Source organism: Heteronotia binoei, chromosome 12 (genome assembly GCF_032191835.1).
Source record: "Heteronotia binoei isolate CCM8104 ecotype False Entrance Well chromosome 12, APGP_CSIRO_Hbin_v1, whole genome shotgun sequence".
In the NCBI taxonomy this organism is placed as follows: Eukaryota; Metazoa; Chordata; class Lepidosauria; order Squamata; family Gekkonidae; genus Heteronotia; species Heteronotia binoei.
Window position 1 is genome coordinate 81226942 of NC_083234.1, and position 141642 is coordinate 81368583.

A 141642-nucleotide genomic window follows, 5' to 3' on the forward strand; every position below is an offset into this window, starting at 1 on the left:
AGAGAACTGTTTTAAAATGATGTATAGCTGGTATATGACTCCTAAGAAATTGGCAAAGATGAATAATAAGATGCCAGACAGATGTTGGAAATGTAAAAAATATGAATGTTCTTTCTACCGTATGTGGTGGACTTGTGAAAGAGCAAAAAAGTATTGGCAGATGATTCAACAAGAAATTTCTAGGATCTTGGGATATGAATTTAAGAAAGTTGCAGAGACTTTTCTGTTGGGATTACAAATGGAAAAATTTCCAAAAGAAGATAGAACTATAATTTGGTATTTGCTTTCAGCTGCTAGGACATTATATGCACAGTTGTGGAAGCAAGAAAAAATACCAGAGAAATGGAATTGGATTGTAAAAGTTATGACAAGGAGTGAAATGGACAAATTAACAAGAATTTTAAGAGACTATGATTTAGAAGTTTTTAAGATGGAGTGGAAGAAGTTCAGAAGATATGTAGAAAAAGAGTGGAAAATAAAAGGACATTGGACAATTTTTGATAATGATTAAGTCTTAGAAAAAAGAAGAATATTAATTTTTGTTTTTATTAGTTAAACATTAGTACTTTAAGTAAATAACACCGGCGGGGGTCAAGTAACAGGGGGAGGGGTGGGTAGAAAGTAATATATGGGATAGATAAAAGAAGTTATTAATGATGCAAGAAATATAATTTGTTACCATATGTTACCAAATAAAATTGTTTTAACCAAAAATGTATTGTGTATATTGACCAAAATAAAACACGAACAGCAAAGTTCCCAAATAATACCTTAAAAGCTCCCCAGAAAGGCCAACCTCAAGAAGTTACAGTGTTTGATATCACTCTTGCTCTTATCTTCTTAGTTGCAAGGGTAAACCAAGCGACTCTATAAGATACAAGAGGATCATTGTCAGATAACAGAAATATAATCTTTTCAGTTTCTGAGTGTGCTTTTAAGGTGGTTATTCTGGCCAAAAAGTTAATCCTGGAGGCATTGTAGAGTGGACAAGACAGAATATAATGGGGAAGGTTCTCTGTCATAGGCGAACCACATAGTTCTGTTGGGGTGTGAGAACATAGAATCATAGAGTTGGAAGGGGCCATAGAGACCATCTAGTCCAACCCCCTGCTCCATGCAGGATCAGCCTAAAGCATCTCCCGTCAAATAATCATCCAGATGCGTTTTCAAGACTGCCAATGAAGGGGAGCTCACCACCTTCCTAGGCAGCTGGTTCCACCTCTGAATTACTCTGACTGTAAAAAATTTTTACCTACTATCCAGCCGGTACCTTTCTGCTTGTAATTTGAGCCCATTGCTTTGGATCTTATCCTTGGCTACAAAGTGGAACAGCTCCTTGCCCTCCTCTAAATGACAGCCTTTCAAATATTTAAAGAGAGCAATCATGTCCCCCCTCAATCTCATCTTTTTTTAGACTGAATATTCCCAAGGCCCTCCTCAGCCTTTCCTCAGAGGATTCTTCTTCCAGGCCCTTGATCATCCTCGTTGCTCTCTTCTGCACCCACTCAACTTTGTCCACATCTCTTTCAAAGTGAGGCCTCCAGAATTGCACACAGCATTCCAGATGTGGCCTGACCAAGGCAGTACGCAGCAGAGCTAGGACCTCCTTTGATTTTGATGCTATAGCCCTTTTGATACAACCCAGGATTGAATTTGCCTTTTTTGCCATGGCATCACACTGACTGCTTATATTTAGTTTACAGTCCACTAGTATCCCAGGATCTCTTTGGCACACACTACTTCCCAAAAGCGCATCCCCCATCCAGTATTTGTGCTTCACATTTTTGTGGCCCAGATGTGAGACTTTGCACTTATCTTTGTTGAATTGCATCTTGTTCACAACCATCCACTTCTCCAGATTATTCCGATTTTGTTGAATTTTAACTCTATCCTCCTGGGTGTTTGCTACTCCTCCCAATTTGGCATCATCAGCACATTTTATGAGCAGCCCTTCCACTCCTTCATCCAGATCATTGATAAAAACATTGAAAAGAACCGGGCCCAAAACCAAGCCCTGTGGCACCCCACTGGACACCTCTCTCCAATCTGATGAAACTCCACTGACAACCACTCTTTAGGAATGGTCCTCTAACCATTTTCCTATCCACTGAACTGTCCTATAGTCTTCCAGTTTGCCCATCAGAATGTGATGGGGAACCTTATCAGAAGCTTTACTGAAATCCAGGTAATCCACATCAACAGCATTCCCACAATCCTGTTAGCTTGTTTCTTGATTAAAGAAGGAAACCTGGTTGGTCTGACAAGACCTGCTGGAGACAAATCCATGCTGACGTCCTCGAATTACTCCCAACTCCAAAGCATTAATGAACAAGTTAAAAAGCAGGCCCAGGAAGTTCGGACTGTCAGGAAGTTCTTCCTAACGTTGCGCTGAAAATTATTCTGCTTTATATCCAATATATACTTCTTCCCCTGCCCATACACACCAGGCTTCTGCCAAGCGCCCATGACAAAAAAACCCAAACTCATCCCATTTATTCACACAAGAGATCAGTGTGCTGTCCTTCCCCTCCCCGCCCCCCCCCCCCATCACCAGGGCCCACTGCCACCATCTCCTAATAGCTGGTGCCCTGGCACACGACCACTCTGGACTGGCAACTTCCGTTCCTGTTTTCTGGAGCTGCACAAGGAGAAGGGCGGGGGAGGGAGAGCAGTCTTCCTTTTCCCAGGCAGAACAGATGGTACATTTCATAGCCTTTTGGTTGCTGGCACCCAGCACGATGAATGTTTTTGCTCACAGCAACTGTGTGTACAAATGCTTGCATGCCTCGGCAAGTGGCATTTTTCACACTTTGAATGGCAGAGGAACTTGGCAGAAACACCTGCTGTGGCCCACTTATAGCAATTCTTACCATTGTCTTAGTCACAAGGGGCCAACTGGAAGCACCTGCATGGATTTACAAAAAGCCACGTACCCTGCTCTTTTTTGTTCCTACTTCCCCATTAAAATAGAAACTGCAGCTTTTCAGCGTTCTTTAAACGCATCAAGCTGTGAGCCTGACCTTGGTCCAGTATTACCTGCTCTGGGTAATTCTTCCCCTTGCTACTGTGCTATGGGGCTATTCCAGTCTCTCCCCCACCCCAGTCTTAATGTTGGTGAAGCAAAAGAAAGCAAAAGTGTGGTGGCACCTTGAAGCCTAGAAGCATTTCATTATGAGCTGTTGTCAGTCACAACTAAGATCAGATATGTGAAGAGAATCATATAAAATCACATGGAATCACAGAGTTGGAAGGGGCCATACAGGCAACCAAACTTGGTTCTGTCTGTAAAAGGTGGGGCCTTTCCAGGCCTATTTTGGGAACTCACTGGGGCCAGTCCTGACTAGGGTTGTCAACTCCAGGTTTGTGGGAAATTCCTGGAGATTTTGTGGTGGAGTCTACAGAAGCCAGAGTTTGGGGAGGGGAGAGGCCTCAGCTGAATATAATGCTGTAGAGTCCACCCTCCAAAGCAGTTATTTTCTCCAGGGGGAGAGAGATCTGTTGTCCAGAGTTCAGTCGTGACACTAGGAGATCTTCAGGCTCCACATAAAGATTGGCTATCCTAGGCCTGGTAGCACCCTCCAGGGACTTGATGCCACCTGACTGGCATGACTTAACTAGGCTTGGCGGCTTGCTACTGTTCAGACTTCTTCGTCTTCTTCCTCCTCCTCCAACGTAATGGATTGCTACTACCAGGCTTTGGGTGATGTACATCAGTAATACATAAATTTAAAACCAATAAAACAATATAAGCTAAAAACATCTTACAAACCTCAATGGTGCCCTACTAATTTTCTTCTGGTCCAGACTGTTGGACGTTGCATCGGGGGGAGGAGTTCAGAGGGGTGGGGGAGTGAGGTGCCAGCTCGACAACCATCACTGTTGTTAATAGAAAGCCTGGTGAAACATCTCTTACAGGCCCTGTGGAATTGCATAAGATCTCATAAGGCCCTGGTGTCATCTGACACAGAGTTCCACCAGGTTGGGGCCAGGACCAAAAAAGTCCTGACTCTCATTGACAGCTGAGCCTCTTTAGGGCTGAGGATCATCCGCAAGTTATGACCAGTAGAGCGTAATGCTCTTCCAGGGACGTAGTGGAGGAGGTGGTCCCGCAGATACCTTGGTCCCAGACCACTCAAGGCCTTAATGGTCACAACCAGAACCTTGAATCCAAGGGTAGACTTGGAGTGAGTTATGGTAGTTTAAACTGGAAGGTGACTGTCACATGGACTACTGTGGCCAGATCAAAGTGAGCCAGGAGGGGGGCCAATTGCTGAGCTTGGTGAAGTTGAGAAAACATAGCCTTGGCAATATGTGTGACCTGGGCCTCCATGGAGAGGGAAGTATCCAGCATCACTCACAAACTCTTGACAGATGGCACTGGTGTTGGTGGCTGGCAATCTGTGCTCCAGCTCCAGTCCTGTTCCTCCCCGCCACAGAAACTCCGTCTTTGATGGGTTCAGCTTCAACCTGCTTTCTTAGCCAGCCCACCATGGCCTCAGCCAGAGATGAGGGGATAGTGGCTGACCGGTCACTCAACAGCAAATACAGCAGGGTGTCATTAGTATATTGGCAAGGGGGCACATGTAGACGTTAAACAGCATCAGGGAGATGAGTGCCCCTTGAGGGACCCCACACCCCAGGGAGTGTTTAGTGGACCCTTGTGCCACCCTCTGTCCCCATCGTGGAGAAAGGAGGAGAGCCACTGCAGGGCCACCCGATGTATTCCCACAGTGGCGAGTCAGTGGATCCAGAGTGCTGTGAGATCCAGCAACAGCAGCAGCGCCACGCCGCCTCTTTCACTGTTAGGGCGACTAGTAGGCTCTGAGAGGAGCCAGACCATTTCTAGCAAAGGGGTCCCAGAGGAAAAAAATCGGTGGGGCGGGGCCCGCAGCAGTGGGGACAGGAGGGCTCCAGCGCGAACAGCATCCCAGGCAGGCGCCCCCCCCCCTGCCGCCGCCGCCGCCGCCGCCGCCGCCTCCTTGCAGCCCGCGCCGGGGCGTCTCGTTCGGGGAAGCAGCGAGCAGCAGGGGCGGGGAGGGGAGGGGAGGGGGTGGGGTCAGGGGCCTCCTCCCCTGGTGGGCGGGAGCCGCGGGCGCCACGGCGGAGGGGAGGGGCGGGGCTGGCCATGGCCGCGGGGGCCGCGCGGAGGCTGCACGCCAGGTAGGCAGCCCTCCCTCCCTCCCCGCCCCGCCTGCTGCAGCCCCCGGCCGGGCCCGGGCTACGGGGTGGGGGTGGGGGGTCGCTGGCGCTCCGGCTCGCCAGCTGCAGGCTTTAAGCGCCCGCGGTGCAGCTCCTCCGGCAGGGAGAGGGGGGCTCAGCCTGGGCGAGCAGCCGGCGGCACAGAGGCCCCCTCCCCTCCCCCGCAGCTGGGGCCTCCTCCCTTGGGCCCTGCTCGCCCTTCTGAAGCCCGGGGGCACATCTTTGAGCCCAGTCCCTCCTCGCTGGGGACACGAAGGGGGCAGGGCCATGGAGCGCCCTGCTTGGGCCGGGTGGGCTCCCCTTGGGTTGCCAGGGCTGGATAGAGGGGGGCTCTGGGCTCCCCCTTGGCCTAGGAAAGAGACCTCCGTTGCCAGGGGCAAGAGGGGTGCAGGTGCTCCTTTCCCCAGTGCCCCCAAAGCAGCAGGCCCAGCTGGAGGGGAGGACCCCACCCTCATGCCTGGAGGGAAGCCCCACGCTCTCTGTGCCTTTCCTGGCCTGCCTTTCACCTGGTTTATTCCCACAGCTGTCCTGGGGGGGGGGAGGTGCCGTCAAGCCACAAGCCCACTTCTGGCAGCCCTTGAAGGGGTTCTCAAGGCAAGAGACCTCCAGAGGTGCTTGGCCATGGCTTGCCTATTTGTAGCCACCCTGGACTTCAGAGCCAGTCAAATTCATTGTTACAGTCAACGGCCAGCTCACTCGCATAGGGCAGTTAGATAGGAGGCATAGAATCAGTCCCACGGTAACAAAAGAGCCAACCCCCTCCTGGCCTGGCCTTCCTTGGCACTCCCCCCTGCAGGGCTGGCTTCCCTTCGCTCCATGGGGCTGGCCTGTGCAAAGGATGGCCATTGGCTGCCAGCCGAGCTTTGCGGCTGTGGCTGCTGCTGCTACTGCGTGGGGGGTGTGGGGACCCAAGTCTCTCTGGCTGGGGCTGGGCAGGGAAGGCCAGGAGCACTTTGCAGCTGTGTGATGACCCCGTCCCCCATTACCCTGAGTGGAAAGGAGCCCTGCCCAAAGATCCAACACTGCTGGAACCAAGAACAGGTAACTTTCTGCCAATGTTGAGACAAAGCCAGCTTGGTGTAGTAGCTAAGAGTGTGGACTCTTATCTGGGAGAACTGGGCTTGATTCCCCACTCCTCCACTTGCACCTGCTGGAGAGACCTTGGGTCAGCCAGAGCTCTGGCAGAGGTTGTCCTTGAAAAGGCAGCTGCTGTGAGAGCCCTCTCAGCCCCACCCACCTCACAGGGTGACTGTTGTGTGGAGGGGAAGGGAAAGGAGATTGTGAGCCGCTCTGAGACTTCTTTGGGCACTGAAGGGTGGGGTATAAATCCAATCTCTTCTCTTCTTCTGAGTTCAGCAGGCTGCAGTGGGACTTGCTCAGGAAGGGCTTTTAGTCTGACCAGCTCAAATCCTGCCAAGACTCTCCAAAGAGAGCAGAGGAAGCCATTGTTGTAAGGCAGTTCAGAGCCCAACCATTTCACCTGCAGGGGCCAGTCAGGACCCAAGTGTGGCATGCTGCAGACTCAACTTGAGCCAAAACAGCTCCTGGTTCTTCCTGGCAGACCAAGAGCTGTTAGCAGCTGAGCCCTGCTTGGTGCCACTCTGGCGAAGAGGGGGTCTCTCTCTCTCTCTCTCGTCCAGTTTTCAGTTGCAGCAATGCTAAAAGAGCAGAAGAGCTTGTGTCAAACCCAGGCCTGATTTAAACACAATGTACATGTGGCCGTTTTGCAGGGTCAAGAGAGGCTGCCTGAGGGCAAAGCCCTGGGGCTGGTGGTGACCAGGGCCTCAGCTGCTGTCCAGCCAAATCCAGCCCCAGCTTCTGCCCATCTAGCTGCCTCCAGAAACCTGCAGGCAGAGGCCAGTTCTGGGACGGGTGACAGTGAGTTGCCTATGATGGTCTCTGCCTCATGCTGGAAGACGATGGCTGACCCGCCCCCAATCCCTTCTGCACCCAGGGCCTCCTCCTCCTGGCACGGGGACTCCCAGGGCTCTAGCTGCCAGCCACTGAGGGACCTGCCCTCCACAACGCTGTCTAATTAAAGCCATCTAAGCCTTTGGCCATCATGACATCCCACAGTTTAATTCCTCACTAAGTAAAGAATTGCTTACTTTTCTCTGTCTCGTATCCATGCCCCATTGACCTTATTAGGTGTCCTCAAGTTCTGGTATTCTGGGAGAGGGAGGGAAATTAGTTGATATTCATAAACAAATAATAAAATGTCATGACGTATAATAAAAGTTAATATCCTATGATGGTCCCTCTCACTCCCCTGCTTCAGCAGAAGATTTTCCTTCCAGAATGTTGTTCCCTTCTGTGGCTGAGCGGCCCCAAGTAGTGGTCATTTTCTTCTTTGCCTTTAAAAGATTGTGTGTCCCCGAGATCGTTTGGCTTTTAGCCCAGCCTGGGGATCTGAGGGGAGGGGGATGAGGAGCCCTCTCGGGTTGGGCCCTTCAAGTGGCCCTGGAGTCAAGCAGAAGAGATCTTCTTTCAAGGCCAGGGGGAGGCCAAGGGAATCAGGAGCTGTGAATTGAAGGAAGAAGGAAACTGAAGTGAAGAAGGAAACAAGGGATCTGCTATCTTGGATTTGATTCTCACCAACAAGGAAGAATTGATTTAAGAAGTGGAAATCGTGGGCACCCTGGGCAGTAGTGACCATGTGATCTTGGAATTTAGTCTTAGGGAAGGGAAACCAGTTTGGTGTAGTGGATAAGTGCATGGACTCTTATCTGGGAGAACCGGGTTTGATTCCCCACTCCTCCACTTGCACCTGTTGGAATGGCCTTGGGTCAGCCAGAGCTCTCTTATCTGGGAGAACCGGGTTTGATTCCCCACTCCTCCACTTGCACCTGCTGAGATGGCCTTGGGTCAGCCATAGCTTTCATAGAAGCTGTCCTTGAAAGGGCAGCTGCTGAAAAAGCACTCTCAGCCCCACCTACCTCACAGGGTGTTTGTTGTGTGTGGGGGGGAAGGTAGAGGAGATTGTGACCACTCTGAGACTTTGAGATTCAGAGTATAGGGCGGGATATAAATCCAAAATCTTCTTACATAGTCAGACTTATAGGTTGGACCTCAGAAAGGCAAACTTCGACAAACTTAGAACTATGCTGGGTAAAATCCCATGGTCAGAAATACTTAGGAAGAAGGGGTTCAAGAGGGGTGGGAGTTTCTTAAAAGCAAAATACTAAAAGCGCAATCACAGACAATTCCTATGAGAAGAAAAAATGGAGGAAGCATAAAGAAGCCCAGTTGGCTCCATAAACAGCTCTCTTAACGACTTGAGAAATAAAAAAGACTCCTTTAGGAATTGGAAGGAGGGCCTTATAACCAAGGATGAATATAAACAAATCACCAGTGCTTGTAGAGAAAAAGTTAGGAAAGCTAAAGCTAAGTGTGAGCTTAGGCTGGCCAAAGATGCTAAAAACAACAAAAAAAGGTTCTTTTCTTATGTTCAGAGTAAGAAAAAGAGCAAGGACATGATAGACCCATTGTGAGGGCAGGAAAGTGAAATTGTAACAGGTAACGAAGAGAGGGCTGAACTGCTCAATTCCTACTTTTCCTCAGTCTTCTCTTCTGAGGGAAGCAGTGTTCAACATGGCAAAAACAACATATAATGAGGGTATGGAGTTGCAACCTAGGATCAGCATAGGAATAGTACATAAACACCTAGTTTCTTTAATTGAAACTAAGTCCTCAGGACCAGATGAACTGCATCCAAGAGAGCTTGTGGATGTAATTTCTGAGCCTCTGGCTATTATTTTTGAGAATTCTTAGAGAACAGGAGAGGTGCCTGAAGATTGGAGGCGGGCGAATGTTGTCCCCATCTTCAAGAAGTGGATAAAGGAGGATCCGGGTAACTACCGACCTGTCACCTTGACGTCTATACCTGGAAATGTTTTAGAACAAATCATCAAACAGTCAGTCCTAGAACATTTAGAAAGAATGGATGTGATTACTAAGAGCCAGCATGGTTTTCTCAAGAACAAGTCATGTCAGACTAACTTGATCTCTTTTTTGAGGTCAAGGGAATGCTGTAGACATCATTTATCTTGATTTCAGTAAGACTTTTGATAAGGTTTCAGATACTATCCTTGTTGACAAGTTGGTAAAATGTGGTTTGGATCCTGTTACCATTAGGTGGATCTGTAACTGGTTGACAGATCGCACCCAAAGAGTGCTTGTGAATGGTTCCTCATCCTCTTGGGGATGAGTGACAAGTGGAATGCCTCAAGGATCTGTCCTGGGACCTGTTTTGTTCAGCATCTTTATAAATGATTTGAATGAAGGAATAGAGGGAATGCTTATTAAATTTGCAGATGATACTAAATTGGGAGGGGATGGAAATACAGTAGAAGACAGAAACAGGATTCAGGATGACCTTCACACGCTGGAAAACTGGACTTAAACCAATAAAATGAATTTTAACAGGGAGAAATGTAAAATTCTAAGTTGTCTTAGCAGTAGTATGTGCAAAAAGGATCTAGGGGTCTTAGTGGATCATACACTGAACATGGGTCAACAGTGTGATGTAGTGGCTAAAAAGGCAAATGCAATTTTGGGCTGCATTAACAGAAGTATAGTGTCCAGATCACGTGAATGCTACAATACAGGGCATTGAAGGTGGTGAGGGGACTGGAGTTCAAGTCCTACGAGTAAAGGTTGAAGAAGGTACCGGTATGTTTAGCTTGGAGAGGAGGCGGCTGAGAGGTGATACTCTTAGTACTTGAAGGGCTGTCATATAGAGGATGGTGTGGAATTGTTTTCTGTTGCCTCAGAAGGCAGGACCAGAAACTATGTGTTGAAATTAAATCAAGAGTTTCCAGCTAAACATTAAGATCTTCCTGACAGAGCAGTTTCTCAGCAAAACAAGCTTCCTTGGGAGGTGGTGGGCTCTCCTTCTTTGGAGGCTTTGAAGCAGAGGCTGGATGGCCACCTGACAGCAATGCTGATTCTGTGAATTAGGTAGATCATGAGAGGGAGGGCAGGAAGGGTTGCACCAGTGCTTAGTTCCTGTGGCCCTTTCTTATACACCCAGGGGGGTGCTGGTGGCCACCTTTGGAGTCAGGTAGCAATTTTTCTCCAGGCCAGTTTGGTCAGGGACCTGGAGCTCCCCCCCTCCTCTTCTGGGCATTGAACAGTGATCACAGAGGTTGTGTGTGTGTTGCTGTGTGGGGGGGAGGCATTTGTGAATTTCCTGAAATATGCGAGGGTTTGGACTAGATGACCCCAGAGGTACCTTCCAACTCTGTGAATCTCTGAGGGGCATTACACTATTGGTTGTTTTATTTCCCAAGAATCCTCACCATGGTGTTTGCCTTTTTTGCTGCTGCTGAAAACTGAGTTGATATTTTCATTGAGCCATCCCCTGTAACTTGTAGATCTGTTTCAATTTTGACCTCAGCATATATGTAAAGTTAGAATTTTTTTGTTCCTGTGTGCAATGATTTATGGACATTTACCTTAATTTGCTTTCTTACCCACTCACCTAGTTTTGATAAATTCTCTTGTAGCTCTTCACAATCCATTTTGCTTTTCACCATCCTGAATAATTTGATATTGTCCACAGACTGGGCTAGCACACTGCTCAGCCCCAATTCCAAAACATTGTAGACAGTACTGGACCCGATACTGATACTTGTGGGACCCTGCTGCTCTCTTCCCTCCGTTGTGGGAACTGTCCATTTACTCTCCTTCCTGTTTAGAGCCAGTTTGGCTTAGTGGTTAAGTGCGCAGACTCTTATCTGGGAGAATTCCACATGCAGCTGCTGGAGTGACCTTGAGTCTGTCATAATGCTCTCAGAGCTTGTTCTCTCATGAGCAGTTTCTGTCAGAGCTCTCTCATCCCCACCTTCCTCACAGGGTGTTTGTTGTGGGAAGGAGAAGGGAAAGGAGATTGTAAGCTGCGGGTATAAATCCAGTCTTCTTGTCCTTATCGTACTCCTCCTCTTCCACCACCTCTTCTTCCTCCTCCTCCCATTTTTTAATCCTTCAAATGGCCCATCCTCTTACCCCCTGACTGTTCAGCTTATTCCCGTCATGTTTGGTGAGGGACCCTGTTAAAATAAGCCTTTTGACAGTCCAAGTAGATTATGTCTGCCAGATCTCCCGGTTTGCATGCTCCTTAACCTGCTTAACTCCAGAATGTTAGTAAAGCAGCACTTCCCTTGGCAGGAGCTGCGGTGATTTTCTCTTAGCAGACTTTGTTCCTTGATTTGCGAGAGCAATCCTGCCATCTATTTCAGTAGCAAATATACAGACCAAAGGGCAGAATTTTAGTCTTAATTTGAAAAGCTGCTGCTGATTTTTTTTTAACCAATGCAGAAATTAGAACCTTTTTGGCAGGGTCTAGGTTGGTGCAACGACTGGAGTCCTCAGAGGCAAGACAGATGAGAAATGGATGACCAGAGAGGAATGGGAGGGGGTACTGCATCTGACAGCCCCCTCCTCTCTAGCCCTGCAAGTCTCTGAGGAAACGGTCCTCATCTCTGTGTATTTTTCCTCATAGACGTGAAGTGTGGAATCAAAAGCTGTGATTTTTAGATTTTTCATACCCTGAAAAACCCAGTAGAAGTCCAACTAAGAACATGGGTGATTTTAGCTTCTAAGATTATATATTTTGTATATTTCTTCAGGATGGAGGCTTCCTGTTTGGAGTTAGCCCTTGAAGGAGAACGTTCCTGCAAAGCTGAGGATTTCAGAGCTGGTGTGGCCTTCTTTGAAGCAGCGGTGCAGGTGGGCACGGAAGACCTGAAGACACTGAGTGCCATCTACAGCCAGCTGGGGAATGCCTACTTCTACTTGAAGGAGTACGCCAAAGCTCTTGAGTACCATAAGCATGATCTCACACTAGCGAGGTAAGTGCCCTATCTCCAAAGACATTTCCTTTTGGGAGGGGGGTGGCGTCAAGATAGCCTCTCTGGTCCCCGTGTCGGAACTGGTCCTACCCTTGGCCAGGGGGCTCCCTCAGAGGGACACTAGGTCAGTGTCAAAGACCAGCTGTTGCTGCATGGCGAGGAAGGAAGTTTTCCATGACTCCTTCACTTTGAGACTGGATTGTGAGTTTGTTCCCTAGAAGCCCCTTTGATCTTCTGATTGTCTCTGCAGAACAATTGGGGATCGCACCGGAGAGGCCAAAGCCAGCGGCAACCTAGGAAACACGCTCAAAATCCTCGGACGGTTTGATGAAGCCATTGCCTGTTGCAAGAGGCACCTGGAGATTTCTCAGGAGGAAGGGGACAAGGTACTGCCTCTGCTTGCCACAAGGGGTACCGTGACAGACTCTTAGGTAAAACTAGATGGACGCCTCAGATTTTGGGTTTGGAACAGACTACTGAGGTAACTTGAATGAGGGGAATAATTGATTTTGGCTTCATCCTCTTTCCCTGGCCTGCTGGCTGCCTCTAGTCCAGCTTGGCCTGCCTGGCCAGTGGGGCACCAAAGGATGCAGGGGCTGAGGAGTGGGGCGGGGGGAGGCTAGGCAGTAGCAAGGCTGCAGAAGGCAGATAGCAGGAAATGGGTTTAGTGCCGGTTCACAGGCAGCTCCACAAAGAGAGTCGTCCAGCCTGGAGGCCATCAGAGCTTGTCCTGCTTTTTGCTGCCCCAAACCAAGTTGGGCAAGGTTCCTCCATATGTCAGAGGAGGCCTGGATGTAGCTGCAGAGTTTGAGGCCGTCCCTGGTGGGTGGTGTGGCTGACCAGCAGCACCCTCCGCCTTGCCAAGACTGAGTCTCCAGCCTGTGACCCCTTCTAGGCATCTGCGGGCTCCACAGGGGCTGGCCAGTGTGCTGGGAGTGGGGCTTGCTCTTCCTGCCTCTGGGGAGCGGGGCGTGCTGTGTGAAGGAGGCTGCCTGAAACGTGGCCGGTCTGGCTGCAAGCCTGATGGGCCCTGAAATGACCCTCTGTCGAGCCAGACATGATGAGGGGCAGCAGGGGGCAGCCGGCCAGCTGAGTGACTCTCCTGTTGCTTTAGGTAGGGGAGGCCAGAGCTCAATACAACATTGGCAACGTGCACCACGCTAAAGGGAAGCAGCTGTCCTGGAGTCTGCCACAGGAGCCCGGGCGCCTGCCTCAGGAGGTCGAGGAGTCCTTGGAAAAGGCATCCGAATTTTATTTGTGAGTTGAGTTCCAGCCCCTTCTGTGTGCACCTTGGAGTGCCTTGCACAGACTCCTTGGCCCTTCTCTGGGAAACAAACAGCGGCCCCTCCTGCTCTGCTGGTCCGGGTGGGGCCACCCTCCCTCTGGGCGAGCCCCATGCCCAGGCTAGGAGGTCATCTTGGGGGGACTTGAGATGCCTTTTTGGGATACCCACTAGTCCCATTTTGTGATTCCCAAACTTTAGTGAGATGTGCTGATTGGAACAGAAAAACAGAGTGTCCCTTCCCTTCCTGCTTGCTGCAAGGCCTGCAAAACGTGCAAAGATCGGCTGCCTCTGGAGGTTGCCCCCTCCCCAGGGTATGGCCTGGCTGCTGCAGTGCCGCTCTCTGCTCGTTTTCGGATGTGCGGACTGCAAGCTGCCCTCCTTTTCTGGTGTCCCGCAGGAGGAACCTGTCTCTGGTGAAGGAGCTGGGAGACAGAGCTGCTCAAGGCCGGGCCTATGGCAACCTGGGCAACACTCAGTATTTGTTGGGCAACTTCAGCAAAGCTGTCGTGTTCCATAAACAGGTAAGACCTGCTAATATTTCCAAGGAGGCTGGAAGCTGCTTTGTTTCAGGGATCCCCCCTCCCCGCCACTTGTATTTATCCCTCTTCTTTACAGACCTTATTTTTAAATTGTATTTATTTACTTGCGAGTGGTTGGGGAATGCGCTGGCAAGATCTGCTCAGGACTTCTGGAATGTGGGTGAAGATCATGTGACACACAGAGAGAGAGAGATTGTGTCCTGTGGCCCAGGCGGACAGTGTTGCCATGCTGCTTATCTAGGTGTCCCAGCGACAGGGCCGCATCCAGCAGGAGACTGTGCAGCTTTGTGGTGAAGCTGAAGCCTGAGGGGTTCCCTGGTTGCCAGACACCACTTTTGCCATTCCAGCATTGGGGAGAAAGGACCCAGCGGCCATTTGTTTGGGGGGGGCTGCATGTGCCTGGACTGTGTGTCTGCAGGAGACGGCTCCCCCCTTGCAATCTCAGAAACCGCAGCAGGCGAATAAGGCCTCGGGGGGGGGAGGGGCCCCCTCAGTTCCCCATTCAGCTCCTTCTCCAAGCAAACTACTTCCTGCAATGGTAGTTTGATTTTGGAGCCCTTTTCCAGCTTGCCCTTGTCAGTTTTCTTTGGCACAGAATTTGTGTCTTCCTTTTAAGAATTGCTGAGCCTTGGCCGTGTGGCTCCCGGTGGCTTGGCTGTGTTTGCTGCTGCTGTGTGTGTGCATGGGGGGGGGGGGGCGGGGGTGGAGATGCTTCTTCACTGGCAGATGTGACAGAAGCTGAAGCTGCCTGCCTGAATCCCTTGCAGAGACTTGCCATTGCCAAGGAGTTTGGGGACAAGGCAGCTGAGCGGAGAGCCTGCAGCAATTTGGGCAACGCCCACATCTTCCTGGGAAGGTTTGACATCGCTGCTGAGTACTACAAGTAAGCGGAGAGCCCTACGCGGAAGCTGCCTGCACCCTTTTGGGGCACTTGGCAAGGCTGCTGTGATTGGACCACTTGTTGGCCTGCTGGGACTTGATGTTGCCCTGCAAAGATGGGAGCAACTGTCCATTTTTGCCCTTCAGCATAGTTTTCAGGAGCTCTGCATTACAAGCAGGTACCGGCTTCTGTGAAGAGGACAGGAGTGGCTGACGGCAACATTTCCTGTACTCTCACAAACGTCCAGGTCTGCCAGGAAGCATGACATACGGATCCCCCTGCTGCAGGCTGCTGCCAGGAACGCTCTTCTCCATAGCCTGCCTTGCAACTAGGTTGGCTTTTTGGAAACCTGGGACCTAGATGGAGAAGGTGGAAGCCAGAGATGGCAGCAGCTTGGCTGGATGGAGGTGGGCCCCAGGCAGGGCGGAGGGGTCAGGCAGGGCAGAGAGGGAGGAACCTGTCTGCAGAGATGAGCACAAACTGGCTGCAGCAGGTGATCAGTCAGACCGAGAAGGACTCTGTCTCCTTTCCATGCTGCAGCTGGGGCAGGGGAGGAGGGAGAACGCTGGAGCTCCCCCCCCCCCCCCGGACCTCCGTAAGCCAATATGCAGAGAGCGCTGGGGATTACAAACGTGCTAGCCTTGCCCCCTCCCTTGCTCTGTGTGGCGGGGGGGTGGGGCACAGGCAGGCAGGCAGAAGCAGGACCAGGGCATGTGCTGCCCCTCTTTTCCTTTTACAGATGTCCCATGGACAGTGTGACAAAGTGCCCCCCTCAAAAGCAGCCCCCCACAGGAATAACCTGCCCCCCCCAACACCCCAGAAGGCCACGGTGGGACAGGGCAGGCTGTGTAGGCCAAGCCAGCCTAGCCTTGGAGCACTGTCCGTTCCCCACTATGTGGCTGACCAGCTCTTGATGCTCCTCCTGCTTCGGTTGGGGGGGGGGGGAGACCGACTTCGACCTCATGCTTGCTGTGTGCAATGCTGGCACCTTCGGGTTGTGAGGAATTGGGGATACCCAGCTTGTTCATTCATTTTTGGTCCCAGGTGAGAAAACCCCAAACTGAAGATGTGTTCCAAGCTTACTTTTTCTTTAGCAACCCCGAAGGGGAAAGTATCACATCAATACCCTTTCAGTCGCCTTTCCGGGGTCCAGCAGATCCTCCAAGAGGAGCACAAAGCTGAGCAACACTTGCTGCCCTTCGCTGGCATCTTCCCAGAGGAGGAGCCATCTGGGGCTGGAGAGGCCAAAGGGAGGAGGCACCCGAGGGAAGGGCCAGAGGCCTGCTTCAGCATCTGAGGGGCTGCTCCGCAGGGGTCACCTCACCCAAGGGCCTGGGGAGGCCGGCACAGCTGCTGGATCCAGGCGGCTTTCAGAGTATCAGTCCACACCTGCCGGTTCCGAAGTTACTTGTCTCTGAACAGGAGGAGAAGGAGGATAAAAGTTTCATTAAGCTCAAATTACTTTAGCTTCAATCATACTGTTGGCATGCAGGCACATTCCTTTTAGCGGGGTGGGTACACTGCATGCTGGGAGAGCAGCGTGCTGCCGCCTTAGAGTGGGGTTTCCTTTTGTGCTGGCCGCCATCAGTCCCTCCTTGTCCCAGGGTTCTTAAGGAGAGGAGAGGAGAGGGGTGCTTCCCTTCCCTCCTGTTTCTGTCCCCTGGCTGGACTGCATCCACCACGGACAGCTCTGTGTGTGTTGGGCTTTGTCTCCAGCATCCAAGGCTGCCTTTCCTCCATGACATCCGTTCTGCCTGTTTCTCATCTAGGAAAACTCTCCAGCTCTCCAGACAGCTGAAGGACCAGGCCATGGAGGCTCAGTCGTGCTACAGCCTCGGGAACACCTACACCCTCCTCCAGGACTACCAGAGAGCTGTAGAATACCACCTGAAGCACTTGGCAATTGCCCAGGAGCTGGAGGATAGGTGAGGAATTCTGGATTCTGTACAAATTAAGTTTTTGTTCTTTACAGCTCTGTTCTTGTTGGGAGTGGGAGGTCTCCCAAACCAGCTCTGCCCCCCACCCCGCCCATTTCTTTTGAGGGACCCGTTCAATCAGAGGCACCCAGGGACCTGTGAAAGCACCCAACCCCTTGGCCATTTGGCAAGAACATGGGGGTTTGGTAGGGAAAATGGTAGTTTGTGTTGGATCATAGTTTGTTTGATTGCCCGAACCAATGCTTCATGTTGGTTCTTGGTTCATTACAGCCCCATTGTGGGTTAGAGATTCGAGACTCAAAGGAAGTCCTCAACAGGCTCTCCTCCAGCGGCCCTCCAAGTTTGGTGAAGATTTGATTTGGGATGTCCGAGTTATGGCAGCCTCCAAAGCAGGTGCCCCCACGAAAGCTCCGCTCTAGCAAGGAATACCCGCCCAGCCGGGAGAGGCATTTAAAAAATTGTCCCACTATGTGTGTGGGGGAGGGGGGAGGAGTCCCTCAAAGCCACACAGCAAACAACAGTGGAATTAACTCTTCTCTTTTCATGCTGCAAGGTGCAAGCAGCTGAGTCAGGGTGAGTTATACTGGTCTATAATCTGTTCCCATAGAGCAGAAGAGGAGCTCTGTGGTCGACTCCCTGAGCTGCCAATGGAGTGTTTCTAGGGCCCACCACAAGTCCACCCCCAGCATTGCCTAGGAATTGATTGAATCGGTTCCAGGCTGTCTGGATAATGAATCAACCACAAAAATGAACTGAACGAACCACCATGGAAAAAAATGTGGTTCGTTTTATGGTTTGGGAATGATGTGACCAAAGGAACCACAAACTGGGCTGGTTTGTGGTTTGTGCCCATCCCTAGTGTTCTGTGCATTTTCTGATGCAGTGGGCTCTAGACTACCAATGTTTTCCATGTCCCCATCACATTGGTGACACCTTGGGCATGGTCCACTGATGGGGAGGCGGTGGGGCTGTTCTCCCCCCAGACAAACATGTTCATAGCCTTCCTGTGGAGAGAGGAGGAGGAGGGCATGGTCCTTTGTTCGCCTCCCCCTTCCCCACGCTGCCTGTTGGCCTGCTCAGGCGACAGCTCAAGGCTTTCATCAGCTGGCACTTTTGGCCCAGGTGCCCACAGACACCAGCTCTTCGCAGTGTGCAGCTGCTCCAGAGACTGGCCAAGACCCTAACTGGCTTCTTCTGGCCCTTCCCTGGGAGAGGTGTGTAGCCCAGGGGTCAAATAATTGCCTCACCAGGATAGGGACCAAATCGTTCATCTTGTTCAGATGAGGTTCTGGAACACTGAAGAAAATGCCTCACTCTAAAGAGATGTCTGGATGCTCATTTTGGCAAAAGAGCCGCAGGAGGAGGAGCAGGAGGAACCCTTGAGTGGTGTCCAGAATCGCCCATGGACAATAGTCTGTTTGGTGGGTTGACATGGTAGGCCCATTGTGAAGGCAAGAAAGTGAAATTGTAACAGGTAATGAAGAGAGGGCGGAACTGCTCAATTCCTACTTTTCCTCGGTATTCTCATCTGAGGGAAATGGTGCTCAACATGGCAAAAGCATATAAGGAGGGTATGAAGTTCCAACCTAGGATTAGCATAGGAGTAATACATAAACACCTAGTTTCTTTAAATGAAACTAAGTCTTCAGGGCCAGATGAATTGCATCCAAGATTCTAAAAGAGCTTGTGGATATAATTTCTGAGCCTCTGGCTATTATTTTTGAGAATTCTTGGAGAACAGGAGAGGTGCTGGAAGATTGGAGGCGGGCGAATGTTGTCCCCATTTTTAAGAAAAAAGATGATCCGGGTAACGACCGACCCGTCAGCTTGACGTCTATAACTGGAAAAGTTTTTAAAAAGATCATCAAACAGTTGGTCCTGGAACATTTAGAAAGAATGGATGTGATTACTAAGAGCCAACGTGGTTTTCTCAAGAACAAGTCATGTCAGATTAACCTGATCTCTTTTTTGAGAAAGTGACTACCTTGCTGGATCAAGGGAATGCTGTAGACGTCGTTTATCTTGAATTCAGTAAGGTTTTTGATAAGGTTCCACATACACTCCTTGTTTACAAGTTGGTAAAATGTTGTTTGGATCCTGTTACCGTTAGGTGGATCTGTAACTGGTTGACAGATTGCACCCAAAGAGTGCTTGTGAATGGTTCCTCATTCTTTTGGAGAGGAGTGACAAGTGGAGTGCCTCAAGGATCTGTCCTGGGACTTGTTTTGTTCAACATCTTTATCAATGATTTGGATGAAGGAATAGAGGGAATGCTTATTAAATTTGCTGATGATACTAAATTGGGAGGGGTTGCAAACACAGAAGAAGACAGAAACAGGATACAGGATGACCTTGACAGGCTGGAAAACTGGGCTAAAATCAATAAAATGAATTTTAACAGGGATAAATGTAAAGTTCTGCATTTAGATAGGAAAAATCCAATGCATGGTTATAGGATGGGGGAGAGTTGTCTTAGCAGTAGTATGTGCGAAAAGGGGTCTTAGTGGATCATATGCTGAACATGAGTCAACAGTGTGATGCGGTGGCTAAAAAGGCAAATGCAATTTTGGGCTGTGTCAACAGAAGCATAATGTCCAGTTCATGTGATATGATGGTATCGCTTTACTTTTCTCTGGTAAGACCTCACCTGGTTCAGTTTTGGGCACCATATTTTAAGAATGGGTCCAGAGGAGGGCGACAAAGATGATGAGGGGTCTGGAGACCAAGTCCTATGGGGAAGAGTTGAAGGAGCTGGGGCTGTTTAGCATGGAGAGAAGGCGACTAAGAAGTGATATGATCACCATTTTCAAGTACTTGAAGGGCTGTCATATAGAGGATGGTGTGGAATTGTTTTCTGTGGCCCTAAAAGGTAGGACCAGAACTAACGGGTTGAAATTAAATCAAAAGAGTTTCTGGCTCAACATGAGGAAGAACTTCCTGACCGTTAGAGCGATTCCTCAGTGGAACAGGCTTCCTCCTTGGGAGGTGGTGGGCTCTCCTTCCTTGGAGGTTTTTAAACAGAGGCTAGATGGCCATCTGACAGCGATGAAGATCCTGTGAATTTAGGGGGAGGTGTTGGTGAGTTTCCTGCATTGTGCAGGGGGTTGGACTAGATGACCCTAGAGGTCCTTTCCAACTCTATGATTCTGTGATTCTATTAATAAATTACCAGAAATAGAAATTTAACAATAAGATTAACATTAAAATCAACTATGAAATTATTTTTAAACAACCATCAACTAGGTAGCAAAGAAAGATCAAGGTTTTCTGAGTAGCAGGGCGCTCCACACTACGGATTGGGTCCTCATTTGTCCCACTCATTCATTCCTCCACTCTTCAGCATGAGGACTATCAAGTCCCTTTAAAAGGAAGCACCTGCTGCTCTATTGCAAGCACTACGGGTCCCGCAGACCTCAGCACACCTCGACTTCATGTTCCATTGGAGGCCCCACCTGGTGGATGGTTGTGATTTATTGGATGTCATCAGCCTTGAGGGAGAAAGACGAACTGTAAATAATGTAAATGAAGGGAATAGATCAAGGAACCCAGTTCTGGGTGCTAAGTTCCAAGAGGGGGAGGGGGAACTGGAGGTGTCAGTTCCAGGGGTCTCAAGGCACCAAATCCCCCAGCCCTGAAACAAGAATTCCGAAATTACAGAGGGGAGATGTTGATGCACCTCACTGGACGTGATGTAATAAAGATGATTTCCTGGTTTTGCAGAGTGGGAGAAGGCAGAGCCTGCTGGAGCTTAGAAAATGCCTACGCCTCCATGGGGAGCCTTGAACAAGCCATGCACTTTGCAGAGAGACATCTGGAAATCTCCCAGGAGGTAAGTGGAGTCGCTCTGCAGCTGGCAGCTGACCCTCTTCCTCCTCCTCCTGTTGGCTGCTGCTCCAAGCCTCAGAGGATGTTTTCCTCCAGTTTCCCTCAGTGGCCACAAGGTAGTACGCAAGAAATAAAAGCTCATATAATGCAACTGAAAAATAGGAAGGCCCCAGGTATGGATGGCATACCAGCTGAGATGCTTAAAGAGAATGTAAACTGGTGGGCACAGTTTCTGGCATCTTTTTTTACTTATGTTGATCAAACAGGCCGAATTCCAAAGCAGTGGGGGACGGCTATAGTTGTCCCTATTTTTAAGAAGGGCAATCGAAATAATCCCACCAATTATAGGCCCATAAGTCTTTTAAATATTATAAGTAAGATTTATACAAGACACCTTTTAGAAAAATTAGAAATATGGATGGAACAAGAAGAAACCATCCCTTTGGAACAGGCTGGATTTAGGAAAGAAAGGTCGACAACTGAGCATTGTCTGATATTGCAACAGTTAATTGGGAAGTACTCTGATAAAGGAACAACTGCTCTATATGCTGCTTTTATTGATTTAAAGGCAGCATTTGATTCCATCTCAAGGCAACGATTGTGGCAAAAACTAGCGGCTTCTAATATTGATAAAAGGCTGCTATTTCTCATCCGTGGACTTCATGAAGAATCATTTCTTAAAGTGAGATGCAATATGCAGGGATTATTCACAGAACCTATAAAAACTCAGAAGGGTGTAAGACAGGGTTGCCTTTTGGCCCCCATCTTATTTAACTATTACATCAGTGATATGGTGGAACATATGACTGATACTAAATTACACCCTCCAAAGCTGGCTCTTTGCCACCTTTCAGTACTGCTATATGCAGATGATGTGGTACGGTTATCTAGAACACCTATTGGGTTGCGGAGGGCATTAGCTTTGCTAAGTACTGTGAAAATGAATGTTTGGTAATAAATTGTGAAAAAACAAAAGTGATGGCATTTGGTAAAAAAGCCAAGAAGAGGTATTGGACTATGAAAGGGAAGAAAATAGAACAAGTAACAAAATTTACTTATTTGGGAATGGTAATTCAGGATACAGGCGTTTATACTGAACATTGCAAGATGAGGGTGGAGAAAGCGGAGAAATCAATGTATGCTATCCTGAGATTTTTTCGTACTAAGGGGGGCTTTTATGTCCCAGCAGCACTGAAATTGTTTCAATACAAAGTTTTAACACAACTGCTCTATGGTATTAACCTGGGCATTTCGGTTAAAAACAGGCTCTTGAGAAAGTGCAATCAAAATTTCTCCGTAACATCTTGCAGCTTCCACCAGGTGTGCCAAATGCCCTTTTGTGATTAGAAACTGGGCAAATGAGAATTGAGGCCAGAATTATGTTATCTTCGGCATACCAATGGCTAAAGATCCATACAAACAAAAAAGGTCACTTCCCTCTAATAATTCAAGACCCCTGCAGGCCAAGGTGGCTGCAATTGGTCAAAAGCAACTTAGAAAGTATAGGATTTTCACTTGAAAACCTCTTGGCGCAGAGTTATGCCAAAGCAAAAAGTATTATTAAACAAAGAATTTGTGATATAGAGCGACAAAGGGATCTAAAACAGGCCCCTTATTTTTTGGCGCCTACTGAGACTAAATATGTTATGAGGATGGCCAAGTACTTTTCTTATTTGGAGGTATCAACTCACAGAAGAGCCTTTACGTTGGCTCGATGTGCAGTCATGCCCTCAAAGGTGTTACAAGGGAAATTTAGAAAAGTCCCCTATGAAGACCGACGCTGCCCTTGCGCTATGGGAGAGGTGGAGTTGATGACTCATATGTTTTTTCGATGCCCATTCCACCAATTACATAGGGATAGGTTTGTCTCCCCGTTTGTAGTTAATCCAATGGCAGACGCGGACGGGGTGTGTTTGGAGAAACTCTTGGTGGATGCCAGTCCATATATCTCTAGACAGATAGCTAAATTCTGCCATTACCTTGTGAAGTTCCATACTAAGAAACAAAATTGCAGTCCTGTATGAACTGTTGAATTTTAGGTTATATATGATTTTACATATTATGATTTAAAGGATTTTATATAAATTTGAACCAACTTTGGATTTTATAATTGGTAAAATGTATTTTAGTTATCCTGGATCTGTATAGCTGGGGAAAAGTTTTATGTATTTTATTGTGTTTATGTATTTTAGGAAGGTTTTCACGTGATGTGTTGTAGCTTTGATATTGGTCTATGACCGTAATAAAGTTCATTCATTCCTCCAGTCAGGTTTTCCTGGGGGGCAAGGACAAACTCCCCCAAGGGCAGCAGGGCTTTGGGAATTCTCAGTCAAGGGATCTCTGTATTCAGTCCATTTTTCAAGGAATGAAAAGGAGCTTCATTATTCTCTAGAGTGTTCAGCTGAGGTTGGAAGAGCCCAAAGGCCCTGTGGATCAGGCCTGTGGTGGCCACAGGAGCAGTCAGGACCACACTCTGCCCCCCCGCCCCAGGCTCCTGCACTAGAATTGGGGGAGTCTTTCAGCCAACAGAGCAGGGCAAGCCACCTCTTGGTCCCTGTATCTGGCCTGCTGTTCATGCCCTCTGGGTGCCTCAGACAAGTAAGAGTCAGGCACCTACACGAGCAGGAGGCGGAAGAGGGGGAGCTCTCTGAGTCAGGCCAGACTGCTTGCTACCAAACCCCTTTCCTTCTGGGCTCCTAACGAAGGTGGTGGAAATCCTCTCACTAGCCCCGTCTGCAGTGCATCCGTCTGAGCGGCCTGCCCAAGGAGCTGGCCCCCTCTCCTCTCCCCTCGAGGGTCTTGCCAGGTTCAGCAGGTGTGGGGTAACCCAGCCAAGGTTATGACTGCTGTGACTCTCTCACACACAGGTAACCTCAGTTTCCGGGTTCAGTGGGACACGACTTGGAATGAATCTTGCAATAATTCAAAAAGAATAAAATATTTTTACTTTTCACTTAACGTCGTACCATGTAACAAAAACATAGATCTTCATAACACAACAGAACCCCGTGGTGTTTTAAAGTCCAAACAACTTTCCCCTCCTTCACAGCTTGCCACTCCAGAGAAGTCCCTCCCTTTTCTCTTGATGGGGGCCCAGGAAGTCTCCAGCTGAACCCTCCGTGCCCCGGCTTCCAAGAGGAGGGTCCCCCATGAATCCCCCAGCCCTGAAGCAAGTATTCTGAAATTACAATTTAGAGCAAAAGTCTGCTTCCCTTACCAGTTTCCATACACAAATCATAGCTACCTTAAACAAGGCGTGAAGAGATTTCCCTTTTGCATCTAGAGGCTCCGCCCTTTCCTGCCTCATTCTATTATAAGCTAGGGGTGACACACACAAACACACTTACATAATGCTGTTATACTGTATTATTATTTTTGTGCGGATTGTCCTCTAATTTTGAAATCCAGTTTGTTGCATTCTTTGTTGTTTATACTCCTGTCCTGGGAAAAAAGCAACCTTTCGCGCTGCATGTAGCAACCTCCAGCGCAAGCTTCGAGACATTCAGAACGAGTGGTGGACCAAGCTTGCAGAGAGAACCCAGCTGTGTGCAGACACGGGTGATTTAAGAGGGTTCTACGAAGCCCTGAAGGCAGTATATGGTCCATCATATCAGGCTCAGAGTCCCTTGCATAGTGCAGACGGCCAAGTGCTCCTCACAGACAAGGCATCCATACTGAACCGGTGGTCGGAGTATTTTCAGGTTCTCTTCAGTGCCAACCGTGTAGTTCAAGATTCAGCAATCCACCTCACCCCACTTCAACCGGTGAAAACAGAGTTGGATGAGATCCCCACCCTAGAAGAGACTGTTAAAGCCATCAAGCAACTGAAAAGTGGCAAGGCAGCGGGAGTTGATGGAATTCCACCAGAGATCTGGAAGCATGGGGGCACAGTACTACATAGCTCACTTCACAAAGTACTTGTCACCTGCTGGGAACAAGGCAAATTACCACAGGACTTTCGCGATGCAATCATCATCACCCTATACAAGAACAAAGGGGAAAAGTCAGACTGCTCCAACTACCGGGGGATAACCCTGCTCTCCATCGCAGGCAAAATCCTTGCCAGAATACTCCTGAACAGACTGGTGCCCGCCATTGCAGAAGAACTCCTCCCAGAGAGCCAGTGCGGCTTCAGAGCTAACAGGAGCACCACCGACATGGTATTTGTTCTCAGGCAGCTCCAAGAGAAATGCAGGGAACAGAACAAGGTTCTGTATGTGACTTTTGTCGACCTTACCAAAGCTTTCGATACCGTTAGCAGGAAAGGCCTGTGGCAAATCTTGGAACGTTTAGGATGTCCCCCAAGGTTCCTCAGCATGATCATCCAGCTACACGAAGACCAGCGAGGCCAAGTCGGACACTGCAACGACCTCTCAGAGCCCTTCCCAATAGGCACAGGTGTAAAGCAAGGCTGCGTTCTCGCGCCAACTCTCTTTACAATCTTCTTTAGCATGATGCTTCAAAGAGCCGCAGTAGATCTAGATGATGACGATGGTGTATACATCCGCTATCGCACCGATGGCAGCCTGTTCAACCTGAGGCGACTAAAGGCACACTCCAAGACAATGGAAAAACTCATCCGAGAGCTACTGTTTGCTGATGATGCTGCACTCGTCTCCCACTCGGTATCAGCTCTGCAGCATATGACGTCCTGCTTTGCAGAGGCTGCCAAGCTATTCGGTCTAGAAGTTAGTCTGAAGAAGACAGAAGTTCTCCACCAGCCTGCACCCCAGGAAGATTATCACCCCCCCTGCATCACTGTGGGTGAATCAGTTCTGAAGACAGTCCAGCAGTTCAGCTACCTGGGGTGCATCATCTCCTCAGATGCCAAGATCGACAAGGAGATTGACAACAGGCTGGCAAAGGCAAACCGTGCATTTGGCCGACTGCACAAAAGAGTGTGGAGCAACAAGCATCTGAAAAAAGGCACAAAGATCAATGTTTACAAAGCGGTTGTGATGACAACCCTCATCTACGGCTCCGAATCGTGGGTTTTATACCGTCATCACCTGCGACTCCTTGAGCGCTTTCATCAGCGCTGCCTTCGCACCATCCTCAACATCCACTGGAGTGACTTTGTGACCAACACTGAAGTCCTCAAGCGGGCGGAGGTTACCAGCATTGAGGCACTGCTGTTGAAGACGCAGCTGCACTGGGCAGGGCATATTTCTAGGATGGAAAACCACCGCCTTCCCAAGATTGCCCTGTATGGCGAACTCTCCACCGGTCATCGAAATAGAGGGGCACCGAAGAAGAGGTACAAGGACTCCTTGAAGAAATCCCTTAGCACCTGTCACATCAACCATCACCAGTGGTCTGACCTAGCCTCAGATCGCAAAGCATGGAGGCACACCATCCACCAGGCTGTCTCTTCCTTTGAGAACGCACGCATAGCTGGTCTTGAGGACAAAAGGAGATTGAGGAAGAATCGCACTGCTACAGGACCAACCCCAAATCAGACTTTTCCCTGCAGCCGCTGTGGCCGGACCTGCCTGTCCCATATTGGTCTTGTCAGCCACCAGCGAGCCTGCAGCAAACGTGGACTATTGCACCCTTCTTAAATCTTCGTTCGCGAAGCCAAGCCGAGAGAGAGCATGTGGATATGATGGAACCACAGAGTTGGAAGGGGCCAGACAGGCCATCTAGTCCAACCCCTGCCCAATGCAGGATCATCCTAGAGCAGGGTTTCCCAAACTTTTCTTTCCTGTGGCCCAGTTATTTTTATACTTCTCCTTTGTGTCCCACTAAAATTTGGGGGTGGAGCCAGGAGACTTTTGGGGTGGAACCGGCAGATAGGAATTATGTCGTTTCCTGTGGTGTCAAGGACCAAGTGATGTCACTTCCAGGGCACTCCCCCAAACCTGCCTCTACTTCGGAAGTAAATTCATTTTCGGAAAAATCTCTCTGAAACTCATGCTGAGCCAAAATGGGGGTGGAAAGCGGGCGGGCCTCTCTTTTCACCCCCACACCTGCATGCACCTATCTGTTTGTGTATTCTTTTCCAGCTTCCAACCACTCCTAACGCCCATGTTCAATTGCCTGCACTACCTTCATATCCCTTCCTCAACAGCACTGGCCAGCATATGCAATTGGGAGTGCTGTTGCCATTGCCATCAGGAATGCCAGCACTGTGTACCACCCACACTGGGCCCTGGCAGCTGCTCTACCTCAAAATATGCTGACACATTTAGTTGGGCCTTCCTTCAGCTGCTACTACTGGAAGCCTGCCTCAAGCTACAACCAAGCTTGCTTGGAGAAAGTTCTAAGCAGTGTATTCCACAGTATTTCAACACGATTTCTGGATAAGTCAGCATTTCAGGAATCAAGGGCCTTCTACAGGCTGGCATCATAAGAAGAGGAATATCCCATTTCCATGAATGACTTTCCTTCACTTAACGAGGTCCCGATTGTGCTCTTCGATGTGGCAAAGCTCAACTGATTCAGGAGAGATGATCCCCTCTCCTGCTAACATTTTGGGTTCTCTTGGGAAAGTATCTAGAGACCTCTAAACAAATTACCAGGGCAAGAGCTAGCAGATGCAATGGAGGCCTTTTTAGCAGCCTTCGCCACCACCTCATAGGATTTCATCAACATCCTATAAGATGTTCTTGCACTTTGCTGCCAAACTCACTCTTGTTGTCTAGGTTCCCATTTCATCCCCCTGAGTTCCACAGTTGGCCTGGCAGACTTTCTGAAGAAGGCAATTCCCCAAAGAAAAAAAGGGTCTGTTCCCTGGGGCGACTTGCAGCCCACAGAAAGGAAGCTCTCGATGACAGATGCAGCTCCTTTCGTCAGTCAGTTTGGCCAGAGGACCCTTCCATATAGGCCTTGCTTTCATGAACAAGACTCAGGCCCAAAGAGAGACTGCAGGAGGCAGCAGGGTGAACAAGGCGGGTAGAACAGGAACAGGGTGCAGAGTGGGTCTGTAGAAAACGACAGGGGAAACAGTGGGAGAGCTGGAGAAAAGTTGGAAAGATACAGGAAGAAGGAATATAAGAATGGGCAACAAGCATATAACAGGGTTTTTTTGCAGATTCGTCTGCCAGACTCTTAAAACAATGTAATTTATAATCATTCTGAAGACACATCATCACTTCCTGAGAAGCTCATAGGCCTGAGAGGTGATATGATCACCTTCAAGTACTTGAAGGGCTGTCATCTAGAGCAGTGGTCCCCAACCTTTTTGGCTCCAGGGACCAGCCTCAGGGCCGATTGGCCCACCATGGCCCCAGGGCCAGCAGGGTGGGGGCACCGAATTTGTCCTTGCCTCCCACGGCGCTGCGAAGCCTCACTCCCCCACCCCCTGCGCCTCCTCCTCCCTCAGTATTAAGGCTGGAGAAGGGGCCATGAAGTGCCTTCTGGGCTCTGTAAAGGCCGAACCCCCCCACCCCCCCGCTGATCACCTGATCTGTCAGGAGCCCGTGCGAATCTGCAGCAGCCAGCGGCCGCTGAAAAAGCCGCGCTGCCCTTGCCTCCTTCCCACTTCCTTCCTGGGCAGGGGAAGGAAGTGGGAAGGAGGCAAGGGCAGCGCGGCTTTTTCAGTGGCCGCTGTTGCTGCTGCTGCGGTTTCATGTGGTTTCCCCACAGATCAGGTGATCGGGTGGGGGGGGGTCGGCCTTTACAGACCCCAGCCTTAATATTGTAAAAACAGACGGAGGAGAAAGAGGTCCTATGGGGTGGGGGGAAGGAGGCGCCTCGGGCAGAGGGCAGCAAGGCTGGGCGGCCCGGTTAAGGACAGGCCACGGCCTGGTACCGGTCTGTGGCCCGGGGGTTGAGGACCCCTGATCTAGAGGATGGTGAGGAGTTGTTTTCTGTTGCCCCAGAAATTCAGACGAGAACCAACAGGTTGAACTTAAATCAAAAGCATTTTTGGCTAAATATTAGGAAGAACTTCCTGACAGAAAGAGCAGTTCCTCAGTGGAACAGGCTTCCTTGGGAGGTGGTGGGCTCTCCTTCCTTGACGTTTTTTTAAACAGGGGCTAGATGGCCATCTGACAGCAATGCTGATTCTCTGAACATAGACAGATCATGAGAGGGAGGGCAGGGGGAGGTACATATGATTTCCCTGCATTGTGCAGGGGGTTGGACGAGATGCCCCTGGAAATCCCTCCCAACTCTGTGGTTCTACAGCTGAATATTGTTGGAATGAATGCCACATTGTACTCAAATTGAATCCACTTTAAATCAAGAGAATATATCAAAGATTTCAGTTTTTCACGGCTGGTAACATCATTAGGGTTTACAGAATCTTTCGGGCTCAAGTGCCGTGTTCTACTGGAGAAAGTCTGGAAGGAAAACTTTCTCCAGTAGAACACGGCTTTTGAGCCCGAAAGATTCTACAAACCCTAATCAAGAGAATATAATCGTGTAAATAAGATATTTTAAAAATTAGCATTGCTAAAGAAGGTGACCGAAATAAGAGAATCTTCACCCAGGATCCTTGTTTGATTCTTCTGATTCCTTCTGATTGATTTTTTTGGATGCTATCTTTGAAGAGGAATTATTTCCTATGAATGATTCTTTGATGTGGTCTTTCCTCTTTTTTGAGGATTATATTGTAATATTATCTGTATAGTTATAATTAGGAGTTTTAAAGCCCTATATGGCCAAGGACCTGCCTACCTGAGGGACCGTCTTTCCCCATATGAACCCCAGAGAGCACTGAGGTCAGCAGGGAAGAACCTGCTGACTATCCCCAGGCCGAAGGAGGTAAAACTACAGAGTACCCGCACGCAAGCCTTCTCTGTGGTGGCTCCACACCTATGGAACCAGCTCCCGGAAGAAATGCGGGCCCTGCGGGATTTTGATCAATTCCGCAGGGCCTGCAAGACCATCCTCTTCAGGAGGGCCTTCACCAATTAAAAAGAGAGACTGCTGAGGAAATAGCACCAGGATGTTAATTTTATTGATTTTATTAATTTTAGAATCTTAATTAAATTGTTAAACCAGTTATTGTTTTAAACATTATTGTATAAGTTAATGTATTGATCTGATGTTGTTAACCGCCCTGAGCCTGCTTCGGCGGGGAGGGCGGGATACAAATAAAAATGATGATGATGATGAAATGATTTTTTTTATATATATACATTCATATCTGGGATATGGTTTTCATAATAGACTGGATAAACATATATAAAATAGAGAAAAATACTATACACAATATACATTTTATATCATTTATTTGAATGTTTAGCATTTCATTACAGTGGGTTTGGTTGTTGTTACTGACTTTGTATGTACACTGTAATCCTTCTGATATTTCTAGCTTAGATATGCTGTGAGCTAGCTGTTTCATATTACTCTTTTAGGATTTGCCATTAGCTCATTCATTTTCAGTTTGTTTTATGGCTTTTATTGTGAATTTTAATGCACTTTTATGGTGGTTTGTTTCAGTAGTTGCATTGATGTGGGGTATAAAGGTAATTAATGACAACATGCATGGTGTTTTGTAGATTGGCGACCACAGTGGGGAGAGAACTGCTCAGATGAACATGGCACACCTGAAGTCTCTCTTGGGCTTGCAGCCAGGCGAGGATGAACAGGGCAGGCCTGCTGGTTGCACCGGCTATGAAGCGCAAGGTTAGAGTCTTTCTGTTTTGATCCCACCACGCTTCTGCTGCCCGCAGCTACCCCCATGTGGGGAGGGAGGGATGTGCTGAGGCCTGGCGTCGGTCCAGATCCTTGCATCCTGGCTGCATCAGATGGGTCTGCCTGTCTCTTCATCCCTCTGGGATGTCCAGGTCAGGCCTGTGGAATTCAGGCAAATGTTTCAGGTACCAGCAAGAGACATAGATGCTGCTGCTAGTAAAGTCTGAGGCCCTGGAAGAGGCGGAGCAGCCTGTACGTGGTGGTGCAAAGTTATCTGTAGTAAATTGCATAGTCTTGGGGATTTATTAGATGCCACATCGCTACAGAAACCAGACTTCTTTATTTCAACTTCCCCAGAATTGTAGGGCGTTCGCCCTCTTGGACCCGGCTGGCTTTGTTGTGCTGATCCAGTTTTCTGTAACTTCTGGGAAGACATCATGGAAGTTTTTAGTTAATGAAAATGGGGACATCTGGTAGTTAATTGCCATAACATTAAGCCACTTTTAAAACATCCTTTCTGGCTTCCTAGTTGCTTCCAGGCTCATATCAAGATTCCAATTAGTATTAGATTCTGATTAGATTCCGAGAGCCAGTTTGGTGTAGTGGTTAAGTGTGCAGACTCTTATCTTGGAGAACCAGGTTTGATTCCCCACTCCTCCACTCAGGGGCGTAGCTAGGGCTTTCGGGGCCCGGGGCCCAAGATTTATGTGGGCCCCCCTACGTGTGTGCACGCCGCCGGAAACAGGAAGTGACGTCACTTCCAGTGACGGCACGCCACCGCCGGAAACAGGAAGTGACATCACTTCCTGTGACATCATTTCCCCCCCCCCCGCGCCACCTGCCGGAAACGGGAAGTGACATCACTTCCTGTGACATCATCCCCCCCCCCCCCGCGCCACCTGCCGGAAGCAGGAAGTGACATCACTTCCAGTGGCATCACTTCCCCCAAATGACATCATTTCCCCCAAATGCCACTGCCGGAAACAGGAAGTGACTTCACAGCACTTCCTGTGACGTCCCCAAAAATCCCCCAAATATCACCGCCGGAAACAATTTTGTTCTCAAATCCTGTATATACTTCATCAGTATATGGGATAAGGCACTTTCTCAACTGTGCTGCATAATGCAGCCTATTTATTTTGTCCTGTTGGCTCTGTTGGCTCTATCTGCGCCACCTTCATCACTTTCGGGGTGTGGATCCCCCAGTGGGGTGGGCTCCCGACTCCCTCCGCCGGCTGTTTCTGATAGCCCTGCGCCCCCTCTTTCATTTGATATGTGTCCCGTGCGGGTGCCACCCTCCCGCCGGGAGATGCCACAAAATGAGCCCCCTTGAGGCTTATGGCAGCAGGGCTCGGGGGAAGCGAGCTAGACTGCTGTTCTTTTGAGGGGTTATAGAGTGTTTCGAGCCCGTCCCTGTGGCATCGGTCCCATCGTTGTGGGACCCAGGGGGGCGGCGCAGCGACCCACCGAAGCAGCCTGTCACTAATAACACAGGTCAAGATGCAGGACAGGAACCCGGAAGTGACTGACAGGCTGCTTCAGCGGGCCGCTGCGCCGCCCCCCTGGGTCCCACAACAATGGGACCGATGCCACAGGGACGGGCTCGAAACACTCTATAACCCCTCAAAAGAACAGCAGTCTAGCTCGCTTCCCCTGAGCCCTGCCGCCATAAGCCTCAAGGGGGCTCATTTTGCGGCATCTCCCGGCGGGAGGGTGGCACCCGCACGGGACACATATCAAATGAAAGAGGGGGCGCAGGGCTATCAGAAACAGCCAGCGGAGGGAGTCGGGAGCCCACCCCACTGGGGGATCCACATCCCGAAAGTGATGAAGGTGGCACAGATAGAGCCAACAGAGCAAACAGGACAAAATAAATAGGCTGCATTATGCAGCACAGTTGAGAAAGTGCCTTATCCCATATACTGATGAAGTAAATACAGGATCTGAGATCAAAATTGCACCAGAAGACACAAACACAAAGCTCCCTTACACTGAATCAGTGCTTGGGTCCACCAAAGTCAGTATTGTCTACTCCAGGGGTGGCCAGAGTTGCTTAACAAAAGAGCAACACAGAATAAAGGTCAGATGTTTGAGAGCCGCAAGACATGAACATCGGATATTTGAGAGCCCTGGAAGGAAGGAAGGAAGGAAGGAAGGAAGGAAGGAAGGAAGGAAGGAAGGAAGGAAGGAAGGAAGGGAGGGAGGGTGGAAGGAGGGAGGGAGGGAAGGGAGGAGGGAGGGAAGGGAGGAGGGAGGGAAGGAAGGAAGGGAGGAGGGAGGGAGGAAGGAATGGAGGAGGGAGGGAGGGAAGGAGGGAAGGAAGGAAGAAGGAAGGAAGGAGGAGGGAGGGAGGGAAGGAAGGGAGGAGGGAAGGAAGGAAGAAAGGAAGGAGGGAGGGAAGGAAGGGAGGAGGGAAGGAGGGAAGGAAGGAGGGAGGGAAGGAGGGAGGGAGGAAGGAAGAAAGGAAGGAGGGAGGGAAGGAAGGGAGGAGGGAGGGAAGGAAGGAAGGAGGGAGGGAAGGAAGGGAGGAGGGAGGGAAGGAAGGAGGGAGGGTGGAAGGAAGGAGGGAGGGAGGGAAGGAGGGAAGGAAGAAAGGAAGGAGGGAGGGAAGGAAGTAAAGGAGGGAGGGAAGGAAGGAGGGAGGGAGGGAGGGAAGAAAGGGAGGAGGGAGGGAGGAAGGAAGAAAGGAAGGGGGAGGGAGGAAGGAGGGAGGGAAGGAAGGGAGGAGGGAGGGAGGGAAGGAAGAAAGGAAGGAAGGAGGGAGGGAGGAGGGAAGGAAGGAAGAAAGGAAGGAGGGAGGGAGGAAGGAGGGAGGAAGGAAGGGAGGAGGGAAGGAAGGAAGGAAGGAAGGAAGGAAGGAAGGAAGGAAGGAAGGCCGCCCCCTCCCACCAGCCGCCCCCCCCCCCGCTTTCGGCACCCTCCCTCCCTGCCTGCCTGCCCTCCTTACCTGCTTCCAGGGCGGCGGAGAGTCCGGCGGCGGCGAGGCCGCTGGAGGGCCTCCAGCGACCAGCGCCGGCTTCTCCGACGCCCTCCCCGGCCTCCGCCTGCACTGGAGGCCCGCGCGCGGGGCCCTGCGGCGGTCGCGGAGCCGGGGAAGCGTCGGAGAGGCCGGCACTGGTCGCTGGAGGCCCTCCAGCGACCAGCGCCGGCCTCTCCGCCGCTTCTCCGGCCTCCGCCACCGCCGCCGGGCCCCGCGCGTGGGCGGGGAAGGCGGCGAGTGCAGCCGGCTTCTGAGGGGCCCCTTGGCATTGCCAGGGGGCCCCCCAGACCTGGGGCGACCCGCTCCCCCCTCCCCACGCCACTGCCTCCACTTGCACCTGCGGGCATGACCTTTGGTCAGCCATAGCTCTGGCAGAGGTTGTCCTTGAAAGGGCAGCTGCTGTGAGAGCCCTCTCCAGCCCCACCCACCTCACAGGGTGTCTGTTGTGGGGGAGGAAGGTAAAGGAGATTGTGAGCCGCTCTGAGACTCTTCGGAGTGGAGGGCGGGATATAAATCCAATATCTTCTTATTCTTCACAGGGTGTCTGTTGTGGGGGGAGAAGATATAGGAGATTGTAAGGTGCTCTGAGTCTCTGATTCAGGGAGAAGGGTGGGGTATAAATCTGCAGTTCTTCTTCTATCTTTAAGACCATCTGTCCCTGTATGAGCCTGGTACTCCACAGACAAACATTTGCCAATGGTGCCATCTCTCAGAATGGGCCAATATCCACCCCCCATTCTTTTTCTATAGCCGCTTCACTGGCATGGAATGAACTGACTTGGAGATCTCTCGGCTCCCATTCTTGTTTGCATTCAGAGTCTTTTCATTTCAGAATATGATTTTGCAAAGCTGTATCTGCATTTGGGTTTTGTGCATATATCTGCAGATGAAGCAGTGGAGCCAGAGGCCTGGTGGAGCCTCTCCCCTGAGCGCAAGCCCCAGCCAGGCGCATGTGGGCACGAGAGCAGCGAGTGGTTCATTTAGAATGTTCAGGAATCAAAAGTCAGGAAGGAGCCGTTTCCTGCCTAGGTGTGCTGCTGCCCCACCTCAGGCTGCCCAGAGAGAGATGGAGGGATTCAGCCGACTCTTGTGCTGGCTGTCTGGCTGGCTGTCCCTCTCGGCATCAAAACAGAGCTTTCTTTTCATTCATTGATTTATTTTATTTACCTTCGATTTATATGCCTCCCACTCCGCTAGCAGACTCAGGGCGGCTAACAGTTGTATTAAAAACAACATATTCAGTTACAGTTTCAAACAGTGAAAACATGAACAAATAATAATTTAAAAGCTAGATATTTGGTGCTGTACAAAATGTTAATATAGGTGGATCATATTATATTGGATGTCACCAGGCTTCTGTTTATCTGTTTCTGGTCTTCCCATGGAATTGCTCAGTAGCATAACAGTAGCAGCCTCCTCCCTCATTAGTTGTTATAGGCCTGTCAACAGAGTTCAGTTTTACAGGCCTTGTGGAATTGGGAGAGTTTCCGCAAGGTTCTTATGGCCTCTGGGAGAGCATTCCACAGCATTGGTGCTGCCACTGAGAAGACCCTGGCCCGGTTGAGCTTAGTCTGGCATCCTTTGGTATGGGGATAGATAGCAGATGTTGAGCTCCCGAACACAGTGCTCTCTGGGAAACATCTGGGGGAAGGCAGTCCCATAGATAAGAACATAAGAGAAGCCATGTTGGATCAGGCCAATGGCCCATCCAGTCCAACACTCTGGGTCACACAGTGGCCAAAAAACCAGGTGCCAGATAGACAGGTCCTGGGCCATATAGGGCTTTAAACCAGCACTTTGAAGCGGACTCGGTACGCAAAAGGCAGCCAGTGCAGCTCTCTCAGCACTTGTTGAATGTGCTCCCATTGAGGGAGCCTCATTAACAACTGCTGCAGCATTCTGCACTAGCTGTAGTTTCTGAGTCAGAATCAAGGGCAGCCTCATGTAGAGGGCATTACAGTAGTCTATTCTCAAGGTGACGATAGCATGGATCGCCATTGCTAAGTTGCGGTGCTCCAAGAAAGGGGCCAACTGCCATACCTGCTGCAGATGGAAAAAGGCAGACACAAACCCCCTGACCCTCTAGTGAGACAGGAAGAAGCCGCTTGAGCAAAGCCATTTCCCAAGGCCCACTGAGGAGGACATCTGGCATCATTCAGAGCTCCGGCCTCTCCTGACTGAGTCACTGTGAAGCCACAGCCTGCAGGAATAGCCGTCTGTTTCTGTTGAATTGGTTTCGGAATCCTGTAGACTGCTAAGGATGATGTCATATGAGCGGGAGTCGAGGAGCACCTACTTGCTGGCTTGCAGGACTGTCCCTGCAGAATCCAGGAGCATCTTCCCCCCCACCCCCGGTGCTCCGTGCAGCCTTGTCCAGAGTGGGCGGGGGGGGCGCACGGGGTGTCATCTGCAGCATCAGCACTATGGGGGGGGGGGGATGTAGAGTCTGACTATGCAGAGCAGCCCAGCACTAAGTGGGTATGGGTGAGGGTGGCAGCTTGCTTGGACTTTCCAAGGGGCGGGAGGCAGCAGTCTGTGCCATGAACTGCATGTTGTCTGTCTGCCCTGAGAGCTGGATTTTGGTGACGGCTGCTGCTCTGCTTTTTTAAGGGGCCCGACCAAAGAATAGCTGGAGGAAGAGCATGAGCAGCGCTGGAAAGGTAAGGGAGGAGATGCTCCTCTGGGCTGCAGCCCCGCAAGCTGCTGGGAGGTCTGTATGAGCAGATAAGGGGGCGGGGAGGTTAGGCCATGAGAGCTCCTGGGGACCATGAAGGCCACTCCATCCGGGGCTGGACCACGCAAGGCTCTGTGCCTCTCTCACCCCCCCCCCCCTTAGTCTCTGGCTGAGAGTCCTTCAGCATGTTCTGGGAGGCAAAAGGTGGAGCCAGCTGTGATGCTGTCCAGAGCCCCCACTCAGACCTAGGAGAGAGCAGCCCTGGTGCTCAGTGTCAGTGGACAGCATGAGGCTCTGCTTTTGCAGGCTGCGAAGGGAAGCTCCATCCACAGGCCCAGCAGCCCGTTCTGAAGCTCCGTAGTCCTTCCTCTGCAGCTGCTCTGGGGAGTCTCCTTCACTCAGGTGCTTGGAAGTTCTTGCCATCACCCTGCTCTGCTCTGCTCCCCTTTAGTTGTGTTGGGTTAAAAACAACATGGAAACAGCCTCCTGCTCTTGTTCTTTCCAGGACCAGAATGGAGAAAGTCACCCCGTGACAGATTTGTCCCTGCCTGCCAGATCCAGTAAATGCAGGGAAAGCCAAACCATTCTTGAAGCCAAACCTCCAGTGTCTCGCAGTTTCCCACTGGAAGCCAGTGGTGTCCAGGTCCGGTTGGTAAGATGACAATGGTGGTATTTTTATTAATGGTGTCTATCCAAACACAGACAAGGGGCTTTTTTCCTTGGCTTCACTGAGGCTTACTGTATGATGGCAGAGAGCAAGAAATGCAAAGCAGGCCCAAAGAAGCAAGCAGGCCAGAGAGCCCAAGGCCGCTGGCTGAGCAGGGGCACCTCACAGGCCAGGCCAGCCTTGTCTAGATTGGGGGGCCACAGGGAGCAAGGGGGTGGGGTGGGGGCAGGGAGAGGCAACTTTCTAGCAAAGCAAAAGCAAGTTAGATTTTAGAAATGTTTAACTCCTGATTCTGCATTCTGCTGAAGCTGATTTTACAGTTATTTCCCAAAAGTTATTTTGCAGTGAAATTTTAATCTAACTGAACTGCTGAATCTGTCATTGTTGAGTCCATGACTGAACAGCATCGTGGAGCTAAGCTGCTTCCAGGGCTGTTGAAAGCAGAGTTTGGCCCTTCTCAGTTCGAAGGGGGCGGAGAATCAGGCAGATGGAAGACGTGGATCCTGCACTTCATTCTTTCATCTCGGGCAGGGTGGCCAAACTGTGGGTCTCTCACACACATTCTGCAGCTCTCGGAGCCCCCCCTCCCCCGTCAGCCAGCTTGGAGAAGGCATTTGTCTCTTTAAAGCCCTTCTCCAAGCCAAGCTAGCTGGCAGCTTGGAGAACGCATTCAAAGTTGCTTTCTTTCCACCTCTCCCCCTCCCCACCTGTTTTTCTTTCCACCTTTCTTCCTTCTCTTTCTCTCTCTCTTTCTTCCCTCCCTCCCCCTCTAAAGTTAAATGTGTTCTCTAAGTTCTGCCCCATTGCCACGCTGGCTGACTGGTTTGGCTCGGAGAAAGCATTTGTCTCTTTAAATCCTTTCTCCAAGCCAAGCCGGTTAGCATGGGGGTAGGGGGCTTGCAAAACACAAAGTTAAAAGTGCTTTCTTTCCACCTTTCCCTCCCTCTTCCTTCCCATCTATTTACTTTCTTTTCACCTCGTTCTTTCTCTCTCTCTTCCTTCCTTGCTGCCTCCCCCATCTATTTGCTTTCCTTGCCTGCTTCCCTCCCTTCCTTCCCCTCCCTACCTCCCCATCTACATAGATCCCAATGGGCAGCCGTGTTGGTCTGAAGACGTTGAACAAAGCAGGAGTCTAGTGCACCTTTAAGACCAACCAAGTTTTATTGAGAATGTAAGTTTTAGTGTGCTCTCTAAGCACACTTCATCAGACGAGGGGATCAGGTATAGTGGGCTGAAATACATGCAGTTTGTTAAGAGGGCAAAATGATTGTGTAGGTGGACTACAACTAGGCAATACATGTCCTTTTGTGATTTACCTAGATTTGCAGAAACACCAACTGGCAGGAAACTATTACCTTTTATGGCTATCCAGACCAAATGGCCAAGCCACACCGTTTACCATGTGATCCCAGTCAGCTTGCCCTCTTAATCAACAAACTGCATGTCTTTTAGCCCGCTATACCTGATCCCCTCGTCTGATGAAGTGTGCTTAGAGAGCGTACGAAAGCTGACGTTCTGAATGAAACTTGGTTGACCTTAAAGGTGTGACTTGACTCCTGCTTTGTTCATCCTCCCCATCTGTTTGCTTTCTTTGTTTCTCTCTCTCTCTTAACACAGGAGTGTTTCCAGACTGCAGACAATTCACACGGGAAAATGTATAATGTTGTAACTGAACCTCTCCAAGGGCACAGAAAAACTGAGGAATGGGAGGTGAAAGTGGGCCGGGCGGGGGGGGGGGGGGGAGGCGAGGAAGCTACAATGAACCAAAGGAACCTCTTTACCTGACACCATACTCCTCCATTGTGAAAGGAGATTATGAGCCGCTCTGAGACTCTTCGGAATGGAGGGCGGGATATAAATCCAATATCTTCTTCTTCCCCCTCCTCTCGTCCAGCACAGCTGATCCCCGGTGGGTGGGAGACCCTCTCTAGGTTCTGTGCCCCAGAAGCCACCAGAGCCGCTCCCCCCCCCCCCCCCGGTCAACCAGCAGCACATCCAAGGGGCCCTCCGACTCCCGCTTGCCTTCTGGAGCTGCAACGGGCAGAAGCCATTCCAGAAGCCGGGCATGAAACTCCGCCCAGCAACTGCCAGCGGTTGGGGCCAGCTGTTATTGTTGCTGTGGCTAGTAGCCACTGATGGACCTCTGCTCCATATGTTTATCCAGTCCCCTCTTGAAGCTGTCTATGCTTGTAGCCACCACCACCTCCTGGGGCAGAAATGTCCCCATCTTGCAAGGTTCAGGGGGCCAATGGGCTGCCAGTGCTGCTTCCTATTGGTTTATATTATATATATTCATATGTTAGTGTTGAAATTATAGTGGTGTTTGCAGCAGGGTTTCCCAGAATAGATCATTTCACAGGTTTCCCAGTTTCTCAGGGGCAGATTTCTCTGCTGGTTGTTCATGCCAGACCCTGGGCTATGGGTGGGTCTGACATTCATTGTCTCTGACTGACAATAACATCAGATGACTGCTGTTTCTCAAGAACAAGTCATGTCAGACTAACCTGATCTTTTTCTGAGAAAGTGACTACCTTGCTGGATTAGGGGAATGCTGTAGACATCGTTTATCTTGATTTCAGTAAGGCTTTTGATAAGGTTCCTGATGGAAATATGTGTTTAAATTCAGAGGCATGGAGTTTGCATAAAGGAGTCAGAGACGATTGCTTGTCAAAAAAAAATAAAGTTTACTAGAAAACATCAGGATAGGGTACTTGGGATAAAAAAGAAATACAACTTCGTTTACCAGATAGTCTAAATTATGTCTGTCCTCTCCATGGGTACATTATACAACAACCCTTTGTCTAACTTCTTGTTCCCAAAAGCAGTTACAAACAGGAAATAACACAATTAAGCTTGCATAGAAGATCAAAGCATTTCACACCTAACATCCTTTCTGACCAATGTTGTGTTTGTATGCTTCCCGGGCTTAGAAGACTCGGTTTACAATTGGGTTTAGGTTACAGTATATCATTTCCTGTTTCAGGTAAACAGTTAACTCTATAATGTCTGAAATGTGCATAGCTTGTATTCCAACAGACCCCTTCTCAAGTTATGCAACATTTCAGTCACTAGCAATTCCAATCAAGTTCCTACTTTCACGCAGTCGTTCAACTTCAGTCTGTCAAGCGGCTTCATCATGATGTCAGCAATCATTTCTTCAGTAGGGCAACATTGTAATTCAGTCAGTCCTTCTTTAATCATTTTTTGCACAAGTAAACACTTGATGACAATATGTTTGTTGTCTAGTTTTATATTCTCAGCTTTGCATATGTTTATGCATGCTGGGTTGTCTTCATACATGAGTACTGGTTTAGGTTCCTCTATTCCAAATTCCTTAAGAAGAAAAATAATCCATTCCAGTTCATTGCAGGCCCTTTGAGCAGCTTCAGCAGCAGATTGAGCTACTGCTTGTTTCTTAGTGTTCCAGTCAATCACGCTATCTCCATAGAAGAATACGTTTCCACTTGTGGATTTTCCATCTCCATTTCTCCCAAAGTTGGCGTCCATGTAGACTACTAGTCTTGGGTTGTCACATGCTGAAATTAGTAATTTGTAATGAGCAGTTTTAGATAGGTATCTTGCCAGTCTTTTTATGGCATTCCAATCATGATAATATGGTGAACTTGTCTTTCTACTCAAGATTCCAACAGCAGTAGAAATATCTGATCTCGAGATTCTGCTTAAGTAAGTAGTTTTCCAATTGCTTCTCTATACTCACGATTGTTTTCAAGCAATTTTCCTTCTTCCTTCTTGCTGGATCAAGTGGTGTACTGTTTCCCTGTTTCTTTATTCCCATGAATTCAACAAAGTCCATAATTTTGTGGTTTTGGTTCAGCAGAAAACTTCCATCTTCAGCTCTTTCAATTTGTATTCCAAGGTAATGTTTTGTTTCCCAGTTGTTTGACTTCCACATCTTTATTCGGCTCATCAGCAATTTCTTGGATGTCTTCCTTGTTGTAGCAACATAAAATCAGATTGTCAACGTAAGTCAATATGTTCTGGTATTGTCGATTTTTGAGTCTTGTAAACAAACAGGGTTCTGATTTCCCTTGCTGAAAACCTTGCTTCTTTAGTAGTTCTGTCAGTTTATCTGACCAACCTCTTGTGGCTTGTTTTAATCCATAAATTCCCTTTTGAAGTTTACACACAAGTTTTTCTTTTCCAACTCCTTCAAATCCTTCAGTTTGTTCCATGGAGATTTTGTCTGTTAAGTCTCCATTGAGGAAGACTGTTTTAATGTCCACGTGTTCAACTTGCATACCTTTCGAGGCTGCAGTTGTTAAAAGTATTCTGAACGCAACATGACTTAAAACAGGTGCAAAAGTCTCTGTATAGTCAATTCCTTGTTCTTGCTTGTATCCTTTTGCTACTAGACGTGCTTTGTATTGATCCACACTCCCATCAGGATTGTATTTTACTTTTGAGTATCCATTTACAATCAATAGCTGTTCTTTCAAGAGGTAAGTTTGCAAGTGTCCAAGCTTGCTTGTCATGTAAAGACTTCATTTCATCATTCATTGCATCCATCCACTTCTTTCTTTTGGTTTTAACAATTTTATTAATAACATATGGTAACAATATCTGTTTATGTCATTACTATCCCTAACCCATATGGATCGGATAGTTGACTTCTGGATTGGGTAGTTGACTTATTTCTTTCCAAGTTGAGGGTTCTTTGACAGGTTTGTACTGTTGCACAAATACCAAGTCTTGGCGGTGGTACACCTTTGTTGCTCCTTGCTGTCCTTCTCAAAGTAACTGGTTGTCTCTGCTTCTCTTGGACTTCCTGCTTCCCCTTCTGATTCATTGCTTTCTTGTGAAGATGGACCTGCCTGCTCACAGGTGATCTCTGCAGGTGGCCAAATAGCAAATTCACTGAAGGTAAGATCCTCTATAGGATTCTGTACTGTGGATTCAGCTTGCGTAGGAGTTTGCAAAACACTGTTGCCATCTATATATACCACACTGCATTCTTTGAAAGTACGTGCATTAGGGTCTAGGATTCTGTATCTTCTTCCACCATTAGCATAGCCCACAAGTATACCAAGTTCTGCTCTGGGGTCTAGTTTTCCCCTTTTCTCCTTAGGTACAAACACGTATGCTTTGCAACCAAAAGGCCTTAAATGTTTCAAACTGGGTCGTTTGCCATACCAAATCTCAAATGGCGATTTGGATGGAACTCTGTTATGCAAATAAACTGCAGTATTTACAGCTTCACCCCACATATAATCTGGCAGTCCAGATTGCATTAGCATTGATCTGGCCATTTCCATAATTGTTCGGTTCAGTCTCTCAGCTGTACCATTCTGCTGTGGTGAATAGGGTGTAGTAGTTTTATGTTGAATGCCTTGTTGTTCCATAAACCTTTGGAACTAACTGCTACTGTATTCAGTTCCATTGTCTGTGAACAGTACTTCTGGAACTTTGCCAAACTTATTTCTCATAGCAGCAACATAGGATTTAAATTTATTAAATACTTGATCTTTGCTTTTAATTAAATAGACATAGACATATTTTGACTTAGTTTCTATAAATGTTAAAAAGTACCTGCTTGCACCAGCCAATTATTTGATTGGTCTTACAGTATCTAAGAATACCATCTCTAGAAATTGTTCATTGTGTACAGTATTTTTGCCCATATATCTTTTAGACATATATCACAACCAGCTTTCATTTGATCACAATCAATAACATCAACATTACATTCTTTCAACAATTTCTGCACACTTTGCACACTACGGTGCCCCATAGTTATGTGCCATTTAAGAAGATATGATTTGTGCTTGCATACAGATTACATTGTATTATACACTGGCCCAACATTAATTGCATCAGAAATATTTTCAGCATCATTTTGTACATCATCATCATCATCAACATCAAGCTTTGGATAATGAAGACCATCAACTACATCAAGCATAAGTTCAGTTCCAAATTCAGGATCAACAATATTTTCATTTTCCTTCCTTTCTCATGATTTCTTCTGACAATTCGTTTGGTTGAGACTAGGTTGCTGACAGCTTCAGGGGCAAATGCACACACTGTTAGTGTAACTCTTTTAATTTCTTGACTTTCATCCATAGCATTTAATATCACTGCCCCACTTCCTTCAACTTTCAGTAGTTGTCCATTGACTTGCTCTAAATTTGGGCAATTGTTTTCATCCATTCAACAAAATATTCCTTTCGATTACAAACATGAAAATATGTGCCCGAGTCAAGCATCCAATGATTCTCAAGATTTGCATTTGATTCAGTAATTGCATATGTAGGATTTCTATCAGACACATTCTTAGCCTTGGCATTCTTAGCTGCTGGCTTTTCAGATTTAAAATCACGTTTTTGTTGGTTGCTATTCTCCACTTGGCCACTAGATGTCGCTGCTCCAATACAGGAGCTTGCTTTATGATTTTGAACATTTCTATATTTGCAGGATATTGCTTTATGGTCTATTTTCTTGCATATAACGCATTTAATATTTCCTTTCCCAGGATGCACTCTTAAAACTGACATTTTATTGGTAGTTTGCAAGAGTTCTCTTCTATTTTCCTCTTCCCTTAAGTAATTCACAGCATATTCAGGGGTTAAGTCTTTCTGTGACTGCAGTACAACCAAATGACTGTGATAAGAAGGTGGGTCCTCAGATGCTTTAAGTTCAGACGCAGCCTGCATGATATTATCTAAATGCTTTGACATAGATTCACCTTCATGCAGCTTAAAATTGTGCATGCGCCTTCTTAGGAATAAGGCCTGTGCATCTGAGCTCTGCTTTTCCAACATTTTCCACATCTCCTTTGTTGTATTGCAGTCTGCAGGCATTGGGCATTCACATTCAGAGACAGAGTTCAAAATTAGTGTTTTCCCAAGGGGGCTCAAGGCTACTCTGCACCTTCAAGCCGTTCCCAGAACTCCCAGATAGGTAGTCCTTTCAGGGGGGTGCCATTTGCACCTAGCCTCTTCCCTCCTGGCGGAAGACACCTGAGAGTCAATCCCATGGCCTAGGAGTAGTCTCTGGCCAGTCTGAGGTGTCGTGCATCCATCCATTGTCCTGCAGGCTGCCCATCTCCCTCCTCACGTTGGGCCAGGGTGGTGGGAGTTGTGCCCCCGCCCCACTTCTGGCTCACTGTTGTTGGGGCCTGATCTAGTTGGGTACACCTGTCGTCTTGTCATCTGGCTCCTTGTCAGGCACCTTTGCTCTGTGTCTCCCGTGACTAGCCATGAATTGGCTCGGCAGTGCAGGCAAAGTGCTGCTTCATGGAGGTCAAGGAGACAATGTGGATTCTTGGCAAAATGTACCTTCTTATTTTATGCCATTAAAGGTGTTGAATCTGAATCTGACCTTCTGCTGAACAGTCATTGTTCTGTTCTCTTTTAAGAGACAGCACTATTCCAATGCCCGCCGAATTCCTGTCCTGGAAGGGAGGGGTGAGAGCAATGCCTCCTCCTACTTTCTATTAAGAGAAGGGTCTATTGTGATGCCCGCCAAAGAGGGTAAGGACGAGACTAGCATCGCTCCTCTGAGCACTGCGGGGAGAGGTGGGTGGAAGGTGGCTTGCCTGCCACCTAACTGCCCCGCAGCAATTAGGCATTTGTCTTGGGTGCTGGGAGGGGAGAGAAAGCTCAATTTGGTGCCCCCTCTGCCCAGCACCCTAGGCAAATGCCTAATTTGCCCAGTGGGCAAGTTGGCCCTGCGAGCAGGACCCACAGAACAAATGTGAGGGAACCTGACAAAGAAGAAAACAGCCAGTATTCAGCGATTCCTTTCAATACTGAACCATCACAAATCAGACAATGAACCTTCAATTGAAAGTGAACATGAAAAATTAGGAATACTTCATCAGTTCATCCATAGTTCAGGCAATAATAACACTGCTGTAATTCTAGAATTCATCATTCAAATATTATTAACAGTCTCAGTGGGAATGTTGAGCTTCCAACCGTTCGTTAGTCCTTCAGTCTCCATCCAGTTTTCATCTTCAGATCTGTTTTGAGGTCTTCTGGCAGCTCTGAGTACAGCAATAGGGATGGTTCACTTCTAACCAAACAAAGCTTCCCGAAACAGCAACCAGTGTTGGTGCCTGGAGTGACTGAAAAGTGGCTCTGCAGACTCTGTTGCTGACGGGGAGTTTGGCATTAGGGGATTCCTGGCTGGGTTGGGAAGATTTGTGCAGTGCTGTGGATTGGTTTTTTGACCTTGTAAGCCACTCCGCGTCCAGACTGAGCAAAGAGGAGTGGGCCAGCCTGCCTTCCGTTCAGAAACAGATGTGTGGCCAAGCATTGCTTAGCTTTGCGAGTGAGTCAGGTCTGCCTGGATCCAGGAAATGGCCCGTTTGCTGGCCCTGCCCTCTCTCAAGGGCTCTTGGCCTACAGATCCCGTGGAAGAGGGGCCCTCCTCTCTTGACTGCAGCATCATCACTTGGCAAGGAGTGTCTCAGATCTTAAACCTCAGGGCTAGGAAGATGTTTGCAAATCCCCCTTCTGTTTAATCAGCCAATGTAAATGAGAGAGAAATGGACACCACGCAAAAAACCAGAGAGCAGTTTTGGAGGGATGAGGGGAGAAGCAGTTGGGCATGTTTCGGGGGATCGGTGGGGAAGGTGACCTCATCATTACACTGCAAGAAGAGTCTCTCGCCACCCCCCCCACCCCCGTGTCTCCTTTGGGGCTGGGGTGGTCCTCTCTGTTGTGTGCCTGCTGGATACCTGGAAAGCGGGGCTGGGGGCATCCCATGATGGCTGCTGCCTCCTTCAGGCCTCAGCTCAGCCACCAGAGGACAGCAAGGCGAGGTGAGGGGCTGGCTCCTCTCTGCAGGCCCCCCCCCCCGGCCCGGGTGGCCCAGAGCACTGGGGGTGCGGCCAGCTGGAGGCTCGAGATGCCTTGAAGCCCCCCCCCCGTTCTGGCCCCCTGGCCTTCCTTACCTTGGACCCCTCCCTCCCTTCCTGCTGGCCTTGATGGGAGAGGCTGCTGCTGGAGAGACCTGGACATGGGGCACACAGCACAGTTCCCTGGGCAGAGCCTGTGTTTTATTCCCTGCCAGATCATTTTAAAAAGGCTATTTGTATGCAGGAACCATCTTGGTGAAGCTGCACTGCTTTACCCCAGGAAAGGAGCCCTTCAGAAAGAAGGAGGACACCCCCCCCCCCGGAAGAGGCAGAACTCTCCCCTCTCCTTCTGCAGATGTTCCCTGGGACATCCCTTTGTGGTTGATTTGCCAGCTGACCTCTTCGCAAGCCCCCCAAGATGAGGGGGGATGACTGAAGCAGGAGGCCAGAGAGAGCAGCTTCACCCTGGAAAAAACCCTCACTATTCTGAAGTGCCCGCAAACTGGGCGGGGGGCTCCTTTCATAGCAGACTTTGCTCTGGTTTCTCAGAAGGAGAAGTTTAATTGCCCTCCCAATCGGCTTCCAGTCTGCTGAGGGCCATTTTGCACCTCCCTGGCTGCTAATGTTGATGCTGCCCTAAATAGAAGTGGAGGGCAGCTGTGCTGTGAGAGGAATTGTTTTCCTTCGGTTACAAAACCAGGGTGTTCACTCCACCTGTGCTGGCGACGTTCTCCTCCCCTTTGGGGAGCCTTTGAAGAGCCCAGTGGAGGCAGGGCTGTTTCCTGGCTTGGGGGAGGGAGGAGATTTCCGAGGGGCTACATGGCAGAGAAAGTGCTGCGGGGGGTCCTTCTTTCGGAAGATAGCTGGGAGGCCGGGTGGATCGTTTCTCCAAAGAGCTGCCAGCTGGCCTTATTGCCCCTGAGGAGAAGCCATTGGCCTGTCCCACGGAACCCGAGGGAAACGCTCCGTCCCTTGGCCCCTTATCAGGAGACCCCAGATTTGGTGGGGGAGGAGAAAAGCTGCCTTGTGGTGCTTTCACGGGCAGCCATGGGAAATGCTAGACTCTGATAGATTTGAACTTGGAACAGCAACCAATGAGTGGTTTTGGCGCGAAACTTGACCGCCATGATTTGGTATGGGAATTGGGAGGGGGAGTGTTGTTCGCGCAGGCATAGAAGCGGGGGCACGGCCCCACCATCTTGTCTTAGTGTGTAGCTGCTAATACAGCATGTTCCTGGTTGAACCCCATGTTGAGCCCAGTATTGAACACATACGAAAGCTTGCATGCTGAATAAGACTCGGTTGGTCCTGAAGCTGCTGCTGGACTCCTGCTAGAATCTGGGAGAGCCAGCGTTCAAAGAGCGATTGTGCCTTGAAGCTCCAGGTTGGCAGAAGAATCTGAAAGAGATGTCTCTCTGTCTGTGCTTCTTTAAAAACCCAAAGTAGTGCCAGCAACACAGGTAGCTTGACAAAATGAATGCCCATCGAGATCTCACCTGCCTGTCCCAAGAGGCCTCAATGGCCATGGGGGGGGGGGGTTGCTTGGCAACCACCACAGTACTGCTGAGGCCTCCAGGCATCAGTCCTGTCAATCAAAGTGGAGGGGGAAGAGATTGAAAGAGACCAAAGACAGGTAAAAGGGAGATGAGGTGAAGGTGAAGAGGGAGAGAGGAAAAGGTAAGTGGGCGGGCAGGACGGCTGCCAGGGGCAAGGAAGGAGGAAGAGTTGAAAGCTTGGATGGCAGATAAAGGGGGGTGAGTGAGATGGGGGAAAGCAGGGAAAGGTGAGGGGGCATGGAGGCTGCTGGGGGAGGGAAAGGAAATAGTGTGGGGAGAGGGATGCTCTTTGAGTTGAGTGTAGAGACGCTCGTATGTCTTGCAGTTTAAAATATTTTGTGAGGGAATGTGAATTTTACTGTTGTCCATCATGATTACTGAAATCCTGTAAGGACGACATGAGTGAGTCCTTGGTGTCCATCATAAGTCAGTCCCTGCCTTGGTCAGTGTTCATCCCCAGAGAATAATGGAGCACTGAATAATATGGAGCACAGGTCCATCAGTGGCTATTAGCCACAGTGTGTGTGTATATATAAAAATTTTTGCCGCTGTGTGACACAGAGTGTTGGACTGGATGGGCCACTGGCCTGATCCAACATGGCTTCTCTTATGTTCTTAATGATGTGGCCATTTAGTGCCTGGTCTCTCATTTGCCCTTGCTGGGCCAAGGATCGAGAGAGCAGTTACAGAAGGAACTCTCCTTCAGGTGGGGCTGGTGGAGGCACCCAAGGGTCTCCGCTGACGCATAGGCAAGGAGCGTTGTGCCACTCTGGTGCTCATGTGGGATTGGCCAGCAGCCACTGGTTCTGTGGGCCCCGCCCTCTTGCTAAGAAGGCCTTTGGAGTCAGAAGTGAGGCACCGTGGATTGGTTTAAACTGTTCCTGATGAGCTGGCCCCAGAGGACTGCTCTGGGAGGAGACTGCTGGCCATCACCATGTGTCTGGTCTTGTGGGGTTCCTCAGGGATCAGTCGTATCCCTCATACGACTCAATCTCGACATAAAACTCTGCCAAAAATCATTTGTCGTGTTGGAATTAGCAACGATATGCTGAAGCCTCCCTCCTCATGCAGTTGTGCTTCAGGAGTCCTGAGGCAGGGCTTCCTGGCTGGGGTTCAAGGGCTGCAAGCTGAGCTCAGACCCAGCAGATCTGCCTTCTCTCCTGGCTCGCTGGATGGCCTTCATGGCCTCTCATCCGCCTTGAGTGTCAGTGAGAAAGGTGGGCTAGAAATGATTTTTAAAAAGTTAAATAAATGAGGGATTTGCTTCAGTAGTCACAAGTGTAAAGAGTATGAGAGCCATGGAGGGGAGAGGTTGACCAATGGCCGCTGAACTGTGGTGATGGTGAGTGAAAGTCGCCTCCAGACCTGAGAGAGAAGCAGCCAGCTTTTGGGAGGCCTGCTCAGGAAGGCCTCGGCCTCTGCTGGCCCTTTGTGGACCTCTGTGGATCTGGATGCTGGAGGCCCCGTCTGGCTCTGCAGGGCTCTGCCAATGTGCTCTCCAGGTCTTGGACGGGATCCTGAAGGGATGGTTTCCTGCAGTGGTATTCACTTGGTGCGAGTTTTGCCTCACTCCATCCCACCCCCCAGCAAAACCCTCTTCATGTGCTTTTGCTGTGGATAACTGTTGAAACATTTAGTCAAACTAGCCCAGGAACAACTAGCAAAGCACTGGAACTAGGACTGGCTACAGGTTATTTCCATGTCCCATTTTGAAACAGAGAACAGTTGAGGCCTACGTGGTCTACTTCTGGGATTCTCTGATTTAAAGCCAGCTGTGGATTGTGCTGCAATTTTCCCCTTCTTCTTTTTCTTCTTCCCCCCAGAAGCTCAAGCGGGCCTCTTCGGAAGAGGAGTGCTTCTTTGACTTGCTGAGCAAATTCCAGAGCAACCGAATGGATGACCAACGCTGCCCCCTGGAGGAAGGCCAGAAGGAGACTGGGGAAGCTGCCTCCACCCCACTGCCTGTCCGGGAAGAGAGACTATGTGAGCTGCCCTCGCTTGGTGGTGGTCCTTGACTGCCACGGAAGGTGCCCCTCCTCGCCCAGGGGCTGGCAGGCCACGTGAAAGGGATCCAGCCCAGTGTAGAATCTGCAGGAACACACAGCCGGTGTCTGTGGGATAAACCCAGCTATGAGAACAGCCTTGCAAGCGTCAAGGGCCCCTCTTTCTGCCCTGCCTGTGAGCCAGAAGCCCCTCCCCCACAATGCCAGAGGCACTGCCTTGCTGGGGATTTCTCCCTCCCTCCCTCCCGTTTTGCTTTCTTCCTTTTCTGCCCCTGGCGTTTTTGTCAGCTTTGGAGGGGAGGGTTGTGGAGGTCAAGGTTGTGTTTTGGAAAGGGTTTAACCAAAGGAAGCTGCCTGCCTCCCCTTCTTACATTCTTGCTTCCCGTCTCCCAGGCCCAGCTGTTGAGGGAGCGGCAGCAGCAGCAGCAGTCGGGAGGGAGAGTGCAGGTCAGGGGCCTGGCGACTTTATGGCCAGGAGCACAAGCACCTTTCCTAAAAGGGAATGGACACACAAAAGCAGTATAAAAACGTCTTCTCTCCTTTGCAAATTTTGTGTAGGTTTTTCTTACAAGAAAAGCTGTAACTCCTCCCACCCCTGCCGCCACCATGATATTTTCTAGGTTGGGGGCGTGAGACCCCTGGAGAGACCAGTCCAAGGGACAGCACTGTGTCCTCCTGACCCCTTGCGGGCTTTGTCCTGGGGAGCTGCATCTCTTCACCTACTAAATTGAAATACAAAGCGGGGGGAGTGTTCTGTGGCCTTTTGCTCAGACCTGATCTTTTTGAGCCTGTGGGCAGCATGAGAATTCTGGCCCAGTGTGGTGGGCCCAGCCAGAAAGAGGTGGCTGCCACAGCTCCCCTTCAGGGACATGGCGAGGATCCTGGGGTGGGCTGGCAGTTGCTGCCAGAACCGTAATCTTCAGAAACCTGCACAACCAGTCGGATTTTCCCGGGCCAGCCGGGATGTGGCTGGATAAAAGCCCCACACAGCCTCACCCGCTTTCTCTGGAAACCTTCAGCGGGCACCAGGAAAGGCATGAGGAGGGCACTGTGCCCACAGGCACCATGCTGGGGCCCCCTGACCCAGGTTAGACTGCTGGTAACAACGGGGATTCGTGCTTCGCCTCTGAGCTTTCCCAAGGCCAGAGTTGCAGATGCCTGGGGTGGGAAGGCAGCTGCATTGCCAAGTGGCCGGCTTCCACTCTGAGCAGGGTGGGGGTGGGGGGGAGACTCAGGCTGCAGTTTTAATTGGTTTATGGTAAGAAAGAAGCTCAGCTTCTCTTCCTGGGTTTCACCTGTGCCCCTTCTTCTTCCCCTCTCGTCTCCTAGCCCAGTCCTCCTCCTCCTCCATGGCTTCTCCACAGACGGAAGAGCTCTTCGACCTCATCTCCAGCTCCCAGAGCCGGCGACTGGATGACCAGCGTGCCAGTGTGGGCAGCCTGCCCGGCCTGCGCATCACACACAACAACCTTGGCCACCTGCGCATGGAGGGCGAAGCTCAGGAGCCGGGCGACGAGTTCTTCAACATGCTCCTCAAATGCCAGGTCTGCCGGTGCTGTGGGGGCGGAGCTCCGGGTTCCCTCTGCCACATGATCCCCGCAGCTCCTTGCAGCAGGAAGCCAGGCACAGGAATGCAGTGCAGAAGGGACCCAGTTGTGGTCAGGTCTGGGACACAATGGAAGAGGGACTCCCGCCTCCCCCAGCATGTCCCTACACAAGAACAGGGCCAAGAGGGCATCACTGGATGGGCCAGTGGTGCCGCCCCCCTGAGGGCAGGTAATGCTCGCCCCCCTGCATCCCCCCGGCCTTGTTCTGCCAGCCCCTTCAGGGATCACGCAGCAGGAGCAACGTGTCGGTTTCAGGATCTCTGGCATTTCCATTGGAGTGCTTCATGTTGAGGTGTTACTGCAGATGCAGAAGAGGATGATTTTGCCAGATAAGACCAAAGTCCAGCCTCCCCAGAGTTCCTTGTGTCTCTGGCAGGCAGCAGCCCGGAAGAGCCTCAGGCGTGAGGTTTGGCCCAGGTCCCCTCAGAAGACTCCTGGGGGTGCAGGCAAAAGCAGCTTTATCCAGAGACCAGGCAGCAAACACTGTTTGCGGGAGTTCCCGAGGCTGTGCCTTGCCAGACTCAAGAACAAGCCACAATTCCAGGCCAGGTTTAGGCCACCCCTGAACGCCCAGCCCCATTCTCCAACCTGCTGAGTTCTACTTGCAGGCCCCGTCCCCCTGCCCCAGCCCCTTCCAGTCAGCCTCAGTCCTCATGCCCAGCCCAGGCCCCCTGCCCCAGCCCCTTCCGGTCAGCCTCAGTCCTCATGGCCAGCCCAGCCAGGCCCCCTGCCCCAGCCCCTTCTGGTCAGCCTCAGTCCTCATGGCCAGCCCAGCCCAGGCCCCCTCCTGTCCTTGCAGCTGGAGTGCCCCCTTCCAAAGGGGAGAGGCCGTGCCAACTAATACGGCCACAAGAGCAAGATGGAGGTATAAATGATGGCATAACCAATGAGTAACTAATACTCTTGACTATATCAATATATAAAGGGTTAGCACGCTTGTTAAATACCAACGAGCACAAAAGTGACGGGATCGCAATAAGCAACGGCAGTCCTGCTCAGAAGTGCAGTATAGTTCAGGATGCAGATGCCACCTAGTGCAGAAGGCGGAGAGGGTGAGACCTGCCATCGTCAGGGACTGGCCCCCCTGAGGCCCTGCTGCCCCAAACACACCAGCTGTGACCCCCTGACAGACTGGGGGGGGGCCTTCCCTGCAGCGTCTTGGGGGGGGGATGCTGGGTCAAGCTCCTCTGGAGCTTCCTTGGGTGGGCAGCTCCAGTTTAGAGCTTGAAGCGCAGAGGGAGGGAGGTACCCTGGCAATGTCCGCTCCGGGTTTCCTGAGCTGGTGCTTTTCTCCTGGTGGTTGAGAAGAGCCTCAGCTGCCGCTCCGAGTAGGACCAGCCTCTTGCTCTTCTGCCAAAGGCAAAGCGGAGTCTGGTTTCTGCTGGGGGGGGGGGAGAGGGGGGCTTCGTGTACAACAAATGAGTTAGCATGAGACAGTTGCCTTGTGTTGAAAATCTAGTTACATTAACAGGTATATTCATGCATAGACCAGGAGGGCCTGCAAGGAATCGGGGGGGGGGGGTGTGTGTCTCCCCCCGCCCCACTCTGCTGCTCTCTGCTCTTTCCCTTTCCTCCCAGAACGCCACCCCTTTCCCTGCTTCCTTGTCTCCTTCCCACCTGCCAACCTGTCTTCCTTCCGCTTTTGGTTGCTCCCTCCCCTCTGTTGTGTGCAGAGAAGTCATGCAAGTTGCCCAGTGGGGGCTGCAAGCTACAGATGTTTCTGCTATCATTTGGGAGGGTTTTATCCCCCCAATATATAACTTTTTTAGATACCAGATTTTTCTGCATACTTGGGGCTTTTCTCGGGTTTGTAGAAAGATCTGTGCTGACTAGATGCGGCTCCCTTTTCTGGATTTAAGCACCCCAAGCAGGGCCATGCTGAGCATTAGGCTAGATTGCCTCTGCTGACTGGATGTGCTTGGTGGGGAGCTGCGCAGGGCGTGCAGTGGTCGTTGGTGGTGGCTCCCTTAAGACACAGGGTGAGTAACACCATCCTGCGACCACCCTAGTTGGCACTCCCTCCCCACCCTCGATGTTCCACTCACTGCACTGTCCTTTGCGTCCCCCTTCTAAATCCCAGATGACGTTTAGCTTTCTTGGTAGGAACTAAACAGGCAGCATCTGTGTTACCTTTGTCTCATTTCCTCCCCCTTTCTGAAGTTGAGTGCGTGTGTTTCTTTTAACTCTTCTGCAGTCATCCCGCCTCGAGGACCAGCGGTGCACTCCCCCCGGCTCCATCCCCCCTGGCCCCACGATGCCGATGCCGGATGAGGACTTCTTCAGCCTCATCCAGCGTGTTCAGGCCAAGCGCCTGGATGAGCAGAGGGTGGACCTGGCCTCAGCCCACGAGGAGGAGGAGGAGCCGCTGCCGCAGAGGCCCAGCCCCAGCTAAGGAGCCTGCAGGGCTGCCTGCTGCATGGGTGAGCCCAGCGCCACCCCCACCCCCCAGGAGCATCGACCCCTCTATGCGGCAAAATGGGGGGGATGTGCAAACTGCCTGGCTGCATCTGCTGTGCTGAGCAGTGGACCAGAGGGAGTGGGGGTGGGGGCGGTGCTGAGAACAGGAGAGGAGGGACACGGAGAGGAAGCCGCCTCTCCCACCTTCTTTGTCTTGATGACAGAGTAGGGACACTTCTGAGGAAGGGGGGGGGCAGGCTTCACCTTCGTGCCCTGCTGGCAAATGCCCGGAGGCTCTCGGCTGGTGGATTGATGCAGCCTGCCTGCCTGCCTGCCTGCGGGAGTCGTGCCAAACCCCACCAGCCAGCCACGGGCACCTGCAGGGGGCAGCTCAGAGCATCTGCTCTCAGCTCAGACTTTGAGGAGGAGGAGGGGAGGCAGAAGGTGGGGGGGGGGCGTTGCCTGGGGCCCTGGGAGGCAGAAGTGGGCCCCTCCCCCCCAACACACACCTCTCACCTCCCCAGGAGACCAGGCCCCTCTCTTAGGTGAGGGCTGGAAGGGGTTGCACAACCACCAGCTCAGAGGGAGGGAAGCTGAGCAGAGACCCTCACCTGCCCACTGGCAGATGCTGCATTCACCTCCTTGCCAAGCCCGACTGCTGCAGGCCCTGAGATGCTGCTCTTCAGGAAGGCCCTTCCCACGGCCTGCCTCTGCCCTGCCCCACAGCTGCCTCCCCTCCCCTTGCCTTGCCCTTCTCCTCAGTGGGGCATGAGGTGCCAGCCAGCAGACCACAGGCAGGAAGCTCCGCCCAGGGCAAATCGGAGCAGGCTGCCCTTTTCCAGTGCATTTGCCCCCAGCCAGGAACTGGACCGACTGTGGAAGGGACTCGACAGGCCCTTTCCTCCCCGCCCCCCCCCATGTGCTGTTGAATGTAACTTCATGAGCAGGGGGAGGGGGGATCAAATCATTTTCTTCTAAAAAACCAGCTGCCAAATTAGTTTGTAACTGAACAGAGCTGGGCAGGGTGAATAAACATGTTGTGATCGAGGCTCTTGGGACTCTTTTGTCAGATGCCTGTCTCTGGCCTTGTGCAGAGAAGCAAAGCTGGAAACGAGGGAGGGCCCCCCTGGATGGCAGGGCACCTGGGCCAAGAGAGCCAGAGAGAGGAGGCCAAGTCAGGAGTGCGCAACAACAGCGGCTGCTGTGGGGGGCAGAGACCTTGTGGTGGGTGAGGCGGCACCTTCAGTGCACCCTCTTGCTGGCCTGCAGCGGTGTCCAGAAGGCTCAAGTGCAGCCAAATGATCAAAATGGGTCTGTAAGGCCCCCGCGTTGCAGCACAATCTGCAACCTTTCTAAAAATGGTTGGGGGGGATTAATAAAACCAGCACCTCCAGCTGTAACAAATAAATGCTGACACAGCTCAACTACAGTGTAAGATTCCCAAGGCTTCTGTGCCTTGGTTATTGTCAGATGGGGGAGGGGCCAGGGTAGAGGCCAAAAAGGGTTATAAGTTGGAAGGAAGTAGGTAAAGTGGAGAGAAAGCCTAGGGCAGAGTCTCATGAGACACATACAGGCTTTGTATTCAGACCAGGAGAATTCCATCCAATGCAGGTCTCCTTGGATCACTGCAGAGAAAATAAGAAAGAAGATAATATTGGATTTATATCCCCCCTTTACTCAGAGTGACTCACAGTCTCCTTTATCTTCTTCCTCCCCCAACAGACACCCTGTGAGGTAGGTGGGGCCGAGAGAGCTCTTGCAGCAGCTGCTCTTTCAAGGACAACTCCTGTGAAAGCTATGGCTGACCCAAGGCCATTCCAGCAGCTGCAAGTGGAGGAGTGGGGAATCAAACCCGGTTCTCCCAGATAAGAGTACGCACACTTCACTGCACCAAACTGGCTCTCTGCTATGCAGGAAGCCAAGCCCAAAGCAGTTCTCAGGCGAGCCCTTCTGGGAAGGTGCAAACAGTTCAGCATCAGCTTCATAGTACTAAGGCCCTTCCGGCTGCTTTGTGCCCTTCAGGCGATGGTGGGGGGGCCGAAGCCCCCATCTCCCACCCCAGCTAACTTGGCGCTGCTGCCACCTGCTGGGGAAGGAAGGCCCTTTCAAGACACAAGAACGGACCACTCCGTCAACACACACAAGGACTTGGGAGGCTGGAGAAAATGTCCTGCCCGCTTCACGGAGGCTTGTGATGTAGAAGTGGTCAGTTGACCCCAGCAGGGCCCAGTGCTGCTGAGCAGGGGGACGTCCATTTCCTGAGAAGGGGCCCCTTCTTCATGGGGGGGGGACAGGAATCCTTTTGCACCAAGGGGCTATTCCTGGGCAGAAAGAGGAGGGCATTTCACATCTACATCCACTGAGCTGGGTTGATTCTGGCCACAACATTAGAAGCTGCGGCTGGCTGGTTGGAGCAGAGTCTCCTGGAATGAAGCCCCTCAAAGACAGAGCTCCTGTGCCTGAGTTGTGGAGAGGCAGCTCCCAGCCTTTGGCAGAGCACCATTGATGCCAATGGGAAAGAGTCTGGGTGCCTCGCTTTCTCTCTGTATGGCGGGCCAGGTCACAGCTGCTGCCATCTTGGGCTGGTGAGGCCACTGGGTCCTTGTCTCCCTCCTCACGACCCAGCCACAGTGATCCCTGCAATGGTCACCTCTAGGCTGGACTACTGTCCAGAAAATGTTAACTGTTTAAGTGGGTGCCTGCTCCTTGGGACAGTTGTGGCAAAACAGGGTGTGTGTGGCTGCAGAGAAATGCCAGGGAAGAAACATACAGATTGGTAACATTCAAGCACAAAGAAAAATGGCATATCGAGACCTGCTTGAAGTCAGCTGATGAGGGTCCTCCTGTCGCCCTTGTGGGGCTCCGGGCTGACACAGTCCTCCCCCCACCCCGGTCCACTGGCAAGGCCTCCTCCGTCCCCTCCTCCTCAGGGAACCGCAACACTACTGGAGGCCAGCAATGCCACCAGGCCCAAAATTACTTCTCCACAGTCGGGTGGACTTCCTCCCCTTAGGGACACCCCCCCACCACCACTTTTAAAAAAATATATGTCCTGCCTGATGAAGAGTTCTGGAGAAATGGGAAGCTTTTTCCCCACAAGACCTAAGAGCAATGAGCACCCCTAAGGCCAACCAGATCTCAGACTCCCCACAGCTTATTTCCTGGAACTGCTTTTGGGGTTTATTGTCAAGCATGCGATTTCCAAAAGAACAAGTCAAGTGGATACAAAGCTACGTTTATTGCTAAATTGGGATGCTCTCTTGGTGCAGGACCTTGAGAGTGATGCCAACAATACATTGATACACTTCTTTTAAGACATACATCAAAGGGTTCTCACGGGAAGGGGTGAAGAATGCCAGCCGGCGCATAAACTATCATAAAAGTCTACATTCTCACTACGTTATCAGTATCTCGTCCTTGCTTTCCCCAGATGGTCTACACTCCCATGCAGGAATGTATGGGAAGGTGTCACTCCTTCTCTTCTCTACTAGTTTTCTTTCCTAATTCACTACAAAAGCCATAAAGCGGGGGGTGGGGGGGTGGAATAACAGAGCCATGTTACTTCGGCCCTCCATGATGTTTCACAGACCAGCTTTATGGAGGGCCTTAAAACCATAGATCACCATTTGCATTTTACCATGCTTGACATTTATGGCATCAGGCAACAGGGACTACCCACCAGAAAAAAACATTTTGGCTGCTGCTATGAATAAATGGGTACAAGAGGATTTTATTTCTTGATTTCCACCCCCCCCCCCCTTTGGACCAAGGCTGCTTGCTGAGACTTCTAGACTCCGGTCCTAACAGTTAGGGTGGCCATAATATCTGCAGGCCAGCCAGGGACACCTTGAGGGGGGAATGAATGTGTGTGCGCGCGCCGCTGGAAAAGGGAAGTGATGTCACTTCCGGTGACGTCATGCCACCGCCGGAAACAGGAAGTGACATCACTTCCTGTGACATCGTTTCCCCGCGCCACCTGCTGGAAACAAAACTGGTCAACAGAACATTTTTATAAAGGGACAAGGTGCTGTATGTTGCATCCTGTATACTTTATCCTGTTCTTACTGTGCTGTTTCTAATTTCTAGAAAAAACAACCTTGTTTTTTGCATTTCTTATTATAGTTGCCATGTTCTTATTGCACTTTCTAATATATTTTAATTATATTGTTATATGCCTTATCCTCTTCCTATTGCATTGTTTTAAAGTTTATGTAATCCACACTGAACCTCAGTAAGAATGGTAGACTATAAATCAAGTAAATAGAAAAATTAAATGCCTTCTGAAACCCAGCAGCAAAGGAAAGGGGGAGAAGATAATACTTGTTTTTCAAAACTCTGGAAACTGCTTTGAGAGCTTTATGGTCCCAAAAGAGAATACCTAAACAATCACTAAGTAAGACTACAAACTGCAGAATGATTTTGTTTTTCAACATACCCTGAAATATTTTTCTCTCCTGTTCCCCCCTATTTATTTATGAGTGTGTTATTTATATTCCACCGGTCTCACTGAAACTCAAGGCAGATTATACAGAGTAAAACAATACAATCAGCAGGCTAGGACAGTCAGTAAACAATGCAATAGGATTTGGGTTGCAGATTAAGCCAGAACTTGTGCTTTCGTGCACCCTGATAAACTCCTCAAGCATAGGTTTTTGTGCATGCTTACCACCCTGAGGAGAGGGAAGGAAAAATCGTGTAGCATCCAAAAGCATTTTTCTGCTTCGCATGCAACCTGGATAAAAGACTTCGGATGATGGTGGAAGATAGGAGGGCCTGGCGTGACTTTGTCCATGGGGTTACAAAGAGTCGGACTCGACTGTGCGACTGAACAACAACAAATTGTTGGAATTCTCTGTCTGGGGCAAGTGATGCTCTGTATTCTTGGTGCTTGCGGGGGGGGGGGGGGCTTCTAGTGTCCTGGCCCCACTGATGGACCTTCTGATGGCACCTGTTTTTTTTGTCCACTGTGTGACACAGAGCGTTGGACTGGATGGGCCATTGGCCTGATCCAACATGGCTTCTCTTTTGTCCTGATGAGTAGTCCAGGCTGGCCCAATCTCATCAGGTCTCAAAAGCTAAGCAGGATCAGCCCTGGTTTGTCTTGGGAGACCACCAAGGAAGTCTAGGCTCACTGTGCAGAGGAAGGCAAAGGGAAACCACCTCTGCTCATCCCTTGCTTGGGAAACCCTAGGCGGTCATTATAAGTCAGCTGTGACTTGACAGCAAAAATAACAAGGGAGAGAGACACAGAGAGAGAGGTTGTTGCAAGCCCACTCGCTGAGCATCCCTTCTTTCTAAATCCGCAGCTCTGGCTTTGAGTGCCTGGCAGGGTTGGAGATCTGGGTCGTGGGTATGGAGGCTCCCCTCTGAACAAGAGAGGGCCCATCTTGCTCCTGCTGCCACTAACCCTCCGGAGGCCAGGCTCAGCACATGGAAAGACAGGCTTTCTCAGCACTCCCAGCTGTGCCAAGCTGTCCAAATGCCTGAGTTATGGCCTCATCAGCACTCACCGCCACCACTCCTGACGCTCTCGCACAATTCCAAATAGGAAACCTGACCTTTGGAATCAGCCCGGGGCAAAAAAAAAAAATCCTTCCCCTTCCTGGATTTAACGCCAGCCAGGCCACACAGCGCGAGATTGAGGCAGGCCGGGGCTTTGTGCTCTGGAGAGAGGAGGGGGGAGGCAGCCCCGGGAGAGCCAAATCAGAGCCGCGGGGACCTGTTACTCTCGAGCAGCCCGACGACGGAGGATGGGGAGGTTCCCGGGCGCCCTCTTCGTCCCGCCTCCGCACACCGGAGGCGCATTTTCAGTGGCGCGAGGATAGAGCTTGCTTTCTCTCCCCTAACGCCGGCAAGACCGAGGCCAGCCTTCTTTACCAGGACCCGGCGGGGGGGGGGCAAGACCTCGAGTGAAGCATGTGCAGATCTCTCCTTGCTTTTAAACGGAGTGATGGGCGGCCGGGGGGGGGGGGGGATGGAGTGGTCTTCTCTTAAGCCTGCCACCCGGACACGCCGTGCGCCCAGCCTCCCTCCGGCAGCGCGTCTTCCAAGATGCCAGGCGATTCTACCCACTTAAAAAAACCAACAGATCGATTCGCAGGCAAATGCCCCCGCTCTTCCACCAAGCCCCACAAAGAAAGCACAAGGCAGGGGAGTGGGAGAGGACCCCTCACCTGATACATCCCGCCCGGCGCTCGTCCCCAGCCCAACAGGAGGGCGGCGTTGACCCCGGCCACATGAAGCGCCAGAGCGACCCGGCCCTGTATGCCGGGCCCAGAAAGCAGCGCCAGCGGAGGGGCCGAGAGCAGCAGCGGGATGGCAGCCACCGAGCCACCCAAGACGAAAGCGGTCAGGCTGGTGCGCGCCTCAGCACCGCCACCGCCGGCCATGACGGCCCCTGACAGGCGGCCCGGCCCAGGTCTCGCAAGAACGCACGCGTGCCTGGGTCTCACAACAGCTACGATAACACCATAGAGGGGGCTGTGCCAGAGCGACATACTCTTTCCTGGCTTCCGGTCAGCCGCCCCCCCCGCTTTCGGCCCCCTCCCTCCCTGCCTGCCTCAGGGGGGGGGGGCTTACCGTCTCGCAGGGCGCGGGTGGCGACCTCCCCTCCGGGCGGGCGGGCTGGCCAGGAGGCGCAGCAGCAGCCACGTGAGGAGGAGCAGGAGGAGGCGGCGGGCGGCCCCTTCCCGGGCGGTGATGCGGCGGCTGGTGCTGGTGGCGGCGCTGCTGGCCAGAGCGCCCTGGCCGCCAGGTAAGAGGGAGCCGCTCGGACCCCCTCCCCCCTCGGCAGGGCAGCCGCAGCCAGGCCGTCGGGCCTGCAGGGAGGGCGGGGCGTCCGGGCAGGGCTGGCTGCAGGGCTGAGCCCATGCGGCGTCTCCCCGACTGCTGCTGGGAGCGGCTGGGCATCCAGCCGGGTCCCAGGGCACCCAGTGGGCGAGCAGGGAGGGGTGCCCGGGCTTGGCCTCCCTCTCCAGGCCCCTCCGCACAGGCTGCCAGCCTCCAGGCGCACGACGCCACCACCGGCTCCAGCGGGAAGCCCTGCAGCTGAAGAGCCCCGCCAGGGCTTCCTCCTCCTCCAACTCCTCCTCGGGATTTTGGCGAACCGAGATTTCAGTGGTCCCGGCTTAGCCAACCCGTGAGGCAGGCATTTGGGGGCAGGAACGGGACTTTCCTGGGTGGCCGGGACGATCTGGCCCCCCCTACGAGGAACCTTTGCCCTCCAGGCAACCTCACTGGGCTCATGAGCTTCTACCTCCTGAGAAGAGAGGCCTGCGAGCCTCGAGGGCCTGGGAGGATCCAGAGCCACACAGGAGGGCAACGCAAGAGTCCAGAGAGGCCCCTTCTTTGCATGTGAAAGTGCATCCCTGTGGCCTACCACTCCAAAGGGTGCCCCTGGGCTCAAACTCACCTCTGCAGCGCCACAAGGAGAGACTCCTCCTCCTTCCCCAGGTGGAGCGGGGCACTAATCAAGGTGCGTTTTAAGGTGTTGGTTCTCACCTTTAAGGCCCTATATGGCCAGGGGCCTGCATGCCTTTCCCTATATGTTCCCCGGAGAGCACTTCGGTCTGGATCACAAAATCTACTTACAATCCCCAGCCCTAAGGAGGCCAGGCTCATGTCAACTAGAGCCAGAGCCTTCTCTGTAGTGGCTCCACACTGGTGGAATGAGTTGCTGGGAGAGGTCAGGGCCTTCGAGAGCTCATACAGTTCTGCAGGGCCTGTAAGACAGCACTCTTCCACCAGGCATTTGCGAACTAGGCTGCTGGCCTGGAGTTGGCAACCCTATGTCCTTTCCTTTATCTTCCCCTCTGAGTTCAGCTTTCCATTGCCTTCCCCCTTCCTGCAGCTTCTACAGTGGGGGAGCCAAAGCAGTTTGCATCATTCTCCTCTCCCCCCTTGTGATCTGAACAACAACCCTGAGAGGCAGGTTAGGCTGGAAGTCTATGCCTGGTCCAAAATCACCCAGTCATCCTCCACAGCAGGAACCTGGGTCTGGCAGATCCCACTCTGAAGCCCTAACTTGCATGTCCTCTGTATTGCTATGTTGCATACATATTGTACAAAGTTCAAAGTTAGTTAATATAATTGTCAGGCTCTGTTCATTAATACTATTGCCAAATGCTGATTACTAACTATATTGATTAATGCCTAGATATGCTCACTAACACAGGAGGCAGAATAGTAAAGAGGGAGGGGGGAAAAGTAGTAGCTTCCCAGGAATATCAAAGGTTGCCAGGCCCTCTTTGAAGTAGAAAGTATGTGCCAGATTCTCACCTCTTCCTTAGAGGCAGCAAGGACATTGCCGCGGGGAAAATGTAACCACCAACTGAAAAGATAAGGGGGGAACGTTGTGAAAACTCTCATATGCAAAAGCAGCCTTTGTTTTGGGAAATGGGGGTAGAGTTACATGCTTTGATGTAGAATGTTAAATACCAATGATTTGAACTGTTCTCCATCAGTTCCAATGCCTATCAAGCTGGAGTAACTCTGGGGTATCCAATAAATGCAACTTTGTTTCAAATAACAAGTCTGCTTATTTGTGAGCTTCAATGAACCTCTGCCTGACAATAATACTATATTGCTATGTTGTATATATTTGCTATAGTATTAACTAATTCTGAACTTTGTACATTGCTAAGAAATTGAGTGCCCAGAAACTGTTTTGTATTCTGCCCTGGGTCAGAGACCCATGAATTTATCAAACAAAGCTATCTGTGATGCCATAGTTTTGTCAAGTTCAGTTCAATCGTAATTTATTAATGAGGCAGAAACAAGACAACTGTAAGTGAAAGTCCAGAGAAACTTATAAAATGTTCCCTAAAGCTTTTCTGTATTGCCTTTTACTGTCAAATTTGTGACCATTGGTTTGTCCTATGCACATGACATGTATATTTGCAGATCTTAAAGTGATTATTCTAAAAGTGAATTTCAAAAACAGGACACAGCAAGAGACCTCTGAGATACCAGTATAACCACTGGCAAACTCCCACCTTTTCCTGGGTTTGACCCAGTCCATGGGCATTGTTGGAGGGGTGCTTCCTAAATTTATGGGGAGGGAGCTTCTCTTTAAAAATTCATAGGTAGTGATAATGGCGATCCCTCCCTGTGATGTCACTGGCTCCTCCCTATGATGTCACTGGATCAAATGCCTCTGGCTGGGCCCCAGCCCCCTCCCCACCCCCGGGAAATTGAAGTCTACGCCGCTGGGTCAGTGTAAAGATTTGCTACCACTTTGGAAGTGTTTGCTTTCTGAGGCGCTCTGAGGAGGCTGGAGGACAGGGTGAGGACAGGACAGAGACAGGTGGATTTTTGGGTTGATTTCAGAGGCATCTCTGAGGCAGCCGGAGTGCCAGTCTGTTAGAAGCCTAGGTGTTTCTGTACTATCCCTAGGCTGATCCAAGGTTGCATGTCCTAGGAGAAGACAAGAGGAAAAGTAAAAACTGAGTAATTCTGCCCTCTTTTCATCACCTGTTACAATTTCACTTTCCTGTCCCTGCAATGGGCCTTCAGTGTCTCTGCTCTTTCTCTTACTTGGAACATTAAAAAGAATCTTTTTGTGGTTGTTTTTAGCATCTCTCCCTAGCCTAAGCTGATACTGAGTTTTAGCTTTAGCCTTCCTAACTCCTCTCTACAAGCACTGGTTGCTTATAGATCCAAGTGGGCAGCCCTGTTGGTCTGTAGCATGAATCAAGTTGTACCTTTAAGACCACTTTTTATTCAGAATGAAAGCTTTCGGGTGCTCTCTCAGGCACACTTCATCAGAAGAGGGGATCAGGTATTGTGAGCTGAAATACAAGCAGTCTGGCAAACTAACTGGTCACATAAAACTGTGGCTAGGCCATTTGGCCTGGATAGCCATAAAAGGAAATAGAATAAACCATTTGGCAGAGAATTTTATTACCTTTTATGGCTATCCAGGCCAAATGGCCTAGCCACAGTTTTATGTGACCAGTTAGTTTGCCAGACTGCTTGTTCCCTTCGTCTGATGAAGTGTGCCTAAGAGAGCACACGAAAGCTTATTGGTTGGTCTTAAAGGTGCCACTTGATTCCTGCTTTGTTCTAGTGGTTGTTTATATTCATCTTTGGTTATAAGGCGCTGCTTCCATTTACTAAATGAGTCTTTGATTCCTCAAGTCCTTAGAGAGCTGTTAATGGAGCCACCTTGTCCTCTTTTCGGCTCCTCTGCATTTTCCCTTCTCATAGAAATTGTTTGCGGTTGTACTTTCAGCATTTCCCTTTTAAGGAACTCCCACCCGTCTTCAACTCCCTTCTCGTGAACCACTTCTGACCACAGCTCAGTCTGCCAAAATGTGCTTTCCTGCAGTTCAAGCGGTCTGCCTGCCTCCGTCCAGCTTTCCCCTCCCGCAGCCTCCCAGGGGGCCACCGCTGGAGGGCCCTGTTAAGCGGGGCGGGCGGAGGGGGCGGCTACCGAGGGGCTGGGCAAGCCCGCCGCGCTTTCCTTGCCCCACCGAGGAGGGCGGCTCAGCGGCTTCCCCTCCCCGGCCCCGCCCCCAGCAGGCAGAGTGGGCGGGGCCGCGGAGGAGGGCCCGCGAGCGCCCCCTGCTGGGCTGCCGCCGCGGCGGTCTCGTCTCCTAGCAACCGCAGGCCTCGCCGCCCGCCCGCATGGCCCAGCCAGCGCCTCCCCCCGCGCCCCAGGCCGCCCCCCCCGCGCCGCCGAGCGAGGGGCCCCCCCGCACCAGCCAGCTGTACCGCGTGCACGAGCGCCTCCCGCCGCGCTTCGACCACCCCGCCTGGTTCCAGGGCTACCGGTGAGCGGGGGAGGGGGGGCGGGGGGGGGAGGAGGAGGAGGAGGAAGGAGTCTGACTCAGCTTCATCTCCGCCCTTCAGAGCCAAGGAGCGCAACCCGCTCTTCAGAACCACCAACATGGACTACGGGAGGAAGCCGCCCACCGTGCACGAGATGCCGGTAAATGCACCTTCGAGCTCCCAGCCCCGGGGCCAGGACTAAAACGAATGGCAGGCTTGCCCATGGAGAGCCTGGATTGCCCACCGGAAAGACTGCCGCTTGGCTTGCATGGGCTCCACTGGAATACATTGAAGCACAGAAACGGCTGCGACAATAATCTGGAATGGATCTTCCAGGAAAGTCAACACAACCTACAAGTGTCCTGGACGCGGATTGCCAGGGGAAGGGCAGATTTCCAGCCCCCGGGACTGGCACAGGTGTTTCGGATGTGAATTGCCAGGGGGGAGGGGGGTTGCCACCTTCTGGGACTGGATTGCAAGGGGGCAGAGCACAACGCCAGCCTCTGCCACTGGGTTGCAAGAGGAAAAGGTACTTTCCCAGCCTCCAGGACTGGATTGCAAGAGGAAAAAGGAGTCTGCCAGCCTCTAGGACTGGATTGCAAGGAGAAAAGGTAGCTTGCCAACCTCCAGGACTGGATTGCCAGAAGATAAGGTAGTCTGCCAGCCTCCAGGACTGTGTTGCCAGGGGAAAAGCTAGTGTGCCAGTCTCCAGGACTGGATTGCCAGGGGAACAGTTAGTCCTAGAGGCTGGCAATCCAGTCCTACAGGCTGGCAAACTACCTTTTCCCTTGGCAATCCAGTCCTGGAGGTTGGCAAACTACCTTTTTCCCTGGCAATCCAGTCTTGGAGGTTGGCAGACTACCTTTCCCCAGACAATCCTGTCCTTGAGGCTAGCAGACTACCTTATCCCCTGGCAATCCAGTCCTGGAGGTTGGCAGATTGCCTTTTCCCCTGGCAATCCAGTCCTCCAGGTTGACAAACTAGCTTTTCCCCTGGCAATCCAGTGCCAGAGGCTGGAAAATTGCCTTTTCCTCTTGCAATCCAGTCTTGGAGGTTGGCAGACTACCTCTTCTCCTGGCAACCCAGTCCTGGGGGTTGGCAAACTACCTTTCCCCCTGACAGTCCAGTCCTAGATGCTGGCAAACTACCTTTTCCCCTGGCAATCCAGTCCTGGAGGTTGGCAAATTACCTTATCCTCTGGCAATCCAGTCCTGGAGGTTGGCAGATTGCCTTTTCCCCTGGCAATCCAGTCCTCCAGGTTGACAAACTAGCTTTTCCCCTGGCAACCCAGTCCTGGAGGCTGGCAGACTACCTTTTCCCTTGGCAATCCAGCTCTGAAGGTTGGCAAACTACCTTTTCCCCGGCAACCCAGTCCTAGAGGCTGGCAAACTACCTTTTCCCTTGGCAATCCAGTTCTGAAGGTTGGCAAACTACCTTTTCACCGGCAACCCAGTCCTGGAGGCTGGCAGACTACTTTATTCCCAGGCAATCCAGTCCTGCAGGTTGGCAGGCTACCTTTTCCCATGACAATCCAGTCCTGGAGGGTGGCAAATTGCCTTTTCCCCTGGCAATCCAGTCCTAGAGGCTCTGGCAGACTACCTTTTCCCCTGGTGATCCAGTTCTGGAGGTTGGGAAAATAACTTTTCCTCTGGCAACCCAGTGGCAAAGGCTGGCTTTGTGCTCTGTCCCTTTGCAATCCAGTCCCAGAATGTGGCAACCCCCCCTCCCCCCTGGCAATTCACATCCGGAACACCTGTGCCAGTCCCAGGGGCTGGAAATCTGCCCTTCCTCTGGCAATCCACATCCAGGACACTTGTAGGTTGTGTTGACTTTCCTGGAACATCCATTCCAGATTATTGTTGCAGCCGTTTCTGTGCTTCAATGTATTTCAGTGGAGCCCATGCAAGCCAAGTGGCAGTCTTCTCTCCCATTATATCCAATGTGCAATCCAGGCTCTCCCATGGTTTCCCATGGGCAATCTTGTCATTCATTTTAGTAAGTCCTGGCATCTCCATGCTGACTCATCTGCTCTCGGTTGTCCCTCCACGGGTTGCCACCTGGGTGGGAAATTCCTGGAGTTTGGAGTTGGGGACCGGAGGGGCCTCGGTGGGATACAATGCCTCCCCCCGCCTCAAAGCAGCCATTTTCTCCATCTCGACCACCTATACCTACCTTGTAATTGTGGGAGGCTGCAAGCACCCCATCGGGAGGATGGCACAGCGCAGCCTCCTGGGCAAAGGACAATGCGGGGTGGGGGGAGATGCTCTCAGCTCAGCTTCCAGGCTGAAGTTGAACAGGGCAGGTGGACGGGAGGAGAAAGGGGGCTGGGGAGGGGGGCCTGCTGGGGGTGTTGTGCAAGGGATGTGCTGAGAAAGACAAGGCAAGGGGAGGGGTGGGGTGGGGGGTGAGAGAGCAGTGCTGGGTGTGGGCATGGGTCCTGAACCGAACCTTCAGGAGAGAGACAGTCCACTGACTGGGAAGCCTGGCTGGGGGGGGGGAAGGGGGGGCACATGAGGCCAGTGCTCTAAAATGGGGCCAGTGCCCCATCTCCGCTATAAGTTGCATTGTGAAAATATTTAAAATGTTACACTAGAGACTGGCAGCCAACATTTCTCTTCCCTGCCACTTCCCTCTGCCTGCCTGCTCTCTCTGCCCCGCACTGCAGCCCTGCTGGCCTCCACCCCCCCTCTCCTCTCTGCCCCTGCTGGGCAGCTGGCATGGGCCAGGACTAGGCAGGACGTTTGCCATGCGCCACCTGGGGGCTCCCCTGACCCAGCTGAGCTCTTCTTACAGGGAGACAGGCCTTCAGGGAGCCAGCTGCCCCCTGGCAAGGTCCCTGGCAATGTAGAGCCCCCCCCCCCCCCCCCCGCAGTGCTCCTGGGCTGAACTGGGCCCTCCTCCCCACAACAAGCACATTCGGAGGCAGCAGGAAATCTGACCCCTCTGCAAGACCTGCCCTTGAACAGCACGCCTGTGAGTGTGTGTGTGTGTGTGGGGGGGGAGATTGTCCCCTCCCTCCCCCACCCAGCCCCTTGAGGAAAGCATCTGGGAAGGTCCACGCTCTCTGCTTCAGGCAAGAGGGGCCCCAGGTCTACCTGCTGCTTGTCTGAAGGAGTTCATGATTCCCACCTCCTCACTAGTTCAAGCCACTTGAGGGGGGCAACTCAGTGGGAAGGCAGGCCCCTAGACTCTGCTGCTAGAGGGCACCATTGTATTGCCCTCCCCCCCGCCAGAAGGAAGAGGGGAGCCGATGAGCCCCTGGAGAGCTGCTGCTGCCAGTCCAAGGAGGCAACCCCCCTCCCTCGCCCTCCCGCAGGCAGCTCCCAGCTCAGTCCGGGCAGGTGATGGCAACCAGTCTGCCACAGGCAAAGATCCCCTTATATGTTTCCTTGGCAGTAAAGAGGCGAGCTGGCCACCTGTGAACATGAGGAGGATGGCAGGAAGGGTGGCATCCATGCTCAGTTCTTGTGGCCCAGGGAATGCTGTTCACCACTTTGGAGCCTGGAAGCAGTTTTCACCAGGCCACTTGGCCAGGGATCCTGGAGAGGGTGGGGTCTTCTGGGCGTGGAGCAGGGGTCACTGGGGGTGCATGGGTGAAGGTATCTGTGCGTTTCCAGCACTGAGCAGGGGGTTGGACTAGATGACCCTGGAGGTCCCTTCCAACTCTATATTCTAGTATTCGAAGTCTCATTCTGCAAAGCCCCCCTCTTCTCCCTTTTGCTCCTGTCTTCTTTGTGTAGCCAGTTCTGTTGCTCAGTGTAGCCAGTTCTGTTGCTCAGTGGCCGTGACATTCCTGAATCAGGCATTAAGCACTTCTTGTTTCAGGATGAGGCTTGCTTCTCCCCCCACCCCTTTTAAATCAGTTTCACAATTGCAGTCCCCTCCAATGGTGAGCAATCCTTTCGGCTACACAAGGAGCCAACTGCAGGCCGGAAAGCCTCAGGGATTCCACAGCCACCCAGAGTCAGTTCCCCTGACAATTGCGGGGAAGCTTTTGCCTCCGCTCCACCTTGGAGAGGCGGGGTGGGGGGTGGTGGTGGTGGTGGTGGAATCCAACCCAGATGGGGCTGCAGGAGCAGTGGTCTGAGCAGGAGGCTGAAATACCCCCTTGCCCTTCGCTCCCAACAGACCTGCTTCCATGGCAGCCCACATGCCTTCTCAGATCATCTCATCAAGTTTGGCATGTACAGGAATACTGGGATCAACACCTCCACAGAGAAGAGCGATGTGACAGGCCCGGACAACTTCATCACTTGCTTTGACACCATCAACTTCCATCCCAGTTACAGGGTGGGCGGCCCCTCCTTCTGCGAGTAGCCTGTGGCCAGGGACCCTCCCCCTCGTTGGTGGGCTTCCTTGAGAGTCATCAGAAATGCTCCTGCAAACTTTTCAGAGGTTCCCCTAAAGGAAATGCAAGCTGTGGCAAAGAAGTGACTTTTGGGGTTAGCAAAGTTTCTTTAGCGCCATCACTGCCATTACAGACAATTATGAATTTAAAAAGATGGACAGTTTCTTGTGTTGTGGGGCTTCACACTTAATTCTTTGTTGATTGTTTCAAATGCACTTCAATCAAAGATTGTTTTTATGGCTTTTATGGGTCTGAAACACAATGAGCAAACAGACAAGAAAATAAATACACTTGTGCAAAACTTTTTCTCGCTTAGAGGCCTCCACATTAACAATTCAGAAATGGAACTAAGTTGGAGTTGTCGGCACCTTTAAGAGCAACCTAGTTTTACTCATTTATTCAAAATGTGAGCTTTTGTGTGACCTCATTGGACCATAGTGTGGCGTGGAGCGTAATGGTGAGCTTTGAGCACCCACAAGCTCACGTTGGGAATAAAATGTGGTTGGTCTTCAAGGGGGCTTCCCCGTTGTTCTCTTGCTTCAGGCCATCCTGCCACCTGGATCAATTCAGAAGCGGCTTATTGATTATTGTTTGCACTTGATGCAGCAGCAACTCAATCTGTGGTGCTTCCCAGAGTCCTGTCAGCAGGGAGCTTGGGAAGGCAACGGCCGTTGGGTGCCCTCATGCCAAGCCTGGTCCTTTTCAGAGGCAGCAGTTCTGCCGCAAAGCAGGGGAGGGCAAGATTCAGGGGTGCACAAGCATGTGTCCGTGTGGTCCTCCAAGTAGAGGCGCATGCAAAGCATAGGGGGGGAAGCACAGCTGGTGAATCTGATGGCCCCGCCTCTAGCCATGCCAGCTGCTGCCAGTCCAGAAACCAGCCGCTAATAGCTTTTCTGGTGTGCTGCACTGTGCAGGGGCGGAAGGGCCCAGCAGGCACCACCGGAATAGTTAGGCTGTGTTAACTGCGCCAAGAGATGGTCTCTTCCTGCTGCCTTCTTGCCACTTGGCGGGGCTTGAGGAGGGGAAACAGCTGCACAAGGAAGACCAGTGGCCCACTCAGCCCAGCAAAGCCTGGAGGGACAGGTGTCCTTGCTACCATCCAAGATGCTTGTTAGATGAGGACTGAATGCGAGACCTGCTGCTCTAGCGCTGAGCCACAACCTGTTCCCAAACACCCCACAGCTCCCTCTCTGAGCCATTCAACAGCACCAGCGGGTCCCCTGCTCCCCTGTAAACCTGAAAAGAGCACACCATGTGACACGTATGAAAATCAACACAATTCTGTCCTTTTAATTATAACTGCAGTTTGACAGAACAGAATGGGTTTTGTGTGTACAAAACAAGTCAAAGGAACAAAACACAAATGGCCTCTTTCTGCCCGGCCTGCTTCGCCTGCTGGTTAAGAGGAAGCCAGGGCCAAGTGCTGGTTCTCACGTATCCTGTCCACAGCACAAATGCTCCTGAGGGCACTGGCAGAAAGACCCTCTCCTCTCCCCCAGCGAGGCTCCAGGGCCTTCCCACCAGCCCTCAGACCAGACCATTGCTCAGCTGTGCAAGGCCACCCAACAGAACACAACTAACGTGATCATGTCACACACAACAATTTTGTTACAGCAAACAAGTTATGCTCACTCCAGATCAGGAATGTAACAACGGCAGAGCCTTGTGGAACCAGATATACATTGAATTCTCTGGAAAAGGGCCAAATGAAGCTTTAAGGACATTCACATGGGACAAATTTATTACTACTTGCAATGAAAGTTTCTCAAACACAGCAACGCCTGAGTTTATTTTTCTTGTATGTCTCAAATAACTTTGGGAGGGACATGGGGAGGACACAATGACAACAACCTTCTTCGTTTCCCATGATCAGTTTTTTCTAGGTGTGCAGGATGTGTTTTCAGGGACGACAGATGTGCTTTTGGAACACCTCCTTGGATAACAAAAAAACAGAATAAATGCCCCCTCATCACTAAACGCTGCTGAAATTGAGGGGCTTCATTCAGATGGAGCTCAGAAGCTCAAGTTGCTGCATTTTGAAATCTTCATACTCTCACTACAAAATCTAGATTTGATGAAAGGGAGCAAATAAGCAATCACATGAGAACAATCTTGTTTTGCAACAATTTACTAATTTTCATATTGAACTTTCAATGCAATGATGGTCTTTCAAAAATAGAATGTTTATTTCACAAAGTTTCCTTTGATTACCTAAGGCAGTGAGGTGGACTTGAGCCCTTCTCATTTGCGAAACAATTCCACTTCCCCCCCAATGATGCAGGAGCGGCTTGACCTTTTGTGGTTCAACAGACAACCATCAAAGTCTGCCTTGTCCCTGCCTTGAGTGCCCCCCTTGGGAACTGGCCGTTCTGCTTCAGCCTCCTCCTCCCCTAGGAAGGGGGGGGGGAACATGTGGAAGCGTTCAGGTACTCAATGCAGTCTCTAAGGTGATCTCCCCCTCTCGTCTCCTTCCTTCCTTTTCCTCTCTCCCTTTCTTCCTTCTCCCTCCCTGCAGCTCTGAAACATCTGATGTTTATTCTTTGTGGCTCTTCTGTTAAACAAGTGCAGCCACCCCTGGTCTAAATGCTGGTTCCAAGCCTTGTTGAGAACTGAGGATGCCTGCCTGCCTGCCACTCGGCCTGTTCCTGCACAAGCAGCACTGGGGCGGCACCTGCTGCTCTTTCCTGTGGTTTCTGTTTCTACCCTGAGGATTAATCACTGGGGAGGGGGGTGGGGAGGAGATAAACAGGGATCACTGCAAATTTGCCAACCCAGAGAAAGGCTGAATGGCACACTACTACCCCCTCATGGGAGATAAGGCTGGCTGCACCGGATCAGGACACAAGCAGAGACCACCTGTGCCGCCCCCACCCCCCTTAACTGTCTGCTTTCAAGGTGGAGGGCAATCAGCAGTGTTTTTCTACAGGATAGACCCAATACGCAACGACCTTGGCTTTGGCTGTGAGTGGGCTCTTTTCACCTCTACCACAACAGGCCCTTGACCTTGGCGTTTGGAACTAGAACAAGCAGGCAGGGACCTCCCATGAGCCAAGGGGGTTGAGGGACAGATGATTTGGGCTCCCCAACTCCTCCGCTCTCTCTCTCTGGGGCTGCAGATGCTCAGCCTGGGTTAGGCTGAGAGAGGGTGGCTGGCCCAAGGCACAAGTCGGTCTCCCAGATCCTACTCCAACACCCCATGCTGGCTCTCTGGGATCCCCCCTCCAAGCCATGGGTAGTGGTCACGGATGCAGCCATCGCGGTTCTGAGCTCCCAGTCCCAGCCCAAGAGTTGGGTCTGAAACCTGGAGAGTCACTCCCACAACCCTTTCATCACATTTCTGTTTATTTCACTGAGGTATTTGAAGGAACATTTCCTGGTTGATTGCAGACTTTTCTTAAAAAACAAAAAATTTAACGAATTAATGAATCACATTAGGAGACCATCTTGTGATCAGCAGACCGCCTCCAGGGGGAAGGGGAGACAGTCTACCTGCAGCACCTTCTTCCTACTCCGCAGTGCCGGAGTCCTGCTTTCACACAGCTGCCCTGGCGACAAAGTGATGTAGGGCTGAACTACTGTCCACCCGGGATCCCTGGAGACGCTGAAAAAGGAAAGAGAATCCACATCCATCAAAGGTTTTGCTGAAACAAAACAAAACGGAGACAGAATCCCAACATTGGCCATCTAGTCCAACCCCCTGCTCAAGGCACGATCAGCCTAGAGAGCTCATCCAGCTGCTGCTTTAAGACTGCCTTTAAGTGTGGGGGAGCTCACCACCTCCCTCGGGAGCTGAGTCCACTGTAAAGTTTTTCTTAATGTCCAGTTGATACTTTCCCACCCTCAATTTAAACCCATGATTGCAAGTCCTCTGCTCTGCTGCCAACAAGAAGAGCTCCCTGCCTTCCTCCTCAAGGGACAGCCCTTCAGAGAGCAATCCTGTCCCACCTCTTCTTCAGACTGAACAGCCTCAAGTCCCCCAGCCTCTCCTCTGTGCCCATTTCCCACTAGCCTTATGCTGCTCTCACACTCCTGCTCCAGGGCTGCAACTCGCTTCGCCTTTTTCGCTCGGCAAACAGAAACTGGTTTTTAGGCTGAGTGAGTTGCAGCCCCGGGCCAGAGAGTGTGAAATCCAACGGAAGCCACGCTGAGAAGAGGAGAGTGAGAGCGGCAGAAGGCGAGTGGGAAATAAGTCCCAAGTGTACATCCTTCTTGAAGTATGACCTCCAGAACTGCACACAATACAATGAACTGTACAGTGGAACTATGACATCTTACAATTTGAATGTTATGCCTTTGTAACATTTCAAGATCACATTCGCTGTTTTTGCCACTGCATCACACTGGCTGCTCATATTTAACTTACCCCAAGATCTTGTTCACATACACTGCTACCCAGCAGCGTATCCCCCATCCAGTATGCATGTTCCTCATTTTTGTTACCTAGATTTGGAACTGGGCACTTATGCTTGTTAACCTGCATCTTGTTCACTTCTGCCCATTTTCCCAGCATGTTCAGATCTCGTTGAATTACGTATCTTCTGGCATGTTTGCTTCTCCAAATTTCATTTCATTATCAAATGTAATGAGTAGCCCAGTGACCAACTGTGTGACTGTGCATCAGGTATAATAGAGACACTAGATCACTTTATGTTATTCTGCAATCAGTGGAATGTGCCCAGACCCTTTTGGATTACTCCTGCCTTGCAGAAACATTGGCTTCCTGTGGAATCAATCGTGGGTGACAACCCTGCTGCTGGCAGAAGCGGACCCTGAGATAGCCCACTCACTCGGCAGCACAAGATGAAGGCCTTGTTCTGCTGCAATTATGCACTAAGATTTTAACTCTAATTTTATAATGTTAGAGTTTTATGGAATTTTATATAAATATTAGTCTTTCAGATTATTTACTTATGTCTTGTGATCATGATTATTGGTTTTCCTCCTTGTTGTTAAGTCTATTTTGGTTTTGAATTATTTGTAATTTATTTTGTAGTTACTGTCTTGTTTTATCTTGAGCTTAAGACCACTGGTCAAAGAAGCAAACAAAAGGGAAGGAAAAGGAGTAGCCCTGTGTCCACACCCTCATTGTTTATAAAAATACTGAAAAGTACCGGGCCCAGAACTGAGCGCACTGGACACCTCCCTCTATTCAGATGCAATGCCATTGGCAACTACTGTTTTGAGTGTGGTTCTCCAACCAGTTCCCTATCCACCTAACTATCCTAGAGTCCAGTCCACAGTCCTCTAGTTCAGGGTTTCCCAAATTTTTCTTTCCCATGGCCCGGTTATTTTTACACTTCTCCTTTGTGACCCACTAAAATTTGGGGGTGGAGCCGGGAGACAGGAATTATGTCATTTCCTGTGGTGCCAAGGGCCAAGTGATGTCACTTCTGGGGCACACTGAACCAAAACTCTACCTTTTCCTGTGATGTCACTTCCAGAATGTCCACCAGTGGGGCCAGGCCACTAGAAGCTCTCCCACTGTTGCTTCCCTCCCTCCCTCCCAGCACCAAGAATACAGACAGAGCATCACTTGCAGGGAAAGAAAGAAAGAAAGAAAGAAAGAAAGAAAGAAAGAAAGAAAGAAAGAAAGAAAGAAAGAAAGAAAGAAAGAAAGAAAGAAAGGAAGGGGTGGTGGTGGAGAAAAAATACCTTCCTCACCATCAGATGACCCCAGCCAGCAACAATTTTGCCCAGAGATCGTTTGGTTAAAAAAAAAAATAGCTACTGGAATGCCCACTCCCCACCCCTCCTGGCTGAAAAAAACCTACACACCCTTCTTTGCCACCCAGGGGAAATCTCCCTAAAAGAACATACTGCAAGGCACAGGAAAGCTCATACCTTGAAGAAACTTCATGGGTCTAAAGTGCCAGTGGACACCAGCCTTCCTCTCAAACACTGGGAGGGGTGGAGAAGGAAGGAGAGGCAGCCCAGCTCCTCTCTGCACAACACAGAGACAGGGGAAGGAAGGAAGTCAAACAGAGCTTAGACTTTGCAGCCTATGTCAGTCTTCAAGGCTAGCTTTTCTCTGCACAACAGAGGGATGGGAGAAGGAAGGAAGCAGAGCAGAGGTCATGCTTTTCTGGGGGCGGGGCTAGCTTTGGCTTTTTTTGTGACCCGGTAGTGATGCTTCCGTGGCCCAGTACCGGGTCACAACCCTGCAAATGGGAAACACTGCTCTAGTTCATCAGAACATTGCGGGGAACCCTATCAAAGCCTTTACTGAAATCCATGCAAACATCAACCAAATTCCCTCAATCCAACGATTAGGCTTGCCAGTCCCCAGGTCCGGGTGGGGTATTCACCAGTTTTGCAGGCTCCCCCCCCCCTGCCTTAACAGCCACCATATGCCTTTAAATCTCGCCAGGCTTAGATGCTTGGAATCTGCTTGTGTTTTGGAAGGTGTGTGTGCCTTTAAATTTCAGTAGGAGGAAAGCTGGCTGGGAGCTTGGCAAGCAGGCAGAGCCATGTGGCTCTTCTCTCTGAGTGTGTGAAGCCTGTGAGAAAGGGAGCATAGTCCCTCAGTTTGTTTTTCATTCATTTCAGAAGTCATATGCATAGCAAAATGGGTAGTAAAGAGTAAACAAGAACCTGATTATGGGATGGAGGAAAACTGTGTTCCTTACTTTCCATAGGATAGAGGACTGCTTTTGTTCCTTACTTTTGTTTTCCTGTGTTAGTATGAAGGTGGTAGAAATACAGCATCCAGTAACTCCTGTGAGTAAATTGCCCCAGTGAGATCACATGTGGGCTTGCAAACTGTGTTTATTTTGGTTGCTTTGTGTGTGTGTGTGTGTATGAGAGCGTTTTCCTTAATAAAGTAATGGCAAGGGACTTGAGGTGGAAATGCAGCTGCTGGGGAAGCCTTTGAAGGTAAAAAAGTATGACGAGATGAAGACAGTATTCAGGGGAACTGCACTACTATATTTTTATTTATTTATATATATAAGAGAATGGGAAAGTCTCCTGGCTCCGCCCTCAAAGTCTCCAGGTACTGGAGAGTGTCAAGCATTGTGTATTCAATATATATTAAAGAAGCCAGATCTTAGAATTGTTACCTTTATATTATAGAATTCAGATTGTAGAGTTGTTACTAACCCAAAGTTAAAAATGTGAGCACATCAAAGTAGCAGCCCCCACCTTTCTTCTTTCGCTTTTACTAACAAATGCAGGAATGTCCTCTTTGAAGATAAGGCCTCCTGGGACTTGTTCCCAGGCCCAGCCAGGCCTGAACCCAGGATGCGCCAGCCGCAAGATAGATAAGGAAACCAGAGTGTGAATTTCACAGGTGAATGTAGAATTGTTTATAGAACCTTTGATGTGCCATTTTAAAGCATGTATTCTAGTGCTACAAAGTATCAGTTCCAATCTTCAGCTCGAATGAGCCACATGGATTATCAATAAACCTAACTTTGTTTCAAAAACCAAGGACTGGTTATTTTGAAATCTCATGCTTGACATAGAGCCAGTTTGGTGTAGTGATTAAGTGTGCGGACTCTTATCTGGGAGAACCGGGTTTGATTCCCCACTCCTCCCCTTGCACCTGCTAGCATGGCCTTGGGTCAGCCATAGCTCTGGCAGAGGTTGTCCTTGAAAGGGCAGCTGCTGTGAGAGCCCTCTCCAGCCCCACCCAGCTCACAGGGTGTCTGTTGTGGGAGAGGAAGGTAAAGGAGATTGTGAACTGCTCTGAGACTCTTCGGAGTGAAGGGTGGGATATAAATCCAATATCATCTTCTTCTTCCTGACTTGTACCTGGCAATCCTACCAGTAAGCTCATCACTCGATCACAGTCAGAGAACCTTTATTGACATAGCAACCGTAGCAGGAAGGGGGGGCGGGAAGTTGGTTAATTTAACATCTAAACAGACTTCCTCCTCCTGTAAGCACAGTAAAGGAAGTCTGCCACTGCTTCGATGGTTTCAGCCTTATTTGAGGCTAGTAAACTCACTATCTTACTTTCATCAGATTTACCCTCCAGGGATTGCAATATAGGGTCCAAAAAGAAACAGGACAATCACAGTAGAATCCACAGTACATGGTCTGTTCCTTTAAGTTCCTTCAACTCATAGGGACAGAGCCTGTCCAAGAAAAGTATTTTTTAAAATCTCCCATATAACACAGCAGAAGGAAGCACATTAAAGTGGGCCAACATAAATGCCCTCTGAATATGGGGATCGATCAAGCAAGAAAAATACTCTGCAAGTGAATTGATGAAAGGAATCCCCATTGCATGAGAGAGCAATGCCTGGAAGCCAGACTTCTAAGGCCTTGAATCTCCATGTCTATTAGTCTCTGTTTAATCGTGGCAAAAGCCTGCTTCTCTGAAGAAGGGGCAGATCATCCATGCTAAGCTCTGTTGATGTGATTTCCCCTTCAATATGGATCAGCCAATCAGATTAGTAAGATTTGAACAGCATATGTGCAGTAAGACTATTAGGCCCACTTTGAAAATGGAGGCACAGACAAAATTTAAAAGTTGAAATCTACACCTTTGTGACTAAACGTCTTCAGTTTGTCTCAAGCCATATTGCTGCGTAAGGTATGCAAACTAGGCACCCCAAAATTTTCCTAAGAAATTTAGATTGGACTCTTTCAACTGTTTTTTAAAGGTGGAGATAACTGGGGCACCATATAAACAGCAGGTATAAATTGATTTCTTTTAGTACAGAAAAAGCAGGAGATTGCGAGTTCACTGCTATTCACAGTTTTGACCCCTACCTTAATATGGATGGACCAATTAGCATTATAACACATAGCATTATAAAATGTGGTTTAGATCCTGTTACCGTTAGATGGGTCTGTAACTGGTTGACATGTCGCACCCAAAGAGTGCTTGCAAATGGTTCCTCATCCTCTTGGAGAGGAGTGACAAGTGGAGTGCCTCAAGCATCTGTCCTGGGACCTGTTTTGTTCAACATCTTTATCAATGATTTGGATGAAGGAATAGAGGGAATTGGGAGGGGATGGAAATACAGTACAGGATAGAGACAGGATATTGCAGAGGTTCCCAAACTTATTTGGCCTAACGCCCCCTTTTCAGAAAAAAAGTTACGCAGCGCCCTCCTGGAAATCTACCTTCAAGAAGTAGACTAAAAGATGCAGTGACATGTTTGCTCACAGTAAGGGTTAAGGGTTGGAACCCTTTGACAAGCACAGGCAATGTTTGCCCTGTGAAGAAAAGCGGCGGCGTGGCAGCACCACCTGGGGCTCTTGGTTGCCTGCTGGCTGGCGCAGTTGTGCCACAAGGGAAGGAGTAAGGGGGTGCCTAGCAGTGCCCCCTGGCAGGGTGGCACCTTAGGTGGTCACCTACCCACCTACTCCCATGCGCTTGCCCTGCAGAAGACACTGACCGATTTCCCACTCGTGCTGCTCTCAAGCTCCTCTTCTCAGTGGGGCTTCCCTCTGATTTCACACTATCTGCCCTGGGGCTGCAGCTAGCTTTGGCTTTTTCACGCTGCAAACAGAAACCTCTAAAATCCAGTTTCTGTTTGTGGTGCGAAAAAGCGGACACTAGCTGCAGCCCCGGGACAGATAGTGTGAAATTGGAGGGAAGCCCCACTGAGAAGAGAAACTTGAGAGTGCCGTAAGGCAAGTGAAAAATCGGTCTCTGTGACTGGGGCATTGCGGTTGGCTGAAATCAACAGAAGCAACCACCTGGTAACCAAAGGACTGTTAGAAGCTTGACACTCTGCAGAAAACCTTGTGGGGAGCAAACTACAGGTTGAAACTCTTTAGAGAAGTTTGTGTGATTGCCTCAGTGCTTCCACTGTCCTGACTTGAACTGTATTGCTGAGAGAGATACTGCAAGCAACCTTGAGAAGCTGCTAGCTATAGCAAGTATTGGCTAGGATAGACTAGTAAGGGTTTTTTTTCTGTCTTTCTTGCTTGTCTGTACACCTCTGTTTTTTTATTCTCTTGTAAATAAACTGCATCCTTCTTATACTTTAACTGGAAGGAGTTCTGGTCCTCATTACTAGTCTAATTGGGTGAATTTGCACTAAGTCGCAGACAAAAAGGAACCCTCTATTTTTGTTAATTGGAATTTCCCTCTAAATTAGAAATTCTGGACTCCTCCCAGAAACGTGATATTTTGACACCTCCCACCCTCTCCTCTCCTTCCTTTATGCTTCCACAGCCCCCTTTTTTTTTCACCGCCCCCCAATTGCACCCAAGGCTATTACCACCCCCCTGGATCATTCCAGCGCCCCCCAGGAGGCAATATGGCCCACTTTGGGAAACACTGGGATACTGGATGATCTTGACAAGATGGAAAAATGGGCTAAAACAAATAAATTGAATTTTAATGGGGATAAACGCAAAGTTCTGCATTTACGTAGGAAAAATCCAATGCATACTTATAGGATAGGGAAGACTTGTCTTGGCAGTAGTCTGTGTGAAAAGGATGTAGGGGTCTTAGTGGACTGTACACTGAACATGAGTCAGCAGTGTGATGCAGTGGCTAAAAAGTAAAATTCAATTTTGGGCTGTATCTGGTTGACAGATCACACCCAAAGAGCACTTGTGAATGCTTCCTCATCCTCTTGTAGAGGAGTGACAAGTGGAGCGTCTCAAGCATCTGTCCTGAGCCCTGTTTTGTTCAACATCTTTATCAATGATTTGGATGAAGGAATAGAGGGAATGCTTATTAAATTTTAATATGATACTAAATTGGGAGGGGTTGCAAGTATCAGGGAGGGATGGTGGCTCAGTGGTAGAGCATCTGCTTGGTAAGCAGAAGGTCCCAGGTTCAATCCTTGGCATCTCCAACTAAAAAGGGTCCAGGCAAATAGGTGTGAAAAACCTCAGCTTAAGACTCTGGAAATCCGCTACCAGTCTGAGTAGACAATACTGACTTTGCTGGACCGAGGGTCTGATTCAATATAAGGCAGCTTCAGATGTTCATATAGTAGAAGACAGAAACAGGATGATCTTTACAGGCTGGGCTAAAACCAATAAAATGAATTTTAACAGGGATAAATGTAAAGTTCTGCATTTAGGTAGGAAAAATCCAATGCGTGGTTAAAGGATGGGGGAGACTTGACTTAGCAGTAGTATGTGTGAACAGGATCTAGGGCAGGGGTGTCGAACTCATTTGTTATGAGGACCGGATCCGACATAAATGAGACCTTGTTGAGTTGAGCCATGTCGGGCTGGGCTGGGTCACGTGAGTACCTATTTAAGATTAGGTAGCAAAGATATAAACTCTATAAAGAACACATAATTAAAGATTTTTTTTTTTTAAACTTAAGGTAAAGAGGACTCCCTGTGCAAGCACCAGTCGTTTTGACTCTGGGCTGATGTTGCTTTCACAACATTTTCATGGCAGACTTTTTACGGGGTGGTTTGCCATTGCCTTCCCCAGTGATCTACACTTTCCCCCCAGCAAGCTGGGGACTCATTTTACCAACCTTGGAAGGATGGAAGGCTGAGTCAACCTGGAGCTGGCTACCTAAACTCAGGTCGTGAGCAGAGGGCTCCAACTGCAATACTGCAGCTTTACCACTCTGCGCCACGGGGTTCTAAAAAAACCCTTCAAACATGCTTAAAACATTAGCACTCATTGGTCTTAAAGGTGCTTTCTTTGTAATTCTCCCATAGGATCCAGGGAACTGGGGAAAGAAAGCTCCAGATGACCTTGGGTAGCTTAGATAACACACTACCACTTTTCACACTCACACAGCTGTTCTTAGGGGGAATAGCAGATGTATCTAACTCCAGGGTCAACGGAACGTGATCACTTCCTGTGTGTCCAGAGCAGGAAATGAGGCTGGTCTAGCAGGACCTACTGGAGACAAATCCATGCTGACTTGGTCACCAAGTTGTCTTTTAGATGCTCACAAATTCTTTTAAAATCTGCTCCAGTATTTTCCCTGGGACAGAAGTCAGACTGACTAGCCTGTAGTTTCCTGGGTCATCCCTCCTCCCTTTTTTGAAGATTGGGATAACATCTGCCCTCCTCCAGTCTTGTGGCATGTCTCCCATCCTCCAAGAGGTCTGGAAGATGATGGGCAGAGGAACTGCAAGCTTTCTAGAAAGTCTTTGAGCACTCCTGGATGCATGCCATCTGGCCCAGAGAATTTGTACTCATTCAGTGCAGCCAGGTGCTTCCCAACTACCTCTTTGTCCATGTCAGCCAGCAGCCTTGATGCTGTGTCTTGCCTACTACCATTTCCAGAAGAGCCTGTTTTCTTCTTCATGGGAAAAACTGAGGCAAAGTAGGCATTAAGCCTTTCTGCTCTCTCTCCTCAGTCAGAATTTCCCCATTTTCACCGAATAGTGGGCCCAACACCTCTTTTATCTTTTGTTTGCTTCTCACATAGCTGAAGATTTTCTTGTTGTAGATCCAGGGGATCATTCCAAGCAAGGTAATATTTATGGCCTAACAATCCACCACTTACTGAGTGCTTCATGGAATTACCTCCAGCTCTGAAAACACTGAATGTGAATGCTTAACACACATTAAGAGCTACATTTGAACACAGCAGCACCTCAGAGACCAACATGACTTTCCATATTTAACCTTTAGCAAGCCAGAAGGCAAAGAAGGGGACGGCGAAAGATGAGATGGCTGGACAGTGTTACTGATGTAACAAACATGAATTTGAGCAGACTTAGGATGGCGGAAGACAGGAGGGCCTGGCGTGACTTTGTCCATGGGGTTGCAAAGAGTCAGACTTGACTGTGCAACTGAACAACAAGAAGCCAGATTTCACCCCCTGAAAACCGTGTGGGTCTCTGAAGGTGCCGCTGGCCTTGAATCTTGGTCTTCTGGAATCTCTGAGGGAGACCCAGGCTCAGCTAAGCCCACAGATCTCCATCACACTGCTGCTCTCTAAGGATAGAGATCACCTGTTTTAAGGATAGAGATCACCTGGCCACTACAACTTAACCACTACACCAAACTGAGAACCAGTTTGGTGTAGTGGTAAAGTGTGCGGACTCTAATCTAGGAGAACAGGGTTTAATTCCCCACTCCTCCACTTGCACCTGCTGGAATGGCTTTAGGTCAGCCATAGCTGTGGCAGAGGTTGTCCTTCTTCATCTTCTTCTTTTTACAGCGAATGCAGTAAACATGGCCAGAACATGCTTGTTCAATGGCAGCCGAAGCTCTCTGCTCACGACCTGAGTTCAATCCTGGCAGAAGCTGGGTTCAGGCCTGAGGTTGACTCAGCCTTCCATCCTTCCAAGGTTGGTAAAATGAGCAGGGTGGAAAGTGGGGGGAAAGTGTAGATAACTGGGGAAGGCAAGGACAAACCACCCCATAAAAAGTTTGCTGTGAAAACGTTGTGATGTGACATCACCCCAGAGTCAGAAACGACTGGTGCTTGCACAGGGGACTACCTTTACCTTTACTGTTAGGAAACACTCAAGGAAGGGGGCTGAAGGAAACATCTAGCCCTTTGACAGGAGGAGCTGGGGCGTCAGTGTGGTAGATCCAACCAAAAGCCTTCACTGAATTACTTCAGATGAATCATCCTGGCTGATGTAGATCAAATCTTTGAGGCAGTAGATCTGTAAACTTGACCTGTGTTCTTCTTGATAGGTTAAGGCAGGGGTGTCAAATGTGCAGCCTGAGGGCTGAATCAGGCTCCTGGAGGGCTCCTATCAGGTCCATGAGCAACTGTCATCTGCTTCCTTCTCTCTCTCCTGCTTATTTATTTAATTAATTTATATCCCACCCTCCCCGCCGAAGGCAGGCTCTGGGCGGTTCAGTTTGCTTTACCAGACTTGCTCAATCGCACAGGAGCTACAGAGAAAAGCCTCTATTGTCTCCATTGGCTGACCAGCATGTGAAGCAACTTATGTATAAAAGTTCACAATGCCCAGCCATTTCATGTTTTCCCCTAGGTCTTAGGCTGACAGCTTTGACCTTGAGATTTTGGTAATGAATGTCAATAAATTAAAAGTAGGTTTGCAACTTACAGATACACACTTGAACTTACAGATACACACCAGATACACACAGATACTCAAAATTGCTACAGCACAGACACTGTCTCCAGGCTTTGATGCAATACTTCAGAGCAAGAAGTGTCAGTTATCAGAAACTGTTAAATAAACAAAATATTCCGAGAGTGCTAATCTTTTAAGCATATTTTAAGGTTGCTTTATTAAAAAAATCTTCATTTGTGTTTATCTGTGTCCTTTATAAAGTTTATATCTCCACTACCTGGAATTACATTTTACAGTTCCATGGGAATGAAGTTGGGAATGAGTTTCATGGGACTGAGGGACGCTGGAGGTCCCTTCCAACTCAATGATTCTATGACTCTTTGAAAAACAAGGAGCAGTTTAGAAGAATGTGTATGGGGGGGGAGTGGCTCTGACCAATATCCGGTCAGGAGCTTTTGCCTAACGCTCTCCCAGCTGTCTCCAAAGTTATATCTTTTTTCACCCCTTTAACTATATTTTTTGAACTTTTGAAAGATGCCTCCGAAAGGGGGGGGGGGGGGAAACCAAGCAGAAGGAAAAAAGCTTTCAGCCTTTAACTAACTTCTTGGAACAGCCGTCCACCTCCCACGCAAGGTTGGGGAGAGATGAGGAACTAGAAACTTTAGATAGCCCTCTCACTGTGAATTTATTGTCTCAAGCTATGTCTAAATTAAGACAAGAAATACGAGAGGACATAACTTCTATGCTTCAACCAATGTGTCAGCGTCTGGATGAATTAGAGAATTCTTGTAAACTGGCAACCCAGACTGCACAAGAAACCTTAAAAAAAGCTCAAGAGATGACTTCAGATGCATGGACGAGGGAACGAGTTTTAACAATGGACTTTCGTAGCCGGGAGCTGTGCTTAAAATTTAGAGGTTTTAAATCGGATGTGGAAGCTGAAATGGACTTATATATATTCATGGCAAATTGGCTTGCTGAAGTAACCCACCTGGAAGTCGAAATTCTCCCACTCATTCAGAAAGCATATCGTGTTGGCAAGGTATGTGAAGACAATTCGTCTTATACCAGAGATATTGTGGTGCAGTTCAAGGATTATAGAATGAGGCAAAGAGTCTTTGCAGAGGCTAGGGAGAGGGGAGGCTTCGACTACCAGGGGTTAAAGATTCAGGTCTTTCCGGATCTTCCTCCTGAATTTTTAAGAATCAGAAGAGACCTTAAGGACACAACTGCCAAATTGCGGGACTTAAAAATTAAATATAAATGGCTACAATCAGGCAAACTATGTGTCCAAAAAGGCTCCACTTCGTTTACAGCTTATGACGCAGCCTCGGGTGAGATACTACTCTCTAAATTAATTCCCTCCTCCCCTACATCAAGAGTTAATAAGAGAAAGGAATGCTCTCCACTCGTTCCTCCAAGGACAACCCGTGCGTGTACTGAGGAAGTTCATGTCAATCTGGAAGAAAATATGGACTCTATTTAAAAGACACTGAAGCAACAAGAAAAGGGAAAGCTAAAGAAACTTATAATTTATATTTATTGTTTTTTCTTTCAGAATTAAAGGCTGGGTGGGGTCAGCTGGTGAGAGCACCTGGGTAACATCCCTCCTTGTTTAATTCAGCCCAGCTGAAGAAAGGGTTTTTTTTTTTCTTCTTGACCTTAATTTTAAGGTCTCCAGGGACTGAGATATATAGTTAGAATTTATTCTTTATGGATTTTTTTTTTTTGAGAGTAGAAGGAATAATCAAGATATAGAAGAAGAAGGAAAATAAGAAGTTATATTGAATGCTTGTGGTATTAAGTTTTAAAAAATCTGCTAGGGAAAGCAGCATTGTTAAGCTTAATTATTCCTCTGCTATAAAAAAATAGAAAATATAAATAGACACACATATATATTAAGTGGTGTGGAATGGTAACATATGAGATATTTTTAAGTTGCGTTGTTTTTGATTTGTTATTATGGTACACCTACCTGTTGGAACAGGTAGTAATTGTAATGAGTCTATAATAAAAAATTTGAGAAAGAATGTGTACTAAAATATTTGAAAACAGTGAAGGCTTTATCTTGTTCCATTTTGAAATGAATGTAAACATTTTTAAGGAGGCAGGGTGAACCAGGGCTCTCGACAAAGAGATGAAACAGTTGTCGAGCTCGAGGTTCCTGCACCTCAACTTTGGGAGAACAGTCTCCAGGTCCAGAGAAGTCAGCAAGCACCTAAGAATAGAGCGACACTGGATTATAATGTTTTGGAGCGCTTGGGACTTATTTTTTGAGACTATTTCTCTCTACCTGTAGGATGGTGAAGTGTTGCTGCGTTATGTAATATTCCTATGTGTATGCATTCAGTGTTCACCACATACGTTGTAATTGTTAACATTTATTCTACTTTAGAAATGTTGTATTGCTTCTAGAGGATTAGTCTTTTTGTCATGGTCTGGTTTTCTAGCTGGCAAATAACAATTGCAGGCATTGGTAATAAGAGAAGAAACCAAAGTCTCAATTCAGCCCAGGGGGATGCACTGAGCTTCATTATCGGTTGCAATTCAGAAGTCTCTCTTTCTAATCTCCCTCTCAAATCCCTTTGTAAGAGAACTGCTACTCTTCGGTCAGCAACTGAATGTCCAGGAAGGTTAAAATGTTCCCCCCGAACACCAGTTTTTGAATGCTGCGGTGTAGAAAGAGTAAGACTGATTTCCCACTAGCCTGACGCCGCTCTCATGCTCCTCTTCTCTGCGGGGCTTCCGTCAGATTTCACGCTATCTGCCCCAGGGCAGCAACTTGCTCCGCCTTTTTCACACAGCAAACAAAATCCTCTAAAAGCCAGTTTCTGTTTGCCACGTGAAAAAGGCAAAGCTAGTTGCAGCCCCAGGACAGATAGTGTGAAATCTGATGGAAGCCCTACAGAGAAGAGGAGTGTGAGAGCGGCGTAAGGCTCGTGGGAAATCGGTCTAAGAGCCCAGTAGCACCTTGTAGACTAACAAAATTTGTGGCAGGGTAGGCTTTCATGACACTGGCTTTGTGAGATTTGTGGCTTTCATGAGACACTGCTCATTTCTTCAGACTTATCTCCATTTATTCTTTGCATCCCCCTGGACCAAAATGTTCCGGTCTATGGCGGGCTGAGAAGGACGCGTCTACTCCCTGCTCCGGTAAAGTTTAAAGCTTTCTCCAGCTGTACTGCCCGAAAAGAAAACATTGAACTTTTTTGCTCACAGTTTACAAGTGATGAATTGCTTAAGTGCCTAGTTGCGCTTATCTGGTGATTTATAGCCGCCTGGCAACCTGTTTAAGTTGCGAGCTGTTAAATTTCCTCTGGTGCTTCTGTGCTCCTGTGTTCTGAGCTGGCCGTTTGTGCTGTTTGACTCGTCCTTGTTGGAGTTAAGACCCAGTGAGGTGGCTGTCTCTGTTTCTGTTTCTGTTCTTGGCTTTGAGAAGAACTTGGAAAGAACTTGGAAAGGTGGCGTCTGGAACTAGGAGCGCAGCCAGAATGGGGAAAAACAACAAAGATAAGCCTGGGGAGGCGGCTGAAGCTCCTTCTGCTACACTTGACTCATTAGCGGCCATGTTAGAAACTATGCGGCAAGAACTCAAGCCTTTGAAAGATATACCAGTCTATATTACACAGCTTCGAGCTGATATCAGAGAGCTAAAAATTGAACTTTCTGCCATGCAAGAAAAATTTCAGTCAGTGAGTGCCAAATGCATTGAAGTGGAGGAAAGACTTGCCACCCACGAGACATCATGCAATGAAAAAATTACCTCATTAACTAGTCGGGTGGATCAATTTGACTCTGCACTGAGGCGCCGTTCTCTCAAGGTACTCGGGTTGATTGGTGTGGAGGCAAGAACCAACGCCGAGTGGGTAGACTTCATGGACCTTTTTTTCAGGCAAGTCTTCAAGTTGGACCAAGCATACCCCTTGGACATTGAAAAAGTAAATAGATTCTTCTCCCCCCATCGTGAGGGGGAGGGAATACAAGTTATTTCAGTCCAATTTCTCAAAATTGCAACCCGAGACGATATTTTGGCTAAGTTTCGACAGTATACTGCTAGGGAGCCTCTGTGCTGGGGGGCAAATGAACGGAAAATTATGATCTTTCCTGATTATGCAAAACATATTGTGGAGGCCAGGAAAAGATTCAAACCAGCGAAGGACATGGCCCGTCAGTTGCGACTGGAATATTATTTGGGCTTCCCAGCAGTCCTATCAATCACACATGCAGAAGAGACTAGGCGCTTCACATCATATTCTTGTTGACAAATTCGTAAAATGTGGTTTGACTCCTGTTACTGTGAAGTGGATCTGTAACTGGTTGACAGATCGCACCCAAAGAGTGTTTGTGAATGGTTCCTTATCCTCTTGGAGAGGAGTGACAACTGGAATGCCTCAAGGATCTGTCCTGGGACCTGTTTTTTTCAACATCTTCATAAATGATTTGGATAAAGGAATGGAGGGAATACTTATTAAATTTTCAGATGATACTAAATTGGGAGGGATCACAAATACAATACAAGACAGAGAGGTTCTGGGTGATCTTGACAGACTGAAAAACTGGGCTAAAACAAATAAGGAGGCAGTGGTCCGCCCTCTTCTAAATAAACAATCATTGGACCCAGCCATATTGGCAAACTATCGGCTGATGTCAAACTTGCCTTTTGGGGGGTAAGATTATTGAGAGGGCGGTAGCAGTGCAGTTACAGAGCTTTCTGGATGATGCTTCTGTGCTCAACCCTTTTCAATCTGGTTTTTGTCCAGGTCACAGTATGGAAACGGTTCCAGTCGCTCTCACAGATGACCTCCAGAGGCAGCTGGATAAAGGTGGTTCGACGGTACTGATGCTTTTAGACCTGTCAGCTACATTCGACAGAGTCAATCATCAGTTACTGACTTTGCCAACGCTGGGATACAGGGGTTGGCCTTACAGTGGCTCTCCTCTTTTCCCCAGGATCAGGGACAAAGAGTGGCGATAGGGGAGGAGCTATCCCGATGGCACCCACTTGTATGTGGTGTGCCACAAGGGGCAGTTCTCTTCCCAATGTTGTTCAACATCTACATGCGCCCCCTTGCCCAGAGGTTTGGGCTGGGATGCCATCAGTACGCAGATGACACCCAGCTCTATCTGCTGATGGATGGCCGGTCCAACTCCTCCCTGGAAGATCTGACAATGGCATTACAAGCTGTGGCAGAGTGGCTCAGGCTGAGTAGACTGAAATTGAATCCGATGAAGATGGAGGTCCTGCATCTAAGTCATGGCAGTCTGAGACTGGAGGTCTTATTAGCAACCTTCGATGGAGCACCACTTACATTGGTGCCAAAGGTTAAAAGCTTAGGGGTAACAATGGAGGCCCAGGTGGCAGCCACTGCCAAACCAGCCTTCTATCACCTTCAACTGATAAGGCAGTTGATCCGCAACAGCAACAGTGATCCATGACACAGTCATCTTGAGACTGGATTACTGTAATGCCCTCTACACGAGGCTGCCCTTGTCTCAAACATTTGTTAATTACGATTACAGGCTACAACAGACTCTGAAACATCTGGACCACTTCTAGCATGAACTAACATCTGTTTTTATACAGAACATCCAGCTGGAACAGCAGAATATTAAAACCTCATATAAAACAGAATAGACAGCTATCCATCTTATCAAACAGATTACCATTTAAAGATCCATATAACATTTGAAATGTTTTGATATTTTTATGATTTTATGTCTTAATGTATTTTTTATTTCATGTATATACATGAACATGTAAGCCACCCTGAGCCTGCTTTGGTGGGGAGGGCGGGATAAATAGAGTAAATAAATAAAATTAATTAATTTAAACGGATAAATGTAAAGTTCTATGTTTAGATAGGAAAAATCAAATGCATAACTACAGGATGGGGAGACTTGTCTTGGCAGCAGTCTGTGCAAAAAGGATCTTGTGGTTTTAGCTGACAATATGCTGAACATGAGTTAGCAGTGTGATCCGGTAGCTAAAAAGGCCAATGTAATTTTGGCCTGTACCAACAGAAGTACAGCATTCAGATCACATGAAGTGATGGTACCACTTTACTCTGCTCTGGTTAGACCTCAACTAGAGTGTTGTGTTCGGTTTTAGGCACCACAATTTAAGGAGGATATAGACAAGTTGAAACATTTCCAAAGATGGGCAACAAAGATGGTGAGGGGTCTGGAGACCAAGTCCAAGACCCAAGTTGAAGAGATTGGGTGTGTTGATTCGCCACTCCTCCATTTGCACTTGCTGGAATGGCCTTGGGTCAGCCATAGCTCTGGCAGAGGTTGCCCTTGAAAGGGCAGCTTCTGTGAGAGCCCTCTCAGCCCCACCCACATCACAGGGTGTGTATTGTGGGAGAGGAAGATAAAGGAGACTCTGAGATTCAGAGTGGAGGGTGGGATATAAATCCAATATCATCTTTTTCTTCTTCTTTAGCCTGGAGAGAAGATGACTGAGAGGTGATATGATAAATATCTTCAAGTATTTGAAGGGCTGTCATACAGAGGATGGTGTGGAGGTGTTTTCTGTTGCCCCTAAAGGTTGGACCAGAATCAATGGTTTGAAATTAAATCAGAAGAGTTTTCAGCTAAACATTAGGAAGAACTTCCTGACTGTTAGAGTGATTCCTCAGTGGAACAGGCTTCCTCAGGAGGTGTTGGGGTCTCCTTCTTTGGAGGTTTTTCAACAGAGGCTAGATGGCCATCAGACAGCAATGGTGATTCAATGAACGTAGGCAGATCATAAGAGGGAGGGTAAGAAGGGTTGCATCAGTGCTTAGCTCCTGTGGTCCTTTCTTATACACCCAGGGAAATGCCGATTGCCACTTTGGGGTCAGGAAGCAATTTTTTTCCCAGACAAGTTTGACCAGGGATCTTGGGAGGGGTTTTTTGCCCTCTTCTAGACATGGAAGGGTGTGGGGGGCCTATTTGTGAAATCCCTGCATTCTGCAAGGGTTTGGACCAGATGACCCTGGAGGTTCCTTCCAACTCTAGGATTCTAAAATGGATTTTCTTGATGGATAAGGTTTAGTGAGGCTGGATGGGGTCAAACTTACTCTAGACTGCAGCTATTTTCAGATTTAGCCTTACTTTTTGAACATTAGGTTGGCACTGTTGCTAACACGTTAGGTGCTCTGCCAACTTAGGTATGTAATACAGCTTTATCATGGTATCTCTAGACTGGACTACTGCAGATTATTAAGAAAATGAATTAAAATAAAGCAGCAAGTAGTGTAAACCCTTTATATATATATATGAGGTGGCCACACCTGGAATACTGTGTAGATTACAGTATAAGCAACCCTGTTTTAGAAAGTTTATTGTGGAGCAGTGTTTCCTCTAAGCTGAGTTACTGTGAGTCACCTCACAGTTTTTTAGCCTCTGTTTCTTACATTTTGGTCTTAGCTCAAGGAAAATAACCCCAGAGCAAACTAATTTATGCAATAGCTCACAAATTTGCAGATGACACTAAATTGTTCAGGGTGGTGAGAACCAGAGAGGATTGTGAGGAACTCCAAAGGGATCTGTTGAGGCTGGGTGAGTGGGCATCAATGTGGCAGATGAGGTTCAATGTGGCCAAGTGCAAAGTAATGCACATTGGGGCCAAGAATCCCAGATACAAATACAAGTTGATGGGGTGTGACCTGGCAGAGACTGACCAAGAGAGAGATCTTGGGGTCGTGGTAGATAACTCACTGAAAATGTCAAGACAGTGTGCGAATGCAATAAAAAAGGCCAACGCCATACTGGGAATTATTAGGAAGGGAATTGAAAACAAATCAGCCAGTATCATAATGCCCCTGTATAAATCGATGGTGCGGTCTCATTTGGAATACTGTGTGCAATTCTGGTCACCGCACCTCAAAAAGGATATTATAGCATTGGAAGAAGTGCAGAAAAAGGGAACTAGAATGATTAAAGGTTTGGAACACTTTTCCTATGAAGAAAGGTTAAAACACTTGGGGCTCTTTAGCTTGGAGAAACATCGACTGCGGGGTGACATGATAGAGGTTTACAAGATTATGCATAGGATGGAGAAGGTAGAGAAAGAAGTACTTTTCTCCCTTTCTCACAATACAAGAACTCGTGGGCATTCGATGAAATTGCTGAGCAGTTGGGTTAGAACGGATAAACGGAGGTACTTCTTTACCCAAAAATTGATTAACATGTAGAATTCACTGCCACAGGAGGTGGTAGCGGCTACAAGCATAGCCAGCTTCAAGAGGGGGTTAGATAAAAATATGGAGCAGAGGTCCATCAGTGGCTATTAGCCACAGTGTGTATATATATGTGTGTGTGTGTATAAATTTTGGGTCACTGTGTGACACAGAGTGTTGGACTGGATGGGCCACTGGCCTGATCCAACATGGCTTCTCTTATGTTCTTAAATTTAATGCCAGTAGCTCACAAATCAGAATTTTTGCCAACAAGGCTCCACAGCTTAGAGGGAACATTGTTGTAGAGTGGCAAAAGGTGCAGAAAAGGGTAACCAAAAGTAATCAAGAGACTAGAACACCTTCTGTATAAAAAAAGACTAAATAATCTGGGGTTTTAAGACTACGAAAAGTTGACTGGAAGGAGTTAAGAGATACAGATGACAACACAATGGCTTTCCTCCTTCCTCTCTGGTCGGGGACAAAGGGTGGCTATTGGGGGTGAGCGATCCCAGAGGCACACACTTGATTGTGGGGTGCCTCAGGGGGCAGTTCTCTCCCCAATGTTATTTAACATTTATATGCGCCCCCTTGCCCAGATTGTCCGGAGGTTTGGGCTGGGTTGCCATCAATATGCAGATGACACCCAGCTCTATCTGCTAATGAACGGCCGGCCCGGCTTCGCCCCAGGGAATCTAGATCGGGCTCTGCAGGCTGTAGCGACGTGGCTCAGATTGAGTGGGCTGAAACTGAACCCAGCGAAGACAGAGGTCCTTTGTGTGGGCCGCGGCGCTCTAGGAGGGGAAATAGCTCTCCCAACCTTCGACGGGGCACCATTGAAACCAGTGCGCCAGGTAAAGAGTTTGGGCGTTTTACTGGAGCCTTCATTATTAATGGAGGCCCAGATAGCAGCCACTGCCAAGTCAGCATTCTTCCATCTGAAGCGGGCGAGGCAGTTGGCCCCCTTTCTGGAACGCCGCGGCCTCGCAACAGTGATCCATGCAACGGTCACCTCAAGATTGGACTACTGTAATGCCCTCTACTTGGGGCTACCTCTGTGCCGGACCCGGAAGTTGCAGCTGGTGCAGAACGCGTCGGCCAGGCTACTATTGGGGCTCTCGAAATGGGAGCACATACGGCCGGGGCTGCGCGAACTGCACTGGCTGCCAATTACCTACCGAGTCCAGTACAAAGTGTTGGTTATTACCTTTAAAGTCCTATATGGCCGAGGACCAGCCTATCTAAGGGACCGTCTCTCCCCATATGAACCCCAGAGGGCACTGAGGTCAATGGGTAAAAATAAAGTGACCATCCTTGGGCCGAGAGAGGTCAAACTTCAAAACACCAGAACACGGGCCTTTTCAGCCGCGGCTCCGGCACTGTGGAACCAACTTCCGGAGGAAGTGCGGGCCCTGCGAAACCTCGACCAGTTCCGCAGGGCCTGCAAGACCGCCCTTTTCAGACAAGCCTATGCTGATATCGACTGCTGAGTTGCTAAGAATAAAGAACCGCCATCTATAATACGATCACGGAACTATCTAAACTGGCAGAACCAGCGCCAAACAATTTTATTGCTGCCAGATATATTTAATGTAATTTGAATTATGTATCTTAACTTAATTAACTGGTTTTTATGTTTAATTTCTTTTTTATTGTTAAATTTAAAGTTTTATCTATTTATGTTAATTGTGTGAAATGTTGTTAGCCGCCCTGAGCCGCCTAGGCGGGGAGGGCGGGATATAAATAAAATCTATTATTATTATTATTATTACAGTATAGATTTATAAAATGATGTATGGCCTGGAGAAAGTTCAAAACTGATTTGAGACAGACCCTAGAAGCTTTGGAAGCGTCAGAAGCGTAGGCTGCATCTCTGAAAGGCAGGAAACATAACTTGAGGTAAGTTTTGGTTCTTAGTCTGAACCCAGTTTATTAAGTTTTATAAATGTATGAATGTACATAATTTCTTATATATACATTTTGTAAAAAATTTAAAAAGTGCTCCTCAAAATCAGATAACATCAAAATCACAAGCAACAAGTTATAGCAATTCAAATGGAAAACAACACAAAGGGAACTTATACCCCCCTCCCGCCCTCCTAGGAGGCAGCCACATTCCTGCAACCTTCCGGTCTACTTCAGTGAAGACTCTGTACAATCAAATGAAAAAACTGGGTGTTCACATAAATTTAATCCTATCTACATTTAAAAAAATAAAATGCCACTTGAAAATCCAAACAAAGTACAATTACACCCTTCAAAGTGAATTCAAGTCAGTGGGCTCAGATGGGTGTAACTTCGTTTAGTAATCTGAGGCTGCCCCCCCTCCCCAGCACACACTGACTTTAGCAGTGGGCCATAACCTTCTGCCACTTGCTTTTTTGGGCAGATGTACACCTTATACTTTTTATTTAATAAATCCATTTTCCTTGGGGCAAAATTGCAAATTATAGTGGGGGAGCCACATCTCCTTTTTGGGGGAAGGGGGGTGTCATGACATTCGTGTTTGTGTGTGGAGGGGACTGGATCAGGGGGGCAACATGGTACCCCTCTTCCACACAATTTTTCCTGCAGAGGCCCAGACCAACTTTGGCCACTCTGCCACTGATAGCTTTTTTTTTTTTTTTTAAATGCAGGTGGTTTTTGCTTGATTGCAACAATCCCACTGAGTATCAAGTATCCCTAAAGTTCACACATCCCTCGACTGCCTGGCATCAGATTCCAATTTGGAAGAAACTTCCAAAGGCATCAACAAAAAGTGGGTTCTTAGCAGGACACCTGCTTTGCACCCAGCAAGCGTCTCCCATGTCACAGGATCTCAGGGAGGGAGAGAGGCCTTTCTCAGCCTGAGACCCTGGACAGCCAGGGCAGGTCACAGCAGCCAAGCTGTACAAGGGTCAGAAACGCAAACAATTCTTCGGATGATAAATGCACCCTAACCCAGTGAATGTTTATATCCGTATCCCATTCATTGCGATGAGAAGAAGAATGCAGGAGTCGAGGGGGGGGGTGTTATAAGTAGCTCTGATGCTTCCACGGGGTCACAAAGCACAGGAAGGTCTCTCTAGGTCAAGCCCTGAGAGGAGGTCTACTGGCAGGTATTGTCATCCCATAAATAAATAGTTTTTTAAAAGCAGAACAAAAGCATCCTAAATTAGCTTAATTTTTGTGATAATCCAAAAATGTGTCATTGAGACTCTTCCTTCAACCCCAGCTGTTCACAATGGATGAATCATTCAAAAGCACAACGGGAGGCAGTTAATGCTTAAGTGCATCATCATTTAAAGCATAACAAACCACGATTATGACCATAACTTACAATAAATATGACAACTACAGCTCTGCGTAGTTAGCTGTGCACTATAAACTATTATTAAAAAGATTTCCTTAAAGCACCTTTTAAATATTTTTTTCAAATTCTACCAAAAGAGAGAAAAAAATCAGTACACATCGACTTCTTTGCACTGTGAGCACAGTTGGGCCCATCAGCATTTCCCACTTTTCTCTTTTGGTTTCAAGTTCCATTAAGACACTGAGAGGGCAGTTTGCATCACAGCATGAGCAGAGATCAATCTGTCAGGCAAAAAGCATTTGTTTTTGTAATGGATGAAGGACAGCACAAGTGTCCTTCGCACCACGGACAGAAGGATCTGCGGCCACGGAGTCCACCAGCTGCCCAGTCCTTGTATCCCAGTTCCCAAAGTCACAGGAGAGGAAGAAGCGCACTCACATCCATCTTCTTAAAACCCTCACCTCTTGCAGTAGGACACAATCTTCTCAATTACTTTAACAATGACAAAATGGTGTTGTAAAACAAAAAGTACTTACAAACTGGTGAGCTTGTTTTTCTGCAGGCAATAGGCGTGTGCCACCACAGGGACATCTGTGAATTCTGCAGGCCCTCCCTCGAAATCTTTATGGGTTTCCTTCTCAGCTATTCTCTCTTGAGGGGTCAGCAACACTCTCTCTTTCCATGGTGAGATACCAGGCTTGGGGGCACTGAGTCCCTCCCAGCTGTTGCTGTGATCTTGGACTTTCCCTTCCTTTTCCTTTACAGGAATTTCAGATGGTGCTGAGCTAACATTAACCCCCTTGGCATCATCCGCACTGGGCTCCTGCAGAAGAGAGCTTTGCTTTGGATCTGAATGGGAACAAGGCTCTTCATCACCCAAAGGCTTGGCTTTGGCAACACTGACCCCTCCCACGCTTAAAGAGACAACCTCCATTTTTTCTGACCCAGGGGAATAGAACTCTTCTGCCATGCACCTTTGATATAAGTCTGCCTCTTCTGCCTTGCTTCTGGAACCCAGGATCCCTTTCTGCGCAGGAGCTTTACATCTCTCACCTAGCAGACCTTCCTGCCTCCTGAACATACGGCTCTGAGGTACTGACAGTTCTGAGCTCTGACTTTTCCTCAAAAGCACAGATTTCCCCTTCTTCTGGGCACTTCTGAAGCCTGCTATAAACTTGCTGGAAATTTTGAACTCATGTGGGCTCTTCCTTCTGAAAAGCGACACAGGCTTAAAATAATTGTGCAGTTTGCCATTCTCAGCCTTTTCCTTCCAAGATGGAAGACTTCTCTGAACAAGCTTGCCATCAGAGACTCCCTGCCTGTCTACTCCCATTCTCTCTACAGATAAACCAGCAACCTCGGCTTGCACAATTCCCTGGTTTCCCTGTAATTTCACTATTTCTTGGCTGTAAATGACTTTTCTGCAGGTTCTAGTTTGATCACCAGTTTGAGAACTCTTTTCTGCCTCCTCTCTTTCAGTTCTCAGAGAGCTTCTCAACTCAGTCATTGGTTGACATCCCTTCTTTGCCCTCTTATTCAGCTTTGATAAGACAGTGTCTCCACCTTCCAACTGCTGCTGGCGCTTTGCTTTTGGCCGAGCAGTTTTCACAGTGTTGACAATTTCGAAAGCCCCAGCTATTTCCACAGTACTTGAGGAATCTTTGGCCTTTTTTGCCAAGAACCTCTGAATCTCTTGTTCAATGCTGTCATCGCTATCCAAAGAACTGCCATCTTCCAGCACAGGCGTGTCGGTCCAAGGATGCTGAGCACTTGCTGCTGCTGCTGCTTGGTTGTCTGGCTCAGAAACTGGTGGGCATCCCTTTTCCACGGTTAATGCCAGCTGAACGGCCCCCGCACTTTTGGGTCTTCCTTTCACAATGTACTGGGATGCCTTCTGTGTACTTTCTTCCCTAATATTTCTTCTGGATCTCATGAGGCAGCTTTTTAGCAACGTGGGATTTTTGGATTTGGAGGTTTTTTCTTGGAGGACTTCAAATTTATCTTCAAAAATATGCATCTCGGCATTACCAAATCTCACTTTCTTCTTGCACTGAATTTTTTGGTCTTTAGATTTTTTCTTTAGCTTCCGTTTTGACCTTAAGAGATCTTTGATGGCTGTATCCAGATCCTCATCACTGTCTAAAGAGCTGCTCTTGTCATCTAGACTGTATTTCTGCAGAGCTTGTCTTGCATTTTTTAGAAACCCCCCTGTGCCCAGAAGTCCCTGTGAGAGAGGGGTAACAAAATCCACAGGAGTGACAGCGACTGGAGTGATTTCTTGCTGCCTTGCAGCTCTGCCCATTTCACTGTTTTTCACATTGCTCCGAACTGTCTCCTTCTGTGACATGAAGAGTTTTGAATGCTTCTCATTATCCAGAGGGCTACAGGCCATCTTTAACAGTGTCCCTTGTTCAACCTGTCTCTGTCTTGATGCGCTGCTTTCCTGTTTAAGCTGCCTTTTATGATCCAGGAATAGTTTTAAGGGAACGGACCGCTTAGGACTCCTGGTTTGACCATCCAGCTGCCCACAAGACAGAGGATTTGGGGTAGCACTTGAAGTCTCATCAGATTTTGTGATCAAACGTTCGGTCTGTGCTTTGATAGCCAAAAAAGCCCTTATCTCTTGTTCAATGCTGTCATCACTGTCCACAGCATTACTGTCACTCTCTTGGTGGGAAGGAGGGACACTCTGCGAGAGGAAGGAAGGGTCTGCCAGGAGGGATCTGCTGCCACTTGCCACGGGGGGTGGCAAGATGGTTTTGGAGATGTCCAGGATGGCTTCTGCACACATGAGTTCAGCAGCAGTGTCTGCTCTGCAGGTCTGTGATGAAGTGATTGCACCACTGGCAAAATCATTTGCTAGAGAACTGCACCGTCTGCCTTTCCCCAGCTCGTTACAGATGGTGCTGATCCTATTTAATTCTGTAGGCTTTGAGCCAACCTGTTTCTTCTTGCCACTTAGAGTTGTTCCAGGGTTTTCTGGCAAGGCACTTTTCTCTGAATGGATTGTCAGGCTTGCAGATATATCGGCTAGCCCCCCAGCCCCAAACTCTTCTCTCTGAGAAGGAACACAGCCAGCTTGGGCATTTGCTGCTTTTCTGATTTTTTCTAGCTGGTAAAGCTGAATCGCTTCTTCAATACCATCATCACTACTTGAATCAGATGAATTCACACTTTCGGGGCCTTGCTCTCCTCCAGCTTTCCAAAACCTCTGCCTGATCTCACTATCATTCCTTTGCTCCAGAATGCAGGAATAGCCAGCGCCAGGATCACTGAGGTGCACATGGCTTGTTTTCTGGACTTCCACAAGCTTTGCTGTTTTTGGCATCCAACACTTAGGAGGAGAGCTGGTGATCTGCAGTTCAGGATGCCTCCTTAAAAAGAACGCCTTGCCTCCACGTTTCAAAGAACTTGGGCTTGCTTTGCTAGTTCCAACCTTCTGACTTGTTACCGTCTCTTGTGCCTCTTTCTGATCCAGACACTTACTTCCCCCAGAGGCAGCCTTCTTTCTTTCCTGCTGCTTCTTTTCATTTAGGAACTGCTCTATCTCAGTCTTTATACTCTGTTCAAATGAGTCATCACTGCTCACACTGCAAGGAGAGGGGGTCCACTGGAGCACATCCTCTCCCAGGAAGTCAGCAGCAAGGGGAGGAGGAATCACATCTGTTTTGACACTGCCAGGGAACATGCTACAAGCCACGCCATAGGAAGGATCTTCCTTTCTGAGACGCTTGCCTACACTGGTGCTGCGCAAGCTCTTAGCATTGTCTGGCAAGGGTGGGATGTGCTGGCCTTTGTTTTTCAAGTACTCTTGAATAGCTTCCTCTATCTCTCGATCAACAGAATCATCGCTGTCAGAATTCAACGAGAGAGGGCCGAACTCTGAGCTCTCTTCTACTTCCATGCCATCAGAGTCAGCAGGGCAACTGCGCTGAGCATACTTAGCAGGTCCCTGTGGTGGCAGCCTGCCATTGCCCCTCAGCTTGCGATTTCTGATTTTTACTCCCTTCCTTTCCCCCTGCAAAATACAGCCGTATTCACTGGTAGCGCCCAAGGAGGACTCTTCACTCTGCAGGTTGTTGATGATCATCTGCACTTTGGTGCTTACAGCCGTTCTGGCAATGTCATCTTCAGACTCTGAGAAACAGACAGGGTATCTACAGCTCCTTGCTTGGACAAAAGGCTCCCATTTCCCCTGAAGGGCTACCAAAGGAGAGGTATTCATAAGAAACATTGTGGCAGGTGAGTGGCAGGGTGTGCACATTTCTCAGGCAAATTTCTCTTCCATCCTAACTGAAAAGAAAACAAAAATGAACAATGCACCTATGACATCAGAACCACATAGGCAGGACACAAAGAACAACAGTGAAGCTCCTCACTCAATATTACGGTATATGTTTTATCCCAGCTTGTCAGAGGTATGTTAATTAAATATCTACTTTATTTAAATAACTAACTTCTCCAGGAAGTTTTTATCCCACTGGGCCATCTGAAATGAATGATCAAGAAATGCAATGATCTCAGGAACCCTGCAATGATCTCACCTCCTCAGGAACCCTGCATCCTACAATTGCAACCCACTTGCTGAGAAACTACTGGCAGGCCTTCCATCTCAGCAACAGACCACTTTGCTCCTTCTCTCTATAAGGTGGTAAAAGTGATTAAATGGACACAAATCAGAGATTTAAAATGGGCAAGGTGAATCTTATGAAAAGGGTGCAATCCCTCAGGCCACTGTCTGTGCTGATGCATCAGGTTTCCTGAGGGGAACATAGTTCAACGAGAGCCCAACAGCAAACTGGGACCCTAATTCAGTTTCAGTTCAGCTGTGGCTAGGAAAAAACGGCATTCTTATGCATGGAGAATTTTGTATGTGTCTGGATCTAATTCTGCCTCTGGCATGTCACAGCCCGTTGGCTCCACTATGTACATTTTTTTAAACTTTCTGCAGTCAGGCATATATTTATCAACTGAGAATGACGCTTCACGCACCCACAAAAGCTTCGGCTAGAGCAAATCCTAACAAACGCCCCTTTTCTTTAAAACCCGGCTCCGTTCCCCGGCGGGTCCCCCCCCCCCCTGGAATTCGCAGCAGCCCCCGCCCCCCCAGGGCCCCGCCGCCGCGAGGAGGGCAGGGAAGGCGGCCGAGGCAGGCCAGGCCCAAGGGAGGCCTCCCCGCCGGCCGGGCCCTCCGCAGGCGGGCGAGGGGGCGCCGGGAGGGGGACCGCCCCCCAACCCCACCCCCGGGGCCCGTTGCCGCGGCAACCGGCCAGGCCTCCCGCCGCCCTCCTCCTCCGCACCGGCACTAGGCCCCGCCCGCCGCCGCCGCCGCCGCCTCACCTGCCGGTCCCGGAGGCAGCTCGCCCCGCCCTCCCTCCGCCGGGCCCGAGCGGGAAGGGGAAGGCGGGCGGACAGGCGGGGGAGGGCTGCTGGCCGGGGGCGGGACCGGGCGGCCATGGGCTCTGCGGCTGGCACGAGGGACCGCGGTGGGGGCTGGCCCGCCCCCTCCCCTCCGCGCCCACCGAGGGGCCGCTCCGCCCCCGCGCTCCCTGCAGCAGCCCCGCCCCTCCCCCGCGGCTGGAGGGGCGCCGCACCCCCCCCCCCCCCCCCTTTAATCTTCCACACTGAAGCGGAGCCTTTGCAAGCGACACCAACACAGCAAGCCATAAGAACCTCACGACACGCTGCTGCGTCAGGCCAGGGAGGCTCCATCCAGTCCAGCCTCCTGTCCCACACAGCGGCCGGCCAGCTCCTCCGGGATCAGGCACGCAAAAAGGGACCATTGCAAAAAACATAAACACCAACAATAAAAATTTCTTCAACTATAATAGAAGCGGGAAACCAGCCAGGGAGGCAGTGGGGCCCTTGGATGACCAAGAGGTCAAAGGATTACTGAAGGAGGATAAGAAAATGGCTGAGAAGCTAAATGAATTTTTTGCCTCTGTCTTCACTGCAGAAGATGAGAACTTTTTGCCTGCCCCAGAACCACTAATATTGGAAGGGGTGCTGAAAGACCTGAGTCAGATTGAGGTGACAAAAGAGGAGGTCCTACAACTGATAGACAAATTAAAACTAATAAGTCACCGGGTCCGGATAGCATACACCCGAGAGTTCTGAAAGAACTCAAAGTTGAACTTGTGGATCTTCTAACAAAAATCTGTAATCTTTCATTGAAATCTGCCTCCGTTCCTGAGGACTGGAAGGTAGCAAATGTCACCCCCATCTTTAAAAAGGGTTCCAGAGGAGATCCAGGAAATTACAGGCCAGTCAGTCTGACTTCAATACCGGGAAAGTTGGTAGAAACCATTATCAAGGACAGAATGAGTAGGCACATTGATGAACACGGGTTATTGAGGAATACTCAGCATGGGTTCTGTAGGGGAAGATCTTGCCTCACTAACCTGTTACATTTCTTTGAGGGGGTGAACAAACATGTGGACAAAGGAGACACAGTAGATGTTGTTTACCTTGACTTCCAGAAAGCTTTTGATAAAGTTCCTCATCAAAGGCTCCTTAGAAAGCTTGAGAGTCATGGAGTAAAAGGACAGGTCCTCTTGTGGATCAAAAACTGGCTGAGTGATAGCAAGCAGAGACTGAGTATAAATGGGCAGTCTTCGCAGTGGAGGACGGTAAGCAGTGGGGTGCCGCAGGGCTCGGTACTGGGTCCCATGCTCTTTAACTTGTTCATAAATTATTTAGAGTTGGGAGTGAGCAATGAAGTGGCCAAATTTGCGGATGACACTAAATTGTTCAGGGTGGTGAGAACCACAGAGGATTGTGAGGAACTCCAAACTTCCCCTGAGAAGAACATCAGAAGAGCCCTGCTGGGTCAGACCAGGGAGGGTCCATCTAGTCCAACCTCCTGTCTCACGCAGTGGCCACCCAGTTCCTCGGGAGGGCCAACAACAGAGCAGAGAGGCTGAGGCCTTCCCTTGAAAAAAACATCAGAAGAGCCCTGCTGGGTCAGACCAGGGAGGGTCCATCTAGTCCAGCCTCCTGTCTCACACAGTGGCCAGCCAGTTCCTCTGGAGGGCCAACAACAGGGCAGAGAGGCCGATGCCTTCCCCTGAGAAGAACATCAGGAGATCCCTGCTGGGTCAGACCAGGGAGGGTCCATGTAGTCCACCATCATCCTGTCTCACACAGGGGACAACCAGTTCCTCTGGAGGGCCAACAACAGGGCAGAGAGGCTGAGGCCTTTCTCTGAGGAGAACATCAGGAGAGCCCTGCTGGATAAGACCAGGGAGGGTCCATCTAGTCCTGCATCCTGTGTCACACAGTGGCAAACCAGTTCCTATGGAGTGCCAACAAAATGCCAGAGAGACCGAGGCCTTCTGCTGAGAAAAACAACATCAGAAAAGCCCTGCTGGATCAGACCAGTGAGGTTCCATCTAGTCCAACATCATCCTGTCTCACACAGTGGCCAACCAGTTCCTTTGGATGGCCAGCAACAGGGCAGAGAGGCTGAGGCCTTCCCCTGAGAAGAACTTTATTTTTTTTTCAGTTTTTAACGTTTATTTTGGACAAATATGGAAACACAAACATAAAAAATAAAACAAATTATCTACATCTGTTATCCACTTATACAGTTTAAATTCATATTAAGAGAGGTTGATTGTGGTTGACTCCAGTCTTAGTAACATCTCCTACTTAAATAAAATTACTAATATAAACAATAGTATTTTCATGAATATGTCAGTTAAGTCACTTAAATCACTTTTTTTCCAGCCAATTATAAAATTTTTCCCATTTTTCCAAAGCTTCACTTTTTGGCATCCCTCTAATTAAATTAGTTAAAACGTCCAGTTCGGCAACTTGTAATATTTTCTGAACTAATTCATCTTGTTGAGGGCAAGCCCTTTGTCTCCAAAATTTGGCAAAAAGAGTTCTAGCCGCCGTCAAGATATAGACTGCTATATATTCATCTTCTCGAGGGATTTCGTTTCTGACAAAGGAGAGTAACATTAACTCCGGTTTAAGTTGTATATTTATCTTTAGTATCTCAGAAAGCATTCTGTGAACACCTACCCAATATCTTTTCGCTGTTTTGCATGTCCACCACAAGTGGTAAAATGAGCCATTCATTATACCACACTTCCAACACTTCGAAGAGATGGAAGGGTTGATTTTATTCAGTTGGACCGGTGTGATGTGCCATCTGTGAAAGAGCTTGAAGAGATTTTCTCTATAATTAGTCGGTTTTACAATCTTATAGTTGCTCTTCCAGAATAATGCCCATTGTTCTAAAGTTATACTTTTCTTAAAGTTTTTTGCCCACTTTATCATAGGTACCTTAACCGTTTTATCCTCAAGCTTCATTTGCAAGATGTAATTATACACTTTCTTAATTACTTTATCATATCCTGTAGTTAATATTCTGTCGAAGTCGAAATTCTCCTTAGTGAACCCAAGCAGTTTATCTTTATTGTACTTAGTTGTTATTTGCATCATTACCCACCAGTCTAGTTTTATCCCCAAGACTTCTAAATCCTCTTTCTTTCTCAGTTTGTTCTTTTCATCAAGCAGGTCTATATATCTAATCACCTTCATCTTATTCCGTAACTGAGGTTGTACTGAGGCTTCTTCTGGTGAGATCCATCTAGGTGTTAAATTGCCATATATTTTTCTCTTAATTCTCAGCCAGGCCTCATAGAGCGATTTTCTGATCAGGTGACTTCTAAAATACTTTTGACTTTTTTCTATGTACCAAAGATTGGCATGCCAACCTGCCTGTAGATCAAACCCTTCTAGTGCCAAAATACAGTTATCCTGTAATGTTATCGATTCCTTTAGCCATAAAGTAGCACAAGCTGTATGATAAACCTCAAAATCAGGGAGACCTAGTCCTCCATTTTCTTTTAAGTCAGTTAGGATCTTCCATCTAACCCTGGGTTTCTTTCCTTGCCAGATAAATGATCTTATCTGTTGATTCAATTTATTAAAAAAAGGTTTCCTGGCTGCAAAATTAACCATTTGTAAAAGAAACAAGACTTTTGGAAGTATATTCATTTTAATTAAAGCCGCCCTTCCCATGAGGGATAAATTTAGGTTGACCCATTTTTTTAAAGCTGAATCCGTATCTTTTAACAAGGGGATATAGTTATCTTCATATATGGAGCTACATTTATTTGTTATTATTATACCAAGATATTTTTTTTTCCATTTTGAACTTCGTTCTTCTTTCTAGGTCTTGGATCTCTTATAGAGTCATATTTTTAGTCAGTATTTTTGATTTTTGTTTATTTACCTTTAACCCAGCAACCTCTCCGTATTCGCCTAACTCCCTTAGGACCTCCTCCACTGACTCTAAAGGGTTTTGGAGGATCAAGACCATATCGTCCGCATAAGTCAAAAGTTTGTATTCTTCCCCTTTTACTTTTAATCCTCTAATTTTAGTGTTCCTTCGTATAGCATTGTTAAGAACTTCCAACGATAAGATAAATAATTAAGGGGATAGGGGACAGCCTTGTCTTGTACCCTTACCTAAAATTATCTCCCCCCTGAGAAGAACTTTAGAAGAGCCCTGCTGGATTAGACCAATGAGGGTCCACCTAGTCCACCATCATCCTGTCTCACACAGTAGCCACTCAGTTCCTTTGGAAGGCCAAGAACAGGGCAGAGAAGTTGAGGCCTTCCCCTGAGAAGAACATCAGAAGAGCCCTGCTGGATCATACCAATGAGGGTCCATCTAGTCCAGCATCAACCTGTCTCACACAGTAGTCAACCAGTTCTTTTGGAGGGCCAACAACAGGGCAGAGAGGTTGAGGCCTTCCCGTGAGAAGAACATCAGTAGAGTTTGCTTGGTCAGACCAATGAGGGTCCAACTAGTCCAGCATCATCCTGTCTCACACAGTGGCCAACCAATTCCTTTGGAGTGTGAAGAATATCAGAAGAGCCCTGCTGGGTCAGAGCAGGGAGGTTCCATCTAGTCCAGCCTCCTGTCTCTCACAGTGGCCAAGCAGTTCCTCTGGAGGGGCAAGAACGGCACAGAGGCTGAGACCTTCCCTTGATCAGGGCCAGTTCGCCCTCTAGGCAAACTAGGCAATTGCCTAGGGTGCCGGGAGGGTGGGAGCACCAAATTGGGCTCCCCATCTCCCTCTCGGTGCCCAAGGCATGCACCTAGTTTGCCTGCCTCCGCTGCCCGCCACCACTGCTGCCACCGTCCGCCCCTCCATCTCCTTCCCTTCACCTTCCCCCCACAGCTCTGCACCCTCTGTTCCTCCCTCCCCGCCATTCCTCCCCCCTCCCTGCCGCGCCTCTTTCTCCCTCCCTTCAGATCGTTCCCCACCCCACATCAATTTCAGTGCCGGAACCAGCTCTAGCGCCGCATTCTGGCTATCTAACAGGCTCCTGTCCCTGGCCGATCACTGAATCGTGAGTAAAGCGTGCCATGGTGCTGAGACGTGCTTACAGTCTTTCAGGATCAGCGTCCTGAAAGTCCGTCCCTGCTGCTGCTGACTCCTCCCCTCCCCACTTGAAAGGAGAGAGGAGGAGAAGGCGGGGAGCCGCAGAACCATGGGGGGAAGGCTTGGGGGCGCTTGGGGAGGCGCTAGGCAGCGATGTGGCTTCCTGGCTGTGGGATTCAGGAGTTGATTTCCTCTGAAAATGGAGGTTTCCCTCCGTCACTATAGCTTGTAGTCATTGATAGATTTATCCTCCATGAATCTATACAATCCTGTTTTAAAGCTGTTTATATATCCTTTGGCAGCACAGTGCACACTTCAGTCACTCTGTGTAAAGTAGCATTTCCTTTTGTCTGTCCTGAATCTACTGCTCATGACCTTCATCAAGTTCTAGTAGCTGGGAAGAGCGAGAGAAATTTCTCTTTGTGAACTCTCTGCACCCTTAATTTTATAAACCTCTATCATGTCCCCCCGCCCAGTCATCTCTTTTCCACACTGAAAAGTCACAGACTCCTCAGCCTTTCCTCATAAGGAAGGTCTTATTTCTTTATTTTTTGTAAAGGACACCAAGGAAAATAACAAGGTATTCTTGGCTTTCTGTGTGATCCAATGCTAGGCCCTGAATGGACCATGTCTGGGGCAGCTGGGCTTACAGAATGACAGGAAGAGCTTTTTCTTTTTGAGAGGCTGGAGAGCCAGGCAGAAAAGGCAGAACTGAGGGGAGGACCCAGCTGTGCCTCCCAGGGCCCTCCTGCTCCTGGACCAAAGTGGCAGGCAGGGGGCTCTGGACCGGCTCCAGTGCTGGAGTGCCAAGGGCAGCTCCACGAGTGCATCACAGCAGTGTGAACAGTTGGTGTTCCACCCATAGTTGGTGAAACATGCCTTTGCGTATGGAACATTCACACTTCACAAGTCTGCTTGGGAATCCACCAATATTTCCCATGACAACTACAAAGTGTGGATCTGACCCACTTCATTTGTATATTTCTGTGCAACTGTGAACACGTACATATCATTTAGTAGGAGTGGAAATGATACTGAGGAAATCCTGTGGAACTACTTTGCCCAGTGGGCCTGCTGCAACCCGATCATCTCCACCAGTTGACTGCAGAAGGCAGCAGCCTTCGGGGCTGGGGAGGCAGAGTTCAGGACGGCCAGGAAGCCTGGAGACAATGTTATCACAGCAGAGCCTTCATGTGCAGAAATGGGCAGCGGAAAATTCTCATGGCATGGAAGAAAATAAGCACATAGTACGTAACATCTTACGGCGCTTTAATTTATTTTAGTTTGCGATTTAGATTTTATAATTTTTTTATTGATTTAAAGTACAAAAGAAAAAAGCAATGCAGAGAATACATAAAAAAGGGGGAAAGGGGCATTGACAGAATGGGGAAAACAGAAACAGAAAGCAGTACAAATATATCAATTATAATTCTACCTCCCAATAAAATACTCAAATCATTCTACCTGCAAGTATAAAGATCTCCATATAGTTACCTTCCTTTCTTTCATTACCAAAAAATATTTTTTTAATAAACTAATAGTAGCAATATGAATCTAAACAATTCTTCTCAAACACAATAAGTATAGAAAGTTAAAAAAAAATTTCAAAACTATCTCAATGCCAATTTTGTCTAATTTAACTTACCCCTATTATAGGCACAAATTAAATTGTTGGTTTAACAAAATCATTAAAACAAGCACATAAAAATCATATCTTTATCCTTAACAAATTACATAAGATACCACTTAATACTTTGTCTATCTCAGTCTAAACAGTTTCTCCAAAGGAGCATGTTAGAAACAAATCTACCAAGTTACAAAACAATTATGCTATCTGCCTTTTCAACCGTTAATCCAGCTCTTACATCAATATCAGCAATATTTCACTAAATAAGCATACTGTAGATACATCTAGTATATAAAGAAATACATTATCTGCACTCTTTAGCATTAATCCAAATTGACTATATATTTAATTACAATTTTACCAACTCTCTCACTTCTTCAGAATCTCCCTTATTCTCTTAAAATCAAATGTCTGTTCATTATTAATAGTTGCATGTTTTTAATGTGAATTTTAATGTGAATTTAATGTTTTTATTACTGTATTGTTTACTTGAAATGCTGTTAGCCGCCCTGAGCCTGCTTCGGCGGGGGAGGGCGGGATATAAATAAAATTTTACATTACATTACATTACATTACATGTTTGTTTACCCACAAAAACACATCAAAATTCAGGAATCCTTCTTTCCAAAGATTAAAAGCTTTTAAATTCCTTTAATTTCTGCATCCATATTACATCAGAGACAACCCATTTAACCACAGTTTGCCTTTTAAAATCGCATACCACTTCTTAATCAGGGTTCCATATTCAATCATCCACAAAAATGAAAAAAAAAAAATCAAGATCCTTCTTCCGGAAAGCTTTCCACATCTTAATTTGTTGTTCAGAGTGTACCTTTTCTTTTCTCAATGTGGCCTGCCCCCTCAACAGTGGGAGGAAGAATTCAACACCATTTTTCCCTCTGAGCATGACTTCACTGGAACTTAATTTTGGGTCTTGTTTTAATACTGCGACATAGGAGACCATTTTGATTTTCCTTTGTTTGTTTCAGAGCATATCACTTTCCCATTCCGATTCCACAGACATCAGCAGACTCTCTTTAGCACTCAACTCCTGTAGGTTGGCAATTTTGTTAGCTTTCAGCATAAAACAACTCATTTGGTCTTTAATAAGCTGCATAAATGAGCCAAGATCCTGTTTCAGAGATAAGTTTCAGATTATGTTCTGATCATATTGCAACCTAATAATAATCTCTTTAGTCTATGTCCAATTATAATCCGTGTCAATTTTAGTAGTTGTATTCAATCCAATTTAAATAGTTAAAACTGCTCGTAACTTTCCGAGGCCTCATTTCTCTTCTTCTGAGCTAGTCTCTCATTGTTATGTAAAGTGACCCATTAGGCAGTGGAATTAGAAAGATGATGATGATGATGATGATGATGATGATATTGGATTTATATCCCGCCCTCCACTCCGAAGAGTCTCAGAGCGGCTCACAATCTCCTTTACCTTCCTCCCCCACAACAGACACCCTGTGAGGTAGGTGGGGCTGGAGAGGGGTCTCACAGCAGCTGCCCTTTCAAGGACAACCTCTGCCAGAGCTATGGCTGACCCAAGGCCATTCCAGCAGGTGCAAGTGGAGGAGTGGGGAATCAAACCCGGTTCTCCCAGATAAGAGTCCTCACACTTAACCACTACACCAAACTGGCTCTCCTACTTGCCAAGACACCTACTTGCCAAGCAGAATCGTCACATTAGGAGTAGAAAGACCTACATCAAAGGCGTACTGGAGAAAACAAAAGCAAGAAAGTGGTCGGGCGTTCTTCTTTTTCTGCTGGTGCACTAGCTTTTCATGACTGCGGAGCCTCAGGACATACAGGAAGCACAGGAGCAGCCTTCGCTGAACCCCTCTCTCCCCGTAAAAGTCTCATGCCGAAGAAAAAGGCCCTTCAGGGCTTTTCTATGGGGGCATCACTTCTGTGACACCCCTTCAACAGTCAGACTCAGAGGTGCCGCAGGAGGATGATCTGTGGACACCTCTGAAGCCAAGATGACGGAGCCCAGAATTTGCGATTTATACCCCGCCCTATCCCACAAGGCAGGCTCAGGGTGGCTTACAGCATTAAAACATTACAGTAACAATAAATAAAACATATCCAATTAAACACAATACATTTAAAATATCTCATAAACATAATGCATAAAATAGAGGATCATAACTCCAACAATAATGCAGCCAGAAGCCGCAGTTCAGCAGTTGGTACAACTTCAGCTGGTTAACGCCACTTAGCACAGCTTCAGGTCATTGACACCACTCAGACCCAGACTGCTTCGGTTAAAGGGTCAGGACTTCTTCTTCAGTCAGTTGGTAATCCTAGAGGGAGGGGGTTGCATGCTGGTGATTTGCATCTGCTCTGCATGTTGAAGAGTCCAGATTTGATCCCCAGCAGCTCTAACTGAAAGCATTGGTTGGCCCTAGACTATCTGGTGCCCTCGGCAAGACTAACTTCTGGCACCCCCCCCTCCAATAATCAATTTTCAAAAATAGAAGACAACTGCAGATTTATACCCTGCCCTTCTTTCTGAATCAGAGACTCAGAGTGGCTTACACTCTCCTATATCTTCTCCCCCCACAACAGACACCCTGTGAGGTGGGTGGGGCTGAGAGAGCTCTGACAGAAGCTGCCCTTTCAATGACAGCTCTGCGAGAGCTATGGCTGACCCAAGGCCATTCCAGCAGCTGCATGTGGAGGAGTGGGGAATCAAACCCATTTCTCCCAGATAAGAGGCCGCACATCACTACACCAAACTGGCTTTCAGATAACAAAGTCAGGAGGGCAGGCTCTATTCAGCCCCCCCCCCTCTGAATATCCTCCAGGCCCCAGCAGAGATCAGTCACCAGAGGGTGACATGACTTCCAGGTACACGCACACATACACCACTTAGATTCTATGAAGAGTAGATGAAGTGCTAACCCCATATCTAGAGTGTCTCACTTCACACCACAGGTGGGGATTCCCACTGGCTGAATGTCCTTCTGTACAGAAAGTTGCCTATCCAAAGAATGCAAGATGTCCTTAAGAATAATTAGTCTTTTATTTGAGATAACGGGTTTTAATATGTATGTGGTGTTAGTTTTATGTATTTATTTTGCAAAGGGGCAGCCTACCACCTGCACCCCCACTCTACAATTTGAAAAGATACAGTCCAGACACTGGTTTACCACATGATCTGCAAGGTTTTTGCTGAAGACGCTCCGGCCAAGGCAGAGCCAGGAGCCCAGGAAATTGGAATGATGCCACCTGAGTTAGCCAGCAGCTGCCCCCAACTGTATTACGGTTTCTTATCTCATCGCATGCTACGCCCAGACACTCATTACATATGCTACACATTATTGTTTGCTCAAAAGTCAGTCCTATCAAGTAAGCTGGTTTGAGTTTATGGTATTTATTCTCTAGTATGTGTACATAGGTTGCAGTCTTAACAATGTATGTAATTCTATGCATGTTTACTCCCACTGTGATCAATTTTTTCCCCTTACAATGCACATTCAAACTTCCAGAAGAGCACATGGCATTTCCCCAGGGCCATTCTGAGTCACAAAAATGGCACAAGTGGAAGGCTGAAGCCCCTTCTCCCCCCTGCACCATAGTTCTGATCCAAACTGGGCCCCTGCAGGACTTGGGAACTTAGTCCCCACAAACAGGAAAACCATTGGTTTTACATTCTCCAAGAGCCATCTGGTAGGTCTTTTGTTAAAAACTAGATGCTGGATTCAGAGATCAATTGTCCAGATTCCATCTAGCAAAGCAGCTCTTATGCCAAAGCAGGCTTTTACATTGCCCAGGAGAGCCCACAGTGGAACCTCCATGTTCAAGCACAGACTACCTTTCACTATCAGATACTGAAGACAAACAACAGGAGAGGGGTGGAAGTGCTTGGCTAGAGTTGACAGATTTGCGGCAAGCCACAAAGTTCCTCTTTCAAGAACTATAGTTCCCAGAGTTCCACAGGGCCATCTCAGCCACCCTGCCCTTTTCTCCAGCCTGGCCTACAGCCTAGCCTTTCTAACCCCCCCCCCCCCCCGCCCCAGCAGAGTCTGGGGAGCTGCTGCTACCACTGCTCAGACATTGAAAGAACTGCTGCCAGGCCACTGACCCCCAGTGTCATTTTCTTGCTTCCGGACTGGTGATAGAGGCAGCTTCGGCATCAGAGCAACTTCAACTGGGCCGCTGTTTGGCTGCCACGGCAACAAGGCACACACCTGCACCAGAAAGAGGGAGGAGGCGACACTGTTTGGAAAAGGGGCAGGTGCATTCAGGATTCATGGAGTATATTGGAGGAGGAAGTTTAAAAAGTGGGGCCTATTAAATGATGGACTATGAAAGCGCGCAAAATGTGTGGCTGTTAGTTAGACAAAAAGGGCATTTTTGGAGATCAGAGTGCAATGCTAAGCAGATCTGTGCCTTTCTAAATCCCTCTGAAATCAATATGCTTTGTGGGGTGTAACTTTGCATAGGATGGCATGGAGCTGTGCCATAAGAGCTGGTGGCGATAAATTAATGGCAGAGGAGGCTACCAGTTATAGCCTAATGGAACTTCCATGCTCAGATGCAGTATATATCTGAGCAACAGTGGTGGGTGATGTCAAAAGTGAAAGGCAGGAAAGTAGGCAGGCACCTTGTTTACCCCTCACCCCCACCCCACACACTACTTCCAGTAGAGGAGCTTGGAGCTGCCGGAGCAGAAAGGCAGCCCCTGCTTGAGGGGCTGCCCCTCTTTCCCTCGCCTCCAACAGCTCTGTGCCCAGGCCCAGCTAGGAGGCAATTACCCTCAACAATGTCTTCCAACATTTCCTCGGCAGAGTCTGTCAGGCGGCTGCTGGCTGCTCTTCCATTGGTGGCCTCTGGAAAACAGGTGCCTTCATGCCTGAGGAACTCCTTCCGGAGCGGGAGCCAACCTCGTGCAACTCGCCCGGCATACATGCACCCAAACAGGGACAAGCAGGGAGGGAGAGGGGGCAGGAAGCTGAGGATCTGGCAGGCAAGGTAGCTACCTCAACAGCCTTCTCCGCTGGTGTCCCACTCCATGAAAATTGCCGAACTACCTGGACATCCGCAGTCAGCAGTTTTTCTCCAGACCAGTTTGCCCAGGAATCCTGGAAGGTTTTGCCATCTTCTGGGCATGGAGCAGGGGGCACTGGGGATGTATGTGGGGGGAGGGGAGGTATTTGTGAGTTTCCTGCATTGTGCAGGGGGTTGGACTAAGAACATAAGAGAAGCCATGTTGGATCAGGCCAATGGCCCTTCCAGTCCAACACTCTGTGTCACACAGTGGCCAAATATATAACTCCACCCCATATAGATATATATATACACTATGGCTAATAGCCACTGATGGACCTCTGCTCCAAATTTTTATCCAATCCCCTCTTGAAGCTGGCTATGCTTGTAGCCACCACCACCTCCTGTGGCAGTGAATTCCACGTGTTAATCACCCTTTGGGTGAAGAAGTACTTCCTTTTATCTGTTTTAACCTGACTGCTCAGCAATTTCATTGAATGCCCATAAAAACTGTTCTGCCACCTTTTTGATTTTAATCGCCAGCAGCCTGGTTCCATCTGGAGACAAGTGAAGACCGTCTCTTTTGTATAGCTCCTGCTTGTTCCAGAAAGCATCCCAGTGCCTAACAAACTTAAACCCTTCCTCCCTATACCATCGTCTCATCCAGATATTGAGATTTCTAATTTGTGCCTGTCTCTCCAGCCCTGCACGTGGAACAGGTAGCACTTCTGAGAAGGCTACCTTGGAGGTCCTGGCCTTAAGTCTCCTGCCTAGCAGCCTAAATTTTTCCTCCAGGACCTCACGACTGCATTTCCCCACATCGTTGGTGCCAACATGCACCACGACCACTGGCTCCACCCCAGCACTGTCTATCAACCTATCTACAACACCTGTAATGTCCGCTACCTTCGCACCAGACAGGCATACAGTCAGTACACGGTTTTGCCACTCAGCTGTCTACTTGCCTAAGGATTGAATCACCAACTACCAAGACCCCCCCTTCCCTTCCTGCCCAGGGATGCTTCCTCAGCGCGAAAGGATACCTGCTCACCAACTGAAGAAGAGGTCCCTTTTGAAGGCACATTACCCTTATCCTCAGAACGGTGCCCTGTTCCCCCTTGACCCTCATGTCCCTGGCAGCAACGGGGCTGCCATGTTTAGAGTGGGGCTCATCTAATACGTCCCTGAGAGTCTTCTCCGAGTGCCTAACTGCTTCTCTAGGTCAGTCACCTCAGCCTCAAGGGTATGGATTCGTTCCCTGAGGACCAAGAGCTCCTTGCATCGAGCACACACCCAAGACCTTTGTCCTGTGGACAGATAGTCATACATGTGACACTCAGTGCAAAACACTGGAAAGCCACCACCCCCCGCTGGCATTCTGCCTTCATGATAGCTTTTTTAAAATATACAGTCCCCTTTTAAATCCTGTTTGTTTATGTGGCTCTCCTTATTGCGAACACAAGGAAAATTGAGATCTGGGTTCCTGGTCCTTACACAGCCCCCAGGCTAAGAGCCATAGGCCAAGAGTCCTTTAGCTCATGCCTTTGGCTCGCGCCTCTGGTAAGGCGCAGCTTAATAATGCAAAGAAGGTGGGGCTTCAGTCTGCCCTAGGAACACAGCCACTCCTAATCAATCAGCAACAATCACCTTCAGTCCACTCAAACCAAACAAACAGCAGTTCCCCAGCAACCACAAACTCAGAATTTTCAGCAATCACACAGTCACACAAACTCAGAAATTCTCAGCAACTTCCCAGCTGTTTAGAAAACCAAAACTCACCCTTATAGCACTTCTTATCTGCTCTCTCTCAGAGCTCTCTGAAATGATGACTAGATGACCCTGGAGGTCCCTTCCAAATTTATGATGCTAACTAACTTCTTGACAGTTATTTATTTATTTATTTCTCAGATTTATCCCACCCTCCCTGCCAAAGCAGGCTCAGGGCAGCTCACAACAGTCAAACTAAAACAATAAAACAGTAAATAAACAATTAAAGTTTTAACAATGAATTAATACCATTTAGAAAATTTTAAAACAGTTTAAAACGATTTAAAACAATTTTGGTGCTAGTGTTGATTTAATTAAGTTCAGCGATGTTGGGCATCTACTTATACTATAATTCAGCTAAAGGCAAGTCGAAATAGGACTGTTTTACAGGCCTTGCGGAACTGAGCAAGGTCTGCAAGGCCCTTACTTCTTCTGGAAGTTGGTTCCACCAGTGGGGGGCCGCAATTGAGAAGGCTCTTTCCCTGGTAGCCTTCAGTCTCGCCTCCCTCAGCCCGGGGATTGACAATAAGTTCTGCGTTCCAGATATGAGTACCCTCTGGGGAACATGTGGGGAGAGATGGTCCCTAAGGTAGAGCGGTTCCTCAGTGGAACAGGCTTCCTCAGTAGGTGGTGGGCTCTCCTTTGGAGGTTTTTAAAGCAGAGGCTGCATGGTCAGATTCTATGAACTAAGGCAGATCATGAGAAGGAGGACAGGAAGGATTGCATCAGCAAGGCTGCCCATCAAGCATCTGACCTGTTTCAAGGTGTTGGTATTGACCTTCAAAGCCCTGAGCATCCTGAGAGTGACATACCCAAGGGAGGGACTTCCTCTCCCCATAAGTGCCCTCTATAGCCTTATGCTCTGTGGGCCAAGATTTGCTGGTTGTCCTTGGCCCAAAGGATGTCCATTTAGCCTTGACCATGGCCAGGTCTTAACCTGAATGAGGGCCATGGCTTTTTCTGCCCTGGCTCTGCAGCCAAGACTGACTGTCTCCCAATGGTGCATGTCACCTAGCCCTTCCAGGACACCACCAACATTGGGCCACCCTCCAAGAGGTCAAAAGGGAGGGCCGAGGAAGCACTCACTCACCACACACATCCCATGCTTGCTGAGTATGGCTGACCCTTCTCCCCTGAGCCCAGAAGTCACCTGTACTGTTTCAAGCACGGACACACACATGGGCTCCACACACTCTCCACGAACAAGGAGATTGATGGGTATGGTCAACCACCCTCCGTTGGATGCAGGAGTCACCAGCACTATTGTGGGTGTCTGTGTCCCTGAACCCCATTCAGTGCTTGCAGAGAAGTTGATTTCCCTTCTTTTCTGGGCCCCAAGACAAAGAAGACTTGGATCCAAAGGTGTTGAACCATGAGAGAAGATATGGGGGTCCAGAGATAAAGAAGACCCAGACTGGGCAGCCTTGAAATGTTCAAAAAAGAAGAGACCAAGTGCAGAAGGTGGCAATCACATGCATAGAATCATAGAGTTGGAAGGGACCTCCAGGGTCATCTAGTTCAACCCCTGCACAATGCAGGAAACTCACAAACACCTCCCCCCTAAATTCACAGGATATTCATTGCTGTCAGATGGCCATCTAGCCTCTGTTTAAAAACCTCCAAGGAAGGAGAGCCCACCACCTCACAAGGAAGCCTGGTCCACTGAGGAATCGCTCTAACGGTCAGGAAGTTCTTCCTGATGTTGAGTCAGAAACTCTTTTGATTTAATTTCAACCCATTGGTTCTGGTCCTACCTTTCAGGGTCACAGAAAATAATTCCACACCATCCTCTATATGACTACCCCTTCACGTACTTGAAGATGGTGATCATATCACCTCTCAGCCATCTCCTCTCCAGGCTAAACATCCCCAGCTCCTTCAACCTTTCCCCATAGGACTTGGTCTCCAGACCCCTCACCATCTTCGTCGCTCTCCTCTGGACTCATTCTAGCTTTTCTATATCCTTCTTAAATTGTGGTGCCCAAAATTGAACACAGTACTCCAGATTAGCAACCCACATTGGACACACCAGAAGGGCTGGACATGTGCCACAATCCTGGTGCAGTAGGGAGTTTGAAGGGGGATAGCTCTGGAGCCTTGAAACAAAAGGTGCTGCAAAAGGGAAGACCTGACACATTGCCTTGGGAAAAGCCTTGGCCACACACAGCAACCCCCTTGCCAGCAGTGCCAGTGGAAGAGAAGGGCTCTGGAGCCATGGCAGAAAGGGTGGACACCCCCCTATGTTGTGCCCCCCTCTATGTTGTGCCCCTACCCACTATGTTGTGGCTTGCAGGCAGTATAAGAAGGATGGATGGAAAGGTGGGCACCACCAGGCTTTCAATGGGGGCTCCCCAAATAACCTCCATGGCAGGAGGGAAGACGTAATGGCTCTGGGTACTCAACCAAGGCTCCCACTAGCTAGAGTGGAAGCAGGCAGGTGTAGAGCATGCCTCCCATTTTATTTGACTCTGCACCTGGGCCTGGATCATGCCATTCCACTGTGGTGCATCTTCCTACTCCATGGATATATGGGAAGACATCAGAAAGGCAGACCAGGCATCCCCAGAGTTTTGACAGGCACTCCCAACAATGACCCATGGCAACTTGGTGGGGACCCCAGCCAGACCCCTCCCCCACATGTGAAAGATCCCCCGGTCACTGCCCACTCCTAGGTGAAATTTCTGGATTATTCTTCACCACTAGAGGAACCCACTGCACTGGTAAGAGATCATCTGTTGTGACTGTGAATTGTACAAATGTGATGGAAAGGGCTAATGAAACAGGGGCTTGCTTGTACAGGCAGATGTTTGAAGAGATGAGGTGGATGTCGTTCCATGAGGCAGGTGTTCTGCTATAAGGTAGATGCAGGGCCAGCTCACCCACTAGGCAGTTGCCTAGGGTGGTGACAGGGTGGGGGCGAAGAATTTGGCCTTCCCCCTAGGCAAATGCTTAGTTTGTCCTCCCCCCCCCCCGCGTGCCTCCTCCTTTCCCCACCCCAGGTCAATTTCAATGTCCGGAAGGGTGATCGAGCACCACTCCCGGCTGTGTAAAGGCGCCCCCCCCCCCACCGATCAGCTGATCAGCAGGTAAAACCATGCTGCTCACTCACTCAGTGCCTGGACAGGCCAGTGGCAGCTCTAACAAGCCATGCCCAGAAAGGGCACCGCTGCTGCTCCCGCCCTCACACTTCCTTCCCATCCAGGGTGCCGCTGCACCTCCCTCCTCCACACTTCCTTCCCATCCCGGAAGTGCAGAGGAGGGAGCAGCTGTGGCGCCCTTTCCAGATGTGGTTCATTTGAGCTACCGCTGGCCTGCCTGGGTGCTAAGTAAGTGCGCAGTGCGGTTTTACCCGCTGATTATCTGATCGTGGGGGGGGGGGGGCGCCTTTACACAGCCTGGAGCAGCACTTGATTGCCCTTCCGGACATTGAAATCAACCTGGGGTGGGGAAGAGAGGGAGGAGGCGGCGCGCAGGGGGCGGAGTGCCATGGGGGGAGGCACGGGGGCACTATGGAGGGGGCAGCAGGCCACCCAGTCTGCCAAGATGTTGGTTGGTTCATGAAGCAGGTGTTTGTGCAGTTGGCCTGGCTGTGGGCAGAAGTGGCCCAAGTGCCGAGGGCACAGCCTGCATGCTGGATCACCCAGAGAGGGCAGGGAGGGAGGTGGGAGAGGGGCTGGGTTTCCTCTGCAATGGCCCAGCAGGGGGAGATGGACCTTCAGGAAAAACCTGGCCCGTGTCCAAACAGGAACCATGGGGGCTGAGGACGTCTCCCAGATGGGAAAACACCCCCTTGCTCTGGATGCTGGTGGGGGGGGGCAACAGGAGAGTCATGGCCGTGCAGGAGAGGTCAGACCAGTCGAGGGCCTTCTATGATGAGTGCGCCAGCGGATTGGAGCTACCCAGCTCAGAGGGTTTGGTGAGGCACTGCCTGACCATAATCTTGGCGGAATCCTCTGCCATAGCATGGCTCCCCACCCCCAGCACTGCTCCTGACCTCTCACTTCACTGCTGGCAGCCATATCAGACTGGGGATGCCTGGTCTGCCTTTCTGATGTCTGCTCCCCTCCCCTCCTTCCACTCACTGTTCTCTCTGGGCAGGTTTGCTGGCCTGAAACTTCCACACCTCTCTGCAGAGCTCATGCGTCCAGGCCATGATTCTGCATTGCCAAGAGTGGTGCTGCCCTTGATCTGGGTGCCACGCCTGCAGGCCAGCTGGGGATCATTGCAGAGAGGAGGTCTGCCTGCAGCCTTTCTGCTGCGGGGGACCTGCCCTCACCGCCTCGGGGCCCAGCTGCAATGCAGAGGCCAGACTTTGGTGGGAGCTGCCTGGGTGCAGAGCACATGGATGCTCTCCTGGCAGGGCTCAAGGCCATGCGCCATCAGGGGGAGCTGATGCTGAGCTCCTCTTCCCTGTGCAGGACGGCATCCTGCACTGCTCTCTTCTGCTCCACCAAGGGCGCAGTCCTGGCACAGGTGGCGTTCCCGATGGTGAGGAAGTCCAGGATGAGCTGCTGCTCAGGCTCAGCTCCCTCCCCCGCCTCTCAAGCAGCATATGGGCAGGCCTGATGTTGCATGAGAAGTGGGCGGCCGGTTGCCGGCAGGTCTCAAGCAGGGACCTCCACTCAAGGGGACAGCCTCCCAGCTACGCTTGACAGTGGTCCTGAGCCCCAAAGCCTTCCTCACCACCAGGTGAAGTGTGTGCACCTGGCAGACGATGCTACAGCCCTTGCCACTGCCTGCATGTTGGCACCACTGTCCATAACCCTATAGCCTTCTGCTGCCCAACCACTCCCTCAGGGCACTCTGGATCAGTGGCCCCCAACCTTTCTGGCACCAGGGACCGGTTTTGTGAAGACAATTTTTCCACGGACCGGTGTGGGGGTGGGGGTGCTGGGGGATTTGCTGCCCCATGCTGCCCCCACAGCCCGTCCCTGCCCCCCATGAAGGTCTTTGAATGAGGGGTAGGCAAAGGTCACTGCTGCACTGCCCCTTCTGCTCACCTGGACCCCGGGCAGATGAAAGAGGTGGTGCTTTGGAGTGACTTGGGAGCCGGGAGGGCAAAAGGGGTGGTGCGGTGCCTCTGCCTCATGCCGTGGCCCGGTTGCTAACAGGCCACAGACCGGGGGTTGGGGACCCCTGCTCTGGATTATGGTGGTGATGTTTGTCACTGGGTGGTCTGCATCTGTCCCCTCCACAGGGATCACAGCAGCCAGGACTGTCCCCTTCTGGGGCTTGGGCCCAACAGTCCATACAGAGAGATCCTCTGGCTGCCCCCAGTGGGGGGTGAGGGAGAGGTAACTATGCTGCTGGCTGCTCCAGAGGACCACAGTGAAGCGGATGGTCCACTCTTCGAGTGCTTTGAGAGCTCAGCCACTGTGGAGGGGGGGCATGGTGGGTGAGATGCGGCAGCTCATGGGCCTGCTCAAGAGGACAGGATCCCAGGGAGGCTGGGGTTGCAGCAGCTGGTGGAAGCCACATCCTCCGCGGAGGAGAAGGGGAGAGACTGCTTCCTCAGCCCTCCACCCTACCCCGGGAGCATGGCTGCGCAGTGGGTGCCAACCATGGCGCCCAGAGCGGTTCTTCGAGGAGCCTCCTGTCCCCACCCCCATTCTCCTGCTGAAAGGGAAGGAGCCTCTTCCCCCTCCCAGCGGCCACCCCTCCTTCCCTGCCGGGCTGACACACGGGTTGGGGGGTGCCCCCTTTGCAGGTGCCAGGCTGGAGACGGGTGGAGGATGAGGGACTGACATGGGCGTGGTGGTGGAGCTCATCCAGGGATTGTTATGCAGCTGCAACACTATTCAATGGACAAGGAGGTGGAACTCTCAGAAGGAGGAGGTGGAACTCTCAATAGGTTCAGGAACTGTGAGCTCCCACTGAATCTGACCCTGGGCGTAGCACACCTGGCATGCAGCCTCACAGAAGTAGTGTAACGTACTGAGACGGGAGACGTTGGTAGGGCAACATGCTTTAATGGAGGCACGTTACAAGAGCGCGAACACGTGGACCGGGTCCCGCTTATGTACAACTCCGGGAACCTCCCTCCAGACAGGCCAGTCCAATCCTGGCCTGTTGAAATTCCCGCCACAGCTGGTAATTGGCTGGGAGTTCATGCCCTGCGCTGAGCAGCCCGGGGACAGCCCGGTCGCTCCGCGCAGGGTCGCGCTGGCTGATTATATGTTATTGCGTTGTATCGTTATCTCGATACACTACACCCCTCCCCCCCTAGTTGCTGTACATAGTCTCTTAGGTAGGCGGGAGGTCGGCGCTCCTGGGTGGATCGTCTAGGAGCTGCCTGTGGTGTTGGCGCTGCTTCGGCCGCGGGAGTCTCTCCGGGGGCCGAGGCTGCTGTGGGTTGCTGGTCGATCTCTGTGGATCGCTCAGCCTCTGCTGGTCCGGGGAGTTCGCTGGCGGGCAGGGTCAGTGCTGGCGCTGTGGCCTCTGGCCGACCCCTAGCCGGCTCTCCCCCGGGTACTTCCTCCTCCACGTCAATCGGCCCTTCCGGTAGAGTGCGGCGGCGCAGCTGGTCGATGTGCCGCCGAAGAGTCTGGCCCCCCTCTGTGGATACCTCGTAATGACGGGTCCCAATTACCTGCCTCACCCGACCCGCCACCCACATGGGTCCCTGGGCGTAGTTTCGTGCGAACACGGGGTCCCCTGCGAAGAACCCTCGGGCTGCCTCCCGGACCTCCGGGGACCCTCGGATGTCCGAGGCTCGGTCGGGCTGTAGCCTGTTGAGCCTCGTGATGAGTTTGTGCCCCATGAGGAGCTCTGCCGGGCTTACCCCCGTGACCGGGTTGGGGGTTACCCGGTTGTCGAACAGGAAGGCGGCTAGCCTGTGGTCCCAGTCACCCTGCACTATCCGGCCCAGGGCTTCCTTGGTCGTTCGGACCATTCGCTCCGCCTGTCCGTTGGTGGCCGGGTGGAATGGGGCAGACCTTATGTGTCTAATCAGGTACCTCTGCAGGAATGCCTGAAAGTCCCCCAAGGTGAAAGCCGCCCCGTTGTCTGTGACAATAGTGTCCGGAATACCATGGGTGCTAAGGGCCCGGCGCAGTGCCCGTATTGCGGCTGCTAATGAAGTGTACGCTACTGGAATGACCTCCAGCCATTTGGTGTAGGCGTCCACCATGATCAGAAAGATCTGTCCCTGGAAGGGCCCCGCAAAGTCTAAGTGGAGCCTGGACCAAGGTTTCCTAGTGGTTTCCCACCGTGTGACCGGGGCGCTTGGTGGCTCGGGGCGTGACTCCTGACATGCGCTGCACCTCCGCACCCAGTTCTCGATCTCCTCATCCATCCCCGGCCACCAGACGTAGCTGCTGGCTAGAGCCTTCATCCTGACTATGCCGGGGTGGGTCTCGTGGAGTGACTCCAGAACTCGCTTCTGCAGCGGGGGGGGGGGGAACCACCACCCTGCTTCCCCATAAGATGCACCCTTTGTGGGCTGCTAGCTCCTCTCTCCTCATTTTGTAGGGCTTAAACTCTTCCCCCATGTTCCCTTCTGGCCACCCCCTCACCACCCAGTCGAGAACCCTTGTCAGTGTTTTATTCCTCCCTGTAGCCTTGGCGACCTCCGCGGCGTGGAGGGGCTGTTCCGGGAGGGATTCGACCAACATGACCAGGTGTGCGGGGGCTGGGTCAGGTTCTGTGACGGGTAGAGGCAAACGGCTGAGTGCGTCCGCGTGGCCCATAGCCTTGCCAGCCCGGTGGACCAGTGTGTACGTGTATGAGTTGAGGAATTGGTTCCACCTCAACATGCGCTGTGAAAGTATTTGGGGGGTTTGGCAGTCTGGGGCCAACAGACCTAAGAGCGGCTTATGGTCCGTAGCTATTCTGAACCTCCGCCCATACAGATAATCATGGAACTTGCGGACCCCCTCCATGATTGCCAGAGCCTCCTTGTCTATCTGCGCGTAATTGCGCTCGGCCGATGTGAGTGTACGGGAGTAGTACGCTACCGGTACCTCCCTCCCGTCCGGGAGTTGGTGCCCCAGGACTGCTCCCAACCCATAAGGCGACGTATCGCAAGCCAGGATGACGGGGAGGCCCTCGTCAAAATGATGGAGCACCACATTGGACACCAGGACGTCCTTGACCGCCTGAAACGCGGCGGCTTGTTGTTTGCCCCAAACCCAAGGGGCTTTTTTGTCCAGCAACCGGTGTAGGGGTTCTGCTAGGGCTGCCTTGTGGGGGAGGAATGAATGGTAAAAATTAAGCACCCCCAAGAAGCTTTGTAGCTCCGCTTTGCAGGTGGGGGCCGGGGCTTGCACGATGGCTCGGGTCTTTTCCTCCGTTGGGTGGATTCCCGCTGCGTCTACGGTGAAACCCAGGAACTCCACCCGTGGTACCCTCAGCAAGCATTTCTCCCTCTTGACCTTGAGACCCACTGCCTGGAACCGGCGGAGCACCTCTCTTAGGCGGTTGCCGAATTCTTCGGAGTCCGGGGCAGCGATTAAAATGTCATCGAAGAACGGTTGGACTCCGGGGATCCCTTTAAGGAGAGCGTCCATTATACTTTGGAAAATCCCCGGAGCAACACTAACCCCGAACTGTAGCCTCCGCACTCGGAAGGCCTCCCTGTGTGTCACAATAGTTTGGGCCTCTGCCGTCTTAGTATCTACCAGGAGCTGTTGGTAGGCCTGTGCCAGGTCCAGCTTCCCAAAGATCTTAGACCCCGCTAGGGCAGCCAAGACGTGGCTCACCACCGGCACTGGGTAGGGGTTATCCTGCAGTGCCTTATTTATTGTGCACTTATAGTCGGCACAGATCCGCACCTCCCCGTTTGGCTTGATCGGGGTTACGATGGGAGTCTCCCAGGTGGCGTAGTCCACCGGCTCCAGGACCCCTTGGGCAGTGAGGCGGTCTAGTTCGGCCTCTATTTTTGGTTTCAAGGCGAACGGGACCCGCCTTGCCTTGAGCCGGATCGGCCTGACTGTCGGGTCTAGTGGTAGGGAGATGGCCGGCCCTTTGTAGCTCCCCAGGGAGCCGTCGAACACGTCTGGGAACACTTGGCATATCTCCCCGAACCCCCTGGGTGTTAGGGTTTGCCCCACCCCCTCCAAGTGGATCCCCAAGGGCTTGAACCACGCCAGTCCTAGCAGGGTGGTAAGCTGGCGCTTTACCACCAGGATGTCCAGCGGGCCGTAGAAGGAACCCCGCTCGACTTGCACCCGGGCCCACCCCACAATTTGCACCGGATTCTTCTGAAAGTCCCGGAGTATGAAGTCCGCCGGCCTTAGTTGAAGCCGCTGGCGGGGGCACAGTTTCCTCAGGGTCTCCTCTGCTATAATGGAAATGGAGGAACCTGAGTCCACCTCCATTTGGCAGGGGTTCCCTTCGATGAGGACCACCATTTTGATCTTGTCGGGGGTGGCGAGGGGCAAGTGCAGTACCTGTAGGGTTGTGGAGGCTGTGGAGTGGAACTCCGCCGACTCGTGGTGCGTGGTCGGCCTCCGGCGGTTGGGCTTGGCTCGGCAAGCCCTTGCAATGTGGCCGGTCTTTCCGCAGCTCCGGCAGTCCCAGGTCCGGTACTGGCAGTCCCTTCTGTCGTGGGGGTCGCCGCAGCTGGCGCACTTGGGGGCCGGCGGTCTCTCCGCCGCTGGGGATCGTTCGGCTGCTCGGGGTCGTTGTGGCGCGCGGTTGGTTGCCCCTGCTGGGCGGCGCAGCTGGAACGCTTCTCCCTCGTCCGGACGGTCGGGGTCCAGCTTCTCGTGGTGGACCGCGTCGGCCCTCGCCTTGGGGAAGGTCCTCGCGGTTCTCTCGAACGCCACGGCTTCGCTGAAGGCGCTCTGCAGGGTGAGCTCTTTCTTTGCGAAGAGCCGCTGCTGGAGCCTTTCGTCGCGAAGGCCCTAGGTGAACCGATTGGCCAGGGTCTCTTCCAGCCGAGGAAAGTTGCAGTTTCCCGCAATCTGGCGTAGGGCCGCCAGATAGTCGGCGGCCGATTCTCCTGCTGCTTGGTCTCGCCGGTGGAAAAGGAACCAGCGGGCCACCCGAGATGGTTGAGGCAGGAAATGGCCAGTGAGGAGCCTGATGATCTCCGCGAAGGACTTCTCAGTGAGTTTTGCGGGGGCCGAGAGACCCTTGGCGATCTCGAACGTGGCTGCCCCGCAGACGCTCAGGAGAACGTCCCTCTTCATGCTGTCCTCTGTGATTCGATTGGCCCTCAAGTAGCATTCAACCCGTTCTGCGTAGGACTCCCAGCCCTCGGGATTCGCGGGGTTGAACGGCTCGATGTGACCGGTGGTACCACTCTGGGTTGCCATGGTGGCGATGGCGGCGGTCGTGGCCCGTGGGTTGCCCTGTCTCTGATGTAGCCGATGTGGCTAGAATCCCACCTTCATCGCCACTGTAACGTACTGAGACGGGAGATGTTGGTAGGGCAACATGCTTTAATGGAGGCACGTTACAAGAGCGCGAACACGCGGGCCGGGTCCCGCTTATGTACAACTCCGGGAACCTCCCTCCAGACAGGCCAGTCCAATCCTGGCCTGTTGAACTTCCCGCCACAGCTGGTGATTGGCTGGGAGTTCGTGCCCTGCGCTGAGCAGCCCGGGGACAGCCCGGTTGCTCCGCGCAGGGTCGCGCTGGCTGATTATATGTTATTGCGTTATTGCGTTGTATCGTTATCTCGATACACTACAAGTAGCCTGGAAATGTGATCCCGCAGCCACGGTGGGACCCAGTGGGATGTGCAGCTGCTTTTTGGCAGGGAAGTGCGGGGGGGGGGATACCAGTGACAGCAGCAGGAGCGGCAGGACATTGTAAGGGATGGATGCTTCACCCCCACCCCTCTGAATCACTGCTGTCAGTCCCTTCTTTCCAACTGCTGCTGTTGAGACAATGCCAGGAGAGCCAGTTTGGTGTAGTGGTTAAGTGTGCAAACACTTATCTGGGAGAACCGGGTTTGATTCCCCACTCCTCCACTTGCAGCTGCTGGAATGGCCTTGGGTCAGCCATAGCTCTGGCAGAGTTGTCCTTGAAAGGGCAGCTTCTGGGAGAGCTCTCTCAGCCCCACCCACCTCACAGGGTGTCTGTTGTGGGGGGAGAAGTTATAGGCGGTTGTAAGCCACTCTGAGTCTCTGATTCAGTGTGAAGGGCGGGGTAGAAATCTGCGGTCTTCTTCTTCCTGTGAGAGCAGAGGAAGGAGGCAGGCCAGGGACATCCTCCAGGAAGAGCTGTGTTTGATGCCCTCTGATACGGGGGGGGGGGGGGGGAGGGAGGAGGGCTTCTTCCCCCATGACAACCACCCCTTCCACCTCCTCTCACCCTCATGGTGTCAGAGCCCTGAGACCACCCCTGAATCCTGACACCCAGCCCGAACACCCCAGCCACATAGAGGGGTGGGGTGTATGTGGGCCTTCAGCCGAGGCACCTACCCGCAGGCCCCACCACTTGGCATGAGCAGGGGAGCACGCAGAACCCTGAGTCCACCAAACACCCAAAGCCTGCCAGCAGAGCGAGTGTGTGTGTGTGAGAGAGATCACAACAAGGAGAGGCTGCCTTTGTGTACAGATGCAGGCCCTCAGTCAAAGCCAAGCCCCGCTGCTTGGCGTGAGCAGAAAGGCTGGGTGGGCCACAAAGGCCCGAAGGCCAGGAGATGGCGAAAAAGGAGGCATGCGGCAGGTGGATGAAAGGCAGCCCTCTTCGGAGGAACCCATCGCAAAAGGGAAGCCCCACGAGCAGAACGGCCAGCTGGCTCCCAGAGCTCTAGCCCCCAAACACCCAGCAGCAGAGACTGAAGACCACACAGGAGGGGTGGGGCAGCCCTCTGTCCCTGCCAGTCATTCTTTTAGAAAACTGCTGTGGTCAGCTTGGAAGTTACAGAGGGTAGCTCTAGGAATCGACAGAAACTGTCCTCGTTTTATGATTGTGTTTCCGATGATTGACAGAGCTGCCTCGACATAACTTCTGAGTTTTCCCTGGAAGTGACATCACTCCCCCCCAACTCTAATCAGCCCTTGTCAGTGTGAGTGAGCTGGCATCCTGGAGACTCTTCCCTCTCCCTATTCCTGCGCCTTCCCCCCCCCCCCCGCCCCAAACCCTCTTCCCTTCAGGCCCAAGAAAGTTGCTCTCAGACTGAGGCTCACCTGAGGGCCAAGCAGCCCACGCACTCCTTGAAGAGCAGCACCAAGTGGCCAGGTCTCTCCTTCCAGAGAGGCTCCTGTGCCTTTTCAGGCTGTACTGAAATGCTTTTCAGAGTGTGGAATCGGTGCCTGCCTGCAGACGAAGGGAGGGAGAGAAGGCAGGCTCCACTTCCCAGGGGAAGGCCCCAAGACGAAGGGGCTGCTTCATCTCCTCTCATTCTGGCAGCAGCAGCAGCATCCTTTCTGGCCGCTGGAGGTCAGGCTTTGAACGCTGCTCAGCCACAGCAAGAATCAGCCAACAAGAAAGAGGCGGGCAGGCCGGCTTGCCTGGGAAGTGAGCAGCAGCCTGTTCGATGGCCCAGGAGGAGGGTCTGTTTCCCACACAGCTCCTGCTGAGAAAGCAGCAGGCAAGGAAGCCCCTCCCCGCAGGGTGTTTGACTGCTGCCCTCTCTGCCCTGGGGAGAATTTTCAGCTCTTTGGAAGGGCAGAGACTGAAAACGAAGAGACGCAGGCAGCCCTTCAAGAGAGGCATGCCAGGCCTGTGCCAATCGCGGCAGGTGTGTCCTTTTAACGACAGCACAGCTGCGGAAGGGGTGCCCTATGCCACAAAGGAGCCAGCCGAATGGGCTGCCAAGGGGAAGGGGAAGCGAGCACCGGGAGGGGTGGGGGCAGCGCAGGCAGACCTCCCCCCCCAGGGCCTCTGCTCTGCTTGCTGCTGAGGGGGAGGGGGGCTCCTGCACTTCTGCATGCTCAGCTTGCAGGTAAGGCTGAAGGAGATGGAGGGGCAGCCGTGGGGCAGGCCTGGCCCCTGCAGTGCCCCTGGGCATTGCCTGCCACCCAATCTCACAGGAAACAAGAACTGGAGGACGTCCTTGACTGACTCTCTCCTGCGGCTCTCGCTTTGTTCCAGAATGCTCAGCCCCTCAAATCCCAGGGCCTTGCAGAGCAGCCAAGGGGCGCCCGAGGGGGAGGCCTTGCCCAGAGGGCCTTAGAATCCTGGAGTTGGAAGGGACCTCCAAGGTCATCTAGTCCAACCTCCTGCACAAGGCAGGAAACGCAAAACACCTCCCCCTAAATTCACAGGATCGTCATCGCTGTCAGATGGCCATCTAGCCTCTGTTTAAAAACCTCCAAGGAAGGAGAACCCACCACCTCCCGAGGAAGCCTGTTCCACTGAGGAACTGCTCTAACAGTCAGAAAGTTCTTCCTAATGTTGAGCCGGAAACTCTTTTGATTTAATTTCAACTCATTGGTTCTGATCCTACCTTCCGGGGCCACAGAAAACAATTCCACACCATATTCTATAATATATGACAGCCTTTCAAGTACTTGAAGATGGTGATCATATCATCTCTCAGCCACCTCCTCTCCAGGCTAAACATCCCCAGCTCCTTCAACCTTTCCTCATAGGACTTGGTCTCCAGACCCCTCACCATCTTCTGGACCCGTTCCAGCTTGTCTATATCCTTCTTAAAATGTGGTGCCCAAAACTGAACACAATACTTCAGGTGAGGTCTTACCAGAGCAGAGTAAAGCGATACCATCACATCACGTGATCTGGACACTATACTTTTTTTGATATAGCCCAAAATTGGATTTGCATTTTTAGCCACTGCATCATAGTTGACTCATGTTCAGCGTATGATCCACTAAGACCCCTAGATCCTTTTCACACATACTACTGCTAAGACAAGTCTCCCCCATCCTATAACCATGCATTGGATTTTTCCTACCTATATGCAGAACTTTACATTTCTCCCTGTTAAAATTCATTTTATTAGATTTAGCCCAGTTTTCCAGCCTGTCAGGGTCATCCTGTATCCTGTTTCGGTCTTTTACTGTATTTCCAACCCCTCCCCCCATTTAGTATCATCTGCAAATTTAATAAGCCTTCCCTCTCTTCCTTCCTCCAGATCATTTATTTGCTCAAAGCAGCCACTGTTGCCACAGGGAGTGAAGGTCAGGCAGGCTTTGTGCAGACTGCAGCCTGGGGGAGGAAGGCGGGGGGGGGGAGTGGAAAGTCCTGCAGGTGCTTCCCAGGTAGTCTCCTGCCGAGGGCTATCCCAACTCTGGCCCCTATCCCAGAGGGCTTGAGCCAGGCAGCCCTCCTCCTTCCCTGGGGCAAGGGGGCTGCGGGGGCCATCTCTCCGCTTGGTGGGCTTGGGTGCCATCTTTGGTGAAGTGAAAAATGCAGCTGGTACAGCCACAACTGAGGGGGGGGGGGGATGGCCGTGTTACACCTGTGCTCTGCCAGTCTTCCAAGGAGCTCAGAACAGCATTTCTGTTTCTTCTTCCTCCACTTCATTCACAGAACAACCTTGCAAAGTAGGGAGTGACAGAGTGGAGTGGAGTGTCTGTCTGAGGGAGTGACAGAGAGGACAACTGGGCCGTGGCCTCCCCCCACCCCCTTGAATCCAAAGGCTTGCCCTGGGAAGTCTGGCTGCATTGCTCTTTTTCCACCATGAGGTGAGCTGCAGTGACTGGCCGGCTGGGGTGGGGCAAAAGTCTGCCTGGTCTTGTGGCCACAGAGTCCCCTGGCTCTGGACATGGACATTTTTTGGGCACAGGAACCCCCCCCCCCTTATCACAGCCTCTCAGACTCATCCTCAGGGCTGGAGCAGAAAGCAAGGCTGGCCTCCAAGTGCTTCCCGGTTGGGGCCAGCCCTCCTCCACCCCCGTGCAAAGAAGTCCCATTTGTGGTGAATTTGCCTGCCTGTGGGGGGTGGGGGGCTTCTCAGTCTGTCTGGGGAGGAGGGGAAGGAGGCACAGCAGCCTCATGGGTGGGGAATGAGCCACGGAGAATTCGGAGCCAGGCTGCTCAGCCGCTCCCCTTGAGCCAGGGCAGAGGGACCAGCGACATCCCCTGCAATCCCACGTCTTGTCCTGCCTATGCTGAAGAGGCAGCCCCCTCCAGGCCCCTGGCAGTGGCAGGATCGAGTCCTGCTGCAGTCCGCACACCCCGGGCAAAAGCAGGAGAGTTCTCCTGCAGGGATGACAAGGCTCAAGGGGTCTGGATTCCCAACACGGCTCTTTCCAGACCAGGCCCATTTTCAAGCTGAAATGAATAAAATCAGCGCCAGGTGCTAGGCAGCCCCCCCCCTGCACCTTTGTGCTCATTGGCTGGATCCCTGGGATTGCAGGGGAGGGGAGGGGGCTCATAGCTGGGCAGAATCCCAGAAGCTGCCTTGGCCATTCCCATAGAAATGCCAGCATGCATCCTTTCAAGACAGGCAGACAGAATCCTGCCGGGATGCTTTCTCTTCTCTTCTCTTATTTATTTATTCGGGATTTGTATCCCGCCCTTCCCACGAGTGGCTCAGGGCGGCTGTTCCTTTGTGACTGTTCCTGTTTAGCATTGAATCAAGGAGTGGGATGCTGGTGCTGCTGCTTCTCTTGGCCATCTCAGAGGCGGAGGGCAGGGGGGAAGGCTGGTTGACTGCAGCACAGGCCTCCGCTTTGGGGGAGGCTCTGTGGGGAGAGGCTTCCGGAGCCAGAGGTTCAGCTGCACTCCTTGGTGGGGATTCCCAAAGCCCAGCTTCCAGAAGGGAGCCAGCCGGTGGTCTCTAGTGGGCCATCCTTTGGCACTATTTTGCCACTGCGGGGGACATGGCAGAAGTTCTCCAGGAAATGTTTTCATTACATGGCAGGGGGGCAGTGAGGAAGAGAAGATGGGAGGGAGGAGAGAAAGAGGTCATGCTGGATAATGCGGACAACTCTTTTAAATTGCTTCTCCCTTGTTCCACCAGGATAATTTATGTGAATGTCACAAACACATCTGTTCCAAGGCAGAAGGAAGACAGGTCCAGCTGAGTAATAACATTGCCCTTGGAGCTGGTTCCCTTCCAGAGTAGAGGGTCCCTTACTCAGCTCCATGGCAGAAGAGATGTGATATTTCCCTCCCTCCCTCTTCAGAGCAGCACATTTCGGTTGCTTTTGCAGCCTTTCTCCATTTCAAAAAGGCAGTCTGGGCTGGCATTACGTGGTTTAGCCCCGATAAAAGAAATGGCAAAAAAAGACAAGACAAGACAGGAGAAAGCAGACTCTCCCTTCTGCCTCTGCCCCTCAATAGCCAGTGGCCCTAGAACTGTTGCTCTTGGGTGCAGAAAGCCCAGTTCTGGCCTCAGGACCTTTAAGCAGAGGGCTGGATTGGCCCTCTGAATACCTGAAACCAGTGGAGAATTGACCTCAGTCTTCTCTTCTCTGATGGGTGGGAAAATCATCACTTCCAAGCGGTCGAAGTGGAGTTCGCTGAGCAGGAGGTGGCAGCAGGGACAGAACTGCAGGCTTCCTGGCATATGAGGGGGGGGGGGGCTGCAGGTGTTCTAGGAGAGAGTCAGAGCAGAAATCCATCTTTTGTCCATTGTTCTTTTACATAATTGCAAAGGGAAGGAACTTACAGCTGAACCTGAGATGCCAGTGGGGGAACATACTTGAACAAGAGGATTTGCTCATTGGCCTCATGGGAGCAAAGAGAGTCCAGGGGCACACACACCTTTCACTGATACAGTGCCAGTGATGCATGTGGCACTTGTCAAGAATTCCAGCAGCCGGATAAATGGGCCTCTGCCCAGAGAAACTTCCAGTCTTCATTTCAAAAGTGTGTGAGTGGGGGTGTGGGGAGAGACCAGGGCAAAAAACCAGGAGAGGCAAGAGCAATCGGGTGGGGCAGGAAGGAAAACAAGGATGCCACTTTGCCCCTTGAATTCTCTGCAAGGGTCTTGGTTCTCTCCAGCTGCCTGCTGCTGGGACAAACAGTGGGTCTCTCTAGGTCAGCATCCTGGGCTAGAGAAGAAGATGACATTGGATTTATATTCCGCCCTCCACTCAGAGTCTCAGAGCGGCTCACAATCTCCTTTATCTTCCTCCCCCACAACAAACACCCTGTGAGGTGGGTGGGGTTGAGAGGACTCTCACAGCAGCTGCCCTTTCAAGGACAACTCTTACGAGAGCTCTGGCTGACCCAAGGCCATTCCAGCAGGTGCAAGTGGAGGAGTGGGGAATCAAACCCAGTTTTCCCAGATAAGAGTCCACGCACTTAACCACTACACCAAACTGGCTGCTCCCACCCAGGGTCTCAAGCAGAAAAAAGGGGTCCTTTGTGTCAGCGTAGGGTTCATGGACGCTCCAAAAATTGGCAGACTTTTTCCAGTTGAAAATAAGTTTCATTTATTGGATACATACATGTTACTGCTACGAGAGTTCTTTGAAAGTGATAAGGTACACACCAACTAGCTGGCCTTTATGGCCGAGGATCAAAGCTGGGGGGTTTCAGTCATTCCCACAATACAATCACATTCTACTTCTGAGAGGTGCGAGGTTCACACACTGATATCTTGCATAGCTAGCTACGTCCATTCCCTCTCCCCCACAGGCAGCCTTGCCGCGGCTGAGAGCTGGCTGCATAGTTTGCACTTCAAACACCTTTACAGCTCTTGGCGCCAAGCTCCTCTTCTCCCCCCCCCCCCCCACTTCTCGTGCTCTCACCGCTAAATTACGGTTACAGGTCACAGGGTTAGTAAGCTATACAACAGTTTAGGCATTCTGGTTAGTATTAGTTTGAACACAAGCTGACATACTGCCCCCCCTAAGCTCGCGCTCGGGGTTTGTCTGGGTGCAGTAGGTAAAATTGCTTAAGGAGTAGCGGGGCGTTCAGATCCGAGGCTTTCACCCATTCATCACAACTAGGGGGAAAGTAACGCCACCTCACTAAATACTGCAGAGCATCCCGGTGCAATCTGGCATCGAGAATCTCCTTCACTTCGTGGTGTTGTTGGCCCCGCACCTTGATGGGGGTAGGCTCGGGGCCCCAAGGATGCCATTTCGACCCCCCCCGGGTCTCGACGAATCAGACTGCAATGAAAAACGGGTGCACCTTACTAAATAGCTTGGGCAAGTCTAGTTCCACAGTCACCTTGTTAATCACCCGTTTTATTCGAAACGGCCCCAGGAACTTATATGCCAACTTCTGGGAGGTTTGGGGGAGCGGTAAGTTCTTTGTGGACAGGAAGACCGTCTCCCCCACCTTAAAGTCCCACCCCGGGCTGTGTTTTTTGTCAAATTGGGCTTTGTAGTCTCTCTTTGCCTCTTCTAAACTCTCCTGTATACCCTTCCAAGAGTTTTCCAATGTTTTCCACCATTGATGGCACTCGGGGGAGAGTGAGGGTTCACTACCCCCAGTAGGGTAGGTAGGGGCTTCCCCTCGTACCCGTGGACCGCTTGAAAAGGAGAAACCTTGATGGAGGCATGGAGGCTGTTGTTATAACTGTACTCTGCAAAAGGAAGCAAGTCCACCCAGTTGCTTTGTTGGAAGTTTACATAGCACCTTAAATATTGTTCCAGGAGCCCATTAACCCTCTCGCTCTGGCCGTCCATCTGGGGGTGATAAGCTGAGCTCAGGCCCTGCTCCATACCCATTAGTTTACAGAACTCCCACCAGAAGTTGGCAACGAACTGTGGCCCGCGGTCACTAATGACTTTGTCGGGGATTGAGTGTAGGCGGGCCACGTGGAGGAAAAATAAATGGGCTAGCTCTTTTGCGGTGGGGAGCTTTCGACAGGGGATGAAGTGAGCCTGTTTGGAGAATGTGTCAACCACCACCCAAATCACTGTCCTCCCCCTTGATGGGGGTAGCTCCACTATAAAGTCCATGGAGATGACCGACTACGGCCATGCCGCGGTGGGGAGGGGTTGTAGTAATCCTGGAACCTTCCCCCCCTTCTCTTTGCCATGAGGCAGGTTGGGCATGTTTGCACAAAATTGGAAATGTCTTTCTTCATCTGTGGCCACCAGAACTGTCTGTGGGCCATGTGCAATGTTTTTACGTAGCCAAAGTGTCCAGCCAGTCTACTCGTGTGGCAGTGATGTAGTGCTTCTGCCCGGAGGGATTCGGGGACGTAGAGTTTCCCCTCGTGGTACCAGAACCCCCCTTCCCCCTTGATCAATCCCTCCGGTCGCCCTCCCCCCTCCGCTTCAGTCTTGGCAATCAGCCTGCTTCCCCCCCACGGGCCCGCAGTTGGGGTTTTGGACTTCGATCGAGTTTGCACCGCCCCCGCCACTGCCCGCGGGGGGATCAGTGAGTCTATAACTTCCTCCTTCTCGCTTTCGTGTTGGGGCTGCCGGGACAGAGCGTCAGCTAAAAAGTTTTTGGCTCCGGGGATATGGCGGAGGGTGAAATCAAATTTGGCGAAGAACCCGGCCCACCGGATCTGCTTCCCAGTCAGTTTCCGCCGCCTGGTTAGGGCTTCTAGGTTCTTGTGGTCTGTCCAGATCTCGAAGGGGACCCGGGCTCCCTCTAACCAGGAGCGCCAGGTTTTTAGTGCAAACGTGACTGTGTAGGCTTCCTTGTCCCAGACCGACCAATTTCGCTGCTCGCCGGAGAATTTCCGCGAGATGTAGGCGCACGGTCTTAGGTGCCCCTCCTCGTCTCTCTGCATGAGAATGGCTCTGACGGCCGTGTCGGAAGCGTCACATTGCACCACGAAGGGTTTGAGTTCGTTAGGGTGCACTAATATGGGTTCGCTCATGAAGAGGCGCTTTAGTTTGTCAAACGCCTCCTGACACTGGCTGGTCCATTTAAGTTTAGCGTTTGGTTTTTTCGCCTCTGGTCCCTTCCCTTTTGTCTGCAGTAGGTCTGTGAGGGGAAGGGCCACCTTAGCAAAACCGTGTATGAAGGATCTATAAAAATTGGAGAATCCGATGAAAGATTGGAGCTGTCTACATGTCCTCGGGGGTTCCCACTCTAACACCGCCTGGACCTTAGCCGGGTCCATGGCCAATCCCTTCCCTGAGACTCGGAACCCCAGGTAGTCCAGTTCCTCTTTGTGAAATTCACATTTCGAAAGTTTGGCATACAGTTTGTTTTGAAGTAGGGTGCTCAGTACCTCTCGGACCAATTTCACGTGGGAGGGTAGGTCTTTCGAATAAATAATGATGTCATCCAGGTAAACCACCACCCCCTTATACAAAAATTTCCGAAGGACCTCATTGATAAAGTTCATGAACACTCCTGGGGCCCCCTGAAGGCCAAACGGCATGACTAGGTACTCAAACTGCCCCAGAGGAGTGTTGAACGCCGTTTTCCATTTGTCCCCTTCTTTTATCCTGACTCGGAAATAGGTGTCGCGCAGGTCCAGTTTGGTAAAAATGGACCCTTCCGATACTGCGCTTAGTAAGTCTTTGATCAGGGGGATGGGATAGGCGTTTGACATGGAAATCCCGTTTATCCTGCGAAAATCTGTGCAAAGTCTAAGACTTCCATCTTTCTTCTTTCGAAATAATACCGGGGCGGCGTGGGGGGCCGTCGCGGGTCGGATAAAACCCCGTTGGAGGTTTTTGTCCAGAAACTTTCTCAATTCAGCCTTTTCCGCCCACCCCATCGAGTACAATTTGGCTTTTGGCAGCGGCTGATCGGGCAAAAGCTCTATAGCACAGTCAGTGGCCCGATGGGGGGGCAACTCGTCCGCTTCCCGTTCACTGAACACCCCTTTCAGGTCTCGGTACTCCCTAGGGACGGTTTTCACTTCTTCTATTGACACACAAAGTTTCTCATTCTTGGGTGGAGGTCGGGGGCCCCAGATCTCCTTCCAGAGGTGAGTGACGCACCTCCGATCTGTAAAGTCTATGGTGTGCTCGCCCCAATGGATATCGGGTTGGTGTCGAGCCAGCCAGCCCACCCCCAACACTATGTCGAAGGAGCAGGAGGGGGCTATTACAAAAACTTCCATGTCCCAGTGATCCTCCACCCCCATTAGTATCTCTCGGGACTGCTCCGTACAAGGTTCTCCCCTCATCCTAGTTCCATCCATCTGTTCGAACTCAAGGGGCCGGGGTAGTTTCTCTCGCCCTATTCCCATTAGGTCCACCAGCCGCGGGGTGATTAGCTCTCACATGCACCCCGAGTCTATTAAGCCCCGGGCGTGGATACACCTCTTTTCCCCAACATTTAACAGAGTCAATGGGATATACATTAGTTCTCCTGCTATTCTCACCCTCAGTGGTGCCGGTTTCTTTCGGACCTGCTGCGGGGCACCGTCTAGTGCAGGTCGGTCTCGTTTCCCGCCGGCTCCAGGTCCCAAGCCTCCTCTCCGAGCTCCTCCAGTATTGCATTATCCTCGTCTAGCTCTGCCGACAGCGCGGTGCTGCTTCGACCCGACTCCTTCAGTTTCCCCGCCCACTGGGTTTTGGGCGGGGGACCCTTTCCTGTGGGCACGGGGGTCCGGGCTCTCTCCGGACAGGTGGAAGCCAGGTGGTTAGGGTCCCCGCATTGGTAGCACTTCCGCGTCCCGGAGGGGGGTTTTGGGGTTGCTCCCCCCGCCTTCTTCGCCTCCGGCTTGGCTGCGCTCTTGGTCTCTCGGCTGGGTTTCCCTGTAGTTCTTGGCACTGGATCGCTACCTCTTTCATGTTGGTTTCGATCTCTCCTGCCAGTTGGATCCACTTGACCAGGGTGTCTGGACGGACCTGCTGCAGGGCCCGGTCGAGGATCCCGGGGTTCAGCCCCTTCCGATACGCCCTGATCTTCATCGCCTCGCTCCAGCCTTTGATTTTGCGGCTGTGGTTCCTGAACTCCAGGGAGTACTCTCGGATGGATTTGCTCCCTTGGCGGAGCCCTTCGATCGCGGTGATGGCCAGGGTCTCTCGTAGGGGGTCTTCGAACTGGGATAGTAGCGCCTGTAGGAATCCGGCCACCGTCGTTACCTCTGGCCCCCGGGTCTCGAATAGAGTCACGTACCGCATTTGCGCCTCGCCCTCCAGCCGGGAACCGAGGTACACCACTCGACTGTGCTCGTCGGCGAAAGACGTTCCCCAGTAGCGCATGTAGCTGTTGGCTTGAATCACGAAGTATTCCACCTTATCTGCGCTGCCGTCAAAGGTGGCGTGTAGCTCCCGGGTTTTGACTTTTGATCCCGGAGGTGGGGGCCCTGGGGGTCTGGATGGTGGCCCCGTCGGCCCCGCCGGCCCTGGGGCCGGTGATGGTTGGATGGGGAGCGGCGGGGTTGGGCTCCTCGGCAGCGGCCCCGCGGGGTGTGCGGCCAGTTTTCTTTCCATCGTCGCCAGGACTCGATCCACTTGCTTCGCCACCTCGTTCAGGGTTAGATTCATATTGCTGTGCATCTCTCGGCGGAGATCACACCCTAGAATCTCCATCTCCCGCCTGATCTCTTCCAGGGGGTCGGTTTTCGGGGAGGACGCTCGCGAATCACCCTCTCCCTGGGAGTCTTCCTCATTGCCGCCTCCGCCGGCTCCGGTGTCGTCGGGTACTCCCCTCTCGCCTTTCTCCGGCTCGCCCGGATTGCCGCCGCCTTCCGGTCCTTCGGTCCTCCGGGGTTGCGGAGGATATTCGCATGCCTTTGCGCCGTCTCGCCCATCAGCTTGGTGGAGGCTCGGGGCTTGCACTGTGCCTTCGGGGTGAGGAAGAGAGTTTGGCTGCTCACTCTCTGTGGTCTCCTCTTTTCGGTGATGTACCACGCCGGTGACCCAGGCAGGCCGGGTATGCAGGGCTCTCGGTCGTCCGGTGCTTCGGCCATCCGCCAGAAGTAACCCTCGCCGATGAATCCCGTTAAATAGGGATCACTTTCAAAATGTCAGCGTAGGGTTCATGGACGCTCCAACAATGGACAGACTCTTTCCAGTTGAAAATAAGTTTCATTTATTGGATACATACATGTTACTGCTACGAGAGTTCTTTGAAAGTGATAAGGTACACACCAACTAGCTGGCCTCTATGGCCGAGGATCAAAACTGGGGGGTTTCAATCATTCCCACAATACAATCACATTCTACTTCTGAGAGGTGCGAGGTTCACACACTGATATCTTGCATAGCTAGCTACGTCTGTTCCCTCTCCCCCACAGGCGGCCTTGCCATGGCTGAGAGCTGGCTGCATAGTTTGCACTTCAAACACCTTTACAGCTCTTGGCGCCAAGCTCCTCTTCTCCCCCCCCCACTCCTCTTGCTCTCACCGCTAAATTACGGTTACAGGTCACAGGGTTAGTAAGCTATACAACAGTTTAGGCATTCTGGTTAGTATTAGTTTGAACACAAGCTGACACTTTGGGGCCACCAGGAAGACTTGGGATCCCCCATGTGCATGAAGCTCTGTGCTGAGAACTCAGTTCCTCGGCAGACATCAGCCAGCTCTGGATTGGGGCTGTGGTATGTGGGGCAAAGTGATTGCAGCCTTTCCCCACTGCACAGTTTCCCCAAGCTCACATGGCCCCCAGCAACCAACCTTTGTCTTTTGGGGGTATAATATAGTGGGTTCAATGCATAGAAGGGGCGAGGTGGCAGTGATCATAGCTCTCTTTATTCAGTACAGCATAGCAATGGCTGAACTCTAAAACTGGGCAAATGGGGCCAAGTAGATGCACTTCTAGGTTCCCACACTAGGATGCCATTGGATCATTCAAACCAGCAGGGGGGCCGTGGAACATTTAGAAAGTCAGTTCTGGAACATTTAGAAAGAATGGATGTGATTACTAAGAGCCAGCATGGTTTTCTCAAGAACAAGTCATGTCAGACTAACCTGATCTCTTTTTTTCAGAAAGTGACTACCTTGCTGGATCAAGGGAATGCTGTAGACATCGTTTATCTTGATTTCAGTAAGGCTTTTGATAAGGTTCCACATACTGTCCTTCTTGACAAGTTGGTAAAATGTGATTTGGATCCTGTTACCATTAGGTGGATCTGTAACTGGTTGACAGATTGCACCCAAAGAGTGCTTGTGAATGGTTCCTCATCCTCTTGGAGAGGAGTGACAAGTGGAGTGCCTCAGGGATCTGTCCTGGGACCTGTTTTCTTCAACATCTTTATCAATGATTTGGATGAAGGAATAGAGGAAATGCTTATTAAATTGGCAGATGATACTAAATTGGGAGTGGTTGCAAACACAGAAGAAGACAGAAACAGGATCCAGGATGACCTTGACAGGATGGAAAACTGGACTAAAATCAACAAAATGAATTTTAACAGGGATAAATGTAAAGTTCTGCATTTAGGTAGGAAAAATCCAATGCATGGTTATGGAACGGGGGAGACTTGTCTTAGCAGTAGTATGTGCAAAAAAGGATCTAGGGGTCTTAGTGGATCATACGCTGAAGATGAGTCAACAGTGTGATGCGGTGGCTAAAAAGGCAAATGCAGTTTTGGGCTGTATCAACAGAAGTATTGTGTCCAGATTACGTGATGTGATGGTATCGCTTTACTCTGCTCTGGTAAGACCTCACCTGGAGTATTGTGTTCAGTTTTGGGCACCACATTTTAAGAAGGATATAGACAAGCTGGAATGGGTCTAGGGGAGGGCGATGAAGATGGTGAGGGATCTGGAAACCAAGTCCTATGAGGAAAGGTTGAAGGAGCTGGGCACGTTTAGCCTGGAGAGGAGGCGGCTGAGAGGTGATATGATCACCATCTTCAAGTACTTGAAGGGCTGTTATATAGAAGATGGTGTGGAAGGTAGAAGGTAGGACCAGAACCAATGGAATCAACATTAAGAAGAACTTCCTGTTAGAGCGATTCCTCAGTGGAACAGCCTTCCTCAGGAGGTGGTGGGCTCTCCTTCCTTGGAGGTTTTTAAATAGGCTAGATGGCCATCTGACAGCAATGAAGATCCTGTGAATTTAGGGGGAGGTATTTGTGAGTTTCCTGCATTGTGCAGGGGGTTGGACTAGATGACCCTGGCGGTCTCTTCCAATTCTATGATTCTGTGATTCTATGATTGGCGCAGGGCAGCAGGGATTTGGATCCTCCTGCCCATTGTTCTGAGCCCCCAAGCTCAATGAGCCAGGCAGGAACACCATTAATTATACACAACCTTAGTCCACATACACAACAGGGGGAATCTGACATGTCCTGATGGTTACACATATATTTCCCCTGTGGGGCATTCCAGGCTAGGAATAGAGTGTGGAACACAAATGGCACAGCCCCCTCTCCCCACACCCTGTGGGCCAGATCCAGCCTGGGAGCTGAGTTTCCAGCATGGAGCTCTTGGAGCACGTCTGCAGTGAACAGCAGGCAGGGCAATTGGTGAACCTCACAGAACAGAAATCTGTCTCCCTTGCTATTTCTGGCTCCTCTGTTCTCGGCAGCACAATGTGTCCTGGCAGGATGTTCCTGAGAACGACACGTGGAGCTTTGCAAACAGGAACACTTCCCCCCCCCCCACCACCAAGAGCTCCCTGTCAGAGGAACAGGCGACGGGTTACATCATACGTGAGGAAAGACCAGGCCTCGGATTCAGTGTGATCTCCCAGGAGCTCAGCTCCTGAACCTTTCTGAGAGTTCTGCCTCCTGCTTCTGAGAGTTCCACCTTCTTGTTCATTGAATAGTAGGTGCAGCTGCATAACAATCCCTGGATGAGCTCCACCACCTATTTTTCTACAAAATGACCCCTGGGAAAGACAATGCATTTCCTTCATTTGCTTTGGTGGTCCCTGGAGAAGTTCCCTAGTCCCTGCCACAGGGATGGTACCCTCCCTGCTTTGGGGTGGAAAGACTGCCGTTCGGGTGCTGGAGCGGCCCCAGCCTCCATCATCTCCATCTCATGAAACCTGCTGGCAGTCAGAGAATTTAATGGGTAGAAGGTGATGCCACAAAATGGCTGCCCCAGGGCAGTTTCCACACCATCCAAGCAGGGCTTTTCCCCTGGGGGAACACAGAGGAACAGAGTGCCAGAACCATTCTGTGGAAACAAAATTCTCAAAAAATGTTTAATCATTCAAAAGGGTGTGTATTTCCCTCTTGAGAGTTTCAGCACCTTTTTTTCCAGCAAGAAAACCCTCGTCCAGCCTTAAACGATAAAGGCAGATGCTTCCAGTTGCAAGGGCGGGGGGTGGGGGGCTTCTTCTAAAGCAGGGGTCCCCAAGCACTGGGCCGTGGACCAGTACCAGTCTGTGGCCTGCTAGCAACCAGGCCACAGAGGAGGCAGAACAGCTCCGTCACCCCTTTTGCCCACCTGGGACCTGGGCGGATGAAAGAGGCAGCGTGGCCTTGCTCTGAGGTGGGGATTGGGGAGGTAGCCTCAGAGTGAGGCAGAGCAGCCTTACAGGGGAGGCAGCCTTGAAGCCACACCACCTCTTTCGTCCACTCAGGTCCCAGGATGGCAGAACGGGCAGCCCTGGGCAACTTTAGTTTGCCTTTCATTTATAGACCCCTGACAATCAGTCTTTAAATGGGAGGGGGAGGCAGATCGGCTGCTTGTGCCACCTAGCAGGGAGGCGGCAGAAACAGCCCCCATCTCCCTCCATTGAAAGACCCCACGGGGGGCAAGGACAGGGCACAGGCAGGGGGCAGCCTGGGTGGCAAAAACTCCAGCGCCACCCCTCCCCACCACTCCGTGGGAAAACTGTCTTCCATGAAACCAATCCCTGGTGCCCAAAAAGTTGGGAGCCACTGGTCTAAAGCACCCAGGAGCCAGAGGGAAGCCAGAAACGGAGGTTTGTGTCGGGGAAACAACAAGGTTTTGTTTCAGGTTCCCTTGATGTGGACCATTCCACATCACTTTATACTAGCTAAAGATCCTGGCCTTGAGGCTACTCTGTCAGCAGCTTCCAGAGAGTGATTTTGAATTCTGCCTTATCAGTTGGAGGGAAATGTTCAAGGAGTGGAATCGCAAGCATTCCTTAGATGTCTCTTATGCCCTCTTTCCCCGAGCTTGATCAGTCAAAATGGCCTCTGTCTCTCTGCACACAAGCATCGTATCAAGGTGACTGGGGAACAGAGGAAAGGTATGGTAATTGACTTCTCACAGGGCCCATGGCTAGAGCTTTGGGCAGGGGGACAGGGAGTGCGAGGTGGCCTGCCCCTCTGGGGTTCCCTTCTCCACCCAGAGCTGTGGGGTGGTGCCACATGGAACATTTCAATGACTCCTTACTGAAACGTGGTGGGATGACGCAACTGGAATATTAGGATTCAGGGGTACAACTTATTTAAAAGGGACAGGCAAATGAGAAAGGGTGGAGGCATAGCAGTATATTTGAAGGAGGTATACACTTGTGAGGAAATATGTGAATCGGAGCATGGCAGCTCAGTTGAGAGTCTCTGGGTAAAAATAAAAGGAATAAGAAACAACAGTGATATTATTGTGGGGGTCTGCTATAGACCACCAAGTCAGGCAGAGGACTTGGATGAGATACTTCTACCGCAGATTGCAAAATTCTCCAAGAGAAGGGATACAGTGATCATGGGAGATTTCAATTACCCGGACATCTTTTGGAAGTCCAACTCTGCTAAAAATGAAAAGTCAAATAGATTCCTGACTTGTCTTGCTGACAACTTCCTTTTCCAGAAAGTGAAGAAGGAAACAAGGGGATCTGCTATCTTGGATGTGATTCTCACCGACAAGGAAGAATTGATTGAAGAAGTGGAAATAGTGGGCATGCTGAGCAGTAGTCACCATGTGATTTTGGAATTTACAGTCTTCGGGAAGGAAAAAGCTATACGTAGTCAGACTTATAGGTTGGACTTCAGAAAGGCAAACTTTGATAAACTTAGAACTATGCTGGGTAAAATCCCATGGTCAGAAATACTTAGGAGGAAGGGGGTTCAGGAAGGGTGGGAGTTTCTTAAAAGCAAAATATTGAAAGCGCAATCACAGATGATTCCTATGAGAAGAAAAAATGGAAAAAGCCTAAAGAAACCGAACTGGCTCCATAAACAGATCTCTAAAGACTTGAGAAATAAAAAAGACTCCTTTAGGAATTGGAAGGAGGGCCTTATAACCAAGAATGACTATATACAAATCACCAGTGCTTGTAGAGAAAAAGTTAGGAAAGCTAAAGCTCAGTATGAGCTTAGGCTGGCCAAAGATGCTGAAAAGAACAAAAAAGGGTTCTTTTCTTATGTTCAGAGTAAGAAAAAGCTCAAGGACATGGTAGGCCCATTGCGAGGGGAAGAAAGTGAAATTGTAACAGGTAATGAAGAGAGGGCAGAACTGCTCAATTCCTACTTTTCCTCAGTCTTCTCTTCTGAGGGAAACGGTGCTCAACATGGCAAAAACAGAACATATAAGGAGGGTATGAAGTTCCAACCTAGGATCAGCATAGGCGTAGTACATAAACACCTAGTTTCTTTAAATGAAATGAATTCCTCAGGGCCAGATGAATTGCATCCAAGGGTTCTGAAAGAGCTTGTGAATGTAATTTCTGAGTATCTGGCTATTATTTTTGAGAATTTTTGGAGAACAGGAGAGGTGCCGGAAGATTGCAGGCAGGCAATGTCCCCGTTTTCAAGGAGGGGAAAAAAAAAGACAATCTGGGTAACTACCGACCCGTCAGCTTGACGTCTATACCTGGAAAAGTTTTAGAACAAATCATCGAACAGTCCGTCCTGGAACATTTAGAAAGAATGGATGTGATTACTAAGAGCCAGCATGGTTTTCTCAAGAACAAGCCATGTCAGACAAACCTGATCTCTTTTTGAGAAAGTGACTACCTTGCTGGATCGGGGGAATGCTGTAGACATCGTTTATTTTGATTTCAGTAAGGCTTTTGATAAGGTTCCACATACTATCCTTGTTGACAAGTTGGTAAAATGTGGTTTGGATCCTGTTACCGTTAGGTGGATCTGCAACTGGTTGACAGATTGCACCCAAAGAGTGCTTGTGAATGGTTCTTCAACCTCTTGGAGAGGAGTGACAAGTGGAGTGCCTCAGGAATCTGTCCTGGGACCAGTTTTGTTCAACATCTTTATCAATGATTTGGATGAAGGAATAGGGGGAATGCTTATTAAATTTGCCGATGATACTAATTTGGGAGTGGTTGCAAACACAGAAGAAGACAGAAACAGGATGCAGGATGACCTTGACAGGATGGAAAACTGGGCTAAAATCAATAAAATGAATTTTAACAGGGATAAATGTAAAGTTCTGCATTTAGGTAGGAAAAATCCAATGCATGGTTATAGAATGGGGGAGAGTTGTCTTAGCAGTAGTAAGTGCAAAAAGGATCTAGGGGTCTTGGTCGATCATATGCTGAACATGAGTCAACAGTGTGATGTGGTGGCTAAAAAGGCAAATGCAATTTTGGGTTGTATCAACAGAAGCATAGTGTCCAGATCACGTGATGTGATGGTATCGCTTTACTCTGCTCTGATAAGACCTCACCTGGAGTATTGTGTTCAGTTTTGGGCACCACATTTTAAGAAGGATATAGACAAGCTGGAACAGGTCCAGAGGAGGGTGACAAAGATGGTGAGAGGTCTGGAGACCAAGTCCTATGAGGAAAGGTTGAAGGAATTGGGGATGTTTAGCCTGGAGAGAAGGTGGCTGAGAGGTGATATGATCACCATCTTCAAGTTCTTGAAGGGCTGTCCTATAGAGGATGGTGTGGAATTGTTTTCTGTGACCCCGGAAGGTAAGACCAGAACCAATGGGTTGAAATTAAATCAACAGAGTTTCCAGCTCAACATTAAGAAGAACTTCCCGACTGTTAGAGCGATTCCTCAGTGAAACAGGCTTCCTCGGGAGGTGGTGGGCTCTCCTTCCTTGGAGGTTTT

At 50.1% G+C, this 141642-nt stretch overlaps 3 protein-coding genes across 3 annotated transcripts; 2 read left to right on the forward strand and 1 right to left on the reverse strand.

Moving 5' to 3' along the window:
* The first annotated feature begins 5125 nt into the window (after positions 1-5125).
* Positions 5126-52804, forward strand: GPSM1 (G protein signaling modulator 1). The gene is made up of 14 exons (XM_060250654.1): positions 5126-5160; positions 11829-12050; positions 12301-12436; positions 13165-13307; positions 13733-13856; positions 14642-14757; positions 16524-16679; positions 20412-20520; positions 29969-30095; positions 35695-35744; positions 36264-36410; positions 48626-48785; positions 50135-50349; positions 52607-52804. Exons 1-14 carry the CDS (start codon positions 5126-5128, stop codon positions 52802-52804), a joined length of 1938 nt encoding a protein of 645 aa, XP_060106637.1.
* A 6392-nt stretch (positions 52805-59196) lies between these two features.
* Positions 59197-68228, forward strand: PIERCE1 (piercer of microtubule wall 1). Its single transcript, XM_060250655.1, has 4 exons — positions 59197-59227; positions 59374-59563; positions 63661-63739; positions 67708-68228. The coding sequence occupies exons 1-4, from the start codon at positions 59197-59199 to the stop codon at positions 67894-67896; spliced, it is 489 nt and encodes a 162-aa protein (XP_060106638.1). The 3' UTR covers positions 67897-68228.
* Positions 68229-91876: 23648 nt separating this feature from the next.
* PPP1R26 (protein phosphatase 1 regulatory subunit 26) lies at positions 91877-98623 on the reverse strand. Its single transcript, XM_060250809.1, has 2 exons — positions 98612-98623; positions 91877-97560 (listed from the first exon to the last, which is right to left on the reverse strand). The coding sequence occupies exon 2, from the start codon at positions 97533-97535 to the stop codon at positions 93804-93806; it is 3732 nt and encodes a 1243-aa protein (XP_060106792.1). The 5' UTR covers positions 97536-97560; positions 98612-98623; the 3' UTR covers positions 91877-93803.
* Positions 98624-141642: the final 43019 nt, after the last annotated feature.

What these genes read in the sequence shown, in the direction of transcription:
- GPSM1 (XM_060250654.1), top strand. Translation starts at nt 5,126, where the DNA reads ATGGCCGCGGGGGCCGCGCGGAGGCTGCACGCCAG. An exon ending in AAGGCATCCGAATTTTATTT is followed by an intron (nt 13,308 to 13,732) that starts GTGAGTTGAGTT and finishes GGTGTCCCGCAG; the next exon opens with GAGGAACCTGTCTCTGGTGA. An exon ending in TGTCCGGGAAGAGAGACTAT is followed by an intron (nt 48,786 to 50,134) that starts GTGAGCTGCCCT and finishes CTCGTCTCCTAG; the next exon opens with CCCAGTCCTCCTCCTCCTCC.
- PIERCE1 (XM_060250655.1), top strand. Translation starts at nt 59,197, where the DNA reads ATGACGGCCCCTGACAGGCGGCCCGGCCCAG. An exon ending in TGACAGGCGGCCCGGCCCAG is followed by an intron (nt 59,228 to 59,373) that starts GTCTCGCAAGAA and finishes TGCCTGCCTCAG; the next exon opens with GGGGGGGGGGCTTACCGTCT. An exon ending in CCACCGTGCACGAGATGCCG is followed by an intron (nt 63,740 to 67,707) that starts GTAAATGCACCT and finishes CGCTCCCAACAG; the next exon opens with ACCTGCTTCCATGGCAGCCC.
- PPP1R26 (XM_060250809.1), bottom strand. Translation starts at nt 97,535, where the DNA reads ATGTGCACACCCTGCCACTCACCTGCCACAATGTTTCTTATGAATACC.